Source organism: Zootoca vivipara, chromosome 14 (genome assembly GCF_963506605.1).
Source record: "Zootoca vivipara chromosome 14, rZooViv1.1, whole genome shotgun sequence".
Taxonomy (NCBI): Eukaryota; Metazoa; Chordata; class Lepidosauria; order Squamata; family Lacertidae; genus Zootoca; species Zootoca vivipara.
The window spans coordinates 28,834,082-28,978,260 of record NC_083289.1 but is presented as its reverse complement, the minus strand read 5'-3'; the positions used below and the strand labels follow the sequence as shown (position 1 = coordinate 28,978,260).

At 48.2% G+C, this 144,179-nt stretch overlaps 1 protein-coding gene across 1 annotated transcript; it reads left to right on the top strand.

Moving 5' to 3' along the window:
• Positions 1 to 30,853: 30,853 nt before the first annotated feature.
• LOC118092996 (heparan sulfate glucosamine 3-O-sulfotransferase 4-like) lies at positions 30,854 to 119,178 on the top strand. The gene is made up of 2 exons (XM_035131701.2): positions 30,854 to 31,425; positions 118,542 to 119,178. The coding sequence occupies exons 1-2, from the start codon at positions 30,854 to 30,856 to the stop codon at positions 119,176 to 119,178; spliced, it is 1,209 nt and encodes a 402-aa protein (XP_034987592.2).
• Positions 119,179 to 144,179: the final 25,001 nt, after the last annotated feature.

The following is a 144,179-nucleotide window of genomic DNA, read 5'->3' as shown; positions in this document are numbered from 1 at the left end:
GTCTCTCTCTCTCTCTCTCTCTCTCTCTCTCTCTCTCTCTCTCTCCCCCTGGGAGAACAGCTGGGCTGGATGAGTTTTTCTCCATCGGCAGCAAGAAGCTGGGGAGGGGGCAGCACACAATCCCACTCCCCAACGAAACCAATGAGATAATGAACACTCTGGATTCCCCTTTTTTAAAAAAATGAGGGGGGGGGCTTTGCAACCATGACTGCCATGGGGAAGTGTTCCTATTTGGGCTAAGATAGTGTGTGTGTGTGTGTGTGTGTGTGTGTGTGTGTGTGTTCACCTTATCACCTTAAAGCACAGTGTAGTTGCTGTTTTTGTTGGTGGATTTCCCAGCTCTCTCCCTGCTGTTCACATCAGCAGGGCTTAATTAGTGTCAGATTCATTTCTGTTCACGGCATTGATGAGCAGGGGTGCCTTTGCCCTCTGCAAAGGTGCTCCCAACCTGCATGGAGATGGATCAGGAATGGCTTAAAGACTCCAGTCGGTTTGAGAAACAAGGCATCAAAGAGGAGCATCTTATAACAAAGTACAGGATATGCCTGCATTTCGGATAGCATCCTGTCAACGTGGATTAAAAGCCCAGGACTGGAAATGCAGTGAGTGCACAGTGAAGAGAAGTGTGGACAAATCCAGAGGGAGGCTGGAGGCAAAGGACAGCTTCCTCTTCTCGCCCCTTCCTACAGCAAGTCTACTAGCTACCGTACCTGTCTGTTTCCTGGCACAATGCCAAGTGCTGGTTATGAACTATAAAGCCCTATATGGCTTAGGACCAGGCTATCTGAAAGACCATATTCTCCCATATGAACCTTCCTAGGCACAGATCTTGGGGGGAGGCCCTTCTCTTGGTCCTGCCACCATCACAAGCGCACTTGGTAGGGAAGCAGGAGAGGGCCTTTTCAGTGGCTGCTCCCAGGCTTTGGAACTCCCTTCCCAGAGAAGCCTCTCTCCTTGCTGTCCTTCCACTCACAAATGATGACAGGCTTTTTGAAAACTGTGTGTGTGTGCGTGCGTGTGCTTGCATGCGTGTTTAAGAAAATGGATTTTAGTAGTGCTGTGCTGTTTTTACCATCTGTATTTTTATACATTTGTTTTTGCATTGTTTTAATTCTATTACTGAAGCTGAACATCAAAAAAACCAAGATCATGGCCACTGGTCCCATCACCTCCTGGCAAATAGAAGGGGAAGAAATGGAGGCAGTGAGAGATTTTACTTTCTTGGGCTCCTTGATCACTGCAGATGGTGACAGCAGTCACGAAATTAAAAGACGCCTGCTTCTTGGGAGAAAAGCAATGACAAACCTAGACAGCATCTTAAAAAGCAGAGACATCACCTTGCCGACAAAGGTCCGTATAGTTAAAGCTATGGTTTTCCCAGTAGTGATGTATGGAAGTGAGAGCTGGACCATAAAGAAGGCTGATCGCCAAAGAATTGATGCTTTTGAATTATGGTGCTGGAGGAGACTCTTGAGAGTCCCATGGACTGCTAGAAGATCAAACCTATCAATTCTTCAGGAAATCAGCCCTGAGTGCTCCCTGGAAGGACAGATCGTGAAGCTGAGGCTCCAATACTTTGGCCACCTCATGAGAAGAGAAGAGTCCTTGGAGGGGACCCTGATGTTGGGAAGGATTGAGGGCACTAGGAGAAGGGGACGACAGAGGACGGGATGGTTGGATGGTTGGACGGTGTTCTCGAGGCTACGAACATGAGTTTGACCAAACTACGGGAGGCAGTGCAAGACAGGAGTGCCTGGCGTGCTATGGTCCATGGGGTCACGAAGAGTCGGACACGACTAAACGACTAAACAACAACAACAATTCTATTACAGCTGAATTTTTTTGCAACAACTGTCTTTTATATATTTTTAGCCTTTTGTAATTTATCTGTGTTGTTTGAGTCTAGGTCTGGAGGAAAGGCAGGATATGAATGAATGGATGAATGTCTGCCTACAGTCATATTTCTTCAAGGATTACTTTCTCTTGGGATTAATCTGTCAAGGGCTGCATCCTTATAAGTCACCCACTTTCCCCCCTTCTTTGCCCCCAGCAGCTTGCCAGAGTGGTGCAGATGGCTCTTGCTATGGATCTGAACTGATTGCTCCCAGAGGGCTTTTGAAAGGAGACCAGAGGCTGCCCCTGGTAAACTACACCGAGAACTAATAGATGCTCTTTGACCATATAGGCCAGGCACCCCCAAACTTCGGCCCTCCAGATGTTTGGGACTACAATTCCCATCTTCCCCAACCACTGGTCCTGTTAGCTAGGGATTATGGGAGTTGTAGGCCAAAACATCTGGAGGGCCGCAGTTTGGGGGTGCCCAATATAGGCTCTCTCTCTATTATTATTTTTTAAAGAAAATGATTAGAGCTCACACCCCTCATGCACATAACTAACAGGCCCATTAACTCCAATGGGTCGACACATGAAAACATTTTTTGCGCCAGCCACAGCTAAGAAACCACCCCATGGTCTGAGCTTGCAAATGTCCTGTAGGGAAGGCAAGGTTTCCAGTGGTCTGTCTGCTCCCAGTTTCTATCCATTCAGCACTCAGCTCTAGAAGTTTGTGTTGGATGGATTTTGTAGGTAGGACAGAATATATTATTTTACCGTTTATCCTCCCCATTACATGTGTGAGCAGAATGCTTAATCAGTTTAGTGTTTAGACTTAATATGCTTAGTTAAAGGTTAAGGTAAAGGGACCCCTGACCATTAGGTCCAGTCGTGACCGACTCTGGGGTTGCGGCACTCATCTCGCATTATTGGCCGAGGGAGCCGGCGTATAGCTTCCAGGTCATGTGGCCAGCATGACAAAGCCGCTTCTGGCAAACCAGAGCAGCACATGGAAACGCCGTTTACCTTTCCGCTGTAGGGGTTCCTATTTATCTACTTGCATTTTGACGTGCTTTCGAACTGCTAGGTTGGCAGGAGCTGGGACCAAGCAACGGGAGCTCACCCCGTCACAGGGATTCGAACCGCCGACCTTCTGATCAGCAAGCCCTAGGCTCAGTGGTTTAACCACAGCGCCACCTGGGTCCCTTAATATGCTTAGTTAGCAGAGTTTAAAACACCATCCCTTGCAGCATTAAAGTGGAAACTTTGAGACTAGGGTGTACAGCCTTCTTGTATTTATCCAGGCTAAGGTAGCAGACTGCATTTTCCCATTTTGCCCTCTTATGCAACGGACTGTAAAGTAAGCATAAAAATAGTGTTTACTTACATAAAGTCTTGCACTTGATTTCTCCCAGTAACAGTTACAAAAACGAGGCAGGCAAATTTTACTTCTAGATTACAAAATAGAGTTCAAAATGGAGTGTTTGCTGGAGCGGAGGCCAGACATCCGTCTGCCTCAGAAGCATAGTGAAAAAGAGAAAATGAGCTCTGAGGCAGGAGGGAGTAGAAAAGATTAAAACCTTTTTGTCTTTTTCCCGCCAAAGAACTCACATCACACAGAGCTCTGTCTCTGCCAATTGCATTGTTTTTCTTTGCAAGCTGTTTATCTAGAAATTTTAGCTCTCTGGTTCTTAGTCCCTAGAGTTACTAAACATCAAGAATGTTGCAGCTATTTTGGCTGCAAACCCCCATAGCTTGCTTGTGCTTGCCTTCACTGTAGCATAAAAGACTCCTGAGGTGAAGCAATGGCAACAAAGGAAGTCTCTTAATTCAGAGGTAGCCACAAACCACAGTTAGTGAGAATTGTGGTCTGCAAAGGCAGCTTTGACCTGTTGCTTGATATCCTGGCTTGGAAGTCCTCATAAACCCTGAGTTGACAGAGGTTCAGACATAGCATAACCATAGTTTGGCACAACATCTCAGTGAAGCCATTGCCTACTGAGGCACTTTCTAATTTCTGATTTATCTATTTACTACATTTGTATACCATCTTTTCTTCCAAGGAGCTCAAGGTTGTGCACATGGTTCTCCCAAATCTCCACATTTCATCCTCACAACAACCCTGTGAGGTAGGTTAGGCTGTGAGAGGCAATGACTGGCCAAAGGTCAACCAGTGAACTTCATGGCTGAGTGGGGATTCGAACCCTGGCCTCCCAGGTCATAGTCCAACACTCTAACCAATTGTGCCACATTGTCAATTTAACAGGTTGACTGCATTTTGATTTTTCTCTGTACATCCATAAATTTCTAGTGCATGTCCCCAACCCCAGTTTTCCTTATGCAGGGATATCAGAAGGTGCCTTACACCAAGCCAGAGACCATTGGTCTACCCTGCCCACTTTTGCTTTCACTGACTGGCAGCAGCATTCTAGGATCTCATCCAGGGAGGGTATCTTTCTGAGACTAGAATTGGGGCCTTCTGCATGCTGAGCAGGTGCTCTGTCTCTGAGCTCCCCCCCCTGCTCTGCAATCTGGCTGAGTTAGCTGCCAGCCACATGCTCAGAACAGCCCAGAAGCCGTCCCAGCAGCAATGTCACTGGAGTCACAAGGCAAGGCGGGCTGCTTAACACGATTAACATCTGGCCTCTTTTGCGCTGACAGATGTTGTCACTTTGAAGTCAAAAAGGACTCCTCCACTGACTGGCAGCAATGGCTCTCCAGGGGTTCAGGTGAGAGACATTCCCAGTCCTACCTGGAGGGGCTTCTAATGGGGAGTGAGCCTGGAAGCTTCTGCATGCAAAGGAGTTCCCCCTCTTGCAAATGCAAAAAAAATGACCCCAACAAATGTATTCTGCTCCTTTGAGCAGCATTATCTGGTTCCAGCAGCCGGAGAGGAAGGAGACAACTGGATTGGAGAAAGCATTGGGTTTAATGGGGGGGGCAAGTGAGCTACAGGGAGGGGGGGAGAAGGCTAGTCAACAGTAAGTGGGGCTTGCAATTTTAAAACGGCTCTTTAGATATATAAAAGACTAAGTAGCTGCTGTTTCTGTTGTTCCAGAGGCTCACAAGGACGGGGAAGTGACACTGACTAATTGAATTCTGAACAAGCCAGAGCAATGCAAATATCTGACAAATGGATTTAATTGCATTCACGTACAATGAAGCTGAGATCTAAAAGGTCAGCGAGAAAATGGAAAGGGTCCCTGGAGTGCTAACAGGGAGAAGTTGACTTTAATACACATTCATCACATTTTATCATCTAATTAGTCCACACAATGCCAGACTGATAGACAAGGGCCTAAGCAAAAGTATCGATTGATTATTACCCTGGTATCTATCATATTACCTTCGGCCAGACAGCAATGGGGGGGCCCCTGGCAGCTGGCTATTTAGTGCCTCAGCAGCAGAACTAGTCAGGGGAGGGGGCACGTAGAGTGATAAATTGCTTTTCCTATAGCAGAATTCAGAGGCAGGGAAGTATTTCATGCCTACAGTGAGTGATAAAGAGATCCTGCTGCTGTATCCTCCCCTCCTTACGGTGAATTCTTACAAATTAAGCTGCCCCAGATGGGTCTGGTGCTGCCAGAATAGAAAATGGTCTGCAGTCTAAGGCATTTACTCCCTTGTAAAGCATGCTCGTTCGATGGGCTGGCGTTGGCACAATACATTTTGCTGCTTGGGGCTAAGATGGCACTTTCAGGACGGGCAGTGGAATAGTGTTGCCCAGCATACCTGAGGGCAGGCTGTTACTTATGGTAAAAAGCATAGTACAACATCCCCACCCTGAGAGGCATACAATATAAAAAGTGACTGCTTGAATTCTACTGGGTATTTCAGACCACAACTTCCACCATCAGCCCCAGCCAGCCAGCACTGCCAATGGGATTCTGGGGATGTGGAGTTGAAAAGATCTTCGGGGGAGCTGATTGTGAGAGGCTGTTGTAACTAGATGCTGGTCCTCTGGGGGGCTTATGTTAAAGAGCAGCTCAGCAACTTTTTACAATACATACATATATTAAAATATACAGAGGATTAGGCTTCATGAGTCATTTCCAAGAGAGAGATACAAACCCCTTTCTGTAACTCAGAGTCTAACACACACACACACACACACACACACACACACACACACACACACACACCACTGTTATAAAGTTAGGGCCCTCATAAGACTAGAACTTGCAGACATCTGACAAAGCTAAATTTGGGGGTGATTCAGGACAGACAAAAGACAGGGCTTTTTTCAGGTAGTGCATAGCTGAAACATGCTCCCTCAGGAGGCAGGGGTGGCTACCTATTTGGATGGCTTTAAAAGACAATTGGACAAATTCGTGGAGGAGAGAGAGCTAATGATGGCTGCTAAGCATGATGGCTATTCTCTGCCATCGTAGTTGGAGGCAGTAATGCTTCTGAATACCAGTTGCTGGAAGCAGTAGCAGAGGAGAGTGTTCTTGTGCTTGGATCCTACTTGAGGGTTTCCTATTTGGATACTTTTTAATCAACTGGCTTTGCGTTCTCCATCACCTGGCCTGTCTGCCCCAAAGTACTTTCCTGTGTGCCTTTGGTGCTGATGCAGACTGAGCATAATGAAAATAATAATGATTCAATTCTTGTACCAAAACTGGCTAAGAGGAAAGGTGTTGAGAGGTGCTGTCTTTAATTAACTGCTCTTCCAAGACATGCTCAGCTTTGTTGTACTGAGAAGTGTTTTCCCTTTGTTATGATCCGAGCTGACATACATCAGTCAATCTGAGGATTGTTGGATTCATGCTCCGTAGTTGCCTCCAATACATTATCACACATCTAACTAGCGGAGAGCATTCCCAGACTAGTGCAAAGCTGCCAGCAGCCCGGTATGCTTCCAAAGACTGGGAAAAGGAAGGTCATGTTATCTTGACATTTGCTGGAGCTTGCTCACTTTCTACTGGGTTATTTGCAATGCGTTCTATGTGGGGCGGCCCTTGAAGATGACTCGGAAGTCCAAAACGCATTAACCAGAATAATGGCTAGGATTACATTCATATCACATCTTTTTTTTCCCAACAGCTGCCATGGTTGTCATGTCATTTTGGGGCCTAATTCAAGGTATTCAACTTGATATCTAAAGCCCTAAATGACCTAGGCCCCAAATATCTGAGAAGCTGTCTCCTTCCCTACGGACTCTCTTGGGCAGGGGTCAGCAAACTTTTTCAGAAGGAGTCCGGTCCACTGTCCCTCAGACCTTGTGGGGGGCCGGACTATATTTTGAAGGGGGGAAAAGAACGAATTCCTATGCCCCACAAATAACCCAGAGATGCATTTTAAATAAAAGCACACATTATACTCATGTAAAAACACGCTGATTCACGGACCATCGGGGGGCTGAATTTAGAAGGCGATTGGGCTGGATCCAGCTCCTGGGCCTTAGTTTGCCTACCCATGCTCTTAGAGTGTTGAGATGAGCAGAGGGGGGCCCTCTTAATAGCTCTGCCACCCTCAGAACTTTGCGGGAGAGGGGCTTCTCTGTGGCAGCTTCAACGTTGTGGGATTCCCTCACCACAGAGATGCATCTGGCACTTCCAGCATTCAGCTTTCATGTTGAACTGAAGATGCATCTCTTTACCCTGGCCTTCCACACCTGAGATATATATACAGGGGCGTACCCAGGATCAAAACTAGGGGGGGTAAGAGAGGGGAAGAGAGAGGGAAGGAAGGAGGGAGGGAGGGAAGAGAGAGAAGGAAGGGAGGAAGGGAGGGAGGGAGGGAGGGGTGGGTGGGAGAGAGAGGGGGAAGGAAGGAAGGAAGGAAGGAAGGAAGGAAGGAAGGAAGGAAGGGGTGAGAGAGAGGAGGAAGGGAGAGAGGGAGAGAAAAAGGAAGAAAGAAAGAGGGGGGAAGGAAGGATGGAAGGAAGGATGGAGCTCCCGTCTGCCCCCCCCCAGCTCAGGCTGCTCCTCCCCCCCTCCCACGTTCCTGTCGCTGGCTGCAGCCATGGAGGGGGCGGAAACAGCCCCATTTCCATAACCCGCAGCGACTTTTCCCCTTCAGTTTTCGGAGGGAAAAAGTGTGGGTTATGGTCCGTAAAAATATGGTATTTTTTTGCTTTGGGGGGGAGCTGCCCCCCTGCCCCTCGCTGGGTACGCCCATGTATATATATATACATGGGTGTACCCATGTAGGACCTATCCAATTCTTGTGACTGAAATCACTTTACACTTGTATTTTTAAACCTTGCAACCTTCCCTGGGCTCTTAGGGTGCAGAGTGTGCAATAACATGCCATCATCCTAGCCTCCAAGCATCATTATGACATCACTTCCTGCTACTCTGTAGGAATTGTCCTCCACCTGGGATACCCAGAATTGTGCTGTTCATGTTATGTTCATTGTCTACAATCCATCTCTTCTCTTTTGTTGGCTGACAGGCTTTTTGTATTGACTCCTGAAATTGATCCATGCCACATCAAGGAGGACAGCTTCCTTCCCCTGCTCCTCCCACCCCATGGCCAGCCTACCCCATGTCTAAACAACCCAGTCCCTCTGTCAACATCAAGGAAATGGAGAAAAGCTAAACAGAGGAGGGCTAGGAGAGCAGTATAATTTCCACGGGGATCAAAGTAAATGGGTCCAAACTCTCAGCAGTTAAATGCTTTATGTACCTTGGGGGCGCCTTAAAAGTCAAACAACCCAACCAATAAACAACCTGTTGAAAGAAAACTGAAAAGTGTAAGAAGGAGAGCAGACCAAGCTCTCTGGGCACTGCTTCCTCTTCAGATATTTTCTACAGCTTGTTCTTGCGCAGGGAAATTGCAGTGATCTGTTAGGCCAGTACAGACAACACAAAGCTGGATGGTCTAGTGGTCTATATTCCTCTGTTCCAAAAATGCTCAAAGATGCTCTGTTGAATCATCACACTAGAAGCAGCTTTTGAGTGTGGTCCCCAGGGCTGGGTATTGGGCCTGGTACTCATCAACATTTTTATCAATGATTTAAATGAAGGGGTGAAGAGAAGCCTTAACAGATTTACAGGAAGCAAAAGACTGGGATGGACAGTTAAGACTGAATAAGTAAGGAGTGAAATGCAAAATGCCCTTGAAAGAACGGGAAGCTGGGTTGAAACTCATGACAACAAAACCCAAATCCAAAAGCAAAGGTATAGGAGTCAAACTCTCCAAGTGTCCATATTTTTCAGGGACAGTCCTAGATTTACAGAAGCCATCCTGGCTTCTGATTTTATACCACAATGTCCCACTTTTCCTTAGGAGGTCCTTGTTTTCATCGGATAAATGTTGGAGGGCATGTGATATTTAGAAGCATTGCTGCCTCCAACTGTGGAGGCAGAGCATAGCCATCATGGCAAGTAGACTTTAATTAATAGCCCTTACCTCCATGAATTTTTCTAATTATTTTTTATTGCCATTCAAATTGGTGTCCATCTCTGCCTCCTGGGGAAGTGAGTTCCATAGATTAACTTTGCACTATGTGAAATACTGTCTTTTCTTTTATCCGTCCTAAATCTTCCAAAATTCAGATTCATTGAATGTCCACGAGTTCTAGTGTTATGAAAGGGAAAGAAAAGTCTTTATCAATCCCCTTTCTCCATGCCATGTGTAATTTTACAAACTCATATCGTGTTACTTCTTACTCGCCTGTTCTCTAAACTAAAAAGTCCCAAACGCTGCAGCTTTTCTTCATAGGGGAATCTCTCTGTCCCCTTGATCATTTCGGTGGCCCTTTTCGGAAGATATTCCAACTCTACAATATACTTTTTGAGGCCTGCTGGTCTTGTTACATTATCTGCTGTGGGTTTATTTTTCGCTATTCCCTTTTGCTGCTGGAAGTGCAAAGGATTTGTAACAATATTGTGCTGGTGTAAGCAGGCACTAAGCAAGTGGAGCAGGACGGCTGGATCAGCCTGTCAGCCCCTGTGAGCCCAGTGTAGTACATGCATATTTGATCAAGGCGGAACTCCTGGATTAGATTAGATGTTTCGGTGTGAACTAGTTTTTTAGAGGAAATGTCAAGGAGAGAATACAGAATCAGAATTGTACTAGCATAAAAAAAATACACGAAGTGCCTCTGAGATGAGATGAGCCTGCACTCTGGGTTCAATGAAAACACCACACATTTTCGGGAGGATAATGAGACTTTCAAAGCAGCAGGGAATGAGGGGACCTCTGAGGAGAAGAAGAATAGAATCATGGAATTTTAGAGTTGGAAGAGACCCCAAGAGTCAACTGCTCCAATATCACTGTATTAAAAGTTGGATAGTTAGACTCAATGGGGCACCGTAACACCATGCCCCCTGTCCCCTGTCCCCAGCAACAGCCAAGAAGGATGCTAGGGCTCTTATTGAGGGTGAATCCCACAACAAGTTCTTGACACAGTAATAGTGTATTGGTGGTGGATTTATTTTGCTTTAGTTGCTTCTGTGATGCTTACCAGACTATGCCGAAATGTGATTGCTGTGCAGAGGGGCAGTAGTGCTACAGAAGTGGAACAATACTCTCCAATAATAATAATAATAATATAATAATAATAATAATAATAATAATAATAATAATGGTATGGACAGTTACAGGATTTCAGCAGGAAGTTATGGTATATACCCTGATTGGAGGTGAAGCGGTGTGATTGCTCCAAAACATTTGCAAATGCAAAGTGAATTGAAAGTGGGATTGCATGCGGCCGCCTCAAAAGCATCATGAGCACAACTCCTCATGAACGTGAAGTAAAAAGGATGCCTGGGGGAGCCCTTAAAACCCACATCCAATCTAGAGCAGATAGAAATGCAGCTGGGGAGCAGGTTCAGGTGCTGGAGATGAAGACGGGAGGGAAACCAAGGAAGAAGGAGAAACCCAGAGCCCACTGCTTAGTGGGTTTTTATAAGGGCCAGTTCACACATGAGGTGTGGTGGGGAAACTGCCTCAGGAGGGAGTACCCCACAGGGGCTGCAAATCCTTCTTCCACCCTTGTTCCTAATGAAGAACTTCAATCATCCCTTCTTCACCAGCAGGGGTGCCATTGTGTGGTTTGCCTCAGGTGGCAAAATGTCTTGGGCTGGACCTGGTTTTTATTCCTGTGAGTCACACCCCACTGCTACTTAGGAAAATAGGAAAGTGTTTTATGCTGAGCCAGACCCATTGCTCCATCTAGCTCAGGGTTGTCTACATAAACTGGCAGCAATGGCCCTCCAGAGTTTCAGGCAGGGAGTCTCTCCCAGCCCTACTTGGAGATGCTATTGGGGATTGAACCTGGGGCCTTCTGCCCTCAAAGCATGTGCTCAAAGCTTTAGTCATTTCCCAGTTATGGGGAAGGGGGCAAACACAGGTGAGGAAGAAGTGTGAGTCTACCTGTCTCTCATGCATAGCTGTCAAGTTCTCCCTTTTTTAAGGGAAATTCCCTTATGCTGAATAGTCTTCCTCAGAGAAAAGGGAAAACTTGGCAGCTATGCTCTCATGCCATGGGGTAGGTTCAGTAGTTAAGGCACAATACAGGGCTCCATATGGAGATTCCCCACAACTAAGAATCTGAGATTCACAAAGTGTTATACCCTTGAACGTACACAAACAACTGGCTTATGCACATCTCATGCACACAAATCCTTTCACTGATCCATGCTCCCCTTCCAGGTTTCTATATGCAATAGAGACTATCTTGAAGGGCCATCTTGGCTGTGCATCCTTCAAGACCTGCTCTCTGCCTTTCCAGCTTTTTTCTCCCTGGCTGAGGAGAGTGGGGCCCTGACTGACGGACTAAAGATGCCTACCAATAGCCCTCTCATAGAATCATAGAATTGTAGAGTTGGATGGGATCCCAAGGGACATCTAGTCCAACCCCCTGCAATGCAGGAATCTCAGCTAAACCATCCATGGCAGATGGCCACCCAACCTCTGCTTTAAAATGTCAAAGGAAGGAGAGTCCTCCTTTAAAGTCATCCAAGTGGATGCCCAACCCTGCCTCCTGTGGGAGTGAGTTCCATAGTACAACTGTGCACTGCATTAAGAAGGACTTTCTTCTGTCTATTTCGAATCTTCAAGTGTTCAGCTTCATTGGGTCTAGCCTTGTGTGGTTGAGAGTGGAAAGAAAGAGTAGAAATGGAAGGAAAGCAAGAAGGACCGGCAGGCAACCCTTTTATGCATTCAGTTTGGCATCTCCCCACCCAAAACAAACACACACCTCCCCAGCAGGCTGTAGCCCCACCCCGCCAGCCCCAAGCGGGCAGCAAAGTCTGTTTGGAGGGAAAGGAAAGTCCTTGAGCGGATGGATCTGAGCAGCCTTTTAAGGAGTAATTTAATGAGCAAAGGCAAAACAACGTTTTGAAATGACTGCCATACGGTGCCACTGGTTCTATCGTATCCTCTTGGTGCCAAGTTGCATTTGCATGGATTTGCATAATTTTTATGTCAGACCATATGGAATGGGGCCTTTGCCAGTGGCAGGGGCTTTTCTCAAGCTGGCTTCGTTAGTATTCCAGAGTATCACATTGTTCACATTTTTTAAATAATAAGAATGTGTGTGTGTGTGTGTGTGTGTGTATGTATTCCTGTTGCCTAATTTGAAAGGCTCAATTGACTTCCATGTAGCTGTCACATGATGGAGCTGCTGTAATAATATAAACTTCCTTCTGCAGAAGACCAGCAATACTACAACTGAGGCCACCACCGTGTGAGGCCAGCCTGCCCTGATATAGCTCACCTTGCTGGCCGTCAGCTCCTTTCACTGGTATCCGGAAGCATTACTGCCTCCAACTATGTAGCCAAAGTGCAACCATCATGGCTAGTAGCCTTTGATAGTCCTCTGCTCCATGAATTTGTCTGGTCCTGTTTTAGAGTCATCCAAGTTGGTGGCCCTGACTGCTTCCTGTCATGGCCACCAACTTTCATGGTTTAACCCTGTGCTGCATAAATAGGTGCTTTCTTTTATCTGTCCTAAATCTTCCAACATTCAGCTTCACTGGATGCCCATGAGTTCTAGCGTTAGGAGAGATGGAGGAAAATGTTTCCATAGCCATTTGCTCCAGGCCATGCAGGCCCGGATTTAGAGGAAGAGAGGCCCTAGGGCCTGGCTACTCCACTTGCGAGGCCTCTCCCCATCCCCCACCCTCACAACTAGAAGGAAATGGAAGAGTGTTATAAACAAAATTGAGTGAAGCCAAGGATGATGACGGGTATTTAAAATTCTACAATTAACAATTTCTCCTCTAAAGGACATAATATATTATTGTTAAATACCATGGTGATTTTCAAAAATGCATAAAATCAACACTGAAAAACTTTTGCAATAACTGAACTTTGTCAACCTTTTGTGGCCTGGGCAGGTCGCAGACCTGGGCAGGCTGGATCTGTTATATACCTGCTGGGATTGACAAGGCATCTGACCCTCACCTGAATCTCATAGTTCTCCTGACGAGTACTTTGGTCTGCCCACCAGATACCAGGCACTCTCCTATTCAAATTAGGCCCCAGTGTTTTTATAATCCCTTTTCTCAATTAAGTAATCACTTTTAATCTAGAATTTAAATTCTCAAAACTTTCTTATTTGTTAATTCGAGCAAGTAAACTACTGCTCTCACTTCATTACAAACATTATTTCTACCTGCAACACACTTGAGCAAACCTGCCCCTCTTCCTTTCACAGATATTTTGTTGCCATTTGCAACTGTAGCTGCCTCTGATTAGTAATCATTTAACTATTGGGAGAAATAATTAGCATCACACTTCATGTGCATGGAAGTTGCCAAACCAATTGACCAACAAGAAGGGTTACTGTTAATTGCACCAGTTTTCCTATAACTTGATAGTGCTGGATAGTTCTGATGAACTGCAAAAGCATTTTTAGTTTGCTTTCTGTTGCCACCCTGGAACTTTTCTTTATTAGTGCTACTTTGTTTTGTACGATTCCTTGCAAATGAAGAAAAACAACTTTTCTGCTTCTATATGATGATAATATAATTTTGGTTACTGAGGACAAACAAGATTGTACAAAAACAAGATTGGGTGCAGGCCTGGCCAGGACATAGGCGTCCTGACTGTGACTGTGTGCTTGCTTGCTTGCTTGATTAACAGCTATTGGGAATTTCAAGGTCCCTGCTATTCCTTCTTATGGTCTTTGTACTGGACCTGGAGACGCCAATAGAGAAGATTCCATGTCAAAAAGGAGAGCAAGTGGGCACCCTATCAAATGACAGGGCAGGAGCTACACAGAGCAGGGCCTTTTTGCTGGTGGTGCCCATTGTATGCCTTGCTCTTCCCAGACCTGCTCTCTTTTGGCCTTTATTTTGGAGCTTTATAATTTAGGAAGACTTTGGAAGAACTGGTTGACAACTCTTATCAGTTGCTGACGTATGAGCAGATTTTTTTTTTGCTTCTATTCTGGGCTTCTGGTGCACCAGGGTTTACACTAGCGTAATAAAGTTGGCCAGGATGCCAGAAGGGATACAATTTACAAGCTTTCTCCATTATCTGCACAGCAGGGGGTGTTCAGTCAACAGTGCAAAGGCTGAGCTGAAGCATTCCCTGCCGGTTACCTGCTTTCAGCAATAGGGGTCGCTGTTTGGTAGTGCCCAATTGGTTAGCTGTCAGATTCTAGAGCTCCTATTGGTGGCTCTTTGGTAATTCACAAAACACAGAGTTCATTCATAAAACACAGTTTTCATTCATAAAGCAGTAACATAAATCTCCATTGCTACATATTGGGTATATGTTTCAGCGGTTGAACGTACAGGTTTGTGGCCATGTTGTAGTGTAGTGCTTATGCGACTGTGAATAAAAGGTGGCTGGGCTCATTGTCTCAGGGTTGGGAAGAGGTGACAAAACTGATTTCCAATAAGTGCTCCCCCTTTATTTCCATAACAAGTCCTTGAGTCTGTACTCTGAATGGTGACACCAGGGACCTTGAAAGTGCAGGGCTTGTCAGTCCAACCCCTGCACAGTCCCATCAGGGCTGACCTTAAGGCAATTGGAGCATATTGGCCAAATTGGGCCCTGCATGCTGCTCCTACGGGGGCCCCCTTAGGATTTTATTTATATCTATAAGATTTTTCAGACTTGGGCTGTGGATTTTTTGGGGGGGGGGTTCAAGTTGTGCCCCACTGCTAGCCCTGAGTCTCATAGTTGCTGGGCCTGAGTTGCCCTGCCCTTGCATGAAGTCTTTTGCAATTTTGGGAGAGGGGAGACTGTCTCCCGGGGAGCGGGCGGGCTGGCGAGGCCCCCTAGATTTAGAGGCCCTAGGCTTTAGCCTACTTGACCTATACATAAATCCGGCACTGATGTCATGCATGATTTTATCATGTCACATCTTCCTCGCCTTTTCTCTGAATTAAAGGCCCCAGACCTTTCCTCTTAGGAGGGTCACTCCATGCCCTTAATCATTCTGGTTGCTCTTTTCTTCTGAACCTTTTCCAACTCTTCAATATCTTTCTCGAGGTGAGGCAACCAGACATGGTAAGCCAACTCCTCCCACAGGGAGGCTTTTCAATCAGATCAGGAAGTGCAGGGAGCCCAGGCAGGCTGCAAGAGGGCAGGGAAATTCCTCCGCCCTCAGCCACCACACAATGGCAAGGTGAGCTGAAAGACCCCGACACGCAATAAAATCCTAAAGTGCCCTAAGAATGAAGCAGAAATATTGGAGCCTCTTTTGCAGGAGAAGAAAACATCTGAGATGCTGAAGGTCAGATTTTGGTACAGCACTGCCATCTCCCCCAGATGTTCCAGAGGTTTGCTAGTTCTTTAATGCTTATTTTCTTAACGTTCAGGGGGACTTTTCCCTTCTTGGTTCATGGATTTTAATAAAAACCATTCTTTAATTTGGCTTTGAGGTTTGGAGTGTGCTTGTGGCGAGCCCAGGGGATGCTGCTCCTCTGATGTGCTCAGGCTAATTGGCTTCCTGCTCTCTTCTTGTACAAAATGGAAAGTTGGAGAGAAGCAAGGAGGACTAAGTACAGGTGCCCTCTCCCCTCTGCAGTTTCCAGCAACCGGCATTATTCAGAAGCTCTACTACCTCCAACAGTGGAGGCAGAGCATAGCCATCAAGGCTACTAGTGGGCAGCCTCCCCACCTTCCCATCCCAACAGAAAAGCCCAACTGAGGAGGTCATGAGTTTTTTCAGGAAATGGCCACAGCCAGGAAGGCTGCAGAGGACAGCCCACTGGAGAGATGCTCTGCAGGATGAAGGAGAGGAACCTCACAAAACAGCCACCTTGAAAGTATGGCAAGGACAACAAAAACGCTACACCCCAATCCATGACTATTTCACACACAAAGAAAACCCTCTCTCCTTTCATAATTTCCAAGTGTAATTTCTTTTCTCATAAATTGATAGAGAATGGCCAAAATGAATTAAAAAACAGGAGAAATTTTTGGCACAGCACTAGCTAAAAATAATTGGTCCTAAGAGGGAGGGGGAAAAACTTTTGTTTTTCAATGCATTCCTTGCCTGCCAGGAGGAGTAGCTGATATCTGATCATTCTCTCTAGGCTTTAACACTTTTCCCATCCTTGCCAACAGTTCACATTGGGGAAGGCTGATGTATTGCCATGTGGCACCATATCAAACGTTACTGAGATGTCACTTGAGCCAATGTCATGGGCCTTCTTTGTTTTATAGAAGCAACAGCAACTAGAGAACAAAGAGCCTTAAAGAGATTCCAGCATATTTTAACAATGGGTCCAAAACAGAGTTACACCCAGATCATGTTAGCCTCAATGAGGAAGGGAGGCCCCCTGCAAATCTTTGGAAGTATGTAAAAATGTGGACTGTGGAAGTTAGTATTAAGAAGAAAACCATCTTTTTTTGCTGTGGATCTTCAAGTACAGCTATCTTCCAGATTATTATGATTATTACTACTACTGTACTACTATTACAAGAGGCAGACTTTGGTGTCTCAAATTGAAGTGATGCCCTGTGTGGCACCAAAATCTGGCACCCCACCACCACCTCTCACCTTCCGTTACAATAATAGAATTATAGAACTGTAGCATTGGAAGGGACCCTGAGGATCGTAACACCCTGAAATGCAGGAATATGCAGCTGTCCCATACAGGGACCGAACCTACGACCTTGGTGTCCTTGGCCCCATGCTCTACCCAACTGAGCAATCTGACTTCTTAGTTGTGGTGCCTGCTGCGGTGCCCCAGAAGCTCCATGCCCAAACCTATCAAGCTCCCCTAGAGCTGTCTTTGATTATAATTACAATTTATTACTCACCCATCACCCTGAGGTCCCAGGGCAACTTACAACAATAAAAACACATTGTTAAAAAGGTAAAGGTAAAGGGACCCCTGACCATTAGGTCCAGTCGTGGACGCTCATCTTGCGTTATTGGCCAAGGGAGCTGGCGTACAGCTTCCTGATCATGTGGCCAGCATGACAAAGCCGCTTCTGACGAACCAGAGCAGCACATGGAAACGTCGTTTACTTTCCCGCTGTAGCGGTACCTACGGTATTTATCTACTTGCACTTTGACATGCTTTCAAACTGCTAGGTTGGCAGGAGCTGGGACTGAGCAACGGGAGCTCACCCCGTCACAGGGATTCGAACCGCCGACCTTCTGATCGGCAAGCCCTAGGCTCAGTGGTTTAACCCACAGCGCCACCCATGTTGTGTAACACATTGTTACACAACACTAAAAACACCCTTAAAATTGAAGAAATAGGTTGACTGCAAATCTTCTCTAATACCTTTTAGCTTCATCTACATCCTTCAGAAAGGGTCTTTCATGCATCCACCCACAAGTCCTGGAGGAAGAGCTCTAGAGACTCCTGCATTTAGGAGTAGCTGCAGGCGTGCAGCTCATTCACAGAGTCTGTGAATTATTTTCTCAGTCCTAAATTTAAAATAAATATGGTAACTGATCGTGCCTTGGTCTAGGACTGCTCAAGGCTTCCTAGGGCTGCTTGGCCAAAAGAAAATGTCAGAAAAGTTGTAAATCAAAGTCCTTTTCTTACATCTCTTGCTCTTCTGATGTTGTTTCTGGTCTCTGTTGGAGAAATAGCCTTTGCTAGATTTCTTTTCTTTGGAAAAGAGAAGAGGGAGCAGAATCTGATGCTGTACTATAATCATCTGCCAAAGAACCTCCCTGCCCTCCCTCCTTCTGGGGTTCCTCAGAGTCCAGATCTGTGATTCACTTATGAGATCTCTCATGTTTCCCTCCCAATTAGCCAAGAATAAACCCTGTTAGTAGGGCAACCATTTCTTTTCTATCTCTCATTAATTCACCCTGAAACAAATTTTCCCAGTTGGGACACTTTGCAGAGCGTAGCTAAACTATGGAGCTCACTCCCACAGGAGGCAGTGATGGCCGCCCACTTAGATGGCTTTAGAACAGGATTGGACACATTCATGAAGGGGGTGGAGCATCGAAGGTTTTTAACCACGATGGCTATGCTCTGCCTCCACAGTTGAAGGCAGCAATGCTTCTGAATACCAGTTCTTGGAAACGGCCAAAGGGGAGAGTGCTCTTCTGTTTGGGTCCTGCTTGTCAGATTCCCACAGGCGTCTGATTGTCTCAGGGCTGGCCCACTCATGAGGCAAGGTGAGACGACCACCTCAGGCAACAGGATCCATGGGGGCAGCAGGTCCCAATGGAGATCTTTATTCCCCTCTTGTTACTCATGTAGATCTTCACTTACCCCTTCTTCGTTGGTGGGGAGGAACAAATCATATTATAGTTCACTTCGGGCACAAAAATATATTGGCCTGACCTGGGCCAGCCACTGTGAGAACAGGATGCTGTACTAGATAGGTCACTGGCCTGATCAGATTTGATGAAATGAACATGTATGAGGGCAGACCAAAGTTGTTAAGCTTTTTTTTAGGATTTTACTCCAAAGTTGTTGAGCTTTTTTTTTTAGGATTTTACCCCAGGACATATACTGCCACAGGGGCTGGATTTAATTGACTGGCGGGCCACATTACGCCCCCGAAATGGACTTTGGGCATGCCTGATCTATTCTGATGCTTCCCAAGTTCTGGGAACTGCTCCTCATTCTAGAGCTGCCCTTTTTACTGAGCTTTAAACATTGTTCTCCATAATTGTGGGTGTCTATCATGTGAATCATAATATGTTCAGTAAACATTTGTTCAATATAGGGCACTTTTAAAAGTAAATCCTCCGTCTTGGTGAAACTTCACAGTCACATCCTTCTAGGATCATTCATTCATTCATTCATCCATCATTCATTCATTCGTTCATTCAGAATGCCTGTATCCAGCTCTATTGTCCTGAGAGGCTCTTGAAGTGACTGGCAAAAAATCATCATAATGAAGGTCACGCCCGCATCTCAAAGCTAGAACAGAAATAACATTGTGTCTCTGTGGTGCTGGTATTATTCAGGGGGTATTGAAAACATATTGTTAACGAGCCACCCCAATCTCTGCTGAGCAGCGTGAGATTCCAGGGGTCTTGGCAGTCAACCAGGGTTTGTGTTTGCTTTGGGGAAAATGAGGCACAGCGGAGACTGTAGTGTCTTTATGAAATATGGTTTATTTACACTTATTTACCCCTGAGTCTGGATGGAGAGAAGGTTCTAAGCATCACATCTCAAGAGGGTCATGCTCTCCATAGCATTGGATTCAAAAGCAGCCAAAATGCCATCTCTGGGTCTCCTCCACACAGTGTGTCCAACCCTCAGCCTGCATGGCCTATTGCCCTGTCCTTCTTCTTCCAAAAACCCTTGCTAAAATTGCAACCGGTGCCTCACATAAAAGGCCATTTTTTTCCCTCTGGTGGCTTCATGCCCCCTGTAACCCCTCCCAACCCTGCTATTGTCTTTTGTTAACTAACACACAACTGGGGGAGGGACTCTACCCAGATTGCCAGTATGCAGGATGACTGCGCAGAAAGGAATAGCCAGCTTGTCATGCAATGGAACTATGGAACTCACTCCCACTGATGGCAATGATGTCAACCAACCCAGATGGCTTTCAATGAGGATTAGACAAATTCATGGCAGGTAAGGTTATCAGTAGCTATTAGGATTCGACCAGCTGCTGGAAACTGTGGGATGTGATACATAAGTAGCAGTCAAGTACAACATTCCTTGTTTTCCTAGAGTGGCCATGAAAAGGGGATGTTTGTTCCAGCCAGTCGAAAGCTTCCTGTTTCCTCCTGGCCTGGAGCATCCTTCCTCTTGCATGTGACTAGAGGTGGGGGTGACCTTCTTACCTGTGCAGGTAACAAAAGCACAAGGCACGTAGCCATCTTTCTCTCTTTTTGACTTCCTCTCTTCATTGGAGCAGCTTTTTAGCCAGAGATGCTCTGTTGGCTTTCAGCTTTCAGCCGACAGAGGACAAGGAAAATATCTCCATATGGGATAGACTCACATGCATATATATCTGTAACTAAGTCTGCCTTCAGCGATCCATCTGTGAACTGATGACGCTGTGAGTAAACTACTTTTATATATCTTAAATAAGATTGTGGCGTGTTTATTCTTTTAAGAGGGAAATTGGGGATCTTACCAGGAATCTATATTGAGAAGCTTAAACAAGCTTGCAGCTACCCGCTGTGCGTTTAAAGGGGAATGTTAAAACTCTGCTAAGTTATAGGATTTGCTAGTTAGGAAGAAAATTAATAAACAACATATCCTCTCCTGCCTCCCTGAACATTCCCACAGAAACTGCAGGAGGGGAGAGTGCTCTAGTTATCAAATCTTGCTTGCTAGTTCCCCATAGGCGTCTGGTTGGCCACTGTGAAAACAAGGTGCTGGACTAGATGGGCCATTGGTCTCATCTAGCAGGCTCTTCGTATGTTTGTTTTCCTCTGTAGCCCCAACACAACATGCATTGTTAATACTGGTTTTTGTTTTATTTTTTTAAAGCATGCTTAATTTTTTACTTTATAGGGAAAGCAAAATCTGGCCCTGCACTCCAGACTTGGATAGGGTCCTTTATTGCTGCTTTCCCTTCAAATCAAAACTGGTAGTGCTGAGCATGATCACACACCCCTCCCCATTTTGAAATGTGATTAACGTCATGTGTTGGCTGCTTCTGCCAGCTCACAGCCCCCCGCCCAGCCTCCCCCCCCCACATTCCGATTGCTGCCTTGTTTTCTGTGCGAGGCAAAGTGGTTCCCTCTCCTTTCACATCAAGGCAGTAACTCCAGCATCACTCAGGAAAGGCAGAGACCTCCAGAGATGTTTAAATTACCAGCTGTGTCATAAATCAAAGGCAGAAACAAGACTTAGTGAGGCTCCCTCCCGTTGCTGGAGCTGGGAAAGGCTTCTGTATATTTATCGGGATGGCGAAAAGAGCAGCCAGCCATCGCTGCATTAAGGAAAAATTAATCAGATCACAACTCTTTGCATGCCTCCCGCCCAAGGATGCCTCCCCTCCTGGAGGCAGGGCCATGGCATGCTCATCTCCCACTCTATTGCCCCCTCCTCATTTGTCTGTCTGTTTCATGAAATTTATACACCGCTTGATTGTAAGAAAAGCCCTCAGACCAGTTTACGAAAAGAGAAAATGATAAAATCAAGAAAAATTTACAGCCATACTTCATGTCTCCAGTGTGTGTGTGTCAAGTGCCTTAACATTAGAACTTGTGGACATCCAACGAAACTGAATGTCGGAAGATTCAGGGAAGACAAAAGAAAAGTCCTTCTTCACACAGTCCATAGGAGCCAATTCTTAGGGGCTGAGGAGTCTTTGCCCTCCCCCAATAAAATATTTTGCCGCCACACCCCCAGTTGATTGGCATTGCCATTCAAGTGGTGTGCATTCACCATGTCATGTGATCAATTATACGGTATGGGTTTTCCTTGCCCCCCCCATATATTATTCAATTTGGCACTTAAACTGTTGGCTACCAACCTAGATGGCTGTAAAAGAGGGTTGGACAAATTCATGGAGAAGAGGGCTATTGATAGCTATTAGACCCTCTGCCTGGTTCCCTGTAACCTCACTTCTCACAGTGAGGGAACTGCCAGAAGGCCCTTGGTGCTAGACCTCAGTGTCTGGGCAGATGGCTATGCTCTGCCTCCACAGTTGGATGTGGCAATACTTCAGAATACCAGTTACTGGAAACCACAGGAAGGCTCCTCCATGCAGGTCCTGATTGTGAGCTTACCATGAGAAGGAGATGGATTGAGGATTAAAACTGTAAATTAAAATTTAAACCTCCTGTCCCGTGTGTGTGTGGGAGAAATATGAGGGTAAGCAGGCTGTGAAGACCATTTTAGTAGAATAAAAACAGTTATGCACTTTTGCATAAGTTTTTACTGTAAACTAGGAATTAGGCAATTACATCTCCTATCCCCATTTTTTGTGGCCTGGTGGCCTTTCCCCTCTCTGTCCCCATTGCTAAGAATGAACCACATGTTTTAGTAAAAACAAAGATGTTTACTTACATTTCAATGCAGGCAACAAAGGTAAAGGTAAAGGTACCCCTGACGACTCTGGGGTTGCACGCTCATCTCGCTCTACAGACTGAGGGAGCCAGTGTTTGTCCGCAGACATCTTCCGGGTCATGTGGCCAGCATGACTAAGCCACTTCTGGTGAACCAGAGCGGTGCACGGAAATGCCGTTTACCTTCCCACCAGAGCAGTACCTATTTATCTACTTGCATTTTGATGTGCTTTTAAATTGCTAGGTGGGCAGGAGCAGGGACCGAACAACAGGAGCTCACTCCATCGCGTGGATTCGAACCGCCGACCTTCTGATCGGCAAGCCCTACATTTCATTGAAATATTTTCTTGGTTAACAAAGGTATACACAACACCTCTGTTTTCAATTCATACAATCCTTTCTACAGGTCAGTTACATTCAGTGTGAGACACTGTTGTCATGAGCTTTGTGAGGTTGCAGGGAAACAATCGAGGAGATGGGAGGGAGAAAGAAGTGGTGAATCTGTTGGGGAGTTAATGCTGTGAGCCCCTCTGTCCTGTGCTTGGGTATTGTATATATATATATGTAAACAAATCCACATATCCTTTTTTTTTTTTTTCAAAAATTTTTATTCATTTTAAACATACACAAAAAAGTAATACAGTAACAAAAAAAAAAACATATACAAAGAAAACTACATATACACACAAAAACAAAACAATAAAAGAAAAAAAAAAAAGAAAAAATCACAATTCTGAATCTTTATCCTAATCTTCTTACATCGACTTCCTCTGCTCCCTACTCGCTGCGATTCACTATTAATCACAAATAGCAATTCTAGCTCATTACCCATTTCTAAAATTACTATATCTCACTCCTCTTTTATAATGTTCTATAATTATATTCATCCTCTATCTTTCTTCACTTTACTTTCATATTACGCTACAATTTCTAATAACATTCAAAATCCCTATTCTTAATCAATTACAATACTATATTTCTTCAAATAACTCTTAAAACTAGTCCATTCTTCTTCTGTCGCTTTCTCCCCCCGGTCACGGAGTCTTCCGGTCAGATCAGCCAATTCCATATAGTCCAACATTTTCATTTGCCATTCTTCCACTGAAGGTAGCTCCTGCATCTTCCACTTCTGTGCGATCAACATTCTTGCTGCTGTTGTGGCATACAAAAAAACAGTAACCTCTTTCTTTGGTATCTCCCCCCCCAAAATCCCCAGCAAAAAGGCCTCTGGTTTCTTAATAAACGTATTTTTGAACATTTTCTTTAATTCGTTATAAATCTTATCCCAGAAGTCTTTTACCTTGGGGCAAGTCCACCACATATGATAAAACGTCCCTTCACTTACTTTACATTTCCAACACTTGTTATCATGTGTGTGGTACATCTTTGCTAACTTAACTGGGGTCAGATACCATCTGTACATCATCTTCAACATATTTTCTTTCAAAGCATTGCATGCTGTAAATTTTATAGATTTTTTCCACATTTTTTCCCAATCCTGTATCATTATATTATGCCCAACATCTTTGGCCCACTCTATCATTACTGACTTTGTTTGTTCATCCTTCGTTTGCCACTCCAGCAATAAATTATACATCTTAGATAAATTTTTAGATTTCGAATTTAGCAACAATGTTTCCAACTTGGATTCTTCTTTTTGAAAACCTACCTTTTGGTCCATTTTAAACACTTCATTGATTTGATGGTACTGTAACCAATCAGATAATATATCTTTCAACTGGTCATATGGTTTAAGTTTATATTGATCACCTTCCTGTACTAAAATATCCTTATATTTTGGCCATCTGGCTTCCATATTGCGCCTTTTAAAGGCTTTGGCCTCCAGTGGTGAAAGCCACCTGGGTGTTTTACTCTCTAATAGATCCTTATATCTCAACCAAACATTTAACAATGCTTTCCTGATTACATGGGTCTTGAAACCTTTATAAACCTTTGCTTTGTCATACCATAAATATGCATGCCATCCATACACATTATCAAAGCCTTCCAGGTCTAATACATCCGTATTTTCTAGCAAAAACCATTCCTTCATCCAACATAAAGCCGCGGCTTCAAAATATAATTTCAAGTCTGGCAAGGAGAAGCCCCCCCTTTCTTTAGTATCTGTTAAAATCTTAAACTTAATTCTGGGTTTTTTCCCCTGCCAGATAAATTTCGATAACATCTTTTGCCATTCCTTGAAGCATTTCACATTATCAATTATAGGTAAGACTTGGAATAAAAACAACATTCTTGGCAATACATTCATCTTAATAACTGAAATTCTACCTAACAATGACAATTTTAATCTAGACCATGTTTCAAGATCCCTTTTTATCTCATTCCATATCTTCTCATAATTGTCTTTATACAAAGTCAAGTTCTTTGCTGTCATGTTTACACCCAGGTACTTCACCTTTTTTACAAAGTTCAAGCCTGTGGCCTCTTGTATCTTATTTCTTTCCTCTAACGTCAAATTTTTTTCTAAAACCTTCGTTTTAGTCTTGTTCAGTTTAAACCCCGCAACATGTCCAAACTCCTGAATTATTTCCAGCGCTTTAACTACGCTGGTTTCTGGGTCCTCTAAAGTAAGCACTAAATCATCCGCAAAGGCTTTTAATTTGTATTGCTTTGACCCCACCACTACTCCTCTAATCTCTTCTTCCCTTCTAATCATATTCAGCAAAACCTCCAGGACCGTTATAAATAACAGTGGGGAGAGCGGGCACCCTTGTCTAGTTCCTTTTTCAATCCTGATTTCATCCGCCACCACATTGTTGACTATAATTTTCGCTTTTTGCTCATAATATAATGCATTCAGACCATTCATAAAGCCTGAACCCACGCCCATACCTTCCATATTTTTCTTCATAAAATCCCATGAAATATTATCAAAGGCCTTCTCTGCATCTATAAACATCAAGATCGCATGTGTATTCTTTTTGGACTGCAGAAACTCTAATATATCTACAATGTTCCGTATATTATCCTTCATATGCCTTGTTGGTAAGAAACCTGCTTGATCATGGTGTATCAAGTCCTTAAGGATTCTTTTCAATCTCGATGCCATAATATTCGCAAAAATTTTGTAATCCACATTCAATAAGGAAATGGGGCGGTAATTCTTAACTTGAGTCCTGTCCGCCCCTTCCTTTGGCAACAATGTGATGAAGGCGTCTTTCCACGACTCTGGTGCCCGATCCCCTTCCAATATTTTGTTGCAAACTTCCATCAAAGGCTGTATTAGCCAGTCCTTTAATGTCTTATAATATTTTGCAGTCAATCCGTCTGGTCCTGGTGCTTTGCCCAATTGCATTTGATTAATTGCTGTTTCGATTTCCTTCCTTGTTATCCTGCTGTTAAGTATAATTTTATTTTGAGATGAGATTTTTTGTAATCCATATTTGGTCACAAATTGATCCAATTCTCCCAAATCTTCTTTATCCTTCTTATATAATTCTTTATAATATTTCTGAAAACATTTCCTAATTTCTGCAGGTTTCTCTATTATCTTATCCTCCTGTATTATCTTACTTATTGTGCTTTGCTTTAATCTCTTTTTCATTTGCCATGCCAACAATTTTCCACACTTATTTGCTGATTCAAAGGTTCAAATCCACATATCCTGAAGACACCACAGTCTCTGCTGACCTTCATTCAAAGGAAACTGAACCTGGACCCCCTCGAATCTCTTACCACCAGAAATTGGGGTGGTGTGCAACAGTAGTCTTTAGTTTTTGCAGTTGCCATGTTTTCTTCCTGTTCTGTACATCTCACATTTTGCTTTGCTGTGTGACGTTTCAAGGGAGGTCTTTTCTTTTCGGGAAGGACCATGGGATAATTTTTTGGGGGGGACAGAGCAAAACATCAGCCTGTGGGAGCTGCCCTGTGCCCCCCCCCAGACAGCAATTCTCCACTCAGCTCCTGCCTGCCTCTCGGCCCTCCCTGACCCCGGACAGCTGCCACGCGCTGGCAAGTTCAAGCCAGGAGCTGCGATGCGTTGGGCTGGTGAGTAATAGCTTCTTATTGGAGTGTGAAGATCTTCCTATTTTCCTGATTTATGCTGCATTTAAACTTTCAAAATCCACTTAGCTGAAGGAGGCCTGGGAGCCAAGCCCTCTCTGCAAATGACCTGCCTCTTCTCGCCCTGATATCTCTGAGGCAGGAGATGGAATAACTTACGCTATCTATTTCCATCGTATTATGCCAGGCAGGGGCTCTCCATCACAGCCCGCCTTCCCTCGCTCTCTCTTTCTCTCTCTGCTAGCGGTTTCTTTTCTACCTTTCCAAGTGAGGAGGGCCTGGATTGAGCCAGAATGGGCCTAGTTGAGCTCATTAGGAAGAGTCTTGGCTTCCAGCTCCCTGTGTGATGGATCTGGGAATCACAAACCAGGCACCAAGCCTAGCCTGATCCCTCTTAATTTCCAGATGGTGGGTGCTTCTCGCTTTCTTCCCTAATAGTGATGTTCTTTCAGGTTTACGATCTGTCGCTCAACGTATCATGGAGGAGGAAATGCCAAGCAGGGCCACTCTCATCATTTCACCATGAAAGGGAGCTGGGAAATGGCAGTCTTGAGGCATGGAAATGGAAGATATTTTGCCCATTTGCATGTGAAACTGTGAACGGCCATGAGCAGGGGTGGGGGAGACAGCCACTGCTGGCAGAGCTTTGCTATGGCTCCTCCAAACCATAGTTGCTCACCACACCTTGCCCATGGCTTGACCCCATTGCCTTTCTTCTGGACTGGGAACCACACCCCTCCCTCCCATCCGACAGCATTGCCAGCTGTGGAGGATCTGAGCAAGGCTGGGGCTCTGGCAGCTCTTGAATCCCAAATAGGCTTCAGCAATCTTTGTATTCCCAAGGCCATTCTTGTTGTTCAGGCCCGGAAAACTGGTTGACAAATGAGTTTGGGGCCAAATGAGCCACACTCTCTGTGGGGAACACCTAACATTTCTAGGAGGGCTTATTCTTTGCAGACAAACAAAAGGCACCCCCAGAGTTTGGTTCACACAGGAATGTTCCCCCTTCCTTGGTGCCTGCAGTGCATGAATCACTGATGGGCCCACTGCCACTGATGCCCCACTCACCAACTGTGCAGCAACCTAAGAATAATGAGACTGTCCTGCAGCGGAGGGGTAGTACCTCTCGTGGGGGGCACATTGTGCTCCTTCTGGTGTAGTTTGTCCATGTTTGGTCCCCTCCCTGCACTCAGGTCTCACTATGGGCATAGCTGGGGAGGCAGGGGGCAGCTGCCCCCCGGGTCAAGTAAAACAATAGAAATAACTAACTGACAATTCACATCAGTTCTGCCCCTCTAACAAAAGTCCTGCCCCCCTAACAAAGTCCTGCTCCCCCAACAACAAATCCTGGTCACACCCACGGCTCTTACCTGTGGCTCCTAGAAGCTGTCAGCATGTGACAGTGGTCACATGCTACGAATGGCTTTGACTGAAACCAGGTGAGGGTAGCCAAGGGCCTCAAACCGTTGGTGAGTTAGGGACTTGCATGCAAAGATAGGCTCCGGTGGGTTGAGCAAACAAAACCAATAGTGGGTCCAATGGTCAAGAAGGCAGTTTCTGCACATGCTGTAGAGGGAGGTGAGGGGCAGATGGGGCTCATCAACCTGGGAAGGTAGCCCATCTAGGAGAAGGACAACTCTGATCCTAAAGTCCTGCTGCCTTGTGGGATATCTTTGGGAGAAGAAAGGGCTAAGGAGTAAACCCTACACAAATCCAGAGTGGATTCCTCAAGACAGTTGGATGGCACCTTTATGCCTTCTTCCAGCTGCTCCTGCAGCCAAGCTGGTGCCAAACATATTGCTCTGCTTTCTTTTGGACCACATCAGTAAGACTGAGTGGGGAGTTGTGTCATCTGGGTAGCCTAGGACCCCCCATACACATTGCCCGGGCATGTGCCCCAGAAAGGTCACTCTGGTGCTGCTAACACAGTCGTTTGACTTCACACCTGGAGGCACACACCACTGTCTCTTGTGACATATGCCAACAACTTTGCAGGTTTCCATGGTGTGGTGAAAATGTATAGTAAAAAGCTATTCTCCTTCTCTCAGACACCAGACCTCATTGTGGGATGGAACACTGGGGCAGACAAGTCACAACAGTTCCTAGAGTGTCCACTAACAGGAACTTACCTGGAGGGACACCTGATTAAGTTCCTGTCCCTAAAGACATGCAAATGAGATGGACTAGCTGGGACAAAAATCTCTAGCCAGCAGCCATTCTCTCTCTTAGCCTTTTATCCTTCGATGGGAACACATCTCCAGAGAATCTCCAGTTAGGATGGTTCTCACTCTTGGCCTGCAGCCAAGAGTGAGACCAAATGGAGCCTTACTTTACTAAGTAGTCTCCACATATATATATTTGTAACTTTTCTAAGCAAGCCTGCCTTTCTGAGATTATGCTGTTAACTCAAGATGAAACTGTAAGTAAACTCTATCTTATTTTATAAACACTGTGTTGTGTATTTCTTTTAAGAGGGACAAAGGGGACTTTGCCAGGAAGTGTAATATTGAAGTATAAAGTATAATATTGTTATAGAGGTTCTAGCGAACCTAACGCTCATGCTTTGCTGCGCACAAAAAGGGGAATGTCACTCTGCTGATATTGGAAGCTTGCTAACACAAGCTTGGATAGGATCTATCTAATAATATATCCTAATCCACATCCCTAACATTCCCACACTCATGGGCATCCAATGCAGCTGAATGTTGGGAGATTCAGGAAAGATAAAAGAAAGTCCTTGTTCATGCAACGTGTTGTTAAACTATGGAAACCACTTTCCCAGGAGGCAGTGATGGCCACCAACTTGGATGACTTCAAAAGAGGATGAGAATAATTCCCGGAGGAGAAGGCTATTGATGGCTCCAAGCCACAATGACTCTTTCCCCTATCAGAGGCAATATGCCTCTGAGTGATACTAGTTGCTGGGAATTCTAAGTGGGGAGGGTCCTCCTCCTGCTGCTGTTGCACTCAAATCCTGCTTGGGGACTTCCCAGTGGACGGTGGCACTTGGCTGGCTACAGTGAAAAGAGGATGCTGGGCTAAATGAGCATTTGGCCTGTAATGAGCAGCCTGGCACAATAGAACAGAAAAAGGGCATCAAGGGAGTAGTTAATCTGTGCTAAGGGAGCTGGAGCAGTGCTGTCCCCTTGCAAGGCAGCCCTGCAGAGAGAAAGAGGGGCAAGAGAAAGACACAAACGCAAGCACGCACGCCGCACACACACCGCACTTCCCAGGAATAATCTCTGCAAAAACACCAGGTTGAGCCAGGCTTGCTTTGCTCCATCCAGGATTTGTCAAAGTCCGAGCAGAGCCTCCTGGCTCGACCTGTCAGTCCCAGTCTTGTGCTTTCCTGACTCCCGTAAAGGGAGCCGAGGGGGGAACCCCCCAGTTACAGAAAATGATTTACAGGAACGCCCAGGCTCTCCATTTCAGCGGTCTCATGTGGACCATAAAAATATATTAGAAAGGAATAATCTTTATCTGGACTGGAGCTGCGAGCAGAGCCGCTTGTCCAGCGGAGAGCAGCAGCGAGCTGAAATCTCGCTGCTGCCGCTCTTGGGCAGCCAGGCCGGACAGGAATCCTGGGAAGGGTTTATGGACGCCTCGAATCAGGACGCGCCACCATTCCCGTCTCCAAACAACGCGCCTGTCAGATGATCAGAGTCAGCCCGCGAGTGCCGTCGCCGTCGCCTGGCTAGGCGAGCAGGACCTAACAAGCCCCTCCGTGCAAGGAGCCCCTTCCCAAGTGACGCGTGAACTCGGGTCTCTGGCTTCCCTTCTCAACTTATGGGCTGTGCAATCTGCCTCGGCCGGAGGAGAGTAGTGGTCAAGAGCGGGAGCGCTGAGCAGAGGGGCATGTCCAAATGCCACTTCCGACGCAGCATGGCCACAGCATTGCTCACGGAAAGTCCGGACCAAGGATCAGATAGGCGCATCACACGGAGGTGACTTCGTTAATTCCGTCACACAAACACACACAGAGCACCCAGGCCAGGTAGGCCACTGTTGTTCCCAAGGGGGAAACTGGGGCAGAGAGGAAGCCACGTGTCCCGAGCCAAAAAGCGAATCGAAAGGCAGAAGCTGGGCGCTTTGGGACCGGGCGTACCCCATTCTAGAGGCAAACGGCTCTGAACCCCTTCACTTCGGAGGCGGCTGGCTGTCCTTGAGCCTCCATCTCCATAGGCACCTCTTGGGACCGGGCTGCCCGAGAAAGCTCCGGTGGACCCTTCCTAGCAGGGCAGGGGCTCTCTGGGTGGGCTGCCGGAGCTACCGGTAGCTTCGTCCCCGCTGCTTCGTCCCCGCCCCAGCAGACAGCCCTCGCCGCGTCCATCCTCCGTCCATCCCTCCCTCCCTCCTTCGTCCCGCCCCGCCCCGCCGCCGCCCCGCCTCCTGCTCAGCACCCAGCACAAACTTTCGCCGGGGACTCCCTCGCTCGGAAGCAGCAGCAGCAGGAGCGGGAGCAGCAGCAGAAGCAGCAGCCTCGGCTGGGCAGAGACGGGGCCCGCCCGGGCGGCTGTGCCATGCGGGGCTCCCCCCGAGCAGAGGCGGCGGCTGGGGGGCCGGGGGCCGGCAGGAGCAGCAGCAGGAGCAGCGGCGGCGGCGGGCCGTGCGGCCGGGGGGGCGGCGGCCGGCGGGCGGCTGACAGGATGCGGCCGGGGCTGGGCACGGGCAGGCGGCATGGCCCCCCCGCCTAAGGGCCCCCCCGCCCGCAAGCTGCTCTGCATGTGCAGCCTCTCGCTCTGCCTCACCTACGCCTGCTACAGCCTCATGGGCGGCCCCGGCGCCCTCCCCTCGTCCCCGCTCGCCCCTCAGGGCTCCCCGCTCAGCCCCTCTGCCGCCGACACCCCTGCGCCGCACAACGGGAGCCCCGCGTGGCTACGTACCCCTTCGCCGCCCTCTGTCTCCGAGGCCACCGAGCCCAGCCGCGCCTGGACCGAGACAGACCCACCCTCAGCCAGCAGCCCCAGCAGCGCCCCGGACCGGGACCTCGGTGTTAGCAGCGCCAGCAGCAGTAACAGTGCCAGTGTCGCTGTAGCCGCGGGCTCCGAAGCTGCCGCCTCCGCTGCCGCTGTCACCGCCACGCCGGACTACGGGGAGAAGCGGCTGCCGCAGGCGCTCATTATCGGCGTGAAGAAGGGGGGCACCCGCGCCCTGCTGGAGGCGCTCCGAGCGCACCCCGACGTCCGCGCCGTGGGCACCGAACCCCACTTCTTCGACCGCAACTACGATAAGGGCCTCGACTGGTACAGGTGAGCAGCGCGCGGGCGCGGAAAGGGGGCACTCGCTGGGTAAAGGCGCCCAGAGGTTGCGCTGACACCGAGGAAGAGCGAGCATGGGGGTCCACCTCACTCAGTATTGTCCACACGGGCTGGCGGCGGCTCTCCGGTGATCCAGACAGGGTCCTTTTTGCAGCCTGACCCGGAGATGCTGCCGCGGATTGAAACGGGGCCTTTCTGCTCTGGCTCGGAGTAATGGCTAGGACTTTCCGGTGGCCGGCCTTGAGCCTCCTGGTGGTGGCCAGAAAGCAGGGCTGCCCATGTCGCCGAAAGGCCCCTGGGCCAGGGCGATTGGAGCTTGCCCCCTCCGGAACCAAGCTTGGCCTGGGTGGGTGGCGGGCTCCGTCCCTCCGGGACAGGAATGTCCCCTCCGAGGGTTCGATTTCTCCTTGGGGCAGTTCACCTTCGCGAGTGGCGGGGCTTTTGCCGCCACGTGTTGCCCTACACCCTTGGCTTGGGAATTCCAAGGAAGAAAGTTCGTTCTCTCCTGGCGCTTTAGAGCAGCCTCTCGCCCCCACTTGCTTAGACGTGTCACCCTGCAAGCCAGGAACCTAGGTTGGGAAAAGATCACCTCCCTAAGAGGCTAGGTAGTGTGGTCTGAGAGCTGCTCCCGCCGCGGAAGTGTCAAAGCAAGCAAGGCACAGAGCTTGTTTGCGCAGCGCTGTCCATAGTCCTGAAAGCCGCCCTGTTGTGGAGAAGGGACCAGCAAAGCTTGGGAGAGCCGAGGGCCGAGTGCAAAGCTTGTGACGGACCAAAAGACCGGAGCGACTCTCCCTGCCCATGAGCCGCAGGTGGCTCCTTGCTTGTCAAAACGCAGTTAGGGAGTCAGGAGTCCTTGTAGTGCCACAGGGGCGCTCAGCTCAGCTCTCCTCATGAGAGCCGCGTGCGCGTGTCCCTTTCATTTTAAGAAGATTGTCCAGCTATTCAAAGCTGATCACAATATTTTGGAGATGTCCCCAGAGAAAGTCATGCTGCGTTCCACCCTCCCACTCACCCCTGTTCCAAGAGCAGCAAAGTCTTAGACCTGGTCGAATTTGGGGTTGGAAAGCGCCCCCGTGCCCCTGTGCAATTGATGGGAACCCCTGAAACTCAATCCTGATCCCCTGGGATAAGAACTTTCTGTTGAAACGCTCGGAGTATTACCACCACCACCCGGTTTTGCAGTAAAATGCTGTCCAAGTTGCGCTCTCCAAAATGGGCTCTTCTGAATCCCTTCCTGGGGCAGAAAGCAGAAATCCATCAAGGCAGGCTGAGTTATGAGCTCCGTGCGAGGTGTCGCCCTGTCGAGCGGGGACTCTACTTGCCTCTAGGCAAGTTTTCTGAGGGAGATTTGAAGGCTTCAGCCGCTTCTCAGGTTTCTGTGTCTGAGCGCTGAGCCTCTCCTTGTTCAGGTGCCAAGGAGTCCGAGGAGAACCGGGTTGCTGATGGGAAAGGAAGATCCCCGCAGCCACTTGCCAGCGCTGTAAAGGTGAGAGGAGCGGGCAGGAGGAGGGATGGGGACCCTCTCGGATGGGGCGTCCTCAAATAGCCATGTCTTCATTTTATTGAGGGCGCCCCTCATGTGTTTTTGCTGAGGTGTAAATTATTATTATTGCCTTTAGTTCGTTAGTCTCTTGTTACGCACAAAGGTCTCCATGTGATTTGCAACATATTTGAAAGCTTCAATAAAAAGGCACTATAAAACTTACGCCAAGTGCATGCAGTTCATTAAGAAATATAATGAATAGGTGGGCCGGAAGAGCCAGTGCGAGGCAGCCAGTTTGTTGCGGGCGGGGGCCACAGAGGCGGCTTTGCTCTGGGGCCTTCCTGCTTTGCGAGTGCCAGAAATGGGGGACGCCTGGGGGGATCGCTCGGCGATAGCCTCCTTCTCCTGAAGAAAGATGTTTTAGATCGATTATGGTGCCAGAACAGCAGCAGCAATAGCAGCTGGGGGTGCGTGCGTGGGAATGCCCTAAAGGGATCCAGGGCATCCAGACCCACCGCGGGTGCAGCTGTGCCTGAGCTCCCGCTTCTCTTGGGCAACTTGAAGTCTTCCTCTGGGGCATCCGAGAACAGGAACAATTGGTGGATGCCCCAGAAGAAACCTTACAGTGACACGACGCTCCCGTTGGTGTTTCCAGGAGGGGTTTTTCTCCCGGCACATCGCCTTAGATGTAAAGGAGAGGCTCGTGTCTTTCTGTCTGGCGTGCGCGAATCTCTTTGGAATGGTAGTTTACAAATCCGGCCCCCAGACCCCTTCCAGAGGACAGTTCCACAGATCTGCTGCACAGAAGAACCCTTTGCTCTCCTTGCGCAACGGAGTGGATGGAGGAGCCACAAGCTGCCTGATCGGCTCTGCAGCCGGCCCCTCCTCCTCCTCCTCCTCCCCTCCCCCATACCCGCCTGGGCAACGCGAACACCGATGCTTCCTCCAGGCTGTTGATCCCACATTCTCTGTCATTTGCTCTGTGTGTGGCTAATCCGGTTCAGTTCAGAGCCAATTATAATTGTGTGTCTCCGAGTCTAAGATATCTGATTGTGTCTGTATGGCTTCCCGTGCACGTTGCAGAGAAATCAATGGAGTCCCTTTCTCGACAGGCCCTTTCTTTTCCAAGGGTTGTGGGAGCCTTGGGCTTGCTGTGCCAAAGTGTCATGCCTGGGCCAGGGATTTAAGCTGGGGTGCCACCCATGCATATTAACAGGCTGCTTCTTACTGTAGTGTATGTGATAAAGCAGAACTGGCTGTACCCTCCAATAGTTCTCTCCTCTCCACCCTCCTTGTCACCAAACAACCTGCTTAGAAGGTTGTTACACTGAGTAAGGTTGTTGCAAGAAAGTGCTGCCCCATGCTACATTTCACAGGGCCCCATCCCCACCCCATTTCACCCCAATTAAAGGACAGGCAAAGGCACACACTGCCAGACAGCATCCAAATGCTGGCACAGATACATTTACCTGGTTAGCTCTTTCTTCCACATTTGCACAGCCTATAATATCACAAGACAGCTTTTCAAGGTGCACAACCTTTTAATTCAAGGCTAGTTGAATGTGTAAGGCCTGTTCTTTTGATGCAAAGTTGCAACAGATTCCTTTCAAGCTGCTGCTTTTTCAGTTTTTTTAATTACTAATCCTAAAGTTACCTGTCAGGTTATGTCTGTCTAAGGACATGTGAGCAATGGATCAACCTTACATGCAGGTGGGTGGGCTACACCAATTACCATACTCACAGCTAAGCTGAAACAGACACATTTCAATGGGCCTACTCTGAGTAGAAGGGACGCGGGTGGTGCTGTGGGTTAAACCACTGAGCCTAGGGCTTGCTGATCAGAAGGTTGGTGGTTTGAATCCCCGCAACGGGGTGAGCTCCCATTGCTTGGTCCCTGCTCCTGCCAACCTAGCAGTTCAAAAGTACATCAAAGTGCAAGTAGATAAATAGGTACTGCTCCAGCGGGAAGGTAAACGGCGTTTCCGTGTGCTGCTCTGGTTTGCCAGAAGCGGCTTAGTCATGCTGACCACATGACCCGGAAGCTGTACGCTGGCTCCCTCGGCCAGTAAAGTGTGATGACCGCCGCAACTCCAGAGTCGTCCACGACTGGACCTAATGGTCAGGGGTCCCTAGTTGGCTGCAATGCTTTCTGTCTAGACTGTCTAGAGTGTTTTGTTACTCAAAATAATCTCAAGGTGTTTGTGTGCTACCAGCTTGCATATTGAGCACCCCAAAAATAATGAGGTTGGCTGTGACATTCAGTTTTGGTGTCTGTTCCAGTGGCCTGTTTTCATGCATTTGTTTTTCCCACAGCTCAGATTTTGGTGACGAGGGGAAAGTGTGCATGGTAGGAGTCACTTGAGGTTGCTTCCAGTTGGAGAACGTGAATTAGCAAAGGAAGATGGCAATAGGCAGAGGGGGGATGACTCAAGAGCAGAATAAAAGACAATCAGTTCAGCTGCCTACACAACTCTCTGTTTTGGAGGCCCAAGTGTTTGCTGACTGTTGACAGTCCTGAGCTATCTGCACAGGAGAAGGTTGTGCTGTGTAATGGTTCCTTTTGCCTCATAGTTGACACCACCCAGTAGAGCAGAGCAGATTCTCTTTCTGAAAGACCACAGAATAGTGATCACCAAAGGAGAGTTGCCTCCATCTAGTGACTGAAAACTCTGCACACATAGCAGCAGAGTCCATCCTGATACTTTGGGTATGTTGGGCTCCACACTGTCTCTACAGGAAGGAATTTGTTACTTCTGATAGACACTGGTGACATAATGCTCTCCGATGTGGGCATGTCCTGTGGCATCTTCTTTCTGGTCAGAAATTAATGATTTGTTTTGCAGAAATCCCTAGAATTTGGGGGTGTTCACCTGCACTTAGATTACATCTTTGTGGTATGAGGACAACAAAAATCAAAATAGATTTTGCTTGCCTTTATGGTGACCAAGATACTTCTGCTGTGAGGCCGGAAAGACACACTCTTCATCATTTCCTCCTCAGGGATCAGAAAAATCTCACTGCCCCTTCTACAGCTTATAATCATCACTCTCATTGAGATGCCTATTTGGACAGATGGACTTCTTATATTAATCTATTTGTTTAAATTAGAACAGATGGGAAGTTCTTCCTGTTAATGTAAGCTGGCTTTTTTTTGCTTTTTTTAAAAAAAACCCCTTTTATCCTTTCTGTTTGCTATATCAGCAACAACTACAGAAGTTCATCGTACATAACTGGGCAAGTGCCACCCCAGCCTGGCACAAGGACATCTCTTTCCTCCAAGCCTTCAGTCTTAAAGAATAACCCTGTGTGATCTGAAAGCTTCCTTCAACCAGTCCTTAGTGCCTGAAATGCTGCTTCGCGGACTCTGTGCGCTTGGCTCACTGAATGACTCTCTCATTCATTGACCAGATAATTTACTTTGAATGTAGTCATAAACATAGAAATGCAATGGGTGCGGTTGCGAAATGGAGTCCATTTTCTGCAGGCCCCCTTTGATGGGTTGGGCTACAGGACAGACTTGGAAGCCTTTGGGCTCTCAGCAGCCAGGAGAGCTGGCATCCGCAACGCCTGCTCCTTCCTGTTAACATTGGAGAGATTTTGAAAGCATCTGGACTGGGGCAGTGTGTTTTTCTTCCTGCCTGGTGATATAAACCATTCCAACCCCTTGGCAGTTCCTGCATTTTGGCGGATGCTTCTTGAGTGTCTGGAGGGGGAAGGTGTGTTCTATATCCGCTCGCTTCTTATATCTTTGGGAAGGGCTATTGATTTTCTTGGCTCCTGCTGAGCGCTGTTCTGTATCGCCGAGAGAGGGGGGCTTTCAGGTGCATCATGGATCCGTTGCACTGAGGATGTCTTGGGCTGTGGAGGAAAACAAACAGCCCCAAAGATCCATGGGAACACATGTGCACCCCTGCTGCTACTTATTACCTTTTGATCCCACCTTTTTTCTTCAAGGTGGTGCTAGGGTGGGGCTCCTTTCAGTGAGGTCTCCTCATCTAAGAACCAACCCATCTTTGGGTCCAAGAGAGAAGCAGGAGGAGGAGGAGGTTGTAAGCATGATGTAATTTAAGATATACTGTGTCTAAACAGCAAGTCTGTAGAGACAGGTGACAGGTTAAAGGTACCAGGATATTCTGGGAAAGTGGAGGTCCCTTGCTTTATCTGTCTTAACCCCATGCCATGCCCTCTTCTGCAAGCTGAGTTGCAACCAAACTTCCAACCTATTGGCCATGACCTTGCCAATAATGTATTCGGATGGCACTCCTGTTTATGGTTGGAAAAGGCTAAAGTGCATAGAGGGTTTTTAACCCATATTTTCAGAAAGCCGATATACGAGGTGTGGCAAAGGAAAAACAAACAAACAAACAAAACTTCCAACCTATTGGCCATGACCTTGCCAGGGCCCATGCTATGAAGAACATCATCTGCAGGGGAAGGCCGCTCCCCTTGTGCCTTGCTTATGAATGGGCAACCAACGCAGACACAATGCCAACAGATGATGATGATTAAAGTTTCTCTACCACCTTTCATCTGAAGACCACAAGATAGTTTGCAATATAAAAAGACAAAAAATACAGGATTGCAAACAAAAACAATACCCGCCCCCCCATACGCAGTTTAAAAGGTGAAGGCGATTGGGCCGCATCTGGCCCACGGGCCTTAGGTTGTCTACCCCTGCAATATGGCATATCTCATGCCAAAGGCACTTATGGGCAGTGGCCAAGGTCTTGGGACTGCAGTAGAGATACCGGTAGCTCAATGAGCTCCTAACTGGCCAAAAGGAGCTCCACTCAATGGGAAATCTGAAGTTTCACATGTGGGCTGAGCTGCATGTCCAATTTGGCTTTCCTGCTCCCCCCCCTTTTTGTGTAAATGTGAGAGGCACATTGAGTGTGAAGCAGGCACCCATTTTTACGCCCCTTGCACCCCCTACTCCATCATCCATAGGCTCCCGCGGGAGGAAGGGCGAAATAGCCATGCACTAAATAAAAAGACTATTCTCTGGTTTAGGCAATGGGGAAAGCAGTAGTGGGTGCAGTTAGGTGAATTAACTGGTCTATAGATATGCAAAAAGCAGGGCCCCTCCCACGCCCCCTGCCTGCTGCAGAAAGAGCAGCATTCACTGCACCCTGGGAACAGCCAAATGACTTGCCTCCTAGGAGAACTGGAGGCGAAGGCCTTGAATGCTCCAAGTGAGAGCTGTGGCGGCGGCACACGGCAACACAAATTGGTGACACCTTGTATTGAGGGAGGACTGAATCTCCTGTGTTGCTCTGTGGCTTTCTTCCTTCCTCTTGTTGTCATGGGGACCTTACCCCTTTTTTCCCTGAGTTATTATACTGTGCACTTCAGCAGAAATTTTATTGCTTTTGGGGCTGGTGGGGCTCATGTGGGACATTTTTCACTGCTCATGGTGCAGTGGTAATTTCTTTCAAATGATTTTTGCTTGAAGTGGTTTCAATGAATTGAGAAGGGTATGAGTATGAATGAACGGCTAAGCTTTTAGCACCGAATCCAGCGGAGGGACACACACCATCAAACTTCCTCGAGCATTCACTGTGGATATTATAATTTTGCTGGCACTACATAAATAGGCAGCGGGCCACCATAATTTAAAATCTTCTTTGAAATCTGCTTTTCTATCCTCTTTGTAATGTATTGCATGGAGTCCCCAATGACCCCCAAAGTTTCATTGGCAATTTATTTCCGCTATCCAAAGTTTTAACCTTCATCCTGTTATCCAAGCCCTTTCTTCCTGCTGCTGTAAAGATTAGGCTGTAAGGAGCTGGGAACTTGCCTCTTGCCTTAGATCTTCAAGGGTGGGCAAAGTGGCCTTAGTTCAGCCTTCCAGGCCCTCTCTATAGCCCTGGGGACTTTTCCCAGGCCATGTCCAATCCCTGGTCCTGCTTCACATGCTCCTCCAGTGTCCCTGCCTGTCTGGAATGTGTCCTTGGATTGTCACAATCGTGCTTGCCTGGGTAGAGAGATGTACACTTAAGAGAGCTCTGTGCCCTGCATGGATGAACTGCAGCTACTGTATAGTCACACCTGTTACCCTGCCAACACTGACATGTGGCCCCTGGATGGCTGCCCATGAGGAAATTTGGCCCTCAGGTTGAAAGAGATTTCCCAACCCACTGAAAGGAGGTGCCTGAGAATGCTGCCACCTGGGGACCTCCCCTACTGATGGGTCCCATAGTCCATTGCCTCTGCTTCATTCCAGCCATGCAGGAGACAGGTTGGCCCTTTTGCCTGCTGGAAATCTTTAGCATTGTGGGTGCCTGCAGCCCTTTCCACATAAATGCTTGAGATTCCTGCTTCCACCCCTCTCCACACCCCATGAGAGCTACTGAGGTCTGGTGGATGCAAAGGTAGGCTTTGATCTGGGAGACTAGAACCCCTCTACCCATTCTTGGCCATTGCCCCTGGGTAGATCAGTCTATCTATCATTCTCCCAGCCTCTGTTCCTCATCTGAAAAATGGGGAAAAAAATAGAGCTATGCATGATTTTGCATATTTGCCATGCAGGTCTAAAACCACTGCTGTGGAATGAGGAAATCAGTGGAGAGAAGGTTCTGCCCCCTTAGCCACTTCTGGTCACCCTACTGGAAGCAACTTTCCTTCATCTAAGTGAGCCATCCTGGACATATGAGGAACAGCTGAAGGAGTTGGGAATGTTTAGCCTTGGAAGGTTGGATGGCCATCAGTCAGATATAGTTTAGCTGTGATTCCTGCATTGCCGGGGATCGAACAAGATGACTCCTGGGGTCTCTCCCAACTCTTCCATAGAATCATACAGTTCTATGATTCTATGATATTGCTGGGATCCCCCTGCACACCTTTCCTCTTGGCTTCTGTCAGGCACCAGAAGGCTGTCATGCTGCAGCAGGCTTTGCAAAACCTTCTGCACCTTCAGAGGAATCTAAGCTCCTGGGGGGCAAACCTGCTCATTGCAGGCCCTTCTTCCCACAGTCTTCATCCTGGGAACTCTTCATTCCAATCCTATTCCATGCTTAATGCTGCTGTTTCCTTTCAATGTAATTTATCTCAAAAGTGGTAGAAAGAACCCCTTTTTTTAAAAAAGGAAAACTCTTTTGAAAGATGGAGACAGAATTTGTAGTTATATAAAAAGAATTGGCTATTTCTGTAAATCTTCCATTTCCCCCTTTCCTTAGAACCAGTTTGGTAAATGTTGTCTCTCTCCTCCCTCCGTCATGTCACATTTTACATCCTGCAAGCATCAAAGTATGGATCATAAACCCCTCAGCTCTTTATGACTTCAGCATTACAATCGCCAGGCACATTTTATGCAAATGAAGGTATTTACCTCCACAAGCTCTCCCATGAAGTGTGCCAGCTTCTCTGAAGAATTTATTTTGCTACATAAACAGGAGAAGAGTGTACCTAAAATTCATTGCAGGCGTTGAAGCCATGTGTGCCTTCAAGGCTGTGGTGCATGTGCAGTTTTGAGGGTGGGTTGGGAGGGGGCTGAGAGGTGAGCAGCAAAGGCACCCACAAAGTCAAGCCAGACAAGGAGAGTTGGGATCCCACTAGATAAGGGGTGGGGAACCCTTTTCATCCCAAGGGCCACATTCTCTTCTGAGTAACATTCTGAGGGCAACATGCCAGTGATGGGGGGGGGGGCAAGGCAGAAGTGGGAGAAGCAACAGATATAAATTTTACCTTTGTACAAGAGGCTAGTTTCTTCACACATACCCTCTCTGTCCTTCATACAAGCAAGCAAGATGCAAGGTCAGAGTCTAATTTGGCACATTTCAGCCTGGCAAAACACTCAAGGGGGATGTGAAGCAGGGGCATTGAGGGGTGTGGCCTGGCAAAAGAGGAGGTGGCTAGGAGAGGGTGTGTGGTCTTGGCAGAGTCCCAAGGACCAGATAGAGGCCAACATTTGGCCCTCAGGCCTGAGGCTCCTTACCTCTGCACCTGACCATCCTTTCCCAACTAGGCTATGCTGGCTGGGTCTGATGGGAGTTGCAGTTCTAAATATCTGGAGGGTGCCTTGTGCAGAAATGGATAAAAATGGCATCATCTTCTTTCTTGGTCAAGATACTCAATTGAGTAAGATAGCATAAAGTCTACATACTTGGGTAATATATTACCCTCTTCCATGTCTGGAGTTCCACTTCCACCGCCAACAAAAAGTGGGGGCTCACTTGTGCTTTTGTGTGCGTTCTTCGGGGGAAGGGGTGACTGAAGGGTGTGTGGTCATATGGAAGTGGTGTGCAGGGATGTGATGAGGATGGAAGAGCTAACAGCTGGTCCATTTAAGTAAGCAGTGCATCCGCTAATGGGTTAGGGCTGGTGGTCTCCAGCACCTAGGCACAGTGTTGACCCCTCATCATGCCCCCAGCATGCAAAATCATAGAACAGAGGAGAGAGATCTGCCTGCCGAGATCAGGGAGGCTCCTTCCAGGAATAAAATAGTCCCTGCCTCAATCCCAGCTTCCTAAAGAGGCCCCCCGGTTCCACCTGTCTGTCTGGTGCAACCTCTTCCCTGGGGAGTCCACCAGTCCTTCCATGTAAGAGTTTGGTGTGTCCCTCCAGCTCCATTTAAGCTGTGTAAGCTTCTCCCCAAAAAGGGCTGGAAGTTTCCAGATGGTTCTCTGGCTCTCCTGGAGGAGGTCTCTGATTGACGATGGGCTGTTCCCTCAGAGGATACAGCCAGGCATCGATCCTGCCCTGTTTTGCATGCAAAGTCAGCTCTCTCCCCTTTTGGCTAATTTCCTAACTATTTATTTGAACTAAATGAATCCCAGCCTCATTCAGGACCTCTCAGCACGTACGTTTAACACGCCTCAGCCACTTATTTTCATTAGGTGTTTTACCGGGTGCCTTGGGGTGTGCTGTTGGCTGAAGAGGCCTGCAGGAAAGGACCCAGGCTGGGGAAGGAGGTGGCAAGGTATAGGACTGGGTCACCAAACAAGGCCACGGCTTCCCAGTCCGTTTTGAGAAAGGATCAATATCAGGGTAAAAGCTTCAGCCCACAGTGTGGATGTGGGAGGCTCACTTGGGCTGAGAGTGTCTTCCTCTCACAATCCCAGGGAAGCCCCATTCCGGCACCAACCCAGAGAACAGTTGCCGTAACTGCTGTGCAGATCCTTGCTAAAACCCACAAGGGAAGAGCCCTGCCTGAATTGCACCCTGCTTTCAGGCTCAATAGTTTTAGGTGAGTGAGTCAGAAATGCTACAAGGAAATCTCTTTCCCTATCCATCCTTAGTCTAGGGAAGCCTCTGCTACTCTGTTGGATGTCTTGGTGTGTTTTCCAACACTTTCTCCTTCCTATTCCTTTCTTATGGAGCCTCCCTCTGATTTGATGCTTGCTATTTCTAGAGGGTGTCTTTCCCATGCAGAGTTGGTGAGGAAAATCCCACTGCACTCAATCCAATCCCATTGAATTGAACAGATTCCTGCTTGGTCATCCAGGAACCACCTGGTTCTTCTAGAATTACTATTACTACTACTACATTTACATCCCACCATTCCTCCAACAAAGTGGCACACATACTTATCTCCCCTCTATTTTATCCTCGCAACAACCCTGTGAAGTAGGTTAGGTTGAGAGACTGTGACTGGCCCACGATACCCCAGTGAGCACCACGCTGGCTCTCTCTCATACTTAAGAGCGACTGGATTTGTAGGTGTTTTTGATGATATCACCAACTGCCTTGAATGCTCCTGTCCTTGCTGGCTGCTGGTCCGTTTCTGGGTATGTGAGAAGACTAGAGGAAGGTAGCGATGGAGTTGCCACCACTTTCTCCTCTTACGTCTGTGCTATTAGAGAGTCATGCACCCTCGCCATTTTTAAAAAGTAAAATGAAATTGGCTTTTGTTAGAATTGAGGCTCTCTGTCTGTCCTGCTGCTCCCGGCATAGGTATGATGATGTCACACAAGAAGTGCCCCTTCCAGAAGAAAAAGGGTTGTCAACTTGTGAAATCCACTTTGCTGGAGCAGTTTGGAAGTGGAGTCAAGAAACCCAGGGGCAGGTCTGGGGGGCAGGTCCAAGGTTGAAGTCTAGTGTCTATGGTACCTTCTGCATTGGGTTCCATCTCCAAAGCTTTGTCTTTGCCTAGTACAGCCTTCTCCAACCTGCTGTCCTCCATATGTTTTGAACTACAATTCCCATCAGCCCCCAGCCACCATGGGCGTGTTCCCAACCACCAGACCATTTCATGGCCAGGCTAGCTGGGACTTATGGGAGTTGTAGTCCAAAATATCTGGAAGGCACTAGGCTGAGGAAGGATGACCTAATACAACTTTTAAAACAATAAGATCAAGCAAACAAACAAAGGGCCCAGAGCACTCTGTCCTAAAGTGGTTAACGATTTGTTTTCCTATTTGCATAAGATCACAGGAGCCAATTTGTCTTGTCACTATTATTTTGGAGACTGATGTGTTAATTACTAGGACTGCACCAAATATTCTCTTGTGTTTGACTGGAAATAGTGCAGGGTAGGGGGAAGAAGTTTTCCTGAAAAGGCCTTAAATCCAGATAATCAAACCTTCACTGATGCTATTTGCTGCTGGTGTTGCTTTCATGTTCCCAGGAATAGTCACTTGGCTGATCCCAGCCAATTGGGGATCACACCATGAAAGGGCCGATGTCATGAGGGTATGTAGCCAATCAGCTTTATGCTACATTATGACTTCACTGAGAGAGGAGCATAAGTGAAGAGGCAGGCGTTCTCACTGCCAATGCAGGTAAATGGCTGGAAGAGGAGGACTGTTATTATTTCTGTTTACATGACTGTATTTTGAGAACATTCTCAGCAATTTCAGTCCAGTGCCATTACTAATGCATTGCTGCCTTGCTCTGAAAATTTGGCATTTCTGAAAACTTGTCACAGTGTCGGTTTGCTTGGTTGTCAAAGAAAGCTTTTGTACCGGTCTTCTCTTTCTTTGTCAGATGTACAGTGGGAAAATGTATGCTGGTTTGTGTGTGCAGGCATGAACACACAGTCATGATAATTCCCAGCAGTTGCCTTTGGATGGAAGCGGGGAGGGTGGGGGGTCTGTGGAGCTGTGCAGTGCCTGAACTTCATCAGCCAGCCCCTTTGCGGATGAAAAGGGGCATGTCTGATGCTATGGGCACCCTCTGCGCGCACCTAGATGAAGAGGAGCCAAGGTTCCTTACTCAGCTCAAAATCCTCTGGAAGTGTGAACAAATCAAAGCACCGGGGAGGAGTGCCTGGAGCCACGACTTCGTTGGCAAAGCAGCACCTCCGGCCACAGAGCTGGAAGATCCAGCGAGTCACGCAGCTCATTCCTATGCAAAAAGGGTTTTTATCTCTCTAAATGCTATTCGGCATCATTACTCATTGCAGGGAGGTGATGGCTGGCCTTGTTTAATGGGCTGAACTTTGCAACCTGAGCTGAAAGCTTATTTGTGCAGACTTGGGCCTGATGCTTTATTGCTCCTAAATTGTACAGATGATGTTAGAGCAAATGTTGTTAGGCTCTCCATTAAGGTTTGTTAAAGTTTCATACCGAGGGCTGCCTTGCACTCTTTTTGGTCCACACAGAAGTAGGTCTCACATCATTGCTGGGTGCGCGCTGACGTGAGCTGAACTGTCCCTGGGGTCTCAGCAGCAATTCCAGAGCTGAGGCATCACTTTAAAAAAACAGTGATATGTCTGGATGAGGAGTGGGGAGCCCTGGGCCTGGGTGCCCACCTTGGCCCTCTAAGCCTTCCTATCTGGCCCCCAGGCAGTGTTAGAAACTCAGAGATATAAGCTGGGCACCAAATGGCTCCATAAACCAAGGCTACATTCGCCAAAACGGAATGTCTAGTTGTCATTTTGGGGCAAGACGGCTCTAAATTCTTGTTTCTCAGATGATGGACTGACGGTGATTATCAGTTAAACATCTGGCTAGTTCAAATGAGATATTTGAGCTAGGTTAAGAACTTTGAGAACTGAAAGAAGAAAAGTCGCTTCATACAGGGACAGTCCACATATATATTGGCCTATTCTGACCTCTTTTTCTTAATGGTGACACAGACCAAGGGGCTTCACATCTCCCATCACTGCCCAGGCACCCCAGTTATAGCATGGCATCTTGTCAGCTCCAGCCCTGGTGAGCTATTAGCCCTGGTGGTTATGCTTTGCCTCCACAGTTGGAGGCAGCATTGCTTCTGAATACTAGTTGCTGGAAATCACAGGAGGGGAGAGGAATCTGGTGCTTAAAATCCTGCTTGCAGGTTTCCTATTGGGGCGTCTGTTTGGCCACTGTGCGAACAGGGTGTTGGACTAGATGGGCCATTGGCCTGATCCAGGAGGCTTGTCTTACAATCTTACGTTCCACTGCCAATGTAAAAACATATTTTTTTTTACCCTGGCATTTGTTCATTACCGCCTGCTGTTCTGCTTCATATATTTTCTGATCTGTACTGTATTTATTTATATTGCTACGTTGGCGATAAGTTGCTGTTTTGTTTTGTTTTCTCATGTCCCAGCATGGAACAGTGGGAAAGAGATGCTTTCCAATCAGTAAAATAGAATACAGTAATACGAGCCTCTGAAGGCAGGCTCTGTGAAGACCCCGGGATGGGTGTGTAGCATTGGTTATCAGCGATCTCCCAGGATGCACTAGCAAACACAGCATGGGCAAGTTCAGAAGTGTGACACAATACTTTTTAAAGGGAGGAGGGAGAGAATCTGTTCTTTCCTACGCTGGTTTGGTTCTCCTTGGCTAAAACATGTGGAGGGTTTGATAGGTGGGATGTGAAATACCTGTGCTGCAGAGGGTTGGCCTAGATCAGGGGTCAGCAACCTTTTTAAGCCGTGGGCCAGTCCACTGTCCCTCAGATCATGTGGTGGGCTGGACTATATTTTTTTGGGGAAAACAAGGAACGAATTCCTATGCCCCACAAATAACCCAGAGATGCATTTTAAATAAAATCACACAGTCTACTCATGTAAAAACACCAGGCAGGTCCCACAAATAACCCAGAGATGCATTTTAAATAAAAGGACACATTCTACTCATGTAAAAACACGCTGATTCCTGGACCATCCAAGGACTGGATTTAGAAGGTGATTGGGCCGCATCCAGCCCATGGGCCTTAGGTTGCCTACCCCTGGCCTAGATGATCCCTCGGGTTCCTGCAGCCTCTTAGTTCTATGATTCTGTGAAATGCTTGTGTGAGCCCAGTCATGGTGTACTATTAGGAAGCATTTGCCTGGGTGGTGGAAGGCAAAGAAGTGGGGGGGGGGCTGGACTGAGTGCCACTGCTCCCTTGGTGTGCCATAATGGCTATGCTCGCCTGGCTGCCCCTCACACTCCTAGGTACTCACCCTGTTCCTGCAAGGCTCCTGATCCCTCCGTGCATTCAAAGATTCCTCAATGCAGGCAACGCTCTTCTGCCACTCCAACCTCCTGGAGCACCAATTCCTCTTTGTTAACGTGTGTGAGCCCCCGTGCGTGTTTATTGCTTGACTCTTCAGCGTTTAATGAATAACCTCGGTGTTACATTAATGCAGGTTTTTGTGTTGTAATTAATATTTGTGTTGCCATTGGAAATGGTGGTGAGTCAGGGAAGAGCCGGGGCAAGTTTAATTGAATTGCGTGCAGCGCTGAAAGGATGGAGCCATTAAACGCTCAGCTGCAGAATGATGGGGTCGGCTGGATTCCTCCACCCACCAGGTCAGCCTCAGGTGGAGGTGGCAGGAAGTAATTTTGCAGGTTACTAAATTCTTGGTGGTCTCCAAACCCCAGGTGTGAAGTCCTAGAGCACCTAGGGACAGGTCCCTTTTTATTTTCCTGCCTACCAGCAAATGAAGAGGGGAGTTTGGTCACAAAAGGCCAAAAGCAAAGGCTCACTGCTCCCTCTGGGGCAGGGTTGGGAAAACTTTTCCAACCCCAGGGCCACATTTCCTTCTGGGCAAGCTTCCAAGGGCCACATTCCAGTGGTGGGCAGTGTCATATAAAAAGTGGGTAGAGTTTTAGAGCTATTCTTAATGAAATTTGCCGTATTCTACATTTCCAACACGGGTGGCGCTGTGGTCTAAACCACAGAGCCTAGGGCAGGCATCCCCAAACCTCGGCCCTCCAGATGTTTTGGACTACAATTCCCATCTTCCCCGACCAATGGTCCTGTTAGCTAGGGATCATGGGAGTTGTAGGTCAAAACATCTGGAGGGCCGCAGTTTGGGGATGCCTGGCCTAGGGCTTGCTGATCAGAAGGTCGGCGGTTTGAATCCCCGCAATGGGGTGAGCTCCCGTTGCTTGGTCCCTGCTCCTGCCAACCTAGCAGTTCGAAAGCACATCAAAGTGCAAGTAGATAAATTGGTACTGTACCAGGTTCTGTTTCCAAGAGTAGCCAGTCAGGCACCTCTGAAAATACACAGGGAAGGCACAGTGCAGGTGGCCTTTCCCCTTCATTTGAGCACAGCTTCTGGGTTTCAGAGGCAGCTCTTCTTTTCTATCAGACTGCCACAAAATGCCCAAGCTCTTGTGGATGGATAAAACATTTTGTGGCAAAATCTGTGGCATGTTGTGGGAAGTCCTGATTCTTTATTCCTCTTCTCCATGGTGAGTTGTGTTGGCTCGGCCAATGGAAGTTGGGCAGTGCGGCTCTGCTCTTGGGATCCACGTTCTTGCGGCTCCCTTGTGGCACTTCCAAATTGTCCCATTTGAGTGGGTGAATCATGGCCTCATGCTGTCGCCCCCTGTGCAGCAGTGCCGGCCCACCCATGAGGCAGGGTGAAGTGACTGCCTCAGGCAGCAGGATTCACTGGGACAGCAGATCCTGAAGTAGATATATTTTTTTCTTCCCTGACGGTGAGTGGGCACCATTTTGTGGTTTGCCTCAGGTGCCAAAATGCCTTGTGCCAGCCCAGCTGTGCAGGTCTCTCACCTGTTGCTGCTCACCTCTCCTTCCAAGGAGATCCTAAGACCTAGGCATTCTGTGGGCACAAGGAGGGCCACCGTAGCTCAGTGGGTACAGCATCCACTTCGCATGCATTGGGGTTCAAACCCCAATGGCACCTCCAGGCAGGACTGGGAGAGATCCCAGTGTCTGGAACCCTTGAGTGCCATTGCTACCAGTCAGTGTAGACAATACTGAGCTAGAGTCTCAGGCAGAAGTGTCTTTCAGCCCGAACTGGAGATGCCATCAGTGTTTGAATTTGGGGCCTTCTGTGTGCAATACTGATGTTCTACCACTGATCTATGGCCATTCCACATCTCCTAGTCAAGGGCATGAACTCCCTGCAGCTTGGCATTGCTGTGCCAGTGGGAAAGGGCTCCCCCCGCCATTGCACATTCCTCTTAACTGTGCCTTAGTTGTGACAGAGTTGCTTCCTCTGCAGATTCGGCATAGTTCGCCTCTGGCAACATTCCCATTTATGAAGATGTTTTTGCATCCCGAGATTTGCAGCTTCTTGGACGATGAATATTCAGGACCCACTTTGCCCCCCCTCCCCCGGCACTGTTGCCCCCTCCATATATGTGCCATCCTCATTCCTCTCCCCCACCCCCCTCTTCTCTCCTCTTCTTCCTCTTCTTAAACTGCGGATTCAATTAGTTCTATTTGCTGCTTTAGTAATAAAACAATTCCCTCTGTGGCATTAAAATGAGCTTCTCTCATTATTTCATTTGGCTCCACGTTACACTTTTTTAAAAGTGGGGAAAGGAGGCCCTGAGGTGGAGGCAGCTTGCAGGCTTCTCCACCAGTGCTTAATAGGAGAAGGAGGGAGTGCCAATAAAGGTGTGTAGCACGAGAGTTAAATACGGGAGGAGGGTCTTGGACAAAGAAGTACTCTCTGCTCTGATCCATGCCATAAATCAACAAAAAATATTATTTTCTAATTAAACAAAAAGGTTATGAAGGGCGCTATAATAATACTTAAATAAATATCATTACTATCCTCTCCTGGATCTCCCACAGACTTTGAAGCCAAAGCTTATGAGACTTTCTGAGAGCAGGTCAGGAATGCTCCACAAGCCCACTGGGCATTGACAGCCAAATGCAATCTCGCTATACCTGTTCTTCTCTCCTTCCAAACCTGTTGCTTGGACCCAAGCCAGTGAAGGCACATTGGTGAGACAGATCTTGAACTAGCACAAAGTCAGCCAACCACAGGCTTCTATTTCAAGATATTTTCTCAAAATTGTTTTTAGGTAAAGCAAATGAGAGGAATAGGCATCATGGAATTGTCGAGTTGGAGGGCCATGTAGTCCAACCCCCTGCAATGCAGGAATTACAACTTTACAAATTACAACTAAAGCAGCTATGACAGATGGCCATATAACCTCTGCTTGAAAACCTCCAAGAAGGAGAGTCCACAACCTCCCAAGGGGTCCAGTCCACTACTGATCAGCTCTTACTGCTGAGAAAGTTCTTGGCTCCAGAGAACCAACTCTTCAAGAGGGATTGAACAGGTGTGCCCTCTGGGCAGTGCCATCTTTGCCCAAGGGGGAGAAAGCAGCCAGTGTGTGCAGCGGTGGGTAGCTTGAGGGCGGTCCCCCCAAAAAAACCCTTCCTGCTTCAAAGCTCACCTAAGCCTGAGCCTCCATGCTTTCTGGGAGTCTTGCAAGACCTTTCCATTTGGGCTAGTGCAAGCCATGGGAGGACAGGGATTTTAGTATCCACCAGGATTTGTGTGCCTGTTTTTGCTTTGCTGTTACAGGACACAAAACTTTGGCATGAGTAAGGCTATAAATGCTAATGGGTATATAAAATAACCTGAACTGTTTCCACCCCAGCCAGTCAAGAGCTGCGGTTTTAAGAACCAGAGCCTGAGCTCACTTTTTCCCTCCACCCTCCAGATCCCATTATTCTTGTGTGTCATGCCTTTTAGACTCCAAGCCTGAAGACGGGGACTGTCTTACTCCAGATCTTAGTAAGCAGCTTTGAGATCCTTTATAAGTGTGTGGTGGTAGTGTACTGTGTGTGGTAATGTGGCGGTGCAGTTGTGTCCCTCCAGGTGGTGCCAGACTGTTGCACCAGTCAGCCCTGCCCACTGACTCTGTTGACTTTGGGGGCTGATGGGAGTTTTAATTCAAGACCCCCTGAAGAGCCACAGTGGGGGGCCCACTCCTGCTCTAAGCAAACAATACTCCAGTGTGTAGGCCCTGGAGGCTGCTGCCCCATCCCCAAAGAAGAGTCCAGCTCAGCACAGCTGTGGAGGGTGCCCTAAAATAAACATGAACATTATTTTTCTAACTAGCCTATATTCAGTTTTAGAAATTTAGGCTGTGTACACTCCTTATATTGAAAGAACACACACACACTCCCCAAAAATGAATCCTGGGAACTGTAGCTTACTCCTCAGAGAGCTACAGTTCGTAGGGATATGGATAGATGCTAGGAGAGGACATATTTATCAGATATTATCCTTCCTTGCTCACATTTGTGAGTTCAGCAGAGTGCCATCACATTGCAGCTTGAAAGAGAAGCTTAGATAGGCTAGTTTTAGCCTTTTAGTTTAAGTAATCAAGGATGCTTTAAGGGAGACTGGTTTCTCCCCATATTTCCCCCCTTTTCTCCCCCTTTAAACAATAATCACACAAACAGTCTTATAAGAGGTAAAAATAACATTTGCTCACTCAGAATATTTGTTGAAGAGTAGCAGATACAGCAGCTTTGTTTAGGCAGGCTTAACATGGCAATTCAGTTCCAAAGACATCCTTTAGTCTCGTTTAAAATGGTGTCTGAGCATCGGAGCTGAGACACAGCAGATGTTCCACACATTTCTGGCTTGGTGATGAGTTGAAGAGGAAGAGAAGAAAGGGAGTGTTTGCCCAGGAAGGTATGGGGATATATATAGCTACACTATCCCACTGTCAGGGCACAGGAAACCTCTGAGAGTTTCAGCTCCTATCATGTGCCTATCTAGCATGAATCCTTGATTTTGGCTGCATTTTAAAATACGCTCCTCGTACTTCTAACAAACTATGATTCCCAGGAGTCTTGGGGGGAGCACTTTAAATGTATGGTGTGCAAGCAGCCTTATGCATGAGGTTGCAGCGCCCTTTTCTTCATGCTGCTGAAGGGCTCCACCCTGCAAGGCACAACAAAACTTCCCCAGGCAAATTGAAGACCGATGGCAAGAAGTCATTGCAGTGTGTGCACGATTGCTGGCAGGAAAAGGGCACCTTCTCTGTTCTAAATGTCTTTCTCCAGAGACTGCTGTGGATTTGCATGTAGGCGTTTTCCCCTGAGACTGCAAGTGCTCTTTGAGCGCTCAGAGCAGGGAACTGATCTGAGCCTACAACTCAACTTCAGCCAATTATTTTTTAAGCAACTACAGTGGGGTGAGGGAGAGTTGTTTATCTTGGCTATTGGAAGTGAATGTCTTGCGAAACCTCCAGAAAAAAACAGCTCCAGCCTTTGACTCTCCAGGGCCCTAGGGACTCTCTGCTGTGAGGTAGCCCCCCGGTAGTGTATCTCTTGGGGCTTTGTTCTGTTGTTTTCATATTTAGCTTGATCAAAAAGTATTGTCTGAAGCGGCTAAGAACTGGATTCGGAACGTTTGGGTACATTTCAATCCAGGTCTAGTTACGGATGGGAAACTGCCTTGGTCACCTGGGCTGTAGGCTTATGCTGTACAATGGATGCTGCCCTGATGGTTCCCTTGGACCTGTCACATGGTAGAAGGAGCAAGCTCATTTTCTGCTGGTCCAGAGGGTATGGCCCAAACCAATGGATTCACATTATAAGAAAGGAGATTCTGACTAAGCTTTAGGAAGAACTTCTTGACAGTAAGAGCTTTTTGACAGTGAAGCAGCCTCCCTTGTAAGCAGGGGCGTAGCGAGGTGCCGCGACACCCGGGGCAGCAAATTGCCATGCCCCCGGGGGGCGCGGCGTCGCTATGTAGAGGGGGATCGCAACCCCCCCACGAATTCAAAACGGAGCCTAAACGGAGAGTCCAGGCTCCAGGTAGATAGCCCACTGGTGCAGCGCGCCCGCCACACCAGTGAGCTATCTGCCTGGAGCCTGGGTGCTCCATTTAGGCTCCGTTTAGAAGTCGTGGGGGGCGCGATCCCCTCTACATTGTATGCATGCGCAGCATCCCACTGCACATGTGTGCTACATAGAGGGGGATCGCACCCCCCCGTGACTTCTAAACAGAGCCTAAACAGAGCGTCCAGACTCAGGCGCCAATCGCGGGGTGGGGGCGCAGCCCTGAGTGCCACTCACCCTCCAGCAGGCACCCGTGCAGCTCCCAATTGCTTGGCCGGTGCGCCTGCAGCTCCCCCCCCCCCGAGGCTGCCTTGCAGAGGCGAGGGGCGGGGGCGCAGCCCCAAGTGACACCCCCTCCAGGGCGGTACCCGGGGCGGACCGCCCCCGCTTGCTCCGCCCCTACTCGTAAGGCGGAAGGCTCTCCTTCATTGGAGCTTTTTGAGCAGTGATTGGATGGCCAACTGTCAAGGATTCTTTAGCTGTGGTTCCTACATTGCAGGGGGTCTGATGACCCTCGGTGTACTTTCCAACTCTACAGTTCTATGATTCTATGACCTCTTGGTGGCATTCTGTAGTATCTGCCATGTTGCTGTTCTGGACCACGCAGACACGTTTGTATTAGGAGGCGGATGTAGCTGATGTGGCCCTTCCTGGAGGGGCCATCTCAGAAGCTGCCGTTTATATGGGTTTTTATCGGATAATTCTGAACTGGAAAATCGCAAATTAGCTTCATTTATGTGTTCGTGATCTTTACGAAACTAATCACGGTCGGGGTGCTGTGTTGTAATAATGCAAATTAGCCTAATTCATGCGTGTGATCTTTAGGAAGCCAATCAATGTTGGGTTGTGTATGTGTGCGTGTAGTAATAATGAATTAATTAAGTTTAATTTATTTTAGTTTATTATGGGAATTAAAAAGAATCCAAAGGGGTGTCAGCAAATTAAGGTGTGTGTGGACAGGAGGTGTTCTATTTATGAATTCCTTCGATCTACACTACAATGAAATTTATTTTAATTCATCATGAACATTAGAAAGCAAAGTGTTGGTTTGTAATGTGGAAGGTCTCAGGAAAGGCAACCTTGAGTTGTTACCCTCTGCATTTGGTATTGCATCAGAAAGGGAGGGGAGGAGGTGTCATTTAATGCAAACATCTCTTTGGCGCCACTAGCTTTCGTCATATGTCTCCAGCAGGGTTTGCAATGTGATTTCACAAAGGGCCACATGACTTCCATCCAGGCTAGGGAATAATGCCCATTCCCCCTCCTCACCTCCTCCTTGGGTTTAATGGCATTGCAAGGCCAATGAAAGGTCTTTTCCCGCCAGCTACTAACAGCCTTTCCTTTTCCACTTACCATTTTAGGAGATCTGTGGCATCGGCGGGCACCAAACAGCTTTAAAGGTAAAGGTAAAGGGACCTCTGACCATTAGGACCAGTCATGACTGACTCTGGGGTTGCGCCGCTCATCTCGCGTTATTGATCCTTGCCCATCCTGGCTTATAAAAGCTAGCCAGGAAGGGCTGGGCGATGGGCTTCGCGGGTTGGTAAATGCTTCTCTCCATGAGGGAGCCTTCCCAGACCCGCTGAAAGAGGCGGTTATTAAACCGCTTCTTAAAAAACCATCTTTAGATCCGGCCAATATGGCCAACTATCGCCCAGTCTCAAATCTTCCATTCTTGGGCAAGGTGATTGAGCGAGTGGTTGCGGAACAACTCCAGGCACGCCTGGAAGAAGCGGACCATTTGGATCCCTTCCAGTCAGGATTCAGGCCTCATCATGGGACTGAAACTGCCTTGGTCGCACTGGTCGATGATCTCCGGCGGGCTAGGGACAAAGGTAAGAGCTGTTTCCTTGTTCTGCTGGATCTCTCAGCGGCTTTTGACACCATCGACCATAACATCCTTCTGGACCGTCTAGAGGGCTTGGGAGCTGGGGGCACTGTCATGCAGTGGTTCCGCTCCTTCCTCCTGGGCCGTGTTCAGAAAGTGGTGGTGGGGGATGAGTGTTCAGACCCCTGGGCGCTCACTTTTGGGGTGCCTCAGGGCTCTGTCCTCTCCCCCATGCTTTTTAACATCTATATGCAGCCGCTGGGAGAGATCATCAGGGGGTTTGGGCTGGGTGTCCATCAGTATGCTGATGATACCCAGCTCTACCTCTCTTTTAAATCAGAACCATTGAAGGCGGTGAAGGTCCTGTGTGAGTGCTTGGAGGCGGTTGGAGGATGGATGGCGGCTAACAGATTGAGATTGAATCCTGACAAGACAGAAGTACTGTTTGTGGGGGACAGGAGGCGGGCGGGTGTGGAGGACTCCCTGGTCCTGAATGGGGTAACTGTGCCCCTGAAAGACCAGGTGCGCAGCCTGGGAGTCATTTTAGACTCACAGCTGTCCATGGAGGCACAGGTCAACTCCGTGTCCAGGGCAGCTGTTTATCAGCTCCATCTGGTACGCAGGCTGAGTCCCTACCTGCCCAGTGACTGTCTCTCCAGAGTGGTGCATGCTCTAGTTATCTCTCGCTTGGACTACTGCAATGCGCTCTACGTGGGGCTACCTTTGAAGGTGACCCGGAAACTACAACTAATCCAGAATGCGGCAGCTAGACTGGTGACTGGGAGCGGCCGCCGAGATCACATAACACCGGTCCTAAAAGACCTACATTGGCTCCCAGTACGTTTCCGAGCACAATTCAAAGTGTTGGTGTTGACCATTAAAGCCCTAAACGGCCTCGGTCCGGTATACCTGAAGGAGCGTCTCCACCCCCATCGTTCTGCCCGGACACTGAGGTCCAGCTCCGAGGGCCTTCTGGCGGTTCCCTCATTACGAGAAGCCAAGTTACAGGGAACCAGGCAGAGAGCCTTCTTGGTAGTGGCACCCACCCTGTGGAATGCCCTCCCACTAGAGGTCAAAGAGAACAATTACCAGACCTTTAGAAGGCATCTCAAGGCAGCCCTGTTTAGGGAAGCTTTTAATGTTTGATGGATTTCTGTATTTTAGAATTTCTGTTTTTTTGGAAGCCGCCCAGAGTGGCTGGGGGAACCCGGCCAGATGGGCGGGGTATAAATAATAAATTATTATTATTATTATTATTATTATTATTATTATTATTATTATTATTGGCCGAGGGAGCCGGCGTACAGCTTCCAGGTCATGTGGCCAGCATGACAAAGCCGCTTCTGGCAAACCAGAGCAGCGCACGGAAACGTCGTTTACCTTCCCGCTGTAGCGGTACCTATTTATCTACTTGCACTTTGATGTGCTTTTGAACTGCTAGGTTGGCAGGAGCTGGGACCGAGCAACGGGAGCTCACCCCATCGCGGGGATTCGAACGGCCAACCTTCTGATCGGCAAGCCCTAGGCTCAATGGTTTCACCCACAGCACCACCTACATCCCAGCACCACCCGCATCCCCTGAACAGCTTTAGGCAACCCATAAATAATTCCTGTTTCACGCTGTGCTAAACAATTGTGCTGATTGGAACTGATGGGAGTTGTAGTCCAAAATGACCACGCTGGGGGAGGGGGGCTCATGGGAGTTGTAGTCCAAAACATCTGGAGGGAATCATGTTTGTGAAGGCTACTTTAATTTTTTTTAAAAAAAGGAGTTTGGGGCTCATCCACACTTCCACTTGTCTTGTACCTAGAAAGCATGGATCCAAGCCATTTTGCAGCTGGAAAATATCGCTGGAAATCCAATTGCTGATTGGTCCAATTCAACAATAAACCTCAAGTTTGGTGGGGGAAGCGGTGGGGCAAATGGAGGAGTGAATGAGCCCTTGGTCAAAACTGATAGTGGGCTCATCTATTTATTTAATTTAAAGCCTTCCCCCTCACACCTGCATTGTTTGCCCAAGGGGAATCTCCTGCCCCAAAGCTGCAACTGAACCTGTCAGGGAAAAGCTTCAGGTCCACAAGCACCTGATGCTTCATAGCAAAGGATAAGATGTAGGCTGAATCCTGTATTTTTCACATCTAGATAGGAAAACAGTTTCACATTGCATTGTTCTGCTAGCACACCATGGAGGTTATTGGGTGAACCTTCAAAATTGTGCATGGGAAGGTGTGGCGGCGAAGGGGCCGCCCTAGGAGTGCCATTTACAGATGTTGAGGTGGCTCACCTGGCAGAACAGTGTCCTGGATAGAGGGGAGACATGTACGAAGCGGAGCCTTGACCAGCCACAGTCTCCGCCCGAGTCCTTGTCTGCAATTTGATAACACTTCTTAGAAGGTTGCTGTGGACATCACTAAGTGAATGCATGCAGAATGCTTTGGTTTACTTTAGGCTAGCCACATTTCCCTGTGTGAAATGGTTTGACTGTGCCAGGAGTATAGGAAATCAGACCATTAGTCCATCTAGCTCAGTATTGTCTACACTGCCTGTCAGCAGCAACAGCTCTCCAGGGTTTCAGATACAAATACTTTTCCTTTTTTATAATTTATTTTTTCATTTTCACATTTTACAAATATTTTAAACAAAAACTTTACGAATCCAGTTTGCTTTCCCTTCAACTTCCCTCCCCTCCTTTCTGCGGCTACTTATTCTATACTGTATCTTTTTATTACTGCATATCCAATTAAAATCTAGGAATCTTTTCCAACCCTTCCTGGAGATGCAATTAAAATCTAGGAATCTTTTCCAACCCTTCCTGGAGATGCTGTTGGGAATTGAACCTGGGGCCTTCTGTGCAGGGCTGTTGGCCTTGTATGTACACCCGTGTCTGCCAAGGTGAGCAGTGTGTGAATATGAGCTATGCCTTTAATTGCAGGATCATAGAATTGGAGAGTTGGAAGAGACCACAAGGATTATCTAGTCCAACCCGGTGCAACGCAGGAATCTTTTATCCAACCTGGGGCTCGAACTCACAACCCTGAGATTAAGAGTCTCCCTCCTTACCGACTGAGCGATTGTGCAGGATCAGGCCAATAATCATGGTGTAGACATGTGTTCTTTGTTCCTCTCTTGTGGCCTGGCTTGAGAATTTCCAGAGTGGAACCCTTGCTTGGCTGTGCTTTGGAGTCTGTGATCCCCTGGATCTAGGAAGAGCCCGACCGCATATGGAGAAGGAGTGCAAGCCCTCCTGTAACAGACATTGCAGTGACAAATTAGGTTGGCCTCCTGCAGGCTCCCCCAGATACCATACATACAGTACTATCTTTAGTACTAGGTTTTAGCTGATTGGAAGCTCCTGTTAATAATCTAACGGAGTGACAAAGCCCACAAAGAAATGATGTCCATTTAGGATGGGAAACCATTTAACAGCTAGGTGAAAAATTAGACTGTAGAATGGGATGAGAAAGACGTCCAAGTTAAGCAATTAATCAAAGTGATGGGAACGCAGGAAGGAAATAAACGTGATAAAAAGGATTTGCTAGAGCAGATTACATACAAATTTTCAGGAGTGCCACGCAGGGCATGGCTGGCTTGGGAATTGCCCTCCTCCGAAATCTTCAATCATTCCTGCAATCAATTCTGCATTTCCTTAATAGCTGCCTGCGTGGAAAGAGAAGGAGCCCCTTGTCCCTATTGTCTTAAATTAACCGCTAACAGCAATCCATACATTAAACTGCATATTGAATATTTGTCTCACAACAATGCTCTTGGAAGTTGTTTATTTCCTGGCTAGTCCTTCTGCTAGGCGTTTCGGCACTGTACCTAAATTCTGCAGGATGCGTGCTGTGGAATATCACCTCCTGCGTTCGATATTCTCCCTCCCGGCCCCCTGGTGCCCAAAGCAGCTGGGCAGGTGGCGGGGGGGGGGGGGAGCTTGCAATTACAGCCAGCTTTTCTCATAAACTGATTGTTTGTTTCTTGAGACAATTACGCCAACTTTATTATACGATGTATGTTTCGCCGCAGCCACTCGCCTGCTTTATAGGGTTTTGCAGTAAAATACCAAGTGGAGATACGCTTTGCCCCCTAATATGATTCAATTGTATTGTGTTATCTGACCTTTAAAGGGAGTTTGCAATCTATAATAACATTACCGAATAGATCCAGTTGTAGGGAAGAATTGGCAGGCTGGGAAATGCGACCTGTTTACAAATGCAGGACTGCTGGGGCCCTACTTAATTTCTCAGTGCCAAGGGAGTTCCCTATATTGGAGGTGTGGAAGCTGGCTGGAGAAGGAGGGGCCTGGCACGGGACAGACTCTCTTTCCCACCTCACCCCCAGAGGGGGCATGAGAGAGTTGCAGTCCAGGGAAGGAAAACCCAATGGACAGGTTTGTTCACCTCTGGGGACCCGAGAAGGAAGATGATGGTTTCAAGCAGTGGCATGTGGTAAGTTGGAAGAGACCACAAGGGCCATCCAGTCCAACCCCCTGCCAAGCAGGAAACACCATCAAAGTATTCCTGACAGATGGCTGTCAAGCCTCTGCTTAAAGACCTCCAAAGAAGGAGACTCCACCACACTCCTTGGCAGCAAATTCCATTGCCGAACAGCTCTGTCAGGAAGTTCTTCCTAATGTTTAAGTGGAATCTTCTTTCTTGTAGTTTGAATCCATTGCTCCATGTCCACTTCTCTGGAGCAGCAGAAAACAACCTTTCTCCTCCTCTATATGGCACCCTTTAATGTATTTGAACATGGCTATCATATCACCCCTTAACCTTCTCTTCCCCAGGCTAAACATGCCCAGCTCCCTAAGCCCTGAGGGGGGAGGAGGAGGAGGAATAGGATGTCCCTATTTTCATCAGAGATACAGTATGTTGTAGGGTATGTTCTTCACCCTGAGCTTTTTTTAGTGTGTGAAAAAGGAGAAGGGGAGTAGCCTGGGGGGGGGAACCAGGCACGGAACAAATGCCTAATTGGGAAAGCCTGCAGGTGCTTGTGGAGAAAATAGTCAAAGGCAAACCGCCCACCTGACACAGAGCAGAAGGAGGAAGGAGAGGTGGGGGGGGGGAGAGGAGTTTGGAACAGGGGGGGGGAGGGCTGTGAGGAGGGGAGACTGTATTAGAAGCACCTACTGCTTTCCTGCAGGCGCATAAAGGCACAGTAATTTTGCACAGCCTTGGTCCTTCCTTACACCCATACCCACACACCCACACATATACACACACACGCCTGCCTGCCTGCCTTTCCCAGAAGTCCAAGTACAGGGTTGAGTGATGGGAACCCCAAAGGAGGAGGAGGTTCCAGAAGGATGGCAGAAAAGATAATGTGATGCTGGAATATGGGGTTGCAGTGGTTGGGGACCAACTCTGCTGCTGGAGATCCCCCACATCACTCTCAGCGCCTCCAAGGCATCCATAGAGCTGTTAACTAATCTAGACCAGGACTGAGCCATGGGCAAAGGCAGCCATGTGCCCTACTTTGCAGAGGACAGTCCTTTGGTTTAAGAGCCATCAGAAGGGAAAGTAGGAGGGCTGCTTGGGAGTTGCCCATCCCCAGGGAAAGCAAAGCGAGCAAACATTATGCTACCGCTGTGTTGTGTCTCTGTCTCGCTATCATCTCTGCTTCAATCCTAGTCTTTAGTTCTACTTGTGCATCTGTACATATAAATGAGAGACATGTAAGCCATATATGCAAATATGTGCCCCCTCTTGCGTTTCCTCTTTGGGGGCAGGGTTGTCAGGGCCTGCCTCCTCCCTCATCATGGGGCACCCAGAGGTTGCATCATGCCAGGTGGGTGCTGAAACCCTGCTTCTTTGTTTGGCCCAGGGTTTCTTAGGCACTGGGGTTGAGTGGGAAGATCTGACCCACAGGGGCTTCAGGCAGCAGTTTTGCCCTTGTTTCTCTCCAGGCTGCTGGCTTGGGGGCCTCTGCTTCTTCTCCCCCTGGCTCCTCACCTTCCTTCTGCAGTGGTACAGCAAGCCTTGCACTGCGTTTCCCCCAGGCTTCAAATTCTCTTCTTGGGTCGGTGGCTTTCCATGACTGCCTCTTTCTCCACATTCTGCCCCTCTTGACTTGACTGGTTTCCTTCCTTTTCTTTTGATGGCTAAAAAATTATTTACGTATTTGCTTCAATCCACAAGCAGAGCACAATATCATTATACATATACAATGGCAGGTTTACAAAATATAAAATTTATGTTGCAGCCCAAACAGAATTTGCATCTGTGCTGTGTGATATTATAATGCTAGCAGTGACAATTGTCTTAAAGTCGTCCTTTTCAGAGAGGTGTCAATGACTGTTAACCACTAGCTGCAAAGGCAGCAAAGAGCCCTGGCCCCCACTTAAACATTAGCAAATTCATTACAGCACAAACATTCATGTACTACAGTCCACTTCATCAGGAGTCTGCTAAAGCTTGCTTCAAAATAAATGTGTTAGTCTTTCAGGTGCTGTTTTTGCTGAAAGTTATGCACATCCTGCTGCAGCCATTTTTCAAAAGATCCAATGTATTGATGGAATTGATATGACTGTGATGGATTATGGATTCCAAAGCAGGAAAATGCTGAGGCTGAGTTCTTAGAGCTGGTCCTCCTTCCCCGCCCCCTGTTAAATATTTGTTCCTGCCTCTGATCCAGCACCAATCTCCCCTTAAGGCTGGTTGCAGTGAGCCAAGCTGCTGCCAACCCTGTTTGCAGGAATAGACTGCTTCACGGGGGTGTTGTGGCTGTTTTGTAGTAAAATGTGAGTTTTTTTCCTTTAGAGGATGAAGCAAAGCAATGTCAGGGTGGGAGTAGTTGAGGCCAGAGAAGCTACGGTGATTTCTCTGCCTGGCATCTGGTGTTCTCAAACTTCCCAAGGTTTGAGCTTCATACACAAGTATTTTGTGTGTGAAATAACTTCTCTGGGGAAGAATGTGCCTCTTCACACAGTGCATAGTTAACAGGAGGCAGTGATGACCATCAACTTAGATGGCTTCAAAAGAGGATTGGGCAAATTCATGGAGGGGAAGGCTTTTGATGGCTACTAGCCACTAGGGCCATGAGGTCACAAAGAGTCAGACACGACTAAACAACAACAAGCCACTAGGGCTATGATCTGTCTCCATGGTCAGAGTCAGAAATGCTTCTGGATACCAGTTGCTGGAAACCACAGGAGGGGTGAATCGCTCTCATTCTCAGATCCTGCCTGCTGGTCTCCCACATGCATCTGGTTATCCACTATGACAACAGGATACTGGACTAGATGGGCCATTGGCCTCATCCAGCAGGATGCAGACCCTCCAAGTGTCCCTATTTTCCAGGGATAGTCCCAGATTTACAGAAGTTGTTCCCGTTTCTGATTTGATCCCAGAATATCCTGCTTTTCCTTAGGATGTCTCTTATTTTCATCAGAGAAATGCTGTGGACTCTTTTCAGCAGAGAAATTTTGAAGGCCATGCCCCTTTAAAATGTGGGGTTTGGGGGGAGTTATTAGGTTGTTGTTTTTATTTTGATTGTATATTTTGTGGTTTTATATTTTGATTTTGTTCTGTGGACCATCCTGAGACCTTGAGTATAGGGTGGTATATAAATTCAATTAATAATTATAATTATAATCCCACAAGGCAGCATGGCCAATTTAAATAGTGGTATATGTATGTCGCTATTTTCATTGGCCATGCTGCTTGGTGGGATCCGGAGAACAGCAACTGTGCACTGAACCCTTCATGTCTTTACAGATCCTCTCTCTGATTCTTTGTTTGCCCTGGAGATAGGCTTAAGGAGAGGCATAGTTCTGGGAAACAGGGCTCAAAAACTGCTGAAGGCATGTGGACAGAACTAGCGTGTGGCAGGGCGTCCACCATGTCTCATCGTGGCCACTCATAAACTCATGTACAAAAAAAGTGTCTGCATGTAATGACCAACTCTCCCCTCCCTGCCAAACTGTCATGCAAGCCAGAATGGCTTTTAGAGTCAAAACCAGCACTTTGAACTGGTCTTGGAAACTGACTGGAAGCCAGTGAAGGGGATCAAGTCCTTGGTCATCTGATCATCACCCCGGGACCCTTGCAGCAGGGAAAAAGAACAAAGAGGCTTGACCACAAGGCTCAGCCTACTTTCTTTGGCCTAACTCCACCTCCCCCTGGCCAGGCGTCCTTTGTCCTACCTGGTCAGGTGGCGGGTCATAGGCCCATCTGAGCAGGTGGGAAACACTCGTCCCAGGTAAGCCTTGTGCAATGTCGCAAACCCCACCCACCTGAGGGGAAGGTTGAGAGCAGAAATTCTGGACCATCTTTAAAGGCAGCCCCACAAACAACACATTGCAGTAATCTAAACCAGCATCTGCTGCATCAGGCCAAAGGGAGCCCATCTAGTTTGACCAAATAGATGCCTATTATGGGAAACCAGCAAGCAGGATTTGAGCATGAGAGCACTCTCCCTCCTGTGGTTTCCAGCAACTGGGATTGCTGCCTCCAACTACAGGGGCAGAGCAGAGCCATCGCATCAATAGCCCTCACCTCCATGCATTTTCCCGATCCTTTTTCAAACGCAGAGTTCCATAGTTTAATGATGCTCTGAGTGAAGGACTTTCTTTCATCCATCCTGATAAAAGGCGGAGTCCACCACAACCTCTTCCTTATTTGAGCAACTTTCCCTGGAATTCAGCTTTGGAAAGCTGACTGAATTGGACCTGTGTTCGCCAGCCCCCTTTTAACTGATAGCTTGTTAATGTGGACATGGATCCACTTAATTGCTCTCTTGCATGCTTTTAAGCCATCCCTCACTTGTTCATTAAACACCCTGGCTCCTCCGCCTCGTCCTGCCTCCTCCAGCGCTGAGCAATCAAGTGGAGCCCTTTGTTCTCCACGCCTTTGATGGTGCCTTCTTTCCAGTGTTGCTTTTGTGCAAACTAGTAGCAGGTTCCCCACTCCCCTTCGGCCTCCCATCCTTCTAATTAATAATTACACAGCCCATTTTCAATTCTTTTCACACGTTGAAGGACGTTGATTGAAACGGTTTGCCACTGTGGACTCTGGAAAGGTTCCTTCCTTCCCCGGCTATTGTTTCGTTTCCGTTTCCGTGAGTGTATATTGCACCTGACAGCCCCCCCCCTCCCAAACTGCTGCCGGCATGCCAGTTGGAGAGGGTAAGCCTCCCACCCTGGACTTAGAAACTTCTGTCTGCCTAATGGTTAATCTTAACATTTGCCCTGCATAAAATCTCCCCAAGCCTTGCTGGTTCCATGCCAAGTTCTGGAATGAACAAACAACAACCCACAAAGTGTTTTTTTTAAAAAATAAGCAACAAGGAGAAGCTTTATATATCAGGAAAGCTTTATCCTGGAGCCTGAAATGGGCAGCTTTGTCCTCCCAGATGTCCCAAAGCTTAAACCCTCAACTCCACCTGACTTGGCTGTGGCATCGGAGAATAAGGGGCTGCCACCATCATCTGTCATTTCAGTGCCACTCTGTGAAATGCGTCTACAACAATGAAATGTGTTTCTCAGTCTGTGGGTTCCGTTGCTCTGGGAGCAGGGTTGCGCACACACCAACAAGAGGTTGGGGATCTTTTCATCCAGTTATGACATGCGCTTGTTATGAATACATGTTAACCCTTAACCTTATTCCCACAAGAATTTATCACACTAAAGAAATCTTGATTTTATTATATGAAATAGAGGTGACAGAATATAGAAATGCTGCTTCAGATAGCGAAATCACAATTTAAGCAGGTTGTACTCCTACAATGCACACACACCTTGATTTGTAGAGTGAAAGATTCCCTGTTTTAATAAGCCTACAGGGACCATTTTGCCAGAAAGGGAAGAATATACCTGTCCTTAAAGCAGTGTGTGTGTGTGTGTGTGTGTGTGTGTGTGTGTGTGTGTGTGTGTGTGTGTTGAGAGGGCTGAGAAAGAGACAGTTCCTCATTGGAGCTAGGATAGCTACTGACAGCCTGATAGCTAGTGAAAATCAGGGGTTTTTCTAATATATATTTTTCATCTTAGTGGGGAAGGAAGGGGCTCTGAAATAAGCAATTCCTGCCCATTCCTAACCCTGCCCATCTTGCAAATTAAGAGTTTGGAAGAACTCTTAAATTTCCTAGTGAGAAAATGACTAAAACTGGACACCCTGATTGCTTCCCACTCCGGTGTTTTGCTTAATAAAAGGGTGAAAGACTGTGACCTTAGTAAGCTATTGACTGAAACTGGTCATCTCTTTGTCTGATGTCTGCCTGACCATTACCTTGAGGGCCCCCATTTAGAAGTTTGAATAGACTGTATTTGGCAACTAAATTTGCATGTTGACCTTTATAAGGTGTGAGGAACTCAGAATATCTCCCTGAATGCCTTCAGGACCCATTTTGAGATGAAGCTGGTAACAGGGTCAAGTGTGGTTCACAATGGAGAATCTCGTGTCATATTTAAGTTATGTCAATCTTTTCACTTATGCTATGATCTACAGAGATAAACCATAGAAATAAGTTCAGATTCACACACCTGTTCACAGATGATGCAGCTCTACTCTACAGCAGCTCTCATGTGACAGAAATCTGTCTTTGCATTGACTGCACACAGAGATGAGACAGAGCTGTTCAATATGGACCCCCTCAGGAGGTGGTGGACTCTCCTTCATTGGAGGTTTTTAAGCAGAGCTTGGATGGCCATCTGCCATGGATGCTTCAGCTGAGATTCCTGCATTGCAGAGGATTGGACTAGATGAAACTTTCAGGTCCCTTCCAACTCTACAATTCTATGATTCCTTGTGCAAAATGACAGAATTCTCCTCCTCCTGTTACTGTGTGTACATGTGCCTGGTGGTAATTTAGATTGGTGGTGGGGCATAATAATAATAATAATAATAATAATAATAATAATAATAATAATAATAATTTATTATTTATACCCCACCCATCTGGCTGGGTTTTCCCAGCCACTCTGGGCGGCTTCCAACAGAAGTATTAAAATACAATAATTTGTTAAACATTAAAAGCTTCCCTAAACAGGGCTGCCTTCAGATGTCCTCTAAAAGTCTGGTAGTTGCTTTTCTCTTTGACATGTGGTGGGAGGGCGTTCCACAGGGCGGGTGCCACTACCGAGAAGGCCCTCTGTAGCACCATACGGATGGTGTGAGGGTAAACCCAATATCCTTCATGGAAAACTCAAGCACTGAAGGCACCCTTTCTTATGGTTCATAGCCAAGGGGGCAAGGGGGCAGCTTCTCCCCCCCCCCATCAAGTAAAACAATAAAAAATACTTAACTAACTGACAAATCACATCGGTTCTGCACCTCCTAACAAAAATCCTGCCCCCCAACAAAGTCCTGTCCCCCCCCTAACAAAAATCCTGGCTATGCCCATGCCTACCCAGGCTTTGGGCATTCAGGCTCCCTCCCCACCACAGGGCTCCAGTGCAGTGTCTGCCTGGCTGTCTCTCAACTTGGAGGGCACCCTGGATTTTGACTGATTCCTTTGATTTCCTCCTGAAGATCTCCTGGAAACAGTGAGCCCTTCTCATAACCAGGCAGGTCCCTCTCCAGGGTCCTTCTCAAATCGGCCTCAATTTACTCACAACACAACTCAGGATTGGCCACCATTATCTTGGCTGTTTTGTCTCCTTGGAACTGACTTGTTAGCTCAATTTACCATCCCTTTAGAGCACTTGGCACTAACAATTCTAATGATTGTAGAAACAAGCTAGAAATTTATTAGAGTGGTGACTGGGGAAGGAGAGATCTGGAAAGCAAAAAGCTGGATTTGTTGCAAAGACAGCAGGAAGTCAAGCACAGGTCTGAGAGATAATAATGGAATCATAGAATTGTAGAGTTGGAAAGGGCCGGAAGGGGCCAGAAGGGTCATCTAGTCCAACCCCCTGTGCTTACAAAGCACCACTGAAGGAGAGTCCACAACCTCCCGAGGGAGTCTGTTCCATTGTCGAACAACCCTTACTGTCAGAAAGTTCTTCCTAATATTTAGTTGGAATCTCCTTTACTGTCATTCGAATCCATTGGTTCATGCAGCACATAATTAAACTATGGAACTCGCTCTCAAAGGAGGCAGGAATGGTCACCAACTTGGATGGCTCTAAAAGAGGAATAGACGGATTTGTGGGTGGAAGAGATGGTTATTGATGGCTACTAGCCATGATGGTTAAGCTCTGCCACTATGGTTGGAGGCCCCCTCATCCAAGTAGCAAGCTTCCACCCTACCTGAAAACCTCCCCTGTAATGCAAACAATCGCTCCAAAAGATTTGAGCAAATCAGTCGAGTTGCACATGGCAGGGACTTTGGCTAAATCTCTCTCGTGGACAAAGAGAGCTTCAGGAAGGGTCAAATCTCAGAAGTTCTCTTTTTGTGTGTGTCTATGTAGGGAGCCTGTCCTCCCCTTTCCAGCAGCTCAGGCCAGCCCTTGAAATGTGAACACGCTCCCTGACAGCCCTTCTCCTCATCTTCTCCCTGTTCTGGGTATCACTCCTGCCATCTTCCGTTTTGAAGGCATGACGGCTGACGCTGCCAAGTGATTTGCTTGACATGAGATAGTTGGCCTCATCACGATACATCTTCTGTGTGTGTAAATTATGCATTTGAAAATGTTCCTTTATTAAATCTCCTCCGTTCCTTTTCAACTCATCTCAGTTCTGTCATTCACATGCTGGTTTGCCAGCTCCCGCTGAATGAACCCAAAAATGGTTTCTGAGCAGATGTAACCTGCTGGGTGAGTCCTGGGCCCCAAGAACAACAATGCTCAGAATTTATGCAGCACTAAGTGCTTCCTGTCCATCATATTCTTCCAGACACTTTGGAAGGAGAGCCAGCATTCTTTTTCCCCTCGGTGGAAGCCCCACAGTGCAGTGAGTTCAGTAGGCATAGTCCTCTTGCTGGTACAAGGCCCCTCTCATGCTCCAGGTTGCTTGAAGTTCCCAGCAAGTTCAATTTACTCTCAAGTGGAGGGTTAAGGTGTTTAACCTCCAATTCTGAGCCTAGTGGAGATGTGACTCTTGTGTGCAAGTTCTGCTCGCTGGTTTCCCACAGGGTTGGCCTTGGTCAGAACAGGATGCTGAACTAGATGGGCCATTGGCCTGATCCAGCAAGCTGTTCTTATGTCCTTACGAAACACTGAAGATGCTCTTGAGCTCAGAATGGCTGCCAAAAATACCAAGTGTGTGATGGATTATGCCCCACCTGTTTCAAGTAGTTGCTGAGAATATTTGGGGTCCCAGACTTTGGATCTGGTCCCCAAACTGAACCATTTGATCAGACACCAAGCTTCCAACTGCTGATCCGCTGCAATATTTCCTGAGGGTTGGCCATGGCCATTGGACTCTACACAGCTCTGCTAGTGATACATTGGGTCATGGCACTGGGGGAGGCATCTGATGGCTGCTTCTTTCCTTTGATGCCACAGCAGATTCCCCCACCCCTGCTGATACAATGGCAGCTGCTGCCAATGCTGCCCCCAGAAAGCTGGGTAGAGCACTGGGGGGCTATCAGAAAATGTGTGGTGGGTCAGAGCTGGCCTATGGGCCAGTGGGTCTCTGCCCCTGCTGCAGAGTACAATCAATATGCACTTCCCCCTTTCAGTTTTTAATAAAGGCAAAGCTGGAGGTGCTGGTCCTCCTGGCAAGCTGCAAAGTCTTAGGGTAATCCAGCCTGCAGGAGATAAAGGCAGGAGCAGCCTCTGAGCTGATTCTCATCAGTTGGCTTAATGCTAATGGGCCCTTAATACGCTGCTGAACATTGCAGCCTGGAGCTGAGCCGAGCACCCCAAAGTGACTCTGAGGCTTTGCGCGGCTGAAACGCCGGGGCCAGTGCCAGCTTGCAATGCGGCCAGTGCCAACCACACTGGGTCTTTGCAGAGCTTGTGCACTTTGCTGCCCTTCCTCAGAGCTGCTCCTGCCCTCCTCTATTCCATTTTGCAAAGAAGGTTTGGCAGAGAAGGAGCCTTGGAGATGGGGTGAGGCCTCCAAGGGCTTCCGGGGGTCCATTTTGTTTGGGGCTAATAGAGAGGCAAAGCCCCAACCCAGGCCTAGGAATGGAAACAGAATTGCCACATATCCCGGGTGCATTTCAATCTCGCTTTCGCAGGGAGAGAGTTCTGCAAGTGAACTCTTTGAGCTGTCACTATTAGAACAAGAGAGAGAGAGAGAGAGAGAGAGAGAGAGAGAGAGAGAGAGAGAGAGAGAGAGAGAGAGAGAGAGTTTCTCTCGCCCCTGAGGGATGTCATGTTGGAAACATCTTGGGCATCTTCTAAGGTGCCACCATTTCTCTCCTCCGAGCACAGCTTCACCCCCCCTCCTTTGCCTCTTCTTCATTTGCATTGTGCTGCTTCTGTGCGAATCATTCTCCCCCCCCCCATGCAGCACCTTTTGAGGGGGAGGGGGAGGGATCAGGCTCATCAATATGCACCTTAGGCTACCATAAGTGCAGGGAAGGGTAGAGGGAGGGCAGTTCTGGTTTGGCCCTGGTGTCCTCTTCCTCACATGTGGCCCATTAAGACTTCTGTGATAGCAGAAATGAGGGTCTTGGTGGCTAGGAGCAAGTGCAGATGTGTTGCCAGGAATTGCTCTGCTTCTCCACAAAAAGGGAACTTTTCTGCAGAATTTTTTAAACTCAAATACATCAGGCAAAGTCAGGCAGCTGACTCAGGGCTGGCCCACCCATGAGGCAAAGTGAAGCAAATGCCTCGGGCACAGGGGCAGCAGATCAAGCCTCCAAGGAATGTTTTGCCTGCTGCTGCTGCTGTGGCACACCCCGTGGAGGCCAGATTTGCCTCTTCCTTGGCAGTCCCTGCCCCCCCCATGCCACCTCTACAGTGGCCTCTCCGTGAATAGGAGGCACTGCAGGTTGCCTCCCATCTCTAGGGAGGAATGGGGGGGGGCTGCCTTCTTGGGTCTCCTAGTCTATGGCCCTCACCTGGTGTGATTCAGAGCAGGCCACTTCCTCCCCTCTGATGGCCTTTGATTCCCAGTTCAACCACCAGGCAAAGTTGATCTGATTCCCTGCCTGTGTTGGTGATGTTGACCTTCACTCACTGCTTCTTCCCTGGTGGGAGAGGGGGTGCCACTTTGTGAGTCACCTCAAAATGTACCAAAATGTATTGGGCCAGCTCTTCTCAGGTGGCAGAAAGTGGTGGGGAGGGACTGGCCATGAGTTTCACACTCTTACCCCCCTGGGGAGGGGACGGGTGCTATTCTGTCAACAACAACAACAACAAAAACCACCCCTCCCTTGAATAAAGATTCAAGTGTCAGCCAAGTTGCCTTTGGGGTGATGGAAGGGGGGGCCTCTCTTGTCCTTTGCATCCAGCAGCAAAATGCCTTCTGTCCGTCTGACCAACTCACATCTCTCTTAAGCACCAGTACGACATAGTGGTTAACATAGGAGCCAACTCCTAGGGGCTCTGGGGGCTTCGGCCCCCACAATAAAACATTTGAGAGGGTTGGGCCACCACAAAGTTGATGGGCATTCCCATTCAAATGATGTTTGTGCGCTGCATCATGTGATTATGTGGGGCGGGGCTTACCTGGGCCCCCACAATATTTTATTCAAGTTGGCACCCCTGGTGATTAAAGTGTCAGACTAGGACCTGGGAGAACAGGGTTCGACTCCTCACTTGGCCATGAAGCTCACTGAGTGACCTTGGGCAAGTCACTGTCAGCCTAACCTTGCTTGCAGGGTTGTTGTGGAGATTGTGAGGAAGGAGAGAACCATGTATGGCACCTTGAATTCCTTGGAGGAAGAAGATTGGCTATAGATGCAATCAACAAAGAAATGTTCCTCAGAGACAAGACTCTAAGAAGAACAAATATATAAAGATGCAGAATTTTGAAAAGCACGAGAAACCCCAATAATCTCCCCCTCCCTCTCTCTCACTGCCGCCCTCCCCTCAAGCCAAGGAACTTCAAGTTCCAAGTCTGCGAGGTTTTCCTAAGAGTAACGGAAGCCAGCTGAAGTTAACGGGGCTGCAAAGTATTGGATTCCACTGCCTGAATTCTCCCACTGGGCTCTGAACGTGATAAGCTAAGTGGCAGAGCCGTCCTTGCGCTTACAGGCCGCTCTGTTCCCCCAGGTGGTTGCAATGGTGCTCGTAGATCATCCTGAGCATCTCCTGGCAGCTCTCTCAGCTCCGGGGCTGGGCAGAGAGAAAGAAAGACCACTCCATCTGCATCCAGCACAGAATCCATGGGAGTGAGGGGGGGGGGCAAAGTCACTGGCTCACCCTGTGGGGCAGAATTCTCTACCCCTTATTAATGGCTTCTGCCAGCTTCCCAGTGCAAACCATCCTTCGGGATTGGAGTGGCTGTGGAAATGCTTCATCTGATCCTAATTAATATCACCCTGTGGATTCTAAGCTGCAAAGGAGACAACCTCCACCCCAGCACTCAGGAAAGGCTTCCCCATTTATCTGTGCCCCCCCTTCATAGAACAACTCCTTCCAGCACCCCCAGTTTGTTCTTAACTGTTATATGTTGTCTGCCTGCCTCTTAGCCATGTCTGTGACTTGCTAGCAAGCTAAAAAGGCTAGAGATGGTCAAGGGGTGAGGGCGCAGAATGGGGAAGGTTTCATTCCCTCTCTGGAGGTTCCCCAAAACTCCTGGAAAGACATCCTGGCCCCTGAACTTCCACTGAGCTGCCTGCTACACATTCCTGACTCTTAAAATACTAAACATATTCTGAGCTGAAGGCTTGGAGGTGCAGCAGGCAGGTCAGATACAGAAAGGGGGCTGCTGCTACCTTTGTCGTTTCTATTTCCCAAAATACGAGGAATTTGGGAATGTTTAGCTGGGAATTGGGGAGACTGAGAGGTGATGAAGGGCAAGCTTGGAGCAAGCTTGTTTTCTGCAGCTCCAGAGGGCAGGACCTGAACCAATGGTTTCAGTGGCAAGGAAGGAGATTCCAGCTGAACATTGGGAATAATTTTCTGATGCTAAGAGTTGTTTGACGGTGGAATGGACTCCCTTGGAAAGTCATGGGCTCTCCTTCCTTGGAGGTTTTTAAGCAGAGGTTGGATAGCCACCTGTCTGGGATTCTTTAGTCTGCATTGCAGAGGGTTGTACAAGATGGCATTTGGGGTCCCTTCCAGTGCTACAGTTCTATAGCACACACCATGCTGTATTTCTGTATCCCTGCTGGCAGGCAGGACCATCCAAAGGCTGATCCTTTCCCCAATCAGCCCCCACAGCCCAGGCCCCACAGATCAAGAACAAGAGAGCAAAGGGAAGCTTGTCAGTTTTGCCCCCCAACTGGGATGGCTTTAATAGAGGATTAGACAAATCTGTTGGGATGTGAATAGAATAGATGTTAGGAGTGGATATATTTATTTGATATAAATATCCTTCCTGCCTCACATTTGTGAGTTCAGCAGAGTGCCGTTCCTTTTCAGCTTAAAAGGAAATTTAGGCTAGTTTTAGTAATCCAGAATGTTTTAAGGCAGACTGGATTCTTCTGCTATTTCCCCCTTGAAACAATAATCACACAAACAGTCTTGTAAAAGGTAAAAATAACATTTACTCACTCGGAATACTTGAAAAGAAGTAGATACAACAGCTTTGTTCAGGCAAGCGTAAAATGGTAATTCAGTTATAAAGACATACTTAAGTCTAGGTTAAAATAGTGGACTAAGCTTGGTGTTCTTCCATTGGTGGCAGAGCGGAAAAAGATGGAAAGAGTAAGAGGGTGTGTCCAAGAAAGGTAGGACAATATATAGCAGGGGTCCCCAAACTAAGGCCTGGGGGCCAAATGCGGCCCAATCGCCTTCTAAATCCGGCCCGCGGATGGTCCGGGAATCAGCATGTTTTTACATGAGTAGAATGTGTCCTTTTATTTAAAATGCATCTCTGGGTTATTTGTGGGGCATAGGAATTCGTTCATATTTTTTCTCAAAATACAGTCCAGCTCCCCACAAGGTCTGAGGGACAGTCGAGCGGCCCCCTGCTGAAAAAGTTTGCTGACCCCTGATATATAGCTATGCCCTCCAACTGTCAGGTCACAGTGGGAGTTTCTCTCACAGAGTTTTCTCTAGCAAGCTTACAAGAAAACTCTGTGAGTTTCAACTCCTATTGGTTTTGACTGCATTTTAAATATCCCACAAAATCCTTAGAAGAGGAGGAGGCTATCAAGGGTTACTCCAAAGTGAGAGGCAGGATGCTTCTGAATCCAAGTTTTTGAGTGTGGAGAAAGTGCTGCTGCTGTGGTCAAGTCCTGCTTCTGGTGTTTAAGAAAGCAGCATCTGGTTGGCCACTGTGAGAACAGGATGTAGTACTTGATGGCCCCCTTTGGCCCGATCCAGCAGGCTCTTCTTACATTCATTAGGTAGTAATTTGGCCACCAGGATGATAGTAGCCATGGGTAATCTCGTGCGTGGGCAGGTGTCTCTGTCAAAAGGGGATTTCTCTTCAGTTAGATTCCCATGTGAGTGCAGGAATGCGCACGCACACACACACACACACACACACACACACACACACACACACACACACGAGAGCTGAAGCTAAGCTCAAAGGGATCTGTTACCTACGTTTGCTCTGAATCCTCCTTGTTCTGTTTCCTTATTCTGAGCAGCTGCTGCTTGTTATAGAGATGCCTGCATTATTCATGGGAACAGAGCAAATAAATAATGGATCTGGCAGCACAGAGGGGGATTAAGAAGCTATGCCCTAAGAGGTTTCCTTGGGTGGTGGGCAAGAGCATCTCCCACCCCCCACCAAACCCCACTCTCTGGACCTGTTACTATAACTCTGATCTCTCCCTCATTGGTAGCTTGCAGTGAGACTGGGGGTGTGAGGCTTCCTGCTGGTCTTGGCTGCCACCGCTTGCTCTTATCTGGCTCCACATCCTTTTGCCATCGGCTCCCATTTTCCATCCATGGGCTAATGAGGCTTTGGTGCTGGGCTGCTGCAGCCAGTGCGTTCATGAGCTCCGACACAAAGGCCCTGGCAAAGCAGACGCAGTGGCTTGGATGAGGACAAGGCTTTTTGTAATTGTTCAGAGGACAAAGGGTTTTGGAAGAGACATTGGAGTTCAGCGAGAGAACACCTGCTCTGCATGCAGAAGGTGCCAGACTAAATCCACAGGGATACAAGGGCCTGAAACCCTGGAGAGATGCTGCCAGGCAAGTGTAGACCATACTGAGCTAGATGGGACAATGGTTGGTATATAGGGCAGATTTCTATGTTCCTAAAGGGAAGGAGAGCACCTGCCTTGGATGTCCCAGGTTCAATCCCCAGAATCTCTAGGGAAAGTTGCAGTTTCTCTTGTCTGAACCCCTGGAGAGCCACTGTCAGTCAGTGTTGACAACACTGAGCCAGATGGACCAAGCTTCCTCTGTTCCTAAATACTGAACTAGAAGGATCCACAGTCTGACTTTCTTTGTCCCATAAAACGGCTTTCCGTGTAACTTTCTCTATTTGAACTTGAGAACTGAGCCTGAAAGGGCACCAGCAGCCAGTTTCTGTAAGGCCAAATTGGGGAGACTCATGTGGGTGGGCAATGATGCCATTGGCCAGAGAGGAGACATCTCCTGTGATGTGAACAAGGGAGCCTTCTCTGCAGGGTTTGTATTGTTGATTTTAGTTGTCTTTTATTGTATTCTTTGTATCTATCCCGCCTTGATAACTTGCATTCTTGGTATGTTGTCTTTTCTTTTTCTTTGTTCTTTTTTTTGTATTCCTGGTATCCCACATTGAGAAACTTTGGCTGAAGGCCCATCTAAACATATACAGTAAAAAGTAAAGGGGCCCCTGACCATCAGGTCCAGTCGTGTCCAACTCTGGGGTTGTGGCACTCATCTCGCTCTATAGGCCGAGGGAGCCGGCGTTTGTCCGCAGACAGCTTCCGGGTCATGTGGCCAGCATGACAAAGCTGCTTCTGGTGAACCAGAGCAGCACACGGAAACGCCATTTACCTTCCCGCCGGAGCAGTCCCTATTTATCTACTTGCACTTTGATGTGCTTTCGAACTGCTAGGTTGGCAGGAGTTGGGACTGAGCAACGGGAGCTCACCCCGTTGCAGGGATTCGAACCGCCTACCTTCTGATCGGCAAGCTCTAGGCTCTGTGATCAGCAAGCCCTAGACTCTGTGGTTTAACCCACAGCACCACCTGGGCCCCTAAACATATAATAATAATAATAATAATAATAATTTATTATTTATACCCCGCCCATCTGGCCGGGTTCCCCCAGCCACTCTGGGCGGCTTCCAAAAAAAAACAGAAATTCTAAAATACAGAAATCCATCAAACATTAAAAGCTTATATACCGTATAAATAATAAGTAAAATAAAATGAATGTATTGCTATTATTAATATTAATGATATTGATAATTTAGTTTATTACCTGCCCTTCACCCTTAGGTCCCAGGGCTGGTCACAGCAATTTAAAATGCAACATTAATAATTGTTTGAAAACCTTCTGATCGGCAAGCTCTAGGCTCTGTGGTTTAACCCACAGCGCCACCTGGGTCCTTCCTATTTGCATATAGGAAGGCCAAAACCACTCCCTCTCATTTTAGCTTTGTTTTTCAAAGCAGGATCGAGGTGTTTTGGTTTTTTTTATCCGAGACCAGAGCTGGCATTTAGCAAACTGAGAAATTTGGAGGTGGAGACTATTGAAAATGCATGCTAAATTTGTCAATCCAAACCCTGCAATTTGGACTTCACTGAACAGAGAGAGAGAAATGGCCTGACACCGATCAGCTTCCCTGGAACAGGTGGTGATAAATTCTGATCTGAAATATGCAGATCTTGAGGATGTGCTGCAGAAGGATGAGCTTTGGTGTCATCCAAGAGCACACTACATAGGTCTTGTGCCTCCCCAGGTGGACTGGAGCCCAGTGAGGTGCTGCAGACCACCCCACCCTCAACACCCTCAGCCTTCTGCATGTAGCGAGAGCTGGACTCTACAGATATCCATCTTGTCTTTTTTTCAGCTTCTGAGTCCCCACTCCCCACCGCCCCGCCCCTGTAATTGATGGTGCAAAGCAGCCTTTCCCGGTGCATACAGTGGATTAGAAGCCGCTGGTGCTGTGTAACCTTGAACAATGAAGCCCTATTGGCAGTATTTAACACAAATCTGTTTTCCATCATTGTCAAATCCCCCTGGAGGGTGGGCCACAGGAAGGAAAGTCGAAGGCCATTGATTTCTTTAATGGGCTCTTGCCAAACACCTGCCCTCCAGGAAGCACATTAAGGAGGAGGCTTACACTTGGCTAAAATGGGGCCTTTCTTGCCCCACCCCCCACCCACAGTCCAGCTCCAGCCTGGAGAGCTGCCCTGTCAGCTAGAGGGGGGCCAGGTGGGGCAGGCACACACCCTCCATCAGCCTACAGAAGGGCTGTGTTCTCACAGGCAGAGAACACACACCGCATGCGGAAGATCCTAGGTTCAGCCTCTGGGCAGGGCTAAGAGTGTCCCCTGCCTGGAGCCCTGCAGAGCCACTGTCATCCAATGTAGGCAGTAGTGAGCTGGATGGAGCAATGGCCTCACTCAATAGAAGGCAGCTTCCTAAAAAGAAATCCAGTGTAGCTCATTTTACAGTGTATCTGCAATGGATGCAGAGGGTCGCCGGTCTGTTCTGTTCTCCTTTAAGAAGAGACAATAAAGTGACATACCTCTGAACATTTTCATTCTCCAAATCAGACTGTCGGGGGGGGGGGGGTGCGCGCCTTTCAGTCCGGTGCTCTGCCAATTGTCTGCAGCGTCATCTCAGGGAGCTGGAATGAAGGCTCCTTGGTGCAACCCTGCTGACTTGCGCCAGAGTGCCAGAGCAGAAGGAGCTCTGGTGCTCCTCAGCATGTTCACACCAGAGCACCTTCTGGTCCAGAGCTCTGGGGCAAGTCAGAGCTGGAGTGACCCTGCTGACTCATGCCAGAGCGAACGTTTTTTGGTCCAGTCTTCTCGCACGAGGATTCACGCCAGAGTGCCGGACCAAAAAATGGGACATTTCAGGATCCAAACAAGCTGGAATGATCCAGAGTGTCCCACTTAAAATGGGACACTTGTTGGGTATGGTGTCCTTAACCAGCCTCCTGACTGGGCTGCCTTCTAAGCCAGTAGTAGGGAGGCTCTAGCCTTGCAGGATCTACTTTGTTTCTTGCTACAACCCCAAAGTCCAACAACCAGAGCCAGGCGTACAAGAGTTGCTTATGGGGGCAGTCATGGACCCTGGCGTAAAGGCCAGGGCTCGCTCGGCATGACTACCCCGGGGGTCATAACATACACATAATTTTATTTGTATGGCGCCTTTCCACATACTCAAGGTGGGTCACAACATGAAAAAACACACGGATCTAGTAGTCATAAACAATAAATAAGACATTGAAAACCACACCAAACTGAACAAGCTGGAATGTGTGCAGAGGAGGGCAGCCAAGGTGATCAATGATCTGGAACCCAAACCTTATAAGGTTGAAGGAGTTGGATATGTTTAGCCTGGAAAAGAGGAGACTGAGAGGAGACATGATAGCCATCTTCAAATATCTTAAGGGCTGTCACATGGAAGATGAAGCAAGTTTGTTTCCTCCTGCCCCGGAGGCCAGGACCCAAACCAATGGATTCAATTTGCAAGAAATGAGATTCTGATTAAACATCAGGAAAAACTTTCTGACACCAAGAGCTGTTTGACAGTGGAACGGTCTCCCTCGGGAGGTTGTGGACTCTCCTTCCTTGGAGGTTTTTAGCAGAGGTTGGATGACCACCTGTCATATATGACCTGGTTGAGACTCCTACATTGCAGGGGGTTGGACTAGATGACTCCTGGAATCCCTTCCAACTCTCCAGTTCTATGATTCTATGAATTTCAACATAAATCACAAGAAGATAGAAAATAAAGGTTCCAAAGAGAGAGAGAACAGCAACACCTCCACCTTCAACAAAACACCCCAACTCAGGAGCAACTTAGCCTAGTGCCACCTAGAGAGTAAACTGCATAATGACAGTATCTGCCTAGGGGTGGACTCCAGGAAGAAAGGTCGAGAGAAACAGAGGCAGCAGCCCAAAGCTGGGATGGGGGCAACTGTGCCTGGACTCCGACAGGGTGAATGAGCAGATGGGGGCAGTGAAGAAAGAGCCTCCCACTCCTGCCTTGCTCTCCTGCTGCTGGAGTGGCCTCTGTGGGGTGGGGTGCAATGAGTGGCAGTTTGTGTGAGCCACAGTGGGCTGTTATGGGGGATAGGGATGGGATCTAGGCTTCTTCCTCCTCCTTCCTTCCTTCTCCCCACCACCTCCCCACCCCCATCTTTGCTGCCAGGGTTAATTCCTGAGCCATAAAGTCCTAGCAGCAGCAGCAGAAGAAGCAACGTTCCAGGTGGGAAGTGCTGAGTCAGGCCTGCCTTAAGGGGGTGGAAATGGAGCCGCAGTAAAACAGATATATCAGAGTTGTGGCTACTATAAAAGTGACTTACAAATCTGACTGGCAAAGCCAGCTGTTACCCCGCAGTGCCGGTAGGATTTATGGCTGCGGAAGGCAAAGGTGTCATTGGCAAATTGGCTTGTAAAGGTTTGGGGCTCCTTTTGCCCTTGATCTGAAGAAGGGTTTCTTCCTCAGAGGGCTCTGGTGGGGTGGGGGGCTTTGCTGCTGCTGCTGCTGCTGCTGCTGCTGCTGCTGCCACAGACCCCTCATAAGCCACAGCTGCCTTTGCCAAACCCTTTTGTCACGTAGAACAATAGAGTTGCAGGGTTGGGAGGGATCCCCAAGAGTCATCTAGTCCAACCCCGTGCAAGGCAGGCATCACAGCTAAAGAATCCCTGGCAGATGGCCACCCATCATTTGCTTTAAAATATCCAGTGAAAGAAGAGTCTACCACCTTCAAAGGGAGCCCATTCCCTTGTTGAACAGCTCTCCTTGTCAGAATATTCTTTCTAATGTTGAGTTGGAATCTCTTTTCTTGCAATTTGAATCCATTGGTTTGGGTACTCCCCTCTGTAGCAGCAGAAAACAAGCTTGTTCCATCTTCCATGTGACAGCACTTCCTTCCACTGAGGTGGGAGCCTTCTGGTGCTCTAGAGGGATCCATTAAACCTCTCTCTACCACTGCAGGGGCTTCTGCCTCTTTGGACCCATCATTGCCCACCTCTCAATAACTGCTGATAAAAACCTGCATGCCCTGATTCAAATGGTTGCTCTCACTGATGCAAATTGGTGCCAGGATAGTATATCACACACACACACACACACACACACACACACACACACAGAGAGAGAGAGAGAGAGAGAGAGAGAGAGAGAGAGAGAGAGAGAGAGAGAGAGAGAGAGAGAGAGAGAGAGAGAGCCATTCGGCTACTGTAGAGCATTTGCTGCAAGGTAGCCCTAAGAGAAGCTGCTATCATTCTGTTCCTTTTAGGTGTTCAGAGAAGCACATTTGATTCCAAGCAATGTCCACCCCCAGTGGGTGCCTACCATTTTTATATAGAATGATCACCTGAAAAGGGATTGGGTTGCCCCATGGCAAAGTCACCCAGCTGCTGTCTGGAGAGCAGAGCATCCAGCATTTGGCTAAGCTAGGCTAATCAGAGCAAGAACCAGGGAGGAGAGAGCTTCATGTGTCAAAGGGGCAGTGTCAGGGCCAACCCAAGACATTCTGCTGCCTGAAGCAGAGCTGCAAATGATCCCCAGCCCCCTGATCAAGGTGCATGTTAGTACCCAAAGTGGCCAGCCAAGTTCTTTTGGCCCCGAGGCAGAAAATCCTGCATGCACCTCTCCCCTTCCTGGCAGTAAAAATTCAAGGGCCTTTTCAGATTTCTCTGAACCACATTGGTGGAATGTCCTTCCCAGTGAGAGGTCTGCCTGGTGCCAATCGTCTTTGTAGCACCAGGATAAGACTTTTCTCTGCTCCCAGGCATTGAAGGCATTTGGCGGTATCTGATGGTATCTGAGTGATGGATATCAAGCTGTGTTTCGTATCTGTTAACTACACTTGTCTTTGCCACATTATAAGATGTTGTCATTTTTTAGGATTCTGTGTTGAGAATATTATTTCCTTTTACATATTTCTTCTCTTTTGTATGCTTTGCCTTTTCTGCAAGTCACCTGAGGACTTGTTTGCAGTAGATGACCAAGAAATCTAGTAAGTCTAAACAATTAACAGTAAGATATAAATAACCACTTGCTGCTTTTCAATCACACCCCAGACTCTCCCTGCCTCGTGGTGGGGCTGATCTGGTTGCAGCTGCTGGTGGAGAAGTGATGCCTCCATTGGCACCAATTTGGGGTGAGATCCCACCTATTTTGGTGAGATCTCACCTAAATTGCATGAGATCTCTGAGCACTGCAATTTCAGCCGATACGGGTGCTGCTTCTGCACCAGTGGCAGAGCAGGTGGGGGTCCTGCAGAGCTAATGCGTTGCAGGCTTCTGCCACCTGAGGCAGCCACCTCAGTCTGCCTAATGGCAGAGCCGGCTCTGCTGCCCATCCCTTAGTGGAGATCCAGGGCATCCAACAGGGAAACCTGATAGTTGGTGACTGTTGCTCCTTCCATAGCACTGTCCCTGCACCTGCTGCTTTGCAAGAGGCTCTGAGTGGCCAGGATCCTTCCCTAGGTAAGAGCTGAATCAGGCCCATGTCATGCAAAGGTGTTGTGCAGGAGCCTTGGTAGCCGAACAACATTTTGTGTTACCAAGACATCTCACTCACTTTGCTCTGTGCCTCAAGAGGGGAGTGCAAGGGGAGCAGTGAGCGTTGCCAACTCCCCTCCTTTGCTTCTAGCATGGAGCCCTTCTGGAGCACAGCACAGTGATGGAGGGGACCCCCACCCCTGCTCCATGGAGTGCCTTGGAAGTGCAGCTCCAAAGAGAGCACTTCCCCTGCACATCGCCAGCAAAGTTTGCCATTTCTGCCTTGCACTGTCGAGGGCTGAGGCCTCCTAATGCTCACCAAGGGCAGCAGAAGACTTGCTGGGGAACATGCAATTGCAGACTCCTGGTTTTGTAGTAGCCTCACTGCAGGAACAGAGGCACTATTGATTTGAAAAATGTAGGAAAAACGGAGCCGTCCAGTAACATCCCCTGATCTCCAGGCAGCAATGTGCAAGCGGATTCTAAGGGCAGGAAAATGACACAGACCCTTTTGCTGGGCTCAGGGCCCGGGACTCAGTTCCAGCCTCTCCTCTCATTGCCACTGTTATTTAACCCTGATGAAAAACCAGTAGCTTGCAAGCAGCTGTAAAGGGGGCCCAAGGCAGAATTCAAGTGGGGTGTTCTCTGGGGACCCCCTCTACCCTCTGGTGCATTCTCCTCCCCCCATAATCTGAAAGGACAAGTTCCCCCTACCTTATTCATGCATACACACACCCTATGTGACTGCGCAAGCCAGCTGCATTCCTGTTGCACCAGCCCTGCCTTTTGCCTGCAGATTGGATTTAACATCTCTCTCTGCAGCAGAAGGGCCAGGTCAGGCTCCTGGGCTGGGAGAGCAGGGCCCAGTCCACAGCGCCCCTCCTCTTTTTTTGCAGAGTGTTGGCTGGTTCTGGGTGTTCTGCTGCTCGCTCAAGGCCCCTTTTGCCCCCTCCAACCCTGTTCCCTGCCTCCGTGCCCGCAGCAGCCCATCCCACTCTATATTCTCTTCACAGAAGCCAAGATGCTTCAGCTAGTCAGCAGCGCCCCAAGGCCTGTAGAGCAGGTTTACTTGAAGTGCATCACCTGTCAAGCAAAATTGATTTTGGCTCTGACTTATCTGAGATAACAGCGGAGCTGCCCGTGTGCAGAGAAGGCTCTCCATTTAACAAGCACATTTAGGATTTCACAGCTCTTAATGCGGAGGAGAGGCGGGGAAGAGGCTGGGGGCTGCTTGCTTCAGTGTGCCTGGTTGTGCTCTCGGCACAGATGGGCACTGAACAGAGCAGCAGCCGAGAAGCTGCCTTGTACCGAGTCGGAACATTCATTGCATCGTCTATGCTGAGTAGCCCCCCATGGCCGTGTCCTCCCTCTGCTGTAAGAGGCATGGTGTCCCTGAATGCCAGTTGCTGGGAGTCACAAGTGGGGAGAGTCAGGTTCTGCTTGTGGGCTTCCTGGAAGAGGCATCTGCTTGGTCCCCTTTGACTTTATCCAGCAGGTCCTGCCTTATGTTCTTAGAACTGGCGGCAGCTCTCCAGGGTTTCCTCTCCTCGCCCCACCTGGAGATGCTGTCAGGGGTTGGAGCTGGGACTTCCTGCATGCAGAGCAAATGCTCTGCCACTGAGCTGCCACCCTTCTTCAAGAAACCAGGCTTAAGACAGAGGGGAAGGGAGGGGACAAAGAAGCAAGTACCTGGTAGCTCTTTTCCTTCAACATCCCCATCACAAGCGTCCAGGTGTGAAAAGACGGCCTGGGCAGGCTCCATTGAAAACAGCTTCTCCATGCAAACCAGGAAGTGACCTCTCCAGACAACAGAACGACTCTTCCTTTCTTATCTCTGTGGCTGCAATCTTCTGGGTTATGCAGATACCATTAGGCAGTTGAATGTGCATGTGTACTCCATGCATTTTCCTTTTTACACTCCCCTCTGCAAGGCCCTGGGTGCTGGCAACCCACGCTACACCACTGCCTCCTGCCTTGGAAAGGCAGGGTTGGCTCTCACTCATCTTGCCACCTCCACACAGACACACACTCTCCTGATCAGAGGGAGGGTTTCTCTCTCTCTCTCTCTCTCTCTCTCTCTCTCTCTCTCTCTCTCTCTCTCTCTCTCTCTCTCTCTCTCTCTCTCTCTCTCTCTCGTTTCCTTGGTGTCATCCTGCCCTGAGAGTTCACCTTGCTCCTTTGGGAACTGTCCTCCACTCCACTGCTCTTGTGGGGTTTGCTGCTCATTGCAACATCTCCCCTCCCCCTGCCTGGGGAGCAAGAGGGAGGAGTTTCCCTTGTCTCAAGATGTACATCTGCTATTTGGGAAGGGCAGGTATCTTCTGCCTGGCAGATGTCTTCTGCCTCCCCCATCTCAAGTTCCCTTCCTGCCCCCTTTCAGATAATCAGATAATTCAGGATGCTGGCAACTGAGCCCAGCTGAATTGTAGAGTTGGAAGGTACCCAAGAAGTCATCCAGTCCAACCCTCTGCAATGCAAAGAGAGAAGGTGGCAGTTCTGTCCAGATGACCCTTAGCAGTGCAGGAAAGGATGGGGCAGAAGGAGCAGGGCAGAGCCTATTATGCATATTGATTCAACCTGTCTTTGCTACCTGGGAAGGGTTCTTGGGTGTCATTTTGGGAGCTGATGGGTTACATATGCTGGAGCCTCTTGCCACTTGGCAACCACCTCTTTCCTTGGCTCTGATTATTAATGAACCCTGAATGAGGAGGAGGCGGCGGCAAGGGTTCTGCTGGGCAGATGGCATCCCTTCTCCAGCCCATTTGGTATCTGCTTCCAAGAATGCCAGTTGGGAATCCTGACACTCCCACATTCCAAGCACAGCAGGGAAGCCAGTGGGGATTGCAAAGAGGAGGCAGCCTCAACAGCCACTTTTCAGCTGAAACTGCTGGGTGCACAGTGGTTTGCCTGCTTGCGATCTCTGCAGGAAAGCCTCTCGCCCAACTGTTCTCCTCCTGTGGGCTCTGCCTACTACATTTGCTGAGTCTCCCCATCTGCACCCCCCTCCCTTTCTGGTTCTGTCCCAGTTACAAAGCTGCGTCAGCTACACAGAGAGCATCAGGTCCTTGGTTCACACAACCTTTTGTTGTTACTGTCAGCATGGATGGAAAACAGAGCCAGTGTTTTGCCATTGGGGTTCTATCTTCTGAGTTGGGGGTGGGCCATGACTTCAGGATGCAGCCATGGCTGTTGGTGGCCTTGAATTCTGCACCAGTGGCAGGGTGGGGGCAACCCCCGGGGAAGAAATGCCTAACCCCCAAACCCCTGGTGTGAACCCTTCAACAACAAAATTAAGAGGCAGCAGTAGCTGGGAGATGGAAAGCAGATTCCCTCTCTGCTGGTGGCTGAGCTGCTCCATGAAGGGGTCATCTGGTAACCACTGAATCTACAGGCATCAAGAGCCCTGCTGAATCAGACCAAAGGGGACCCACCCAGTCCAGCATCCTGTTCTCCCAGTGGTCAGCCAAATGCCCCAATGGGAAGAAGCAAACAAGCAGGACACTGTTGTGGCCTCTTCTGCTGTGATCTTGTGCCTCTGTGTATCCTTCCCCTTGCCCCATTTGCCAAGCCTTCAGATTTTGCTCTCCTCCTGCTCTGGGCTTGGGGTGGGGAGGGGTGGCCTTAGCACGATACTGACAGTGACCACTCCCTGCCCCCAGCCTTAACAACATAAGAAGAGCCTGATGGGTCAGGTCAATGGGCTATCTGGTCCAGCGTCCTGTTCTCACAGTGACCAACCAGATGCCCCAACAAGCAGGACCCGAGCACAAGGGACGTCTCTCCTCCTGTGCTCTCCAGCAACTGGTATTCAGAAGCATCGGTGCCTCTGACTGTGGAAGCAAAACATAGCCATTGGTAGCCATTTCGAATCCAGAACAGCACACACCAGAGCCTGAGGCAGTCCCCTGCCCAAGGAGAACCTTTTCCTCCTTTGGGGTCTGGACTAGGGAGCAGAATTCAGGAACTGTTTTTTTGTTTTGAAATGCAGCACTATCACTGTGTGTGCGCACACGCACACACACACACACACACACACACACACACACCCCACCCCCTTGCAGCACCAGGGTCCTTGTGCAAAGCCAGCGTGGGTGTCCCGCTCCGCCTGTGTGTGGCCTGCCTGTGATTTAAGAGCCGCCGTGCTCTTTTTCTTTGCCCTTAATGAAGTCAGTCACATTTTATTGCTAAATCGCCCTCATAATGGCCACATAACTGCACAGAAGGAGGTGTTGAGGCCCTTGCAGATGAAACCGTAAATCTGTGATTGCTTCATCTTGGGGGGAAGGTCTAATTTGTCATTGGCACTTGAGCTGTGGCTCACCCCAGCGCCCTGCTCTTGCTCCCAGGTAAACTGCAGCTTCCATGCCCAGGTAGGCAAAGGAGATCTCTGCAGTGATTTGAGGAGATTTGGCTCTCTTGTAGCTGCCTTTCCAAGACAAAGGTGAAGGGCAAGAAAAAGGTTCAGGAGGGCATCTGGGTATCTCTTTAAAGAAGGCACTTGGTACCTAGAAGCCCTTTTTGCTCTCTGGGCTTTCTCTCCACCCCCATCACCTAGATTATAAGAGTCTAAAAAACAGTGTTTTGCTTTTCCCAAGGTTGCTCTGTCCAGGACCAGGGAGGCAAGTTGCTTTTTTTACACTCCTATACTTGGTAGGACTATTGCTTCCCTAGGTCCACTTGACCTGCCCATCTGCAGAGGCACCTGGAGGCTCCAGGCAGCTCTGTATCAACAGCCAGTCATGATGTGGGAATTCTCAGAAGTTGCCCTCTGAGCTCCTACACATCCTCAGGGGGCATCCAGACTGCTCTTCCTGCCTGGATGGAGCATAGAGATTGGTCCTGGGAAAGTTCCCCAGGAAGGTATGCAGCAACTGGGACAAAAAAGTTTCCCTGCCCTTGTATCAGAGCTACCCATGGTTAATTACTGTACCTAGTTTGGGAGCCTGACCCAGCCTGCTAAGCACATAGGAACATCGGAAGTTGTCTTATACCATGTCAGTCCATTGATCCATCTTGCTCAGTATTGTCTACACTGACTGGCAGCAGTGGCTCTCCAGAGTTTCAGCAGGGAGTCTTTTCCCAGGCCAGCTCTACCTGGAGATATCATATCACCCCTGAATTTAACAGTGGCAGCAAGAAAGGGGGGGGAGGAATATAGGATAGACACCAGGCTGAGGGGGTGGGCAGAGCCCAGCACTCTTATGGGGCTGCCACCTGCTCATTCCCTGGCCATCAGATTGGTAATTTAATGAGCAATAACCCCTCTCCGCCCAACTGGAATGCACAGATTAGACAAGGATGGTGTTGGGTATGTTTAGCTTGGAGGAGAGAAGATTGAGAGGCGATATGATATGCTTGCACGTGACAGCCCTTTAGATATTTGAAAACAGACTCCCCGAGGAGGTTGTGAACTCTCCTTTTTAAGCAGAGGTTGGATGGCTAACTGTCATGGATGCTTTAGCTGAGATTCCTGCATTGCAGGGGTTGGGCTAGATGACCCTTAAGGTCCCTTCCAATGACAATTCTGAGATTCTAAGCAGAGCACATGGATTCAGACTTTGTCCTCCTCCCCACTCTCCTCTGAAGTCTCCAATGACAACACTGAAGCTAAGGAGAAAGAAGTGATCATCTAGGCTCATTGTGCGTAAGACGGGTGTATGTAAGATTAGCTGTGATTCCTGCATTGCAAGGGGTTGGGCTAGATGATCCTTGGAGTCCCTTCCAACTCTACAGTTCTATTATTCTATGTCCCTCTGGCTTGCTGGATGCTCAGGGGCTGGCTGGGTGCTCCATGCCTCCCACGAGCAGCAGTTTGTCTTGGGCTGCCCTGCAGCTGGGCTCTTTTGTTGACATTACAAAAGGCAGAGGAGGCGATTGCTTTCCGGCTGTCTCCTGCTGCCATTGCTGCATGCAAACCAGCTTCCCCTTTCGCCCCTCTACACACACACCCTCAACATGTGCAGAGGCCTGCATGCTGATATCTCCCAGCCGTCACTTCTCTTCAGAAAAATAAAAACAAGCTTGCCAGGGAGAGCGAGAGCTGGCGAGAAAACATGCGGCCTCATCTTTAAACAGTGGTTGCTCCCTTTGAAATGACATTGTCAAGCCCCATGGAAAAAGGCAGACGCAGGAGGGGCTGCCCTCCTCACACAACCGCTGGGGCTCTGTGTGGCTCTCAACAAAGGAGAAGACACCGAGATGACACCCTCCCCGATGACATATGGCAGTCACTCCAGTGGTGAGGGTGGTGGGGAGAATTTATGCAGATCTTCCAAGGCTCCATTCCCAGCTCAGCTGTAAATCATTCATTGCCCCATCAGCTCCTAAGCAAAGGTGGAAGGGTACCATCCAGGGAGGCAGAGGAGGGAGAGCAGACTTTATGCTGCCTATAGCCAAGGATGGGATCCAGATCATCAGCAGAATGGCTGAGTGGTTGGCTGGCCAAGATGAAATGGCTTTTCAGCCTCTCAGTCCTTGGCTCAGAAGAGAAGAGTTGGAAGCTCCTCCAACCTGTGCTTTGGTGATCTTGCCCACACCTGGCTCTTCACTTCTAAAAGACTTGGAGCCACTGGTGGCTGGTCCCTAAAGCTCATCTGGTTCAACCCCCCTGTAGTGCTGGAATCACAACTCATCTCATTTAGTTTGGGCCCAGGTCTCCAATCTGTTAAGGTCATTTTGAATCCCAATTCTGTCTTCTGTGGCATTAGCTACCCCTCCCAGTTTGGTGTCACCTGCAAATTTGATGAGCATCCCCTCAATTCCTCGATTCAATTGTTTATCAAGACATTGAACAGCAATGGGCCCAAGACGGAACCCTGCGACACCCCACTTGTTACTTTTTTCCAGGATGATGAGGAACCATTAATAAGTACTCGTTGAGTTCAGTCAGTCAAGCAGGTACAAATCCACCTAATAGTTACCTCATCCAACCCACATTTTACCAGCTTCCTTACAAGGATATCATGGGGGACTTCACATCTCCCTGCTTTCTATCATTTCTCCCACTGCAGGCCAGGTGTCCCCAAAGGTATTTGTCCCAAATCAGGGGTAGCCGGTCTGATACCCCCCACCCCCATGCTGGCTTCTGGGCCTTAAAGGCATTGGAGTCCAATAGCAGCATCTGGAGGGATAGATGTTGGCTGGTACCCCTGCATTGAGCTTAGAGGAGACAAGATCTCTCATTTCTGGAAACCAAGCCTTATGAGGAATGGTTGAGGGAGTTGAGGATGCTCAGCCTGGGAATGAGAAGACAGAGAGGTGATATGACAGCAGCTTTCAAATATCTGAAGGGCTGTCCCATCAATGATGGAGCAAGCTTTTTTCCTGCTGCTCCAGAGGGTAGGACCCAAATCAATGGATTCAAATGACAAGGAAGTAGATTCTGATCAAATATTAGGAAGAACTTTCTGATGGCAAGAGGTGTTTGCTGGTGGAATGGATGCCCTCAGAAGGTGGTGGACCCTCCTTCATTGGAGGCTTTTAAACAGAGGTCAGATATGATGGAGATGGATTGAGGATTAAATCTGTAAATTAAAATTTAAACCTCCTGTCCCACATGTGTGGTAGAAATACAAGAGTAAGCAGGCTCTGAACCCCTTTTAGCAGAGTAAAAACACTTATGCGCTTTTGCAGCTTACTGGAAGCTAGGAATTATCCCTATTTATTTGTGGTCTGCTGACCTTTCCCCTTTCTGTCCCCATTGCTAAGAATGAACCACACATTTTAGTAAAAACAAAAAGGTTTACTTACATTCCAATGCAGGCAGCATATATATTAAAGTAGTATACAGGTAAAAATCCCTCTTATTTGCAAAATACAAAATTAGTTTCCAAAATAGAGTATGGGCTCTGAGCCAACCCCAGGCATGGATGTCTGCTCACATTACTGGCTTGAAAGAAAAAGATGAAGTGAGGCAAGGAGGAACGAGAAAAGATGAAGATCATTTGTCCCATTTTTTGCCACAGGAAGTAGGGGATATGACATCACACAGACCTGTTTTCACCAGGAATACAGGAACTCTGCAGGTCTTAACCGCTTTCTATGCTTATTTAGCCAACCTAATTGTCATTTTAACTGCTGATTTCCCCACAGAATGGTCGTCTGTCAGGGATTCTATAGTTGTGGTTCCTGCCTTGCAGGGGGTTGAACTATATGGCCCTTGAGGTCCCTCCCAACTCTACAATTCTGTGATTCTATATGCCAAACCTGCCATGAGGACTGGTAACACAGACGTTCTGTTTCTTGGGCAATGGCAGGAAAAACAAGTTCCCTATCAGTGTGGGTGGGTGGGTGGCAACAGTGCCATTTCAGTGCCTCTGCCCAGCAGTGCTGACATGAGACAGGAACTCTCTGCATCTTCATGGCTTCAGTCATCAGCTCACAGAGCCCTGATCTGCTGTCTCTCCAGATCAAGAGTCCCATCTTGCTCCTTCTGCAGGCAGCCTTGCCATGGTGGTCCCTTGAAATGTTCCCCGACTTGTTTGGTGGAGGTGCCTTTTGAAGCACAAGCCCCTTTGGAAAAATTGCACCCTCCTTCCTCCTCCTCCTCATTTGGTGCTCTGAGTTCCCTGGGATGCTTTGGAGCAGGGTGGCTGCCAGAGAGGGAGCCACAAGGCGAGGGTTCAAGCTTAGTCCAAGTTGAGCTCAGCTGGGTTGTCTGCCTGGTCCAGGTCCTTCTGACTCCCCATGTTTGGGGAAGGGCTGTGGCTCAATGTCAGAGCGCCTGCTTTGCATGCAGAAGGTCCCCCATTCAGTCACTGGCAGCATATCTAGGTGGGGCTGGGAGCGAACCCTGCTTGAACCCCAGGAGAGCCATTGCTGCCAGTCAGTGTAGACATTACTGAAGTGGATGGACCAATTGTCTGACTCAGCAGAAGGCACCATGTCCCTCTGCAGACCCTTGAGAGCAGCAGCAGCATCCCAAGAGTGCCTCATTTGCTGATGGGAGCAAGCGGGAGACTTGCCTTTAAGCAAATTCAATTACTGTCAGTTAATGATGATTAATTTGCAATTAAGGGTCTCCAAAGGGTAGCCTACGTGTTGAGTAAATATTGATTGAAGGCTTGTGGCCGCCCACCCATCACCGCCCTTTCTGGGAAACATCCCAATGGCAACTGTAGGTGGCAGCTTGGTAGGGTGACCCAGGTTTCCTTGGGAAACAGATTTCGTCTGGCAGAAAGAATTGGGTGCTGTGGGTGCTGCTGGGCTTCCCTTCTGCCTGTCTCTGTTTGTTTGGGTTTTCTTTGTATGTGTGCACCCCTCCCCAGCTTGATCCATTCCAGGCTTGAGTGGCAGAAAAGCTGCCAAATGGGAGGGCTCAAAGTTTCTTACGAAGAAGCCCTGGGGTGCCTTGTTTCCCAGGAGAGGTGTCTCCCTGCCCCTTGAACCCTTCTGTTATGACTGAGATTTGCCAGCTGCTCTAAATAAATAGATTTAAAATAAATCTATGAATGTGGAAGCAGGGACCAGAGTTAAAAGGAGCGGGGCCCAAGTCTTTCCAAAGGCTTCCCTTCCATCCTGAGCACTCTTGGTTCACTCAAGCCAGTGTGCTGAGGGTATTGTCTCCACAAATGGTCTTAGGAAAGCCCTGCTGTGGGGCCAAGACACTGAGAGGTGAAGTCAGAGGGGCTCCAAGCAAGACCTATTCCTGGTTAAGCCATGGACCAGGGCTGGGGAGCAGCTGGAATGGACTTTGAGCATCCCTCACCTGGAAGCCTGGAGAGCAGCCATGCCCAGCTTGGTGCCCTGCACACATTTTGGACTCCGGCTCTCATCGGCCCTAGTGAGCATGGCCAATGACTGTGCTGGCAGGGAATTGTAGTCTGAAGGCTTTACAGTGCTGCTTTTGAGTTCCTGATGCATGAAGGCAGCTCCGGACGGTGTGGCTGCTCTCCTGCCTATGGCTTCCTCCTTTGGCCAGAGCCGTGGGGATGATGCCATGGCTGGATTGCTGGCTGGTGCCCCTCTGGACATCAAAGTCTCAGGACCTGCTGTGAGCTTAGCTCCCTTTGAGGACCCTGTGTAAGTCTCAGTGTGCTGCCACCACCACCACCGCCTCCTCCTCCTCTGGAGCCCTGGGCTGCCATCCCTCCAGCAGACGGGCTTCCTTGCAGGCAAGCAGATGGTGTGAGGAGCACATCAGCCTCCTTTGTTATCGGGAGCAATGGCTCAAAACGCGCCTCTCCTTGTTCCAAATGACTGAGTTGCCTCATTCCGAGGCCCGGTTTCCCTGATTTGGAGTCAGCGGGGCTGTTTATGCTCAGAGTGTCTGTAAAAATGTTATTTTAGGCCTGACACTGAAGCTTATGAATAAAATTTAGATCTCGCTCAAAAGTGCATTAGCTGTCACCATTTGGCTCTCTGCTAAAGTGTTAATTTTTATGGAGAGGAATTCTCTCTCCCTTCGTCCCCCTCCTCCCCCTCCCCCTCCTCTCCATGGCTTGGTTCTGCGGAGATAATGAGACCTTGCTAGCTAGTTACTCACTGGCCCACCCTGAGTTTGCAGCAGCCAGACTTTGCTTGGCAAGATGCAGTCATGACTGGAGCTTCAATTACCTTTCATTAGCATGAAGCGTAGAAGTCGTTCCTTCCCGACCACAGCAGGAGAGCTTGAATGGGCTCTGCCTGAGTCAGCGGCCTGTTGGCACAGCCTTGCTTATTGATGCTGGCCCACAATGGAGGCAGGTTGGCACCAATTAGCTCCCCTGACTCTCTCCCTCCACCTTCCTTGATGCAGGCTGTTGCTGCTGCTAACCGTCAAAAAGACTCGAGCACCTTTGCAAAGGATAATTTTTTAATGGATTCCACCTACAAGGAGGTGCTGACGGGCAGATTCCAAAACGAAAAGGAGATTTATTTTTAATCAATGCTTGCTGAGGGCTGGAGCCAAGCTGTCTGTGCCTTGCTCCAAGCTGGCTTTCCTGGCCTGTCCACCTTGCAAGCCACAGTGCCAGCTGTGCCCCCCTCATCTTTTATTAACCTTGTTGATGGCGGCAACACCTGGATGGCGGTGGAATTAGCTCATGCAATTAGGCATGTTAGCAGATGGCTCTCTCGGCTCCCACTCATGCATCTCGCTGTCCTGCTCCTCCTCTGAAAAGGGAGCAGCTCAGGCACTGCCCCACCAGGTTAGACCCACATCTCCGGGCTTTTTTTTCAACTGGAACTTGTGGGATGCAAAGGGTTAAGTGCAGTCAAGTCACAACAATCCCTAGATAGTCCACTTGGAGGACTGAGGAGGAGGATATGACTAAGCGTAGTTTCCTCTTCCTTCGCATGCAAATGAGTTGAGGAAGTGGCAGATAAATCCTGAAGGAAACAGCCATTTTCCCTCTCTTGGACCAGACCTCTTGGACTACACACATCTTAGTGAGTCTCTCCCTCAAGGCCTCCAGCCTAGAGAGAGAGATGAGATGGAGTCTCACTTCTTATAAGTGAACTTCACAATGTATATATTACCTTTTAACTAAGCAAGTCTACCTCTTGAGTGTGCTGTACCTCGAGATGCTTGTAAGTAAACATCTTTTATACTTTTAAGAGCATTGTGTTGTGTCTTTTCTTTTAAGAGGGAAAAAGGGGAAATACCAGGAAAATACACTTTATTTTAGTGGCTTAAATCAAGCCTGCGCAAACGTTCTTCTGCTGTGTATTTTGCAAAAGGGGAATGTTTTACTCTGCTAAAGTTTTGTGCTTGCTAGCGCAAGCGGGGATAGGATATATTAAACAATATCTCCTCATCCACATTCCTGAACATTCCCACATAGGGTTATTGCGGCCCAGAGTTGCGTATTTTGTGTATTTTTGAAGGATTGATTTGGATTGTGATTTTGAACTCTGTAGGATTTTTCCAGTTAGGATTTCCTGGTTGAGCACATGGTCTCTTTGTTCTGCAGTGTGCTTGGGGGATTAACTACCCCTCCCCTCCCTCAGAGTTTACAGCACTGAGAAAGCTCAGAGGTAGTGAAGATATTTTTGAGATTTTGAATTTGATTTTTGAAAGATTTTTGAATTTTGGAAATTTTTGAAGTTTTAAGATGGCAAGCTCCAGTTTTGATAGTGAGGCAAGACCAAGTTTTATGCTGCTGGATGACAATAATTTTGTGCAGTGGAAGCAGCGCGTTTTAGTTTATCTTGCTGCTAGGCGTGTTCTGCAGGCCATTAAGGAAGAAAAGCCTACAGGAACCGATGCAGAAGCTTTAGCTAAGATAGAAGCTTGGAGTATTAAAAATGATGAAGCCAAGCACATAATTTTGAGCAGTTTGAGGAATGAGCATCTATCAATGATAAATTTTGAAGATGATGCATCTAAGATCCTAGAGGACATTGAACGCATTTATGCACAATCTACAGAGAGTTCCTATAGATACTTGTTGGATAAGTTACTCAAGTTGAAGATGAATTCTAGAGAAGAGTTTACAGAGCATTTTAAGAATTTTTCTGAGATTGTTCAAAGAATTGCCCTTACTCCCAGAGCCTTTGATGATGTGACTAAAGTAACGTTTATGCTTGCATCATTGGGACCTACGTTTGCTCCATTTAAAAGTATAATGGATCACACAAAGGATTTAACTTTTAATGAGCTTATCAACCATTTAAGAGAGGAATGCAGAGATAGCCTTGATTCTCAAGAAAGGAATCCAAGGAGGAAGGATAGCAGCTATGCATCCAAGCATTTTGGAAAGTCCAGACAGACATCTAGAGAAATAATTTGTTTTAAATGCAATGGGAAAAACCACATAGCAAGGAACTGCAAGAGTCAAAATGGGGATAAAGTTGAATCCCACCCCTCAAAACCACAAGGTGTTAAGAAGGGGAGTCATGAGCAAACCATGTTGATGCAGGAGAGGAGTTTAGCTGTCCAGGATTGTGAAAATAAGCGCAATAAGTGGATTCTTGACAGTGGAGCGAGTTCTCATTTCTGTTATGAAAAGGAGTATTTTAATGAGATTAATGGGGATGAAACCTCTGAAATTGAGATTGCTGATGGCAACATTGTAAAGGCAATTGGTTCAGGAACTGTGAATTTGAAATTCAACGTAGATCATGAAACAATTAATACTAAGATAACTGAAGTTAAGTTTGCACCAAAGCTTAATTGCAACTTACTCAGCGTGTCCAGTTTGGACAGGAAAGGTTTTAAAATTACATTTGAAAAAGGACAATGTATTGTGACTAAGCATGATGAAGTTTATGTTCAAGGCACACTAAAGGATGGTGTATATGAGCTTAATGTTTCAGAGAACCAGCAGAACCAGTCTGCAAAGGTGGCGCAACCAAGTCAAAAGGACGAAGGAAGTCTGGAACTCTGGCACAAGAGACTTGGACACAGAGACACCAACGTTATTCTGGAACTACAGAAAGGTGATCTTGTGAGAGGTCTGCAGGTAAAGCAAAGCAACACAAATACACCAACATCAAAATGTATAACTTGTGTTAGTGAGAAAGCAACTAAACCTTCTTTCCCACGTTGTGCAGAGAAGAGAAGCACTAAAGTATTGGACATTGTCCATACAGATCTATGTGGACCAATGAATGTGTCTTCTCTAGGAGGTAATAAATATATTTTGATATTTTTGGACGATTTCTCGAGATTCTGCGTAGCCTACTTTATCAAGGAGAAGAGTGAGACAGTGGAATTGTTCAGGGACTATCTTAACATGGTCAAGAACAAGTTCCAGCGAGCCCCTTCCATTTTAATGTCCGATAATGGTGGGGAATTTTGTTCACATGAGATGCAGGCCGTCATGGCTAGAGAAGGCATATCACACGTGACCACAGTTGCCTACACACCCCAACAAAACTCAATTGCAGAGAGGAAATTTAGATCCATTTTGGAAATGACAAGGTGCATGCTAAAGGAAGCTAACTTGTCACACAGGCTGTGGGGTGAAGCGGCTCGTTGCTCAGTCTATCTTCAGAACAGACTGCCCACAAAAGGCGCAGAGCGCACACCATTTGAACTTTGGCATGGAAAAGCCCCAAATTTGTCACATATACGTGTATTTGGAAGTTTGTGCTACTATCATGTGCCCAAGGAGCACAGACACAAACTTGATTCCAGAGCGAAGGCAGGGATCCTAGTTGGGTACGCTTCTGGAGGAAAAGGATATAGAGTCTTGGATCCGCAAACTGGCAAGACAAGTTCGCAGCATGTAATTTACTTCGATGAGCAAGGCAAAGTTGATACAAAGGACACTGCCATTGATTGTTCCAAGGAGCCACAGGATGAGGAATTTGTGATTTTTCCTTTTGAACCAATACAAAGTACTAATCCAACTTCTAGTGTCGTAGCACCCCCTATAGGTGACACCCGAGAAGACGTGGAGGTCCAGGCCCCTGGCAGCACCAGAGACGAAGATGATGACGAGCAGCTGTATGGGGATATGCCACTGCTGGAGGAGGATGAGGAAGCTGATGCGGTCGAAAGACCAGAGGTCAGACGCTCATCCAGAACCAACAGAGGTGTTCCACCATTACGGCTGTCCTACCTTACAAGGTCGGCGTCTCCACAGGAACCTTCCAAATGGGAAGAGATAGAGAGGATGCCACCAGATGAAGCCAGTCTCTGGAGGAAAGCTGCTCAGGAGGAGATAGATGCACTTCATCGGAACAGGACCTGGACACTCACAGAACTACCTCCTGGTAAGGAAGCAATTGGAAGTAAATGGGTGTTCAAGGTTAAAAAGGGTTCAGAAGGGGAGGTGCAACGCTACAAAGCTAGGCTTGTGGCACAAGGTTTTTCCCAGAAGTATGGAGAGGATTACGATCAAGTGTTTGCACCGACAGTTCGATACAGCAGTGTCAGACTACTTTTAAGTATTGCAGCATCTAAGCAAATGTCAGTTTACCATATTGACATTGCGACAGCCTTTCTTCACGGCGAAATTTCTGAGCAGATTTATATGAAGCAGCCCAAAGGTTTCATTAAACCAAATGAGGCACATCTAGTGTGCAAGCTGCAGAAAGGACTTTATGGTTTGAAGCAAGCAGCGAGGGCTTGGAACCAGAAACTCCATGAGATGCTGGTGCAGCTTGGGTACAAGCAAGGGACTGCTGATAAGTGCTTGTACACCAAACAAAGGAATGGACAGTTTTCGTACATTTTAGCCTTTGTTGACGACCTTTTAATTTCTACGTCAAATGAGAAAGACTATAAAGACATAGTCAAACACCTCAACAGGGAAGTAGAGGTCAAGGAACTTGGAAAAGTGAAATACTACTTGGGAATTCAAGTTGAGAGAGAAGAGGATGGATCGTTCTTACTCAGCCAAAGGCAAAAGATAACTGAACTGATTGAAAGCATGCAGATGCAGGACGCACACCCAGTTGCGACACCGATGGCCACAGACTTCTTGAAGAATCAACAAGGTTCGAAGTTGCTGCCAAACAACACGCAATACAGGTCAGCGGTCGGCAAACTTTTGTATTTGGTTACCACATGCAGACCTGACCTGGCAAGTGCAGTGGGGATCCTAAGTAGGAAAGTAAGTTGTCCCACTGAGCATGATTGGGCTGGAGTTAAGAGGGTTGTTCGTTATCTAAAGGGAACCATGGACTGTAAATTAAAACTGCCAGCTGTCAGAGACCCTAAACTGCTTGGGTACACTGATGCGGATTGGGCTGGGGACAATAAGGATTATAAATCCACAAGTGGCTATGTTTTTATGTATGGGGACGGAGCTATTGCATGGGGCAGCTATAAACAGAAATGTGTAGCTTTATCGTCCACAGAATCTGAGTACATTGCGGCTTCGGAAGCTTGCAGAGAGATCCCCTGGCTGGATCAGCTCCTGAAGGACTTTGGCGTGCCAAGAACGGGACCTGTCAGCTTGATGGAGGACAATCAGAGCAGTATGAAGCTGACACAAAGTGAAAAGTTCCTTGCACGCACCAAACACATTGGGGTCAGGTACCACTACATACGCCAGGTGATCGAGGATGGACTTGTTGAAATGTGTTACTGCAACACTGACCAGATGACTGCAGATGTCCTAACAAAGCCCCTGCCAAGAGAGAAGTTCCAGGATCTTCGTGGCAAGCTGGGACTCTTGGGTGGTTGATTAAAGTTATTTATGTATGTTTTTGTGTATGTTGTGAATTGCCTGAGAAGGGGTTTGTGGGATGCAAAGGGTTAAGTGCAGTCAAGTCACAACAATCCCTAGATAGTCCACTTGGAGGACTGAGGAGGAGGATATGACTAAGCGTAGTTTCCTCTTCCTTCGCATGCAAATGAGTTGAGGAAGTGGCAGATAAATCCTGAAGGAAACAGCCATTTTCCCTCTCTTGGACCAGACCTCTTGGACTACACACATCTTAGTGAGTCTCTCCCTCAAGGCCTCCAGCCTAGAGAGAGAGATGAGATGGAGTCTCACTTCTTATAAGTGAACTTCACAATGTATATATTACCTTTTAACTAAGCAAGTCTACCTCTTGAGTGTGCTGTACCTCGAGATGCTTGTAAGTAAACATCTTTTATACTTTTAAGAGCATTGTGTTGTGTCTTTTCTTTTAAGAGGGAAAAAGGGGAAATACCAGGAAAATACACTTTATTTTAGTGGCTTAAATCAAGCCTGCGCAAACGTTCTTCTGCTGTGTATTTTGCAAAAGGGGAATGTTTTACTCTGCTAAAGTTTTGTGCTTGCTAGCGCAAGCGGGGATAGGATATATTAAACAATATCTCCTCATCCACATTCCTGAACATTCCCACAGAACTCCGTTCCAGCACCTCTCAAGTGGGTGCCATTGCACACTCTTAAAATGAGGGAGGTGTTCATGGTGAGTTCCGCCACCTCTTTTTCCTGAAAAAAACCAACAACACTGGGTGTCCCTATTTTCATTGGAGAAATGTTGGAGGGCACGTTAGCACTGATAAAAGAGTTGCTCTTCCAGAATTAACAGCAGTTTTGAAAGCCCCTAATGGAGGGACGCGGGTGGCACTGTGGGTTAAACCACAGAGCCTAGGGCTTGCCGATCAGAAGGTCGGCGGTTCGAATCCCCACGACGGGGTGAGCTCCCGTTGCTCGGTCCCTGCTCCTGCCAACCTAGCAGTTCGAAAGCACATCAAAGTGCAAGTAGATAAATAGGTACCACTACAGCGGGAAGGTAAACGGTGTTTCCGTGTGCTCCTCTGGTTCACCAGAAGGCAGCAGCTTTGTCATACTGGCCACATGACCTGGAAGCTGTACGCCGGCTCCCTCGGCCAATAACGCGAGATGAGCGCTGCAACCCCAGAGTCAGTCATGACTGGACCTAATGGTCAGGGGTCCCTTTACCTTTAATGGAGTGTTAAATTCCTCTTACAAATCCAGCAGTACCCTTTCTCCATGAGCAAGACCCCACCATCTTTCCCACAGAATCATAGAACTATAGAGCGGCAAGGGAACCAAAGGGTCATCTGTTCCATATTTCTATTCCAGACTAAATGTGTGGAAGAAACTGTGGAGACAACTGGTGCTGATCATCTTTTACCCCACCAGGCTATCCTCAGTATCATACTCTGGTCTCAGGAAGTTCTCTTCCTCTAACAAGCTATTGGGTAATAATTGATGTCCTACCATACCCTCCATCATCTCTCCAATGAAAATAGGGACGTCCTAAGGAAAAGTAAGGGACGCAGGTGGCACTGTGGGTTAAACCACAGAGCCTAGGGCTTGCCGATCAGAAGGTCAGCGGTTCGAATCCCCGCAACGGGGTGAGCTCCCGTTGCTCGGTCCCTGCTCCTGCCAACCTAGCAGTTCGAAAGCACGTCAAAGTGCAAGTAGATAAATAGGTACTGGTCCAGTGGGAAGGGAAACGGCATTTCCGTGCGCTGCTCTGGTTCGCCAGAAGTGGCTTAATAATGCTGGCCACATGACCTGGAAGCTGTACGCCGGCTCCCTCAGCCATTAAAGTGAGATGAGCACCGCAACCCCAGAGTCAGTCACAACTGGACCTAATGGTCCTTTACCTTTACCTTTAAGGAAAAGTGGGACATTCCAGGATAAAATCAGGAACCAGGATGGCTTCTGTCAATTTGGGACTATACCTGGAAAATAGGGATGCTTGGAGGCTCTGTGCTAAAGGGTTTGTGTAAAAATGCCCTAGGATCGTCTTTTGGAACATAGGGTCCTTAAACAAACAACCACTGCAGCTGTTCCCAGCTGCTTGATTTAGTGAGAGGGAGCAGGGACTGCAAATTGTTGGGCACCTGAACATGAGTCAATTTGAGGGACCCACATACTTTAATGCAACCATTGCTGAGAGCCATCCGTAGGGTGGGGGGTGGGGAGATGATTTCAGCAACCCCTTTCAATAAAGCTCCCAGCCAGTGTGCTGCCTTGTTTGGAATACCAACAGGCTCTTTAGCAAGGTCCCTGGCCAGAAAGCAACATGTGTCTTCTGGGGCTGGGCTTTTGAAGGTGATTTACCACTAGCCTCAGGAAGAGAGAGCATAAGAAGAGTCTGCTGTGTCAGATTCTATGCAGATATGCCATACATAATTTTATAAACTTCTACCATGTTGCCTTACTTGTCCATTCTCTAAACGAAAATGTCCCACACACTGCAACCTTTCTTCACAGGGGAGTTGCTGCCTCCCTTTGATGATTTGGGCTGCCCTTTTCTGAACATCCTTTTTGAGGAGAGGGGAGACATGTGCTGCAGCCCACCCCCTCGGGGCAGGTTGGGTCCTCACTCAGCACAGCTTCATCAGCTTCTGTTCAGGAAATGTGAGCTTTGGAAGGAGTAGTTGCCTTCAATTTTGCTGAGTTTGGGATTGCGTGAGGCTGGGCTTTAGGAAGAAATCAATGTGTGTTTAGTGTCGGGCTTTGTGTTTGTGCAAAGTGACATGGGATAAGCTGACTGGAGAGTGTTAATTGGTTTGTGTTGAGCATTTATGCTAATCAGTATGTGCAGCAATGCCCACAGCTCTTCAGCACCACTAATTCTGTTTACCCAAATTGGGCTCTGTTTACCTTATTGACTTGATGGGGAATTGCTCTTGGGTTTCACACATTGGGAGGAAGCTGTGAGTTGAACCCTCTTTCATTCCAATCAGCTTCGCACACCAGCATTAACGATGGGCAGGATTTGTGGGAAGGTCCATAGCTTTATGGTAGAGCACCTGCTTATCATGTTTTTTATTTATTTATTGCATTTATATCCCACCTTTTAACCATAGAGCTCAAGGTGGTGAACATGGTTCTCCCTCTCTTCCATCAATCTCCATAGCCCTGTGTGGTAGGTTAGCCTGAGAGGTGGTGGCTGGCCCAAGGTGCGCTTCATTCATGACTGAGTGGGGATTTGAACCCATCTCCCAAGGCCCTCAAACCACTACGGCTCAATCCTCAATGGCATCTCCAGGCAGGGTGGGGAAAGATGCCCCATCTAAAACCCTGGGCAGCCACTGCCACTTTGTGTAGGTAGCATTGAGTTACGTGGTCCAAGGTTCTGACTCTGTACAAGGCAGCTTTCTACGTTCCTAAGGAAATTAAGATGACTGTGTCCAAGACTTTCCAGGTAGTGCATCCATCTCTCTGCCTCTTTAAAGGATGCTGAGCCCTTTTCCATCCATCTCTCTGCCTCTCTAAAGGATGCTGAGCCCTTTTCCATCCAGTGAAACTAGAATTCCATCCCAGGGCAGGGCCCAGGGATTTCTTGCATGGATTTCTCCAGTGGTAGCTGGTGCCCACTGGGACTAGGAAGTCAGGAAGCAGGGGGCACAGTAGTAGGTGGAACCAGAACCAATGATGAGTGGATGTTGTCTGCATCCTCACCCTCCTCCCCGCTGCTGAGACTGAGGAGGAGAAAGCTGACAGCCAGGACCACCATCCCTTAGATAGGAGTCAGAAGGCAGGTAGAGGCTGGCTGAGGAGACACTGGGACTGGTGGGGCGGTGCTCCATTCAGTTTTATGATAATTTCTTATTGTTTTATTGTGATTGGCTGTGGATTCTTTGTATGTCCACTGCTTAGAAATGCAAACTGTTATGAAATAATAAATAATTTTGATCAAGCTAGAAAAACAAAATACATATATACCTAGGTATTACCGAAATGTATACAGTGGTACCTCACAAGACGAATGCCCTGCAAGACGATTTTTTCGCAAGACGAATGCGTCTTGCAATCTGATGGTAACTCACAAGACGAATTCATTTTGCAAAAAATTTGTCTTGCGAATTGCGGTTTCCCATAGGAATGCATTGAAATTTAATTAATGCGTTCCTATGGGCAAAAAAAAAGAAATTTCAATGCATTCCTATGGGAAACCGCGATTTGCAAGATGAATTTTTCGCAAAATGAATTGACTCGCGGAACGAATTAAATTCGTCTTGCGAGGTACCACTGTACCTGCTGTTTCACTAAAGGACTTTGGACTTTGTGTGCTCATTTACCAAAGCCGTGCCGTGCCAGCAGCAACAGTTGTCATTCACAACGGTGGCGCTTGTCAAACTCAACAACGGCGCTTGTCATTCTCAATGGCGCCGTGCACGCAAAATTAACTCTTACATCAAAATATTATGTTACGTATTGTATTGAGCTGCTATGCGGAAGCACAGGCAGGCAGCGCGAAATCAGTCGTGTCAAAGGTGCCACTGACCCCGAGTGAAACATTGCAAATCGCATTTTAATTTCATCACTTACAGTTCATAAGCATAATAAAAGTTAATTTGGAGGCTAAACTAAATTGGGGGGCGCTGGGTGGATATTTGCACCCCGGCGGCGCATATGCTAAAGGCAGCCCTGTTTAGGGGGTTTGTTTTCATGAGGTTGGTGGTAGTTGCATCCTCACCATTTTTTGGGGAGTGGCCCAGGAAATGACATGATCTGTGTCAGAACCTGAGCTGTGGAATTTCCTCCTCACAGAGAGATATTGGGCACTTTCTGTGTGTCATTTTTTGTCATTTGCTGAAGACACAGCTCTTTCCTCTGGCCTTGGACACGAGAGAGAGAGAGAGAGAGAGAGAGAGAGAGAGAGAGAGAGAGAGATGGAAAGGCCCATCCTATTCCCTTGTTTTAATATTGTCTTTTAAAATTGTTACATCCTTCCCAGGGACCTCATGGTGAAAACAACCATAAAACCCACTACCACATCAGTTTTTAAAAGGAAATTCAATGGCATTTATATGGCCCAGTCTGAAAAGTGGCTTCACAGAGCTTCCCTTCTTTCTCCCCTGCCGGGACAATCCTGGCCTTTCTGGGTGGCGATGAGCATCTTGAAGTGCAGGCCTGCAGCGCCTCCCCTCCTGCCATTGCTATCAGCCTGTGATGGCCTGCACAGTTTTGGCTCACAACTAGCAGAGGCCGCCATAGCTACTTGTGATAGAAGGAGGCATGGCTCAATGATACAGCAAGTGCTTTGCATGTGGAAAGTCCCCAGTGGCATTTCCAGGTTGGGTTGGGGAAGTCCCCCTGCCTGAAACACTGGATAGGCTTTGCTGCCTGCCTGTGTAGACAATATGGACAGATACCCTGATGATGTGTGAAGCAGCATTCCTGTGATGACGTGAGGTGGGCAGGATCCTTCCCACTGGCTTTGCTTCTTAAAAGCACCACCTCCAGGAAGACTCTATTGCCCTCTCAGCCTCTGTTAGATGCATTGGAGGTAAATGGCTCCTGGGCACAGATGCCCACCTTAGTCAGAGGGAAAGTGCCAATCAGAAACAGTGTGTGTGTGTGTTGTTTTGCCCTTATCTGCAGCATCTGACATGTTTTGACAGTTTGCAAGATGGACATTAAATCTCCTGCACGAGGGAGAGCGAAGCCTCCGCCAGCCGGCCGGGCTCTGGGAGAGGCAGCACCGGAGCTGTTCCAGCTGCACTGACTGTGTGATCCGGACTCAGAATGAGCATCATAAATCTTGATTATTCTCTGTCTCAACTGATTTGAACCAAATGCCTTGGACAGGGATGGAGTCCACATCTTGCTGAAAACTGCAAAAAATCTGATTAAATGTACAAACTGATATAAATAGCACTCTATCTATGTTAATGCCCAAACTGTCACCCGATATGCCAGTGCGTGAGAGGGCCTGTTTTTCTGGCACTCCCAGCCAGGCACTGCCCGTGGGCCTGGGGGGCAAGCAGCTCTCTCCTTGCCCCCTCCAACCGGCTCCGCCTGCCACTGTGGCTCTGCTGGGCTGGCGGTTATTAGAATTCAGTCAATTACCAGCCACATGGCTGGCTCTGATTGCACCTCTGTTGCAATTAAGCACCCTACAGAACAGGGAAGGTGCAGGGACCATAATAAAGCCAGCCAGTAAATTATGGGAGGGGAAAATGCTTGGAATAATAAGGATGCTGGATGTTACACAGGCAGATGCAGGGGGAGGGGGGAAATTACCATATTTGCATGCATAATGAATGAAATTCAGCCCTGGCACGAGCAAGGCAGGGAAGGCACAAACAGCAGGAGTGTCCTTGGGTGCTGGCCTGGGTGACAGCTGCCTCCTTCTGGCTCAATATTAGGTGGGTGGGAGTTGTGGTGTCCTTAGGGTCAACTGACTACCTTAGACGATAGGAGGATTTACAAGTTCTTCCCACCCTTGAGAGCTGACGTAACTCAATGCAGTCAGTGCTGGGCAAAGGGGTTGCTGTTGTTAAGATTTATTGTCAGCCACATGGGCCAGTGGCCTGGCTCAGGGTGGCAACCTTTGCTTGTTCATAGCTAGTACTCAGAATGGGGAGGAGAAGGAAGGTTCTCTAAAGCACATCTTTAGGGTGCTGGTAGCAGAACTCTCTCTCTCTCATGATACTGATCTTACTGCCTGCCACATGACATTCAATGAAGCTGAATGTTGGAAGATTCAGGGCAGGCTCGGATCTTGCTTGGCCCATGACAAGGTGCAGACTTGGCCAAAGGGCAGACTGTTTGAGTGGGAGGCCACACAAACTTAGCAGCTTCAGAAAAGAACATAGGAACTTGCCTTGCTCCATCTAGCTCAGTGTTGTCTACACTGACTGGCAGCAATGGCTCTGCAGGGGTTCAGGCAGGGATTTTACCCAGGTCTAACCTGGGTGCTGAAGCTGGGATCTTTTGTATGCACAGATGGCATTGGTGGTGGTGAAGAGGCACTGGCAAGCTGAGCAATGCTGATCCATTTTCCCACCACAAGAGCAGTTTCTGGTGTGAAGGGAGCAGGCAGCCTTGTTGGTTCAGGGCAGGTGCCCAAAGAGGAGGTACTTCCCAGGAAAAGAGCACTGCAGAACCAGACCATTTCTCAGTTCTCTTCATGAAGCCTCCTGGGTGCTCTGGGTAGGCTGGTCTGCTTCATATGCATACCTTCCAACATGTTGCAGTTGAAAACCAGGACACCCGTCTTTTTTGGGCCATGCTCCTGCATGACTTGCATGATCCGTGTGAGAGCATGGCCCCCCAAAAATTGGATTTCCCAATTTACCGGTAATCAGTACAGTTGAGGGGTATGCATCTGGTCTGTGGGCTGGCAACAGACCAGAGCAGGACCTGAACCAATGGATTCAAACGACAATAAATGAAATTCTGACTTAACGTTAGGAAGAACATTCTGAGAGTTAAAAAGCTGCTTGACGGTGGAATGGATAACTTAGAAAGTGGTGGGCTCTCCTTCCTTGGAGGTTTTTAAACTGAGGTTGGATGGGATTTAGCTATGATTCCCTCATTGCAGGGGGCAGGACTAGATGGTCCTTGGGGTGCTTGCCAACTGTAGAATTCTGTGATTCTATATTCCACCTACCTGCAATCGCTGAAATGGCTGGGAATTCCCTTCAAGGCCAAGGGGAGAGGACCACACCATGCTTCCTCTTCTTCTCTCTGCAAGCCTAACATATTTTATAAGGGCCTTGTCATTTTGCTGTTTGAGCTTTGTGGTGTAAAACCCACCACGTGAGTGACTCTCTCTCTAGCTGCTAGGAGGCCCAAGCTACATTTTTGCAGGCAGAATCTTGTAGGTGGTTAAAGGGAGAGTTCTGGGTTCTTCGAAACATTATCCAGATGACTTTTCCAAACATTGCCATTTTCATCTCACCCAACTTCACCACCACGCCCACCTTGCTGCTGCTGCTGCTGTTCTTAAGAGTTTTGCCCTTCTTGCTGGCTGTGTGATCCAGCCAGTCAGGGATCCTGGCACCAGTGTCATGATGTCACAGAAGCCCTACTCGCACTCTGCTCAACCATGTGGCATAGCCTCCAAAGCACAGCCTCCAAAGCACATCTTCCTTCAACAACCTTGTGCTGTGTGCAGATGATCAGAAAAGAAAGTACAACACGCAGGCACCTGCTCCCAAGTAGGGACTCCCACATCATTGTGGCACCTGGCTCTGTGGGCATCCCGGATGCAGGGATCCCCTCCGAATTGACGCTCCCAGGTGCTCCCAGGTTGGTCTTTCTTATACAGACAACTGCATGCAACATCAGCACCCACTCCACGGACTGCACAATGATGCCCAGCCTATGAATAATGCATGAACAGGGCCCATCAAATTTGATTTTGAAACCAGGACTGGGGTGATGCTTCCTCCCCTTTGCCAATAAAAAGAAAATTTCTATTTAGCACCCCTGCCTAAATTCCTCCTGAAATAGGAAGACAATGGGGGGGGGAGCAGGATGTTTGTGTGCATGTAGTCCACCCACCCACCCCGCCTCTCCTCCAGCTCAATCATAGCTGCCACTCTCCCTTAAGAGTTGCAATCTTCTTAGCTGTTGATGACTCCCCCATTACTATCGCTCTGGCTATTCGTGCTGGGTTAGGATAACATCCATATCCACAGCTCAGCAGTGGAATTTATTTACCTTTTTTCCTCCTAAAAGCTTTTTAAGCTGATCCAGTGGGGGGTGGGGGTTTCATTTAGAGGGCCATTATTTCTCATCTGTTCTTTTGGGTGGGAGTAAATTCCCCCAACGATGAAACCGAACTCGTCGCCACAGAGACCTACTGCATTATATTTTAAACTTTCCATTTTGACAGCCTCCCTCTCTTCCTCAGAAACACCAACTGATCTCTTTTTGGGGGGGGTACAGGGTGAGATAGCCCTAAATTATACAGATGAGTCAATTTTTTTTATTTCCCCTGGTTTGGCTGAAGCTGCCTGGTTTCCCTTTGCTGGCTCACTTTGCAGATTCACACCGGCAATTGAAACCCATAATATTAATATTGGGTATTAGCAAACCCCTCGACACTTCTGCAGGATCCACAGAGGAAGGCAGCTCTCCTGGAGGTTTGTGATTCCTGGCATCCGTTACCCAGGAAGAAAAAAAGGATTCTATCTTTGTTTCTCCCTCTCTGCTCCCTGAAATCCCAGGTTCCCCTCCTGTGCCCCCCCACCCAGTTCTCTCTTCCTTTAGCACAAACCCTCAGCTTAGCTCCAAAGAGACCCGCCTATGCCCCTCATTCCATTAGTGGAAGAACCGGACTTGGGCTTGCAGGGAACATCTGGGATGAAAAAGGCCTTCTTCACATAGTGCAGAGTTAATCTATGGAACTTGCTCCCACAGGTGGCAGTGATGGCCGCCACCCACTTGGGTGGCTTTAAAAGAGGATTAGACAGATTCATGGAGGGAAGGGCTAGTGATGGCTACTAGTCCTGATAGCTATGCTCTGCCTCCACAGTGGAAGACAGCAATGCTTCTGAATCCCTGTTGCTGGAAACCGCAGGAGGGGATAGGGCTCTGGTGCTCAGATCCTGCTTAAGGGTTTCCTATAATGGGCACCTGGCTGGCCTCTGTGAGTACAGGATGGGCTTCGTTTGACATGATCTGGTAGGGCTCTTCGTAAGTCCTTGTGTAGCTGGGAAATGGGCCCAGAAGGGAGCACCCAGGGAGCAAAGGGATCAAGACGGTCAAGGCATTTTCCTCCAGGCCCTTTAGAGATGGCATTAAAAGGCAGAGAGTACCCCACTCGAGACACACGGCTCAGTCCCAGCCCCAGCCCCATCCAAAACCGGTGCAGGCAAATGATAGCAGGAAGGCTTCTCAAAGCTCCTTAGAGGTTTAACAAAAGGAGAGAACTGGCTTTAAAAACTCTTAGCCCGGATTCCCTGCATTCCACACACACACCCTTAGTCACAATGCAAGCTGATCCGCACAGCTTATTTGAGGCCAAGAGCGCCTTCCCCTAACTCCTCTCTTTCTGTTCACGGGGGGGGGGGGGGGGGGGGAGGCATGCCAGATGGCTGTACTCTACCACCGCTGTTGGAAGCGGGGAATGCCTTTGAATAATACCAGATGCTGGGTATTGCAAGAGGGGAGAGTTGCTGCTGTTGTGCTCAGGCCCTGTTTGTGAGCTGCTTTTGGGTGGCCACTGTGAGCAGAAGACTATAGCTGGATGGGACGTACCCCCCTTTGGCCTGATTGAGCTGCTGCAGAGCTCTACTTAGTTTCTTATTATTCCTAAATGGAACCTCCATGGACAGAGCCAGTCTACTTTGGAATGCTGGAGAACAAGAGTAGAAGAAGGTTGCTGTTCTCAGATCCTGCTTGGGCTTCCCTTTGGGGCATCTGGTTGGCCACTGTGAGAGCAGAAGACTGGGGGTCCCTCTTTGTCCTGATCGCACTGCAGGGGCCTTACGTTCTTATGCTGCAACAGCTACAATGATTGGCAGTTACCAACCCCTTGAGCTACATTGCTTTTCCCCTCCCCACAGTGTCTTTCACTTCCCCCAAAGCCTTTGAGGCACTTGCAGCGGGTACTACTTTCCAGAGCCATTCTTGGCTACCTCACAGGGCGGGCCTGCCTGGCTGAGATGGCAGAAATGGGAAGCTCCTGCATTGCTCAGGTGTAAAAATCTGGGGCCGGAAATGCGAGAAGGCATCAGTTTCCATTCAAATCCATCTCCGTCGCAAGCAGCACTGTTTCTCTTCCCCTGCAGTCCAGCTTCTGACAAAACATACTTTATTCATCTCGCTGTCTGTTGTGGTAGAATTTCATGTTACTAATTACAGTACATTATTGTTACACTCCACACCATCCATTTTGGCACAAAGGAAACACAGTGCAAATGTGGGAGGGGAAACTTCATAAATTGCGTATGATTTACAGAATGAAAACAATAAAAACAGCAAATCCCGATCTTACTCACTGGATCAATTTCCATTCTGGGCATGGGGAAAAAAATAAGTGAGCACCTGCAGTTTCTTCTCCCATTTCCATTTCTCTTGGAATTTTCCAGGATTCCTAGTGGGGAGAGGCTGTAAACTTCTGTTTATAAAATTACGCAGTGCATGGAGAAAGTGGATAGAAGAAAAGTTTTTCTCCCTCTCGCAAAAGACTAGAACTTGTGGAGATTCAATGAAGCTGAAGGTTGGTAGATTCAGGACAGAGAAACGGAAATCCTTCTTCACACAGTGCATAGCTGAATGATGAAACTCATTCCCACCGGAGGCAGTGATAGCTGCCAACTTCTACATGACTTTAAAAGAGGACTGGACAAATTCAAGGGGAAGAGAGCTACTGATGTCTCCTAGCCATGATGGCTATGCTCTGCCTCCATAGCTGGAGGCAGCAATTCTTCTGAATCCCAGTTGCTGGGAACCGTAGAAGGGTCTCTTTTGCTGGTAGTTTGTCGTGGGTGAGTTATCTGATTGTTCAGTCTCTTAATAGGAACCACTAAATGAATTGCTCCTTGTGGGTATAATGTTGATATTATTGGTGTTGGGGATATCGCTCCATCCTTGTTTAAACTGTTGTTATGTTTTTAATGAATTGTAATGGTTGAAATGTCAATGGTACATGGCAGGACATCTTTCTCTCTTTTTTAGCTCTCATGGCTATTGGACTTACTGTCTTCTGTGAACCACATTCAGCATAATACCCCCCTTAATGTGTTTACTTTATATCTCACTGTTTAGAGGGTCCCTTCCAAGGCAGAATAGAACATACTCAACCCAGAATATTAAGGACCAAAAAATAATAAATTCATAATGTAAAGTGCAAGACATGTAAAATAAATGTATAACAGGGGCAGGAAAAGAAAAACACAGCAAAATATAAGAACAGAATATGGCTGCTGGATCAGGCCATTTTTCTTACAGTATGGCTGACTAGATGGGTGTGGGAAACCTGCTAGCAGGACCCAAGCACAAGACACACACACACACACAGAGAGAGAGAGAGAGAGAGAGAGAGAGAGAGAGAGAGAGAGAGAGAGAGAGAGAGAGAGAAATAGAGAGAGAAATAGAGAGAGAAATAGAGAGAGAAATAGAGAGAGAAATAGAGAGAGAAATAGAGAGAGAAATAGAGAGAGAAATAGAGAGAGAGAGAATGAGAGAGAGAGTACAGAGCTAACTGTCGAAAGCTGACTGAACAGAGAGCCTTTAGGGTTGTCCTACCTACAATCAAGTTTCTTAGCTAGGAGTCTTTCCCCAGCCAGCCTGGAGAAGACACCCATGGGGATTAAACCTGGGGTGCTCCCCCTTGATGATCTACTGTGGCGTTCTTCCGAAAAGGGGTGCAGGTAGCACTCAGCATACTTGTTTCGACTTCCCCTCACATGGGGAAGTTCTTGAAGGTTTGTTTTTAAAAAACACAAATAACACTTTGAAATTATTTTAGGGGGCATTTGTCAGCAGCTCTTCGAAATGTTTTTGCGCCATTTATGCACTTTCCTCTGAACATGGATGGCGGTGCCCAGAACTGGGGCTGCTTTTCAGATGACCACTGCATCATTTCTAGGAGCAGATTTCTGGGTTTGCTTGGGAATGCACCCTCCCCCTGCAAACATACCTAGGGTTGCCATACATCTTGAATTTTCTGGGCACAGCTGGTATTCAGCCCTCTGAAGCAGCATCTGGTCAGTAATTGCTGAAATGTCCAGGAAAATCCAGACATATGGCGGCACATGTTGGTAGTGTAAAAAAAAAAAAAAAGCTCGACGCTTTTTGAAATATGGCAACCCTAGCAAACACACAAACACAGAATTTGATTCCATCCCTCACCCAACTTGTTGACTGGGGGGGCAGTCTTTAACTCCTCTCTCCTCTTGGAGATGGGGGCAAAGTAAGGTAAAGGTGAAGGACCCCTGGATGGTTAAGTCCAGTCAAAGCCGACTATGGGGTTGCGGCGCTCATCTCACTTTCAGGCCAAGGGAGCCAACGTTTGTCCAAGGACAGTCCTCCAGGTCATGACTAAACCGCTACTAGCGCATGGAGGACCGTGACAAGTGCCAGAGCGCATGGAAACGCCATTTACCTTCCCACTGCAGCGGTACCTATTTATCTACTTGCACTAGCATGCTTTCATACTGCTAGGTTGGCAGGAGCTGGGACAGAGCAATGGGAGCTCACCCCGTCACGGGGATTTGAAGCGCCGACCTTCTGATCAGTAAGCCCTAGAGGCTCAGTGGTTTAGACCAAAGTGCCACCCACATCATTGGGAGCAAAGTAAGGGGAGGAGGAGACAGGTGGGGGGGGAAGCTCCTTGACCCAGACCCCCTCCTTTGATTCCCAGACACTCCTTTATTTCCTCCTGCCATGCAGCAGAGACCTCTTGAAGTCTCTCTGTGAAGAGCAGCCTTTGGGCCTTGCTGTGTCTGCTGTGTCTGCTGTGGCCCTGATGATTGTTATCTCTGACACTTCTTCATATTGCCTGGTCACATCTCTGTGTCTCTCTCTCTCACACATGCACTCTCCTTATTTCCTCTCCACTGATGAACTCCTTCCCCACCCCAGGGGAGTTCTGAGTGGCCTCTTTGCAATCTGGGTGAATTGCTGCGCTGAGATCGCCCCCCTGCTTTGCTGGCAGAAGCAGCAGGCAGGGAGAGGGAAAGACGCAGCCAGAGTGATTGGGAAAGCTGGGCATCCATTGGGAGGGGTCGGGAATGACCTCTTTGCCTCGCTTAGTGAGAGGCTAAGGGGTGTTGGACTGGGGATGCCGTCTCTGTCACATAGCCAGATTAAAAGGGATAGGATGGAGGATACTTTAGATGTCCTCGACTGGGCACATTGTTCAGGCTGCCTTCAAGCACTTTAGGACCTATTCCTGATCCTGGTCTTGCAGAAAGTGCCTGTTTGGAACTCACCAGCACTGAGGATACTCTATGGCAGGGGTCAGCAAACTTTTTTCAGCAGGGTGCCGGTCCACTGTCCCTCAGACCTTGTGGGGGGCTGGACTATATTTTGAAAAAGAATATGAACAAATTCCTATGCCCCACAAATAACCCAGAGATGCATTTTAAATAAAAGGACACATTCTACTCATGTAAAAACATGCAGGCTGGATTTAGAAGGCGATTGGGCCGGATCTCTGGCCCCCAGGCCTTAGTTTGCCTACCCATGCTCCAGGGGTATCCTGGAGGACGGGGTGCAGCCTTTATTGCTAAGGGAAATCCATGTATGAAAAAGGCTCAGAGCTGAGGCAGGGATGAGGAAGTTGTATGGGGAAGAATAATATTTGGGCAGGGGAATCAATGGATTCAAGAGTGCAGGTCTGGAGAAAGCCAAATGCATATATAGACACATGCCCCATGCACACTGGCACACAGCCAGGAGCCTTGCATTATGAGCCCCACCCCTGCCAGGGGTTCTAAGCATGTTCCGGTGGATACACGGGTGAGCTGCCCTCAGCCTTTCCTGCTCAATTTGGGGAAGTCATTGCAGGCCAGGAGCAGGGCGTTGTGGGGAGGTGCCGCAAATGTACCACAGCGCATGCACCCTCTTAACCCTCTGCACATGTTCTTTGAATGCCTGAGCAGCAACACTGCTGTTCACATAGTGGCGGGTGGAGATTTCATTTGATTTCCTCTGTAACTTGTCTGTTGACACAGTCTCCAAATCCACCACGGTGTGGTTGCTGTAGCAACTTCACTCCTTTCTTTCCGTCCTCTGCTTCTCCTGATCCTATCAGGTTGTAGCTGATGTTGGCACCTTGGTTGTTATGGTAATACTCACAAACACATTCCATTGACATGGTATTATGGGGTAGGGGGGTGGGTGGGACGGAAGAAGCATCCACACTTTTCAGAAGGATACCAAATGCAAGTTTCAGCTGGTTACAGAGATAGAAGCTGCCCTGCTGCCCTGTTTGAAGAGAAAGCCTTGCTCAGGGCGGGGTCTCCAGGCTTAGATTCCTGCCTTCAGCCAGATATTGTGTGTGTGTGTGTGTGTGTGTGTGTGTGTGTGAGAGAGAGAGAGAGAGAGAGAGAGAGAGAGAGAGAGAGAGAGAGAGAGAGAGAGAGAGAGCCTTTAGAGGCCTGTGGACACCTTTCAAAACTGGAAAAATTGGCTATTTCCCCCTCCCAAAGAAATCAACCCCCCACCGCATATTTGATCCCGGAATGTCCCTATTTCCCCCACCTATGCTGCAACTGCTGAGCTTGGGGAGGAGGATAAGTCGGCACTTGTTCTGAATGGCAGTAGCAAGGGTGGCTGATTGGAGGCTGCACTCCTAAACAGGATTTCCTAGGAGGGGTGTCCCATCAATATGAAAGGGAATCACTTCTAAGTAAAGATATGTATGATTTTGTTGTAAGGTTCTATTCCAGAGGTCAGCAAACTTTCAGCAGGAGGCTGGTCCACTGTCCCTCAGACCTTGGGTGGGGCTGGACTATATTTTGGGGAAAAAATAATAATGAACGAATTCCTATGCCCCACAAATAACCCAGAGATGCATTTTAAATAAAAGGACACATTCTACTCATGTAAAAACACGCTGATTCCCCGACCGTCCGTGGGCCGGATTTAGAAGGCAATTGGGCCGGATCCGGATCCAGGCCTTAGTTTGCCTACCCATGTTCTATTCTATGCAGTGGCATAGCTGGTATAGGGGCACAGGTGCAGATGCTCCGGGTGCAAAATTGTTAGGGGCACAAAATTTCAACACCCAATGCTATCTCAATACAGCTGAATGTTTCCATCACTGGGCTCTGGTGAAAGCAGCTTCTCCATGCGAACCAGGAAGTGACCTTTTCAGGCAATAGAACAACTCTTTTTATCTCTGTGACTGCAATCTTCTGGGGGTACGGACACCATTAGGCAGTTGAATGTGGCAGTGGCCCTGGGCACTGGCAACGCATGGTACACCACTGATTCTGTTCCAGGGGACATGAACTACCGTACCTACTTTGGGTTTTGGAAGCACAAGTGCCCTCTGCAGTTTGGGACTCCTGTATGACCCTGCCTAGATTTTAAGGTCTGTGGCAAGAATCTTGCTTTCAGTTCCTCTGACTTCAGAAGTGTTGTTCCCTGTGATGGACAACCTTTGGGAGGATAGTGAAGAAGACAACGATAATGCCCATAGCTTTTCATGGATGGTTAATTTTAGTTTCTCGGTCTTTATCGGTGCTCTTACTGCTGTTTTTGTTATTATTGTGCCATTTTAAAAATACTTTAATGTTAGGCATTGATCTATATTTTTTTAAAGGAAAATGTGTCACCTTCCTTGGAAGCACCTCCTGAGCAGCAGGACAGACTTCTTTCCAACATAGGGATGCTTTTCCCTTAAGCAGAGCAAAAGAGACCTAGAGGGGAAATGACTTTTCACTCACAGGGCAGCCCCTGACCTCTTGCAAGGGGTGGTGATTGAACTGCAAAGGCCTCTCTCCATGGTGGGATGTTCCTTGCTCTCAACCTGTAGCAGGAATAGCCTCTTCTTTGTGTGCAGGAGGTCCCAGATTCAATCCCCAATGGCATCTCCAAGGAAGATTCCTCTCTGAAACCCCAGAGAGCTGCTGCCAGTCAGTGCAGATCCAATACTGACCTATTGGTCTGGCTCACACAAGGCATCCTCTGCTGCCCTCCAGTGTTGAGGTCACCTCCATACAACCTGGATCACCTTCTGTCCACATATGGCAGTTCCTTGGAGGCCAGACTATACCCCTCCATTCTGCCACATCTGAAGGCCTTCCTCTGCTGCCCCCCAACCCGTCAAGCACCTTCAGCACACACCAACACCCTGCGGAAGACGGCTTCCACATTTCCCTGGTGTGGGCTAAGTTCCTGTTCCATGAGGAGCATATGGGCAACCAGGATGTTCCTCGGTAAAGCTCTTTACCAGCCGTGTTTAAGGTTTGTTAAAAACCCCAGGGAATTAAAGCAATATGCCCCCATTATGGAGTAGCAGCTGTGGGGTCTGCGTTGCTTATTCAAAGGGATTGGAGGGCACACTTTGGTGATGGGGCTTTGGAGAGATTAAAATTATTTTCAGCATTAAGCACAACATTTCAAAGTTAATGCTTTTGGTCTTGAATATGGATTCAGAGAGCAGAAAGAGATTTACAAGACATTACTTCTATGCAAATTCCAGCAGAAACCAAGGGTGGGTTCCCCCCCTCTCTTTCCCTTCTTTCTTTCTTTTTTCTTCTTTTTTTTGTTGAGCAAATTCAACAAGAGATTTGACTCGGGGGCTTACAGCAAATAGACTTTGGTTTTCATGCAGATTGCTGCCTTTAATGGCAGGCAGGCAGGCAGGCTCAATCCCCTTGAAAATTCCTAGCTTGTCTGACTGGGATACTAACAGGGCACAGTTGAGAGGCCAAGCAATTACAGCCGGATGTGTTAATGTACAAATGGGGAAGGAGGAGGAGGAGGAAGCCACGAGCTTCTTGTTTAAAGATGAAAACAGATGTTTCTCCCATGCTATGTTGGTGAGCAGCTGGCTCCACGCCGCTCAGAGGAGACAGTTGCTGCTCTGAGGCCACCCCTGGTGAGGCACCCATTGGACACCTTCGCTTCAGTGGTCCTGATCTACGGGAGTTTCTGTTAAACTTCTGCAGCAAAAGCATCAAAACACAGCCAACAAAAGGTGTCTTTCCGTGCAGGATTGCAGGAAGCCCCCGCCCGTGTAATGAACAAGCAGCCTACGCAGAGATAAATGACAGCTGTGACTGAAGGAATAAACAGGATAATCTGGATTTAAATAAGTCACAAAGGGGTGGGGGTGGGTTGGCAACATGCAAATTCGCAAATTTATAAAATGTATCCTTTCAGAATTAAGAGCTTGTTTGAAGCCAGCAGTTAAGAGCCATTATTCAGCCACCTTCTTTCCCCCCTCAAAGGCATTTCGGAGCCAGCCTTCACTGCTGCAACTAGGGACGGGAGACAAATTTCCTCCCGCTTGCCGATAAATAATAGGTGCCCTAAATGGAACAGAGAGGTGGGCTGTTCCGACAGGAGAGGAATTATCCCATCAAGTTTTCCTGCCTGCGGCAGGGTCATAATCCAGGGAGGATATTGGAGCTTTGCATATAGAGGCTGGAAGCACCATCAGCCCCCCTGAGCACCCTAGGAATACCCCCAATATACCAAGAGACTTCTGGACCCCATTTCATTGCAGAGGAGCAGCAGCTATCAGGCTTCCCAGAGCCCAAAGCAATGCACAGGGGCGTCTTACCCATAGAGACTAGTGGTGCAGGGCACCAGGGCGCCAAGTTCTGGAGGGCGCCAGGGTAGAGGCGGAGGCTGGACACGGTGCCTCCTGCCATCAGTTCGCCACCCTCACCCGCCTCCACCATGCTACGCCGAAGCAGCGCCACGCCCGGAGCCTCCGTCGGCCATGGCCACTGTGACACGAGGCGTCCAGCTAAGCCGGGAGGCTCCACGTTCAGCCTCCGCCTCTTCCCCGCTGGAGGAGCCGCTCTCCAGCTGCTGCCCACCTATTCCAGTCCTGCCGGCAGCACTGTCCTCCCTAAAAAAAAACTCTGGGAAATGGGGGGGGGGCGCCGGAGGGAGCTTTGCACCATGGCGCCGGATATGCTTAAGACGGCCCTGGCAATGGGTGCAGCTGACCTAGAGGGCTGTGGGGAGGTCTGATTGCCAAGAGGAAGGCTTGAGTGCCCACCAGCTCCTGCATTTGGATTGCAGTGCCGGCTAATCAAATATTTGGCCAGCCATTGCAACCAATGACCTTCTCCAATAACTCATGAAAATTACAAGGAGGCATGCGGTGAGGAGGGAAGAGCATGAGGTTGTTTTTTTCCTGCTCTGCTGGCCTCTCCCTTTTATTCATGAGCTCTGCCTCTGTGGCCCCAGGAGTGAGGGAGAGCCAGACTTGTTGGGACACTGCAAAGGGCCCCCAAAATGCCCTCCCCAGAACACACACACACACAGAGTCCTCAGGATGCACAGCCAAGATGACCTGCCTGAGCTCAGTTGCTCCCTTTCCGGAAAAGGTTGCAGCATAGGTGCCAACTCTCTGGGGCCCTGGGTGCCCAAGCACCCACAAAATTCCCCATGAAAGGGCTGGGCACCCACAAATTTCGGTGCCAGGGCCCTGCACACTGCATGGCAGCCACAGCCCTGGGCACCCACAGTCATGGGGCCAAGCTGGCACTCCTGGGTGGCACCCTCCCTTTTGCACTGAAGCGCTGGCTTCATTTAGGGGAGCAGGGAACAAGCTGGACCTCGCTTGGGTGGCTTTGCTGTTTGCAAACAGATATGGGATCCAGACCTCCACAACATTCAAAAGGAATAGTGACAGAAAGGAACTAAGCCCCCTGGCTAATTTCACTGAAAAATGGCTGCTGCCCTGAACGGGGGTCTAGTAAAGCCAGCCTGTGTTTCCCTACTGTAATGTTGCTTAGTGGTTGATTCAAATGATTTTGACTTTGGCATTAGCACCATCCCTTGATGTTGGTGAGGGTCCTTCCCCTCTCCTTCCTCTTATTGCAACACAGACAGCAGGAAGAGTGGGGGCTTTCCTGGGAGGAAATGCTGAGCTCACAAGGCTCCTCAAGGACCACCTGTTAAATGTGCCCTCTGCTTCTTGTTGTTTAGTCATTTAGTCGTGTCCGACTCTTTGTGACCCCATGGACCAGAGCACACCAGGCACTCCTGTCTTCCACTGCCTCCTGCAGTTTGGTCAAACTCATGTCGGTAGCTTTGAGAACACTGTCCAGCCATCTCGTCCTGTCGTCCCCTTCTCCTAGTGCCCTCCATCTTTCCCAAAATCAGGGTCTTTTCCAGGGAGTCTTCTCTTCTCATGAAATACTTTGGCCACCTCATGAGAAGAGAAGACTCCCTCTGCTATCTCTGGCCTATTGCTTCCTGTGTCTCCATTGCTGTCTGCCACTATTCCATTGTATCCAGCTAGAGGCTGCTGCTGCTGCTGGCACCCCAGTCAGCCAGGGACCAAGTCCCCAGGCCAGCACTTTGCCACTGCAGTAAAACGCTTGCAGTGCTCCTAACACTGAGGGTTCTTCTCCAGAAAGAGGCATTATAGGCGAGGTGGCCACAGACAGTACTTGTTCAAAGTTTCACACTTCATTGTGGTTCCTAATTGCATTGATTTAAATGGTGTTCTCAAAGCTACCAACATGAGTTTGACCAAACTGCGGGAGGCAGTGGAAGACAGGAGTGCCTGGCGTGCTATGGTCCATGGGGTCACGAAGAGTCGGACACAACTAAACGACTAAACAACAACAACAACAACAACATTTCTGCTATTTATTGACTGGCATTGATTTTTATCTGTAATTTTTATGGTATTTTAATTTATGGGGTTTTGCTGTCTGGCTGTGATGTCTCCAGACCGCTTAGAGATTTTCCTTTTGGAAATGCCCAGCAGTATATAAATAATGTAAAACCAAACCATTAATTCAACCTCTAACAGTATTTGCCACTGCAGAAATGGCAGGGGTGATGTGCAAAGACATGTGATCAACAATGCCTCACTCTGAGGAAGGACCCTGAGAGCCTCAAACTTAGGTGGACCAAAAGGTGGTGGAGGCAGTGATAGGAAAAGGCAGGGGGGGGGAAGCATGGAAGAGGCAGTTATGGTAGGTGCTAGAGCTTGATGGTTGGCAGCAGAAGCAGCCTCTGGTAGCAAAATGCCTTTCACACCATCTTCCTCTTGAAAAAAGGCTAGGCATTTTGGAGCCAGATAACTCCTCACTTTTCAGGAAAGTCCTGAGGGTCCTCCTATCCTGCAGCTTAGGCTCCCCACCCCCCACTCCACCCCCCAAAAAAGCTACCAGAGCAAAGCTGGATCTGGGGGATTACTGTCTGTCTGTCTGTCTGTCTGTCTGTCTGTCTGTCTGTCTGTCTATCTGTCTATCTGTCTATCTGTCTATCTGTCTATCTGTCTATCTGTCTGTCTATCTGTCCATCCGTCCATCTATTTATTTCCATTTATATTCCACCATTTTCTCCAAGGAGTTCTCCGCTTCCTCATTTAATCCCACAACAATCCTGTGAAGAAAGTTAGGCTTCAAGGCAGTGACTGGCCCTCAGTGAGCTTCATGACTGAGTGGGGATTCAAACCCTGGTCTCTCCTAAGTCCTAGTCTGGCACTACATCAAACTGGCCATGCCAGTAGCCATTTTCTCTGGTTGCTGCCAAATTACGTCTGAGCAGCTGGCTAGGTCCAAATGGGAATCCGCAGAGCATCGTCGTAAACATTCCAGTCTGTTGCACCCTCCAGAGCTCCAGGGCTGGGGCCAAGAGGGTCATCTGGAATGCTGGTCGACCCCCTTCTGCTCTACCCTTCCCTGGTGGGCTGGGCCAGCCTTTGCTTTGCAGCTGCCATGATCATGCGCAGGCAGCCACCTTGCCAAGGAGCTCAGTGCTGCTCCGCCACTAGTGAAGTGGCAAGCAAGTTCCTCCTGCCTCATGAAAAACACTTTGCAGAGGAACCTCAAAACCCAGCAGCAGTTAATTATTGACAGAGCATGTGAATTAGAGATAAAAGAAAAGTCATTCCTCCTTTGCACGCAAGATAGTAAATAAATTTAATTATGGGACAAGAGGCAGGGGATCTTCCTCTGTATTAAGTTTTATTAGCAGAGACATTTAAAAGCATGTCATCATAACAAAAAGGTCTTGTGTAATCCTAAATGTACCACTTTGGTACAAGGCTCTGAAGTGAATAGGCTTAATTGAGCAGATGGCTTGCTGCTCAGGCAGGTATGGGACAGGTTTATTGTCAATTAACTTTTGTCTACATATGCCTATGGCAAATTGACTGTATAATGGCTTCCTGAGGCCGCTCTTAACACTTGCCATGCCCTGGAGCTCAAAGGCAAGGGGTGGCCAGGCTCTATGTTCTGTTGCAGAGAAGGGCTGAGAGCATTAGAAGAGCCTGTTGAATCAATGGCCCATCTAGTCCAGCATTCTGTTCTCCCTGTGGCCAACCAGACACCTCCATGGGAAACTCACGAACAGAATTTGAGCACAAGAGCTCTCTCCTCGCCTGTGGTTTCCAACAACTGGGATTCAGAAGCATTAACGCCTCTGATTGTGGACCCAGAGCATGGCCATCATGGCTAGTAGCCATTGATAGCCCTCTCCTCCATGAATTGCTCTAATGCTCTTTTAAAACCATTCAAGTAGTTAGTGGCCATCGCTAACTGTAGAAGGTTGAGTTCTACAATTTAACTATGTGCTGTGTTAAGAAGGTCTTTCTTTTATCTGTCCTGAACCTTCAGCTTCATTGCATGTCCAAGAGTTCTAGTGTCACGAGATAGGCCATGCATCCTATATAATAAAGTCCCTGTGTCTCTGCGTCCAGTCCCTGTGTCCCTGGGTTTGCGCTACTGCGCATGTGCCCCACGGACACAGGGATTGGACGCAGAGACTGGACGCACACACACGCTCTCCCCCTCCCAAACCCTCTGCCTACCATTTCCCTACCGGGGCAGTAGCGGCGTCCTGAGGTGAAGGTGGAAGATGGGTCCATGTGGCGGCAGCCTCCAGCAGCAGCGCCGCCCCCGCCTGCCTAGAGGATACCCATCCCCTCCCGCCGCCGCCGCCCCGGCTTCGGCCCCGCGACAGCCATGTGCGCCCCCGGAGCCACCTTCCTCACCAGCCTCCAGCCTTCTGGTGAAGGAAGGAGGCGGCAGCAGCGGCGGTAACAGCAGCAGCGGGAGCAGCTCGGCCCGAGCGTGCCTCACCATCCCTAGTCTCTGCCCGTCCTGAGCTCCTCACCCTCAGGGGGCCGGGCTCGCTCAGGTAGGCCTGGCCGGGAAGATCTCCTCGCCACCTGCCACCTGCGCTTTTGCCCAGCTAGGCCCCTGAGAGGCCTCGGAAGGGAGACCCCCCGGGAGGGGGGCGGGCAGGTCTACTCGGGAGGAAGAAGGCTGCCTCCCCTTCTCCTCCCAGACGCAGGCCCGCCGCGGCAGGAAGACGCCCGGCAATGCGCACACACATTGGGGGTGAGGTAGGCCGCAGCCTCGTCGCTCCTCTCACATACGTTCTAGCGCCCGTTTACTTAACGGGCTGAATGACACTAGTAGTTGTATAAACCTCTATGATGTCGCTGCTTACTCGCCTTTTCTCTAAACAGCCCCAAATGCTGCAAGATTTCTTCATAGGGGAGCCATTCTATCCCCCTCATCATTTTAGTTGCCCTTTTCTGAAGCTCTTCCAATTCTGATGTTGTGCTCAGGCTGATCCTTTGGCAGGTGGGTGGGACATCCAGGCACTGCCTTTGTCTGTGGCCAACAAAACTCCTCCATTCTCTTGCCCTCTAGGGATGTGATGCCCAAGACCCTGGAGGGCCAGCTCACCATGGAGAAGACACCCAGCTATTTTGTCACCAACGAGGCCCCCAAGCGCATCCACTCCATGGCCAAGGACACCAAGCTGATTGTGGTGGTCAGGAACCCCGTCACCAGGGCCATCTCCGACTACACCCAGACGCTCTCCAAGAAGCCTGAGATCCCCACCTTTGAGGTGCTGGCTTTCAAGAACCGGACTCTCGGGCTGATCGATGCCTCTTGGAGCGCCATCCGCATTGGGATCTATGCCCTGCACCTGGAGAGCTGGCTCCAGTACTTCCCGCTCTCCCAGATCCACTTTGTCAGCGGGGAACGGCTCATCACGGACCCTGCCGGAGAAATGGCCAAAGTGCAGGACTTCCTGGGCCTCAAGAGGGTGGTGTCGGAGAAATATTTCTATTTCAATAAGACCAAGGGGTTCCCTTGCCTGAAGAAGCCGGAGGACAGCAGCGCCCCCCGGTGCCTCGGCAAGTCCAAGGGCCGAACTCACCCCAAAATTGATCGGGATGTAATCCAGAGGCTCCGAAAATTTTACAAGCCCTTCAATGTCATGTTTTACCAAATGACGGGCCAGGATTTCCAGTGGGAGCAGGAAGAGGGGGATAAGTGATGCTGTGGCAGGCAGAAAGAAGTTGTCTCCCATCCAGAGGTAAATGAATTTTCATCAGCAGTGTGTGTGCGTGCATGTGATGAAACTCTTCTGTAGGGCCTGATAGGGTTGCAAAACTGGACTTTGGGTTCCTGCAAGGCTTTCCTATTGGAAAAGAATCTCTAAGATTCTGCCTGGGGCTTCTCCAGATGCACTCCTTAGGGCAGGGGGAGATAACCAGGTGGGGTTGGACTCTGGGTGTGGTTGGACTCCAGTTCTCATCAGCCCCAGTGGCCAGCTTGGGCAATGGTTGGGGATGATGAGAGTTGGGAGTCCAGTCCAGCAATGTCTGAAGGGGGTCACTATGCTGGCTACCCCTGCCTTAGGGCTTCCATCAGTGACTCTCTTTCCATTGACTGCAACAAAAGGGAGGGGCTCCAGGACACAGTTGGAGAATTTCTCCTTCCCTTGGATACAGCCCTCCCCCAAAAGTTTTTTTTGCTAGGGTTAGTTGAAACTGCACCACTTCTGGGGAAGGCACATCATAGCTCAGAGGTAGAGCACCTGCTTGGCATGAAGAAGGTCCTGGTTCAATCCCCACTGGTGGCATCTCCAGGTAGGGCTGAAACCCTGGAGAGCCTTTGCTGCTAGTCATTGTGGACGACACTGAGCTTGATGAACCAGAGGTCTGGCTTAGTGTAAGGCAGCTTCCTCTGGCCTTCCTAAGTTCAAGCCAGACTGCCCAGTTTCCTGCCTGTCATAGCTAACTCCCTGGTCTCCCCTCAGTAAATGGGTATGAAAACAAAGCTTTGTAAAGAAGAAAGTTTAGAATCATAGAACTGTAGGGACCCAAAATGTCATCTAGTCCAACCCCCTGTCATACAGGAATCACAGACCTACCTTGGCTCCCAGCATGTTTCCGAGCTCAATTCAAATTGTTGTTGCTGACCTTTAAAGCCCTAAATGGCCTCGGCCTAGTATACCTGAAGGAATGTCTCCACCTCCATCATTCAGCCCGGACACTGAGGCCCAGCACCAAGAGGTGACAGGGAACCAGGCAAAGGGCCTTCTCAGTAGTGGTGCCCGCCCTGTGGAATGCCCTCCCATCAGATGTCAAGGAAATAAACAGCTATCTGACTTTTAGAAGACATCTGAAGGCAGCCCTATTTAGGGAAGCTTTTAATGTTTGATGTTTTATTGCAACAACAACAACAACAATAATAATAACAATAATAATATTCTGTTGGGAGCCACTCAGATTGGCTGGGGAAACCCAGCCAGATGGGCAGTGTATAAATAAATTACAGTCATACCTCGGTTTAAGAACGCTTCGGTTTGAGTATTTTCAGTTTAAGTACTCCGCGGACCCGTCTGGAATGGATTAATCCACTTTCCATTACTTTCAATGGGAAAGTTCGCTTCAGGTTAAGTACGCTTCAGGTTAAGTACAGACTTCCGGAACCAATTGTGTACTTAAACCGAGGTACCACTATTATTATTATTATTATTATTATTATTATTATTATTATTATTAATCCATGACAGCTTGCCACCCAACCTCTGTATAAAAACCTCCAATGAAGGAGAGTTGACCACCTTCCGAGGGAGTCCATTTCACTGCCATACATGAATTAGGGGTGTGTGTGTGTGTGTGTGTGTGTGTGTGTGTGTGTGTGTTTTGAGGCAGTTCATTTCCACATCAGTCCATTTTAGTCCCTCTCTGGTTGTTGTTGTTTTTTGTGAGAGTTAGAGCCATTTCGCAGCTGTTTTTCTTTCCCCACATCTGTCAGCCTGGCCTCGTTGCCACAGATGCACATGCATGATGCCTGTTGCCAAAGCTCAGCTTTGATTCTGGCATGCAGACGCCCTCTTGATCAAGCTAAATACTGGAAATGCCACGGAAGGCAGCTATGGCTCCGTAACGAGGCAAAGCCACCCCGGGGCTGAGAGCACATCATGCGCTTCATTACCCAGTCAAGTGGCACCCGAGCTTGGGATCAGGGAAAAGGTGCTAAATTCATTTGTCAACTTTTGGCAGGAGGCTGGGCTCCAGGATGGGACCATTTGTTTCCACACAAGTAAATGTCGGTTCATATTAGCCTGATTAGGAGTAAAAACAGCATCTGACATAAAACACTCTTTCCTTCTCCACCCCCCCACCCCATCCCACAATTTCCACCCCCCACTCAAATTATTATTGCATGAAAATTGGAAATCTGCACCAGGGCTGACTTTAAATTGTTTCACATGTTATTAAACTGTCATTTCCTCTGCTAAATGAGAGCCATGTTGTTGTGCAATTTAATTCACAGTGATGAATGGATTCAGGTGAAGGACTCATTTTTAACTCTTACCAGGTTTGAGCTCTTCATTGACTAGCTGGGGGATGCCCCTCATTGGGGGGAAAACCAGTATTCAGTGGAGGAAAAATCACTGGGCACAACCGCACCCTCATCATGCAGCTCAGCATGATTCCCCACCCCCCACAATCCTGACCCCATGGTAAAATCAAGCATGTTGGGCAAATACAATGGGAGTCGTGTAGCCACCCCTCTGCTCAGGACCAAGACAGTTTGCTAGTCAAGTGGGAGTTGGACTTTGCTGTAAAACTGGAGCAATGTCACTCACTCACCTGCTGCTCCTTTGTCATATTGCACCAGCCAGAACAAAACTGTCTTTGGTTCTTCCTCTAGGTGAGAAATGGCAATTGGAGATCAGCTGGTGGAGGGGGAACATTCAGGTTACAAGAGGCCAAGATCAGGACCATTAAGAAAAACAAATAGGAGAATAACTTAAAAAGTGGAGTGGCCTGCCATGCACAGCTATTCAAACGCAATACACATACAAGCTACAGCAAGGTAGCCGTAGCTCTTTGCAAAGCCCAATAAATCCTCATGTGTGGGACTTTGGAGCCATAGACAAGCTGGAAGGTGTGCAGAGGAGGGTGACCCAGGTTACAAAGGGTCTGGAAACCAAGCCTTATGAGAAACGGTTGGGGGAGTTGGGGATTTTCAGCCTGGTTAAGAGAAGACTGAGGGCATGGTATGATAGCCATCTTCAAATACCTGATAGGCTGTCACATGGAAGATGGAGCAAGCTTGTTTTCTGCTCCTCCAGAGGCTAGGGCCTGAACCAGTGGATTTGAATGACAAAAAAGGAGTTTCTGACATTAGGAAGAACTTTCTGACAGTAAGGACTATTCAACAGTAGAACGGACTCCTTCAAGAGGTGGTGGACGCTCTCCTTCACTGGAGGTTTTTCAACAGAGTTTGGATGGCCACCTGTCAAGGATTCTTTAACTGTGATTGCTGCATTGTATGGGGCTAGCCTAGATGACCCTTGAGATTCCTTCTGATTCTACAGTTCTATGATTTTGTGTCTTGGCTGTCTCTAATTACTGCCTTTCTCCTCCTTGCTCCACACAGAATCTGCCTGAGTTGGGGAAAGAGCCGGACTTGCCTAGCCTAGAATCTGGGTCCAGAACTGGCCACCAAAATTGAAGGGAATTTGCTCAATGGACAAAGATGGGGACAACACCATCCCTTTTGCACTTGGACAATCGCCTCCTTCCGCCCCACATTTCCAGACCAGCAGGATCCTGAGCATAAAGGACACGCCGAGGGAAGACCCTCTTTGGCCACTCTTGGTGGAGTCAACTGTCCTCTTTGTGCATCCAGAGTGAAGGGAAGAGTGACTGAGACCTTGGCAAGAGATGCTAGGAGCTTCTTCCTGTCCAGGGTGCCCTTTGCAGCAGGAGGTGGCCACTGTGCTGGGGAAATGCCCAGTTGATGGGAGTGAAGAGCAAGAGCCATTCCACACACACCCTGCATCCTGCACCATATATTCAGATGTTTATTTTTGATATGGGTGGAACCCCTGAGACTGACTTTGGGAGCGGCCCCACAAGGCCAAAGGGAAGGGAAGGCCTGGGTCTCACCCACCCAGAGATTCAGGAAATCTGACTAGCATCCCAGTGTTCTTCCCAAGCACAAAAAAACGTGGGGCTATTTATGTGTGTGCGTGTGTGTTGTTTTTTTACCATTCATGTGACCCACCCTCCACCTCTGTGGAGATGTTGCTGGCCTGGAGTCTGAGCATACTGGTGAGCTCCCAGTGCAAAGAGCTGGTGGCATCTGGGGGATTTATTCTTCCTGGCAGTTGGCCTGCATCAGCCACACTGGTGAAAGTCCTCAGCTCCACCCATCCGCTATTGCTACGCAAGAGGACCTCCTCATCCGCCACCAGCTCAGAAAGCGCTCCCTTGGAGTTGGGCTTTTGCCTCCCCTCTTTAAATGTCAGCATTCCCAGCACACAGAAGATTGAATTTTGTATTTGATTTCAATTAGCAAAGCATAAATTATATTTAATTTTCTACTCACAGAGACTGGATGAGTCATTGTCCTGGAAAGCTGGGGGAGGGGGGAGTTCAGAGATTGACAATGGGAGTTTTCATCGCCCAGGAGCTAAATTGCTTAAGCTGCCTCCCCCTTCCTTCCATCCGCTGTCTTCACGCCTCCCCCCTCCCTCTGTGTCATCACCCTCTACCTGAGAGATATGGAAATACCAAGCGTGAATCTGGAGCCAAACCCTACTAAACAATAAAAACCTTGTCATGGCAGTTGCCTTTCTCTGCTCCCTTTATGAGGTTGGCGGTGGGGGGGGGGGTGAGGGCCGGGCTTGCTGCATTTGCCACTGTTGTTTCCAGGGAGGGGTGGGATTTGATTGGCCAGCAGGAAACCTAACAAAGCCACTCTCTGTTTTACCTGAGGAAGGGAGGATTAAATATGAGGTAGCGAAAGAGTACAAAGCACAACAGACACACACACCCTTTTAAATTTTAGCTGGGGCTATTTATGTCAAATTTGTGTTCCTCCCAGTGGAGGAACCATGGCACTGATCCTACATATGTCTCACGTCTCCAGCCTCTTATTTCTCGCAAAGTCTGCAGTGCTTTTGAATGCCAGTTGCTAGAAACCACAGGAGGGGAGACAGTGTTTCCCTTTCAGCCATCTATTTGGTCACTGTCAGAACAGAGTGCTGGACTAAATGGGCCCATTTGGCCTGATCTAGCAGGCTCTTTTCACATTCTACAAGTGCTCAGGAAAGTTTCCTTCTTCGTTCTTGCCACTAACCCTGTGAGACAGGGCAACAAGAATAAAAGACTGGGACTCCCTTGAAACCAAGGGGGAGCACTGTGAGCTTCATTGCCAAGAGGAGATCAGAGCCCAGTCCCAGCCACCCCAGCCTCTCAGCTGCCTTATCTTGCCACTTTGGTTCCTGATGCAAGCAATGGAGCTGCTTGCCTCCTTGCCCTGCACAGGAAAGGGCCCCTCATCTCAGTGAGGCTCAACTCTGACATCACACCAGGCCATGATTGGCACTAACCACAGTTCTGCATGATCTGAGCTTCCCAGGGTGCAATGGGTAGATGGTGGTGGCTGCTTTTGCTCTCTGTCTGTTCAGCTTCATAAATCCATGTGAGGAGGAGCCATAGCCATAATGGTGACTTGTGACTCCACCTGCCAATGAGCACCAGAATTGTGGTTTAGCAGGTCCTTCATGAACTGTCCACTTGGAAGCAGATGGAAGTTTCGGCATGCAAGATATTCCACAGCTGGGTTTTTCAGGGCATCTGAATGCAGCTGTGGTGCTGCCTTTGCCTGGACTTCCTGGCTAAAAGGAAAGTGGGTAAAGTCAGGTCTGTTAATTCTTCCCCCTGTGCTGCATAATGACTGCAAAGGGAAATAGGTTTGGAGGTTTCCTGTCTGGCATCCACACTTCCTGGTTCAGGAAGCTGGGATTAGTTATTTCACAACCTCATGCTATTGTGTCATCTGATAAAAAGCAACTGGTTTTTCCCCCCTCTCTCTTTTTTTTAATCAACAAAATGAAGAAGTAGTGAACTATAAAATTGCTAATTATTTTCTAGTAAATTTACTTTTGAATAACTTGAGACACCAATTACAGGCACCATTAAGCACCATTAGCGGTGGGTGTTACCAAGGCAGGGTGGAATATTCATTAGGCAAAAGAGAAAGGTTTTGGTGCCAAAGCCTTTCCTGCTCAGGAAGCATCTCTGAGGGCAACTCACTCTCCTTGCAGTCACTCCACACCTCCACACCCCTGCCAGACGTTTAAAAAGTCACCAGGGGTTCAATTACATATCAAATGAAGATGTGATGGCAAACAGGCACACCCCCTCAGAATAAATATTTGGAGTAAGGTTTTCAGCTTCAGTTTATATCTGTGTACAAAATAATCACCAGAATTAAGATGAAAGCAAGGAAAAGGCAGAAAAGTCTCCTCTTTGTGTGCCCTTTGAAGATGCAAGGGCCGTTGTACTTTTAGATAATCAGACAGAGGGCTGTGCCCACCTGCTGCTCCCTTTGAAAGCTTTGCAGGGCTCTGCCATCAGTGTGCCAAGCAGAAAGCTGGCTCCCTTCCCCCTCCTGCCAAGGCTGGTGCCCCACAGTTGGAGCCACTGCCCAAAATAAAGTGTGGGTGTTGCTATTAAAGGAAAGCTTATCCCCCACCTCCCGCAAAGAGCACCAGCCTTGGGTTTGAGACAGCAACAGAGTCCTGAGAAGTGGGACGTGAAATCTGTGTACATTTGAGCTTGAAGACTCAGAATGTCTGTTGAATTGATTCATGCATGGCATGAACCACCCTTATGAAGAGGTACATTCCTTGCTCAGCCACTCAGTCAGGATTGGGAATGGATGTTCCCCATGATATTTTCCCTATCCAATGCAGATACATCACCACCCTCTCTTTATTTCCATTTGAGCGTTGCCGGATGCTTATGTTAGAAGCCTCAGAGGGCTCAGAATAGATCAGGGTTGGGGGAATCTCAGGCCTGGGAGCCAAATGCAAAAGGATAGAATGGAAATTTGTAATGTGCCGCCCTGTGCGAAGCTATTTGACGCCCTCCCCGCAGCCCTTGCAGCCCTGGCTTAAGCCAAGCTGAGCTTTGAGAAGGAAGCATAAGGTTCTGAAAGGGTTCTAGAGCCAATTATATACACAGGCGTAACCGGCTGCTGTAACAAGTCATTCAAGAATTTATAAAGACAATGTAAACATAACATTAATAGCACAACCACGTGTTGCAAAGTATCAAAAAGGACTTAGTCCAACATAAATACAATGTCCACAGTCATAAGTCGGAGTTTATATAGCATAGTTCATATAGGGTATCCACATGGAGATAAATCAAAATAGATGTAAATACTTGAGTTGCACAGAATGGGGTGTTCACCAACGTCTAGGTAGGTGGCAACAATGCGTCCAAATGAAGGTTGGGCGTGGCATAGGAATATCCACAGGTGAATACAAGGTTCCTAGGTTATATACCTTGTTTCGCCACAGTTGGCTTCTTCAGTAAGCTTGTAGCTTTCAAAGACAGAGTATTAACTAAAAAAACTCCAGGTGTGACACCAAATAATGCTCCTATTGTCAGGAACAGCTCAAGTACATATAAAGGTCTGACTACAGCATGCCCGGCTTTGGAAAGGAGGAAGAAAGACTTTAGGACCCTGTCAGAGCCATCATGCCTCCTTCCCAAAGCCAGACAAGCACTTGCTGGGCTTTGGGAAGGCACCCTCCTCAGCTGCACGCCTGGTGTGGGCTCACACTGCCCTAAATCTGCCTCTGGTTTAGAGCAGGCTTGGCTGCAACTCCCATTAGCCTCAGTAAGCATGAGGGATGATGGGAGTTGTAGTCCAAAACATCTGGAAGCCAGTTGGTTGGCTACCCCTGATTTAGAGTTTGCAAAAATGGAGCAGGACAGGGCGTGCTTCCTGCCTAACAAGCTTTCAAATGACGAATTCCTTTCAGAAATAGTGTCTCTTCTCCTTAATAGGATGGTGAGTCACAAGACTTCTCTATTCCCTTTCATCTGGAGATGAAGTCCTATGAGAAAAGGTTGAAAGAGTTTGGTATATTTAGCCCAGAAAAGAGGCTATTAAGAGGTGCGATAGCCATCTTCAGAAAGCTGAAGGGATGCCAGGAAATTGAAGGAGCAAATTTGTTTCCTGTTGCTCCAGAAGGCAGGTCCTGATCTAGAGGGTCCCAGTTGCTAGGAAGGGGATTGAGGCAAAAGGATGAGGAAGGATGTCCTAATGCTGGCACCCCCAAACTCAGCCCTCCAGATGTTTTGGGACTACAATTCCCATCATCCCTGACCACTGGTCCTGTTAGCTAGGGATGATGGGAGTTGTAGTCCCAGAACATCTGGAGGGCCGAGTTTGGGGATGCCTGTCCTAATGGTACAAGCTGTGGAGCAGTGGAGCAGGGAAGGCCTGGGAAGTTGGCCAGTTCTCCCCCTTCAGAGGTTGTAAGTAGAGGTGTTCTATCAGGAATGCCTTGGAAGTGGATCTCATGAACTAAGAACACAAGAAAAGCCTGCTGGATGAGACCATTGGCCCATCTAGTCCAGATTCCTGTTCTCACAGTGGCCAACGTGTTGCCTGTGGGAAACCAGCAAACAAGTCCTGAGCACAAGAGCATTTCTCCTGCCTGTGGCTTTCAGCAACTGGTAATTGGAAGCATTGCTGCTTCTGACTATGGAGGCAGAGCATAGCCATCGTGGCTCAATAACCATGGATAGCCTTCCCCTCCATGAATTTGTCTAATCCTCTTTTAAAGCTGTTGGCCTTCAGTGCCTCCTGTGGGAATGAGATCCATAGTTTAACTCTGAACTGCATAAAGAAGTACTTCCTTTTGTCTGTCTTGTATTTTATAATACTCAACTTCATTAGATGTACACAAGTACTGAGCTGGTAAGGTTGGACTGGAGGAACTTTGAAGTCCCTTCCAACTCTATGATGATTGATTGATTGGGCATTTCCACTTTCTCCTGAACTTGAGCCTAAGGGAAAATGCTGTCTGCTGCTGTACAGCATTAAAGAAATGCAGCTTGTGAGAAAAGCAAAGAATTCTGGGATTTGTGTCAAGCATCTTAGCAGATTTTCTTGAAGAGCAGATCTGCACAATTTGTGATGCACCAAATGGAATACATCCCTGTCTCCATGGGATGTGGTCTCCCAGAATCTTGAGACACCCCCCCCCCTGCTCAGTTTTTGCAGTCCCAGACAGGCACACCAGCCCCGAAAATCCATTGAGTCCATACATGAGTGGCCAACAAGCTGCTCTCTGTGCTTTGAGTACCATAGCAGAGGCAGCAGGAGCAGAACCGTCTTGTGCCTACATTCAGGAAACAGAAAGGCTTTCGCCTTGGTTTTGCCAGAAGGGATCCTACAATGCCTTCATCTTTTTCTAAAGGACCCTCTGAACTAGCTAGGGCTATCATCGCCCTCAGGAACCCCATCAATCAGGAATCTAAAGGGCTAGCTTGTTGCAGGGAGCAGGAGGCAGGAGGAGAGATGGAAATCTCCACCCTCTTTCCCTAGATAAGCAGGCAGATATAATAAAAATAATAATAATAATCAACATCATCATCAGTGCTTTTTTCTAAAAAAAAATGTTTAGGGGTACTCTCATTTTCTTACGCATATTGAAATACTACCCCTCAATGAGGCCAAACTTAGATTCACAAAATGTTTAGGGGTATGTGTACCCCTGCGTACCCCCAGAAAAAAGCACTGCTAACAACAACAACAACAACAACAACAACAACAACAACAACAACAACAACCACAACAGATCACCTTTTATATATACAGGCCCGGCTCTAGGGGTAGTCTTGGTGGCGCGGGGTGGCAGGGCGCTGGTCTGGCAGGCGGGCGCTGCCACCAGGGCGGGGGCGCTGGAGCGATCTCCGCGCCACGGCGCCCGACCTGCTTGAGACGGCCCTGTATATGTATCTCAAGGCTATTAACAAATGTGCAATAAGAACAGTAGAGAAAATAACTAATGGGGTTTTTAAACAATAAAAAATAAACAGGTAAGGCAGGTGCCTTCATCCACATGGAAAAGCTTGTCAAAACATCAATGTCTCCCATTGTTTCCAGAATGTACAGACTGTGGATGCCTGTCACATCTCATCAGGAACACTATTCCACAGAATTGAGGAAGCCGATGTTGGAAGCCCAGATCCAAGTTACTGTTATGAGGCAGGCATCTTTTCCTGTAGTCTGAAAGGCCAGTTTTTGTTTGTTTATTTGTGACATTTGTCAACCACCCAGTAAGACGAAGTTATATTAAAATATGATACCATACCTGCATCTATATACATACCACCCTTATAAAAGGCCTGAGTGACTAGAAAGGTCTGCACCACCTGGAGCCAACAAGACTCCAAGGAAGGTGCCAGATCAGCCTCTGTGGGATACCTGTCCCATAACTGGGTGTCCAGCACTGAAAAGGCCATCTCCCTGATGGTTACCTGCCTTACTTCACTGAGTGGTGGCCCCTGGAGCAGGACCTCTGCAGCGAATCTTAAGATCTGGCTAGGTTCATTCGGGAGAAGATCCCCTGGCCTCAAAGCTGTGCAGATAGGGTGTTGAAGGTTTAAACCAGCACTTTAAAATGGGCCTGGAAATGGACTGGTGCTCCTAGCCAGTGCAGCTGATAGGTGTGTCCTACACCAAAGGGTGGTCTGATGGGAGCCAAACCCTCTGCCATTTGGACAGAAGCATAGCAAGGGCAGGTGGTCCCCGGTGCAAAAAATTATTTTGTCACCCCCCCTCCACACACACACACACATTGCAATATTTGGGAACGTTGTCCAGAGTTGTTGACCTTTTTTTAGGGTAACCCAAAGTTGTTGACCTTTTTTAGGGAGGGTTGGCCACGAAACAAGTATGCCTGAAGATCATGCCCACTGCCTGCCAATTGTGAAGATCCGACTGCTGATTGCATAAAACTGCCCACCAGGCATGCGATCACTGCCCGCCGGGGGTGCAAATGCCAACCACTGGGGGGGTGGCAGGCTGATCACTGGGCGGATTTGTACGATCAGTGGGCGGATTTTCACAACAGTGATCACTTCAGGGAGGCCAAAGGGGCAACTCGGCACTCAAAGCTAAAGGTGTGGCTACTGATCAGAACGAAGTAAGTTGGGTCCTCTTGTTAGAGAAGGGCCTGCCAGTGAGTTGCCCAGGGATTAATAAGAGGTCTTGGCTCAGAGGGACATATGGTGCCCCTCATCTGTGCTCCATCACTCCCAGGGTTATATTGTTTTTTTGGGGGGGGTCTCCTTCCTGCCTCCTCCTGCTTGTGAGAATTTAGACACAGCTCTTTCCTCCAGCCTGCTGGATGAGAGGTCAAGAGAGCATACCCCTCAAATGTCCTGCTTTAAGCAGGTCATCCCAGAATTACAGAAGCCATCCCAGTTTCTGATTGGATCCTGGGATGGCCCCCAAAGATGCCCATTTCTGGTCCGTGCTCATGGACGAGTCACCTGGCCCCTGCTAGAGTGTTGCCCTCATGCAAGTTACATAACTCATGTGGGAGTGCAGTCCCAAAAGACATGTGGGGGGTTTTTGGGGGGTGGGGTGTATGCTCTCGTGCAAGTCACTTGGCTCCAGCAAGAGCACAGCCCCAAAGTCATACGTTCTGATTTTTCTCTGTGGCGTGTTAGGGTGTGTGTGTGAGAGAGAGGCTTACCTAGAACTGGTGCTGCCTGACCCCCTGAACCCATCCTGGTTGCTTTGGGCTTGCCTCTCCTTGGCTTGCTCAAGATGTGGCCCTCTGTGCCTAAGTGCAGCCCTTCCAAATGTCCGTTCATTGGCAGCCTATTTTCCCTGGCCTTCTAGTAGTTGAGCTGTCAAAGGCAGCTGGGTTCCTGCCCTTCATCCTTGCCATCACCCCGTGGATATTTTATTGCAATGAAAACATTTTTTAAAAACCCATCCAGGAGAGTGCTTGGAGGAGACAACACTGGCAGCAAAGGGGTCCCAGGCCTTACTGGGGGGGGGTGAGGAAACTGTTTTCCAACTCTGCCCCTAGGTCATTTTCTGGAGTGCGCCTCTTAGCCTCCTCATCCTCAAGAGATGACTGCTTGCTCTTCAGTCAAAACCCTCTTCCTCCCAGCCAGCCCGTCCTCTCCACCCATGAGGTTTCTGCAATTTTATCCCATCAGTTGGGGGGGGGGGGGTTTGATGGGCAGAGGAACTCAACCGGCTGCTGCAACTGACTTGAAAGTTTTCGAGATGAGCAACGGACAAATTTGATCTTTTGTAAAATATTTAGTCCGTTCGTGCTGTCTCCTTTCCCCCAAGGAAACACTTCTCGGCACCAGCTAATTTTGAGCTCCGTCTTGCCATGTGGGTTTTCTAATGTTATGGAACAGTGAACCTCCTGAATTAATTAATGTGCAGCTCTTCAGTTATGCAGCTAATCTGCATATTTTACTAACTGGATGCAAGATGTTTCTGTGGAAGGGTTGCAAAGGCACCCAGCACAGTTCCAGCTCAGGGCCAACAGACAGCCCCACACACCTGGCCATGTGGAGAGTTGGGGAGATGGATGTCCTGGAACCTGGTGGGACCAACCACAAGAGAAGGAGGGGTATGAATTTCATGGCATACCAGAAAAGGATCCTTTTGATGCAGGGTGGCAATTTGTATTGGGACCACCATCTGGGGGAGGGGAGGTTTACCCACTCCCTCTCCAGGCATAATGCCAATGAAGATCCCATGCACACACCCCAAATATCCGTTAGGGAAGAAGCTCCCCTTGGGTTGTATTTCATTTGGTTTCTTCCCAGCAGCAGAAGGAATGTACAGGGAAGCTCTGGGACAACTTCCTTTTCCCCATCATTATATTTATAGACAGTCACCCTCCACTTTCTTTCGAGGTCCCACTCGTCATTTTCCCCTCACTACAACAACACTGTGAAGTAGGCTAGCCTGAGAGACAGTGAGTGACTCAATGTCATCCAGTGAACTCCATGGCTAGGAGAGGATTTGAACCTGGTCTTTGAGGTCCAAGTCTAACACTCTAGTCCAGGCATCCCCAAACTTTGGCCCTCCAGATGTTTTGGACTACAATTCCCATCATCCCTGACCACTGGTCCTTTTAGCTAGGGATCATGGGAGTTGTAAGCCAAAACATCTGGAGGGCTGCAGTTTGGGGGTGCCTGCTCTAGTCCAACCACAGTACTTCACTGGCTCTCTTGAAATGTCTCGTGCACTCTCCCTCTTCACAAATGAGGGGTGACTCTTCTGGTCAGAGGGGGAGGGGGGAGAAACCCAGGGAGCCAGGCTGGGGCTACAAGCCTAACACCACAAGGGGAGTGGGGGGGAATCATACCTGCCTGGTAGTTCATTTCTATATGTGGCACCCAGGTCTTGTGAGATTTGCTGGAGCTGCACAGAAGCAGCATCAGGACAGAACTAGGAAGAGGTTGAACACACAGCTGCTGGCCTGGAATCTCAGATGGTAGGGAACACACAGGAGAGACCAAGGAAGCTCTGGGAATGGAACTTTGAATGGTATGTGTGGTTCTGGGTTCCTGCTGGCATTGCTTGTGCAGAGGCAGAAGGAGACATGAGAGGGATGCAACAGGAGTGCCCAGTTCTGATCCAGCGAAACAGCTGAAGGTCAAGGAAGTGCAGCAGCACCAGCAGCACCTTGGAGAGCTCTAAGAGAGCAACTTCCTCTGACAAGCGAACTGAGCCCTTCTAAGCCTCAGCTTCAAGCTCTGACCACTTTGGGCAAACTAAAGTCTGGCTTAAGGATAGTCACTTCTGTGCTCAAGGACCTCTTGTCTGGTGTGTTCCCTGCACCATTAGGCTGGCACAGGAGTGTTGATGTACTTGGCACCTTGAGGCCCAGGAAAAGGTTCCCCTAGGTGTCTGTACCCCAAGTTCTATGGGGCTGGGTGCTGTGGGGTATGATGTAAGTGGGGGCCTGTCTACTAGCCTCAGGTTGTGAGCATCAGGGCCAGGAACCAGCTGATTAGCCAGGAACACAGTAACCTCTGACTCTGGCTCCTGGTCACTGCTGGTCTCCTGGGTTGTCATGACAAGGAGTGAGGGAGAAGCCCCTCAACAACCAGAGCTCCTGAAGTCCCAGGGGCACCAATAAAGTAACAGGAGCTTTCCAGGCCCCATCTCAGGTGCACAAATGAATTTGGCTTCTGGTTTCTAGGATGGAATGGTGTATTGGGGAGCTGTCCCCAGGGACAGGGTGGGGCACCCATAAGGGCATTTGCTAGTGCACTCAGGTGGAAATCAACATACAGGCACATGCTACACAGCCAAGTCTGGCCAGAAATACAAATCAGGCAGCCAGAAATGTGAGGAGCCTGAACAAACAGAACAAAAAGCAGGTAAAGGTCACCAATCAATTATCCAATTTTTCAAAACAAACAAGGGAGGGAGGAGAAAGGCCCCTGTTCTAAATGTGTACCTGGCCCAGAGAAGTGATACGCTCAGCAGGCACCACTGTGAAACTGTCACTGGAAGAGTTTGCTCACTATTCTGGGACATTTCAGACGGTCCTAATAAACATGTTGACTGATCATTGATTTGTTACACACACACACACACACACACACACACACACACACACACACACACACCTTCTGAGGGAGCAACTTGGCTGCCTTTGCTTTTGAGGGACCCCTTTGGAAACCAGCTTCAGCCTCCCCCAACCTGGTGTGCCCATCAGGCCCAGCATCATGCAGTCCTATTTGTTGTGGCTGATGGGAGTTGTAGTAATCCCACAACTTCTGGTATCAGGTTGGGGATCAGCTCGGAGAAGGCTGCAGCATTGCTTAATTCTCGACACTGCATATTTCCGCTTGTCTTCTTGTAAACCCCATTTGATGCCTGTGCTGTCTTTATCTTGATACACATGTTAATTCCTGCTGGACTGAGGTGTCTTGTTTCAATCTCTCATGCAGAGAGATTCCTATCTGGACGCTTTGCATACTGCAATTTGTAAGTTCAAGGCATTTAAATCTGGTCAATTAGAGATGGCTATGCAAGGACAAGGGAAAGGAAGGGAAGATCCAACTTAGCCCAATATAAATTAGACAATGGAGGAGGATAAGGGTATCAATGGTTCCCTCTTTGGCCTGATCCAGTTGTGACCAGGTTTTTCCAGTGTTCTTATGAGCAGCACAGGGGCTCCCTCAGCTGAGTTCAGCACCATCAACTATGGCTCAGTTCAGGATACTGGTTCTGCTTGCCTTTAAAGGCTGGCCTGGTTAAGGAATCAGAAACCACAGAGCCTAGGGCTTGCCAATCAGAAGGTCGGCGGTTCGAATCCCCGTGACGGGGTGAGCTCCCGTTGCTCGGCCAGTAAAGTGAGATGAGCACCACAACCCCAGAGTCGTCCGCAACTGGACCTAATGGTCAGGGGTCCCTTTACCTTTACCTATGTGCTGTGTGAGGAGATCTACACCTTGGGCTCTTTTTAGGGTGTCCCCAACACTGGCAGCAAAGCACATGGCAGACAGGGTGAGACACTTTGCAGTGATGGTTTCTCAACTGTGGTGATGGCTTTCTTGCTCCTGGTGCCCACTTTGCCACCATGGCATTGCCAGGCAAAGACATTTCTTCCCCCACTCCCCCAGGCCTGTGAACAATGCTAATTTATTAACTCTGCTGCCCTGTTCTGAATGCCTACTACCTGAAGTTCAATTTTTCTGCTGTTTTAGATTGGGGTGGGGGGGCAACAATGGTCTTTTCACTCTCTTGTGGACCACCCTGAGAAGGATCCGGTCATTTTCAGAAATAAACAAATGTTTTAAAATGTGCATGCAATTCACAACAACAACAACAACAACAACAACAACAATTTAAAACAACATGATTCCAATGAAAGGAACATTAAAAACAAGGAATCAGGAAAACAATGGTCATTATGGGAGCATGTCATCCATTAGTCATCCATTTGGAACAGGGGAGCTTCATCATTTTTCTAAAGACAGGCAAGGGAGGGTCTTGTGGTGGAGTCAGTTCCAGGATTCAGGTGCCACAACTGAGAAGGCCTGAGGGGGAACGAGGGCCTTGCAATCCCCCAGTGATTTACCCGTTGGTCTGATGAGTCTTCCTGGGGGTGGGCTGATCACCAGACCAGGCATGTCTTGTAGCAAGAGTGGATTGTGTCCACAGTGCCAACCTGTGGGGTCCTCCTAGAGCCAGCTTTGAACACACACCCCAGAAACCCCAACCGTCTCCCCTCATTGACCAGAAGTTCAAATCCTCTCCTAGCCATGAAGCTCACTGGATGACACTGAGCCACTCGCTGTCTCTCAGGCTAGCCTACTTCGCAGTGTTGTTGCTGTGCGAGGGAAATGAGGAGTGGGACCTTCACAGTGCAGTCTTTCAGTTGACCTTGAATAGACTGGCTACTTATGTGTTCCAGTCATGACAAAGAGGTAAAGTCTCTGAATACCATAAATGGCTGTGCCCTAGAACTCACCAGAGGGGCAGTGACATTGGAATTAATCTTAAGTGGTGCCCAGGACCTGGTGCAAGATGTAAGTGTCGTTGATCCAATTGGGAATAGGCAATATTTACTGCTATCAAACCCAAAATATATGCAAATGGTCAACTGCCAAGAAAATCCAATGTGGTCACATTTTGCTTTAAAAGAAATGAGGGGGTTGATAAAAAAGGGAAACTGAAAGAGAAAGACAGACAAATCTCCCCCAAATGCTTGGGTGTTGTATCAAACCACAAGAAGAGCAGCTCAGTAGGAAAGGAAACAACAGATTGGGGAAAGTACCACCAGGGCCAAGAGGACGTCAGTGTGGTTGATGAGCAGAGGCAAATAAGCTATTTGAGCCAAGAAGGCTTCCTGCATTTTGTCCGAATGACATTTTGCCCAATCTATGGCCAGCGCAATGCAAGAAGGCAAGAAGGGATGCTAAAAAATAAGATGAGGAGCACATTGCTAATAAGGCCATAATGTAAGGCCTTCCTGCACACCAGGTGGGTTAATTATAGGCTTCATTTGGGTTTCCTCCAGGTGGCCTTGGATGGATGTTTGTTAGTTTTGACAGGGGTGGCAGGGACTGTGCATACACCCAAATCTCTCCCATCCTACTGGGAAAGGAAAGACAGCCTTTTAGCGCAAGCCCTGACCTGCCTGGTCCAGCAGAGGAGAGTTGACTGCCCAGGATCTTCACAAAAGAAGAGGGAGCCTCCCCACCATCTCCTTGCAGCCATCTTCTGCTGGAAGCAAGAGAGGCAGGGTGCTCACTGTTGCTATTTCTCACCACTTTATCCCACACATGCTCTTTCCACTTGCATCCATTTAAATCTCCTGCTTGCCTCTCCCAGATGGCACTTCCAGTGCAGTCGTTGCCCAGGGGCAGGTAGTGCCACCTACAGTGAAGAAAGCTCAAAGGGCACACCTGGGGAAAGTGCTACAAGCCTCACATCCCTCCCCACTTCCCACCCCCAGTTCCTGGGGAGAGAACTCACATATTCCAGGCACTTTCCATTTTCTCGTGACACCATTAAGCATGTAAATCACAAATCACAGCCCTTGCTTGGGAAAGAATTGCTTCCCTCCCAATTACAGTTAATAGGAGAAAATTAATGTACCAATTAATATAGCTGCTCTTAAAGCTCCATCTCGTGTGTTAAATGCTGCTTCTGGTGGTGTTGGTGTTTGAGATGTGGGCCAAGGAAAGTGGCGGCTGAGCAGAGGAAGCTCATAAAATTGTGCCTGCCTGTTACTTAAAGTGTTTGGCACAAGAGGCAACACCTCAAAAAGGAGGTTATTTAACATTTGAAGGTTTGTGGGGATCATAAATCACAGCACACATGCCAGGCTGGTTGAAAAGGATAGAATACATTCAATTTTACAGTATATTAAACTTCATCTAATTTGAACATAGGAACGGACCAGGCAAAATAAATGACCAATTTCTGAAGCAGAAATTACCATTTGGCTGGTGCCATTATGAAGCTGCTGGCATTTTATCATGTTCTTAACATAATATTGCCTGTCTATTGATGCATAGTTATAATGCCAGCACAAATTAGAAGGCAGCAAGAGACTAGAGTATGGAGGGTTTTGTAAAAAACCGGCATCATTTGTCAGGCATTCCTCTGGAGGACTTTTGCACTGGCTGATAATATGCAGATTAAAGCAGAAGTAAATAAAGGGGAAAGGCATTGGCAGGGGGAGAAATAGGATGATACCACAGGCCTGGGGAAGGGGAAGGGGAAGGGGGTCAGGCAGGCAGGAGTCCTCCAGAGCAGGAAGAGACTCTTCCCAAATAACTTCTGGCACTTAGCAAGGAAACAAAGGGGGAACATCACTGGAATGCCAATGTTGGGAAAGAGATGAAAAAGGAGGCTGGATGCAGTCAGCTTTCCCAAGCCTTGTGTGACAGCCAGATGTTTTGGGCTACAGCTCCCACCAGCACCAGCCTCATACAGCTGTGCTGGCTGGGGCTTGTGGGAGCTGCCATTAAAAACATCTGGAGGGCACCAGGTTGGGGAAGACAGAGTGTAGATACTGAAGTAAAAGCCATGGCTCTGGGATTTCACATTGATTGCTATCAAAAGGTGCTTGCCTAATTTATTATCAGTTAACAACTCCCAGCAGCATCTCACACACCCCTGCTGGGGTGGGGACTAGAACTAGGGAAAGGAAGAGAAAAAAACCATTCCTGATTCACCCCACATTGTCAATCCACCCAAAATACTTTTTGCAACCATTTGCCTTGGGCACCCTCCTCTCCTTTAGGCTCAACACAGACACTTCAGTTTGCTGGATACTGTGCTCCTGAGATACCCCCAAAGATGTGACTACACCCAGGAAGCTGTGTTTACACACACACACACACACTCACACACACACACACACACACACACCTGCCTGCATAGTGTTCTCCTGCCTTTCCACTCTCTGCTTCCACCATCACTCACCAGCTGCAGCAACCACAAATCTGATTGCAAATACAAATTATGTTTAGTTTGCAAAACAGGAGGCCGGTATTTCCATCCTGTAAAGTTCATTGTTCTGGTAGGCTTGGTATTATAGCGACAATATATTATGGGAAGGAGAAGCAGCTGGCTGGATCTCATTCAGAGTGGGAGGACTTGGAAGGCAAAGAGTGTTAGGGGGAGGAAATCACACTGGGGATGGAGAAGGGTGGCTGGCAGGAAAATTTTGGTGCAGGGGCAGTGGGGAGATGCAACATGCAGTGTTCTAATTCTAACAGTCTGTGGGGCCAGCAAACAAAGCTTCTTGACTCCAGAAGGCAGAATGTATGCCTGTCAAATAGTCCAGAATTGTAGTTTGGGTCATTTTTTGAATAGTTTGATCCCTTGAGGCCGTCGATTACACAGCATCACTCAACCCATGACTCTAAGCGTTCCCCAACACTCAGACTTCCAGTTGCCTTCTCTGATCCACACAGGACTTGCTTAAAATGAGCCATTCTCATATGGCTGGGTTCCCCCTCCCCACCACAGCAATGCCATAAGTGTGGGGGTGGGGATCTCTTGTGCAAGTCTTTCTGTTGAGTTGCTCACAGATAAGTGGCACCCCCACAACATAACATCTAAAGTGGACCTATATTAAGACTCAATCAGATCACGCTGCCATGGTAAACAGTTTGCTGTATACAGGTGGAAGAAGCAATACTGAGACTCCAATGTGGTAAGCTGCCTTTGAGTTGCGTCAACCAAGTTCCTGGGACATGAGATGAGAACTTCTGTTCTGGAACACCCTGTGCCATGTCTAGCAGGACATGCAAGGAAAACTGATTCTGGCTCTGAAATTGGGGTTCCCTGCACCTCCCGGGGATCCCAATAAAGGAATAAGTCTCATTGGCTAAGACTGGATGATGCCAAGACCATCATCCCTCTAAACCGGGATATGGCAGGGGAGAGGCTGTAGGCTGAGCCTCTCCCAGCTGGATAAATAGATCTTTACCATGAGTACTTGTTAGGGTTTTAGTCTTGTTTGAAATGTATTGAAACTGTGGTTTAGAAGGTGATTATCGAATCAGTGGCGAAGATAATGAATCACAGATTCACAGATTTGTAGCATTGGAAGGGACCATGAGGGTCATCTAATTCAACAATGCAGGTTTTTTTCACCCAATGTGGGGCTCAAACCCACAATCCTGAGATTAAGAGTCTCGTGCTCTACCAGCTGAGCTTTCCCTCGACTCAAATACAGAAACTTTGCTTGCAGGTTCCCTCTCAAACATCTCCCCCTTGAGTGAGCTGCCGCTTCCTCTCATCTGCTTCTGCGCAAGCTCTAACTCTGAACTTCACCTTTCAGGCTCAATAATAGGAGCACGAGAATCTAATGGGTGCCCCTTCTTGGAGCAAACTTGTTGCTCAACTATGGAGGTGAAATCTGGGCTCCCAGGCAGCAGTGCTGTGCCCTGTCCTGGCTTAGGTTGCAGCCAAGATCTCTGTGACTCTCTAACCTTCATCCTGGTGATGGTGAGGCGCTCTGCTCGCTTGTCAGTCTGTTTGCACGTTCGCACTTTTATGCCTCCCGTTAAATATGGTCTTTGTTGTGCTTCATTGATCTTAGAGCATCTTCGGCTGTTTACAGCTTTGATAATCTTTGTGTAATCTTCAGGGATAATTGAATTCCTACAAACAGAGCTGAATTTTAAACTCCAGCAGATTTAAGCACACTTGGGAGGGGGGGGGAAAACCCAAACACCTTACAGTATGAAAGTCAAAACTGTAAGAAGGAGAAACACTCGTTCGTCAATACCTGCTACAAAAGTAGGGCAAAAACAGTGGGAGTTCAATGGTGTGTGTGTTTTGAGGGAGTTGGGGGTGTTTAGCCTGGAGAAGGGAAAGCTGAGAGGGGATAGAAGAGCCATTTTCAAATATCTGAAGGGCTGTCCGATGGAGGATGGAACAAGCTTGTTTTCTGCTGCTCCAGAGTAGAGGACCTAAACCAACGGATTCAAATGACAAGAAAGGGGATTCTGACTCAACATTACGAACAATTTTATGGTGGTAAGAGTCATTCAAGAAAGGTGGTGGGCTCTCCTTCATTAAAGGCTTTTGAACAGAGGTTGGATGATCATCTGCCAGGGATTCTTTAACTGTGATTCCTGCAATGCAGGGGCTTGGACTAGATGGCCCTTGGGGATCCCTCCCAACTCCATTTCTATGATTATATGTGTGAGAGTGTATTAGGTAGGTAGGTAGGTAGGCCACATTCCTGTGCTGCTAACACATGAGTTGAATTAGAGACCTGACAGTGGCAAATAAAACAATTGCCTTTACTCACATTTTGCGCTGTGGTATTATTTCCCCTTGGCAAATAAATTGTGTCTGATGTGAATCCTGCAACCAAGTTCCCCAAATCTGAATGGCATGGGGTAGTGGAGGTGGCACCTCTTGCCTAGCCTGCTGCTGAAATCATGGATTTCTGTCCCTCTTTTATGAGCTGTGAATCTGTAGAAACTGAAGTATTGCACACTTAAATTGTGTGTGCAGTGGAGGAGCCAAAACCTCCCCCTCTCTTCACTGATAGTTTGGCAGGGTCTGGGACTTGTTAATTGTGGGCCAAATTGCCTTGCAAACCAAGGGGGAGAAGAGGAGGAAATGACAGAGACCGGATTCTGTTTGGAATGACAGTTCCCATTTTGAAGAAAGCCTTCAAGTCTTGCATGTCTGCCTATCTCTTGAGGAGCTAATCCATTATAGTCTCTGACTCTGCCTTTCAATTTGACTTGTACGAGGCATTCCCAGAAGGAAGGCGCCCTCCCACTTTCCTCTTCTCCCAACTCCTTTTCAGGATGAACCTGAGAGCTGGGTTTTCTCTGACTCTTGGAGGGTTTTGGATCTTGGCATCTTTTTTTTTACTTACTTGTGTTTTTTTTTATTTTGCTTGTTTGTATTTCTGTAGACATGAAAATGGAATAAACAGAATGTTTAGCCAACAAATGAAGGACTTGTTTTGGGAATGAGGGCAGGGAAAGAGAAGGGCCAACTGGAAATATAATGTTAGCTCTGCTCAGATGACATTGGAAGGGGGCCTCATTTCAAACAATTCATTGCAACCATGTTCTGCAGGGGGTGGGATAATGTGGATCATAGCCCTCCACCCCACCACTGCTGCACTGAATGCTCTGAGAAAGAGCCTTTCAATTCTGGGCTCCAGGTCATGCCAGGAAGAAAAGCCTAGTGCAGGACTCCACTTCCTGGAAAGTGAGCCTTTACATCCCCAGACCATTCAAGAGGAACCGGTGCATTTCTAAAATCTATTTTAAAAATGCAGGATAATGTCTGCTCAGATTGACATATACTGACTGGGTACCTCATTCTCAAATTCTGTGTTTGTGAAGATTGGGTACTGACGGATCCTACTGCATGAGTGATGGGCACTCTGAAGATGCCCAAAGGCACTCTCTTCTTTGCAATCATATCATTTTTCTCAGGGATGTTCACTGACTTTTCATTTTCCCCTGCACAGACTCAACATCAGCAGCTCCAGAGGCACCTAGCTGGGTTCCAGTTGAGATTCCCTGAAGGAAGCAACAGATCCAGAGATAATTTCTGGACCTGCTGCCTAGCCTGTGAGTGGGAATTGAACAGGATGCATGGACCTTCTTTGACCACAGCAATTCTAATGGGGACAGTTGGATATCCAATACCCACTCACAGTAGCTTCTGAACCTAAACTAGACTATTTGATGTGCTCATGTGTAATGCCACATGATAAGCAATGAGCTCTCCCCTATGCTGGTACTTCACTTGCATGGAACTGAGCAGCGCAAATCCATTCTGAGCACAAAAAGCCGGAGGTGAGCCACAGCTGCCAATAAGGAGCAAAGCCAACACACCACTGAGTCGGCAAGCCCCGTCATACTAAACATAGCCTGACATGCAGAGACTCACTCCTTAATGGACTCTGGTCTCCTCCCATGGCAAGCTCTTGTGGAGAGAGAGGAGAGATGAAAAGAAACAGCTGAGAGTTTAAACAGGCTGCTGGTGATGGGGAGGAGAAGGGAGAGAAATCGGGTGACTTACCATGGCAAAGTACTGTATCTCCCGGTGGCAAATAGAGGGGGAGAAGCAGGACACAAAACTGTCTCTTTTGGAAAGGCCCATGAAAGTGGAGAAGCAGCATCTCTAAGCCCAGCTGAAGAAGCAAGGCTGCAAGATCAAATTCATGGAGAGTAAGGATATCCATGACTACTATCCATGATGGCTCAGCTCTCCCTCCATGGTCAGAAGCAGTAATGCTTCTGATTAAAGGTTGCTGGAAGTCTGACTGAGCACACACACAAAGAAGCTGCAACACACACACACACACACACACACACACACACACACACACACACACACTTTCCTCACACTCTCTATGCCCAAGGGGAGCCTTACGTGTTCTGTAGCTCCTGTGAGGCCAACATCCCCCTTTGCACAGCAACAGGAGCTTGGCAAGAAGTTGGGCTTTCCCTACTACAGAATCCTTCCCTGGATGTTTTGCTGAGCTAACCCCTCCCTTCTCCTCCAAATCCTACAGAGGAGCAAAGCTTGGCACACATTAGGGGCTTTGTTCCTTGGTCCCAGATGTGCTCAGAAACTGTCACCTGACATTTCCCCTCGAGTGCAGAACACCTTGTCAGCGAGTTCATTGCTAAGGCCCAGCGTCTTCAACCATGAAATTATATGACACTGCCTTGACCTCAGATTTTCTACAGTTAATATCTCTCACAGAATACAAACAGCAGCTAAGGGCTATGGGCTCCTTTCCCCTATTTGAGTTCACCTTCTCCTGAGATGCATTTGCTCATTCTACTTGCCCACCCAGTCTGGGGGCCTCTTGCGTAAGATTGGGGGGATTTGTTGGCCAATAAATATTTCTGCTTCCAGAGCCCTGATTCAGTTCAAACATTGCAATTTGGCTTCTGTTTCCAAATACTCATCTGTATCTAAGAACAGCCACTGAGAGGTTGAGGAGAATTAACAGGGACACATTTCCCCTTTCTCTCTCTTCCAACAGAGGTCCTCGTATGGGGCAACCAAACAGTTTCTGTGCCAAAACTAGGTCTAAACTCTGATTGAAATGGATCTAGAAAATCAGTTTCCTCCAAGAGCATCTGTATCTGGTTTGTGACCACCCACTAAAGAACCTTGTCTGAGAAGAGCAGATTGGCAACTACCGTAGCTGGTAGTTACTTAGATTTTCTGAATCCAGGGAGGGTTTCTTGAGGGGTGGTTTTCCACTGCCTTCTTCAAGCACTCAGGAACCACTCCCTCTCACAAGGAGGCATTGGTTACCTCCCTGGGTCTCCCCTCCCTGCTAGTTTTTATCAACCAAGAGGGGCAAGGGTCCAGAGTGCACGTGGTCACGCTGACTGATCCAAGCTCCTTGTCCACATCCTCGAGTCTTGCTAATTGAAACTCATCCAACACAACAGAACTAGACAGTGCTCTGGACACCCTTTGAGAATCATTTGCTGTAATAACAGAGTTAAGATCCTGGTGGATTCAAGCAATTTTGTCCTCAAAATGCTTTGCAAACAAGACACAGTGAGCTACCATCAGTTCTACCACCTCCTTTGGGCCAGACTGCCAGACCCAAAAAAGCTCCTCTGCCTATGCCTCATGCCTGTCCTCTGCCTCCACAGTCAGAGATAGTAAATGCTTCTGAATACCAGTTGTTGGAAACAACAGGAGGGGAGAGTGTTGCTCTTGTGCTTGGGTCCAGCTTGCCAGTTTTCCACAAAGAGCATCTGGCTGGCCACTGTGACAGCAGAATGCTGGACAAGATTAGGCCACCTGGTCCTGCAGGCTTATTCTCCATACATTTTTCTAGTCTTCTTCTAAACCAGGTTGGTGGCCATCTCTGCCTGTTGTGGGAACTCTTCTCATGGGCCAACATGACTACCTTAAAACAAAACAAAACGCTCTCGATATGTGCAGTGTGAACATCTTGCTTCTCTCTTGGATGTAAGACTATCCTGTTGCTGACCCAACTCAATGGCTCTCCACAGTGCCCTCCTCCTTCTGTCAAGGGTCTTCAGCCTCCCTTGCCAGAGCCTCCCGAGATCTATTGCTGTCACACACACTCTCCCTGCTGTGAGGGGAGGGAGCAGGCAAGCAGAGGGAGCTCAGGATCTCACTGGGATTGTTTTCCTAAAGATGTCTCGGAGCAAG

What these genes read in the sequence shown, in the direction of transcription:
- LOC118092996 (XM_035131701.2), top strand. Translation starts at nt 30,854, where the DNA reads ATGGCCCCCCCGCCTAAGGGCCCCCCCGCCCGCAAGCTGCTCTGCATG. An exon ending in AAGGGCCTCGACTGGTACAG is followed by an intron (nt 31,426 to 118,541) that starts GTGAGCAGCGCG and finishes CTTGCCCTCTAG; the next exon opens with GGATGTGATGCCCAAGACCC.